Source organism: Phodopus roborovskii, unplaced genomic scaffold (assembly GCF_943737965.1).
Source record: "Phodopus roborovskii unplaced genomic scaffold, PHOROB, whole genome shotgun sequence".
Classification (NCBI taxonomy): Eukaryota; Metazoa; Chordata; class Mammalia; order Rodentia; family Cricetidae; genus Phodopus; species Phodopus roborovskii.
This window is the reverse complement of record NW_026126517.1, coordinates 26,267,985-26,412,163: the sequence shown is the minus strand read 5'-3', so window position 1 is coordinate 26,412,163 and position 144,179 is coordinate 26,267,985. Positions and strand designations below refer to the sequence as shown.

At 42.8% G+C, this 144,179-nt stretch overlaps 4 protein-coding genes and 2 pseudogenes across 9 annotated transcripts in view; 3 read left to right on the top strand and 3 right to left on the bottom strand.

The window, feature by feature from the left end:
* Positions 1–10,832: 10,832 nt before the first annotated feature.
* Positions 10,833–11,928, top strand: LOC127231678 (transcription elongation factor A protein 1-like; annotated as a pseudogene).
* A 6,905-nt stretch (positions 11,929–18,833) lies between these two features.
* On the top strand, positions 18,834–19,508 carry LOC127231677 (small ubiquitin-related modifier 2-like; annotated as a pseudogene).
* A 58,274-nt stretch (positions 19,509–77,782) lies between these two features.
* Positions 77,783–89,996, bottom strand: Tmprss5 (transmembrane serine protease 5). The gene is made up of 12 exons (XM_051197377.1): positions 89,832–89,996; positions 86,392–86,494; positions 85,989–86,087; positions 85,397–85,519; positions 83,537–83,672; positions 83,226–83,339; positions 82,125–82,168; positions 81,330–81,492; positions 80,239–80,417; positions 78,893–78,991; positions 78,306–78,448; positions 77,783–78,024 (listed from the first exon to the last, which is right to left on the bottom strand). The coding sequence occupies exons 1-12, from the start codon at positions 89,847–89,849 to the stop codon at positions 77,836–77,838; spliced, it is 1,410 nt and encodes a 469-aa protein (XP_051053334.1). The 5' UTR covers positions 89,850–89,996; the 3' UTR covers positions 77,783–77,835.
* A 14,535-nt stretch (positions 89,997–104,531) lies between these two features.
* On the bottom strand, positions 104,532–127,291 carry Zw10 (zw10 kinetochore protein). The gene is made up of 16 exons (XM_051197376.1): positions 127,096–127,291; positions 126,286–126,420; positions 124,129–124,230; positions 123,873–123,950; positions 123,561–123,720; positions 122,390–122,542; positions 120,930–121,121; positions 117,873–118,036; positions 116,446–116,628; positions 114,832–115,070; positions 112,252–112,323; positions 109,285–109,454; positions 108,295–108,425; positions 107,272–107,403; positions 106,347–106,549; positions 104,532–104,996 (listed from the first exon to the last, which is right to left on the bottom strand). The coding sequence occupies exons 1-16, from the start codon at positions 127,198–127,200 to the stop codon at positions 104,876–104,878; spliced, it is 2,340 nt and encodes a 779-aa protein (XP_051053333.1). The 5' UTR covers positions 127,201–127,291; the 3' UTR covers positions 104,532–104,875.
* Positions 127,292–135,656: 8,365 nt separating this feature from the next.
* On the top strand, positions 135,657–136,343 carry Cldn25 (claudin 25). The gene has a single exon (XM_051197463.1). It carries the CDS (start codon positions 135,657–135,659, stop codon positions 136,341–136,343), a length of 687 nt encoding a protein of 228 aa, XP_051053420.1.
* A 4,925-nt stretch (positions 136,344–141,268) lies between these two features.
* The window catches only part of Usp28 (ubiquitin specific peptidase 28), a 57,698-nt gene continuing 54,787 nt past the window's right edge, over positions 141,269–144,179 (bottom strand). For all 6 annotated transcript variants that reach the window (XM_051197370.1, XM_051197372.1, XM_051197374.1 and 3 more), the window contains one exon: positions 141,269–142,423. In XM_051197370.1, coding sequence (XP_051053327.1) covers positions 142,248–142,423 — 176 coding nt within the window. In that variant the 3' untranslated portion in view covers positions 141,269–142,247. The remainder of the gene's footprint in view (positions 142,424–144,179) is intronic.

The window sequence follows — 144,179 nt, the reverse complement described above, 5'->3', positions numbered from 1 at the left end:
ATAAAAGGCCAACTGTCAGGTTTATGTCTTATTATAATACTTCATTTTTCTCATTTTGTTGTGCCAATATTATGAATGTTTATTTTCTAGAGTGCCAGGGTTTTTTTGTGAGCAGACTGACAGAACACATGCCTTCCATTATAAACATCCATGCTCTTGTCTCCCATCGTAGTTTCTAGCCAAGTGAACCCTGCTCAGCTTCCAAAATCAGATAAGACTAGGCTCACTCAGGGTGGCATGGCTAGATGTAACTTTCTGATAGAACAAGCGCCTTCACTCTTTAAAACTAGTTTTAATTCTTCTTCTTTGTTTTTTCCAGATGAACTGAAAGTTGAAGATGGTCTAGAAGATAGATAGCCCTCTGCTCCCCGCCATTCTGCACTCTGGGATAGCTTGCCAGGTACAGACAAAGGAAACATGGTACTTGGAAAATTACAGTGCTCAGGTCTGCACACTTCAGTGTATCAAACAGCAGATTCCAGTGAGGGAAGAGGAAAGGCCCAATCTGTGAGAACCTCTCAACTCCACACTCTCTCCTTCAGCCAACTAGGGCCAGCTCACCTTGTCCTGCTGAACATGTTTGGGTCTCTGCCTCAGTAGGAATTCAAGAAAAGAAAGCACACTCCCTCTGAGGGAACCCAACTGTTGGGTACTTAAGAATCTCATTGTAGTAGTAAAACAATGAATTTTATAGTCTACTTGAGACACAACCCAACAAGATGTATTGGAATAAGGCAGCTTAATAACTTTTTTAAAAACCCATCATAAGTAAAGAAAAGGAAGTCAAAATAACATGAAATGTAAAGGGGAGGAGGACAAAATAAAATCATTGGGTGTGAAAAATTTAATCACTGAAATAACTCAATGAATGACAACACATACAATTGTATTCCACTAAGATATGAGCTACAAGCTCTCCTGCCAGTGTTGAGAAGGAATGAGGAGTGGAAAGATGCAGGAGAATTGAAGTGCTGAAGATAAAATGCACGTGTCATCATCTGAATAGGAGGCCTTGAAGAAAAGAGGAATGAACAAAGGCAAGTGCTAGAAAATTGTTGGAGACTAACTAAAGATGAGAGGCTTCAGACTGAAAGAGCCCATGGTGGAGAACCTAATAAGATGAATGTAATCAACTCACATCTAGATATATTGTGGGGAAATTTAAAACCACAAAGAAAAAGACAAAACTCCCAACGCTGCTGAAGAAAAAGACGATCACTCACCAGGAAGCAAGCTTCTTTCTGATTGACATCCAACTTCTTTTCAACAATGACAAGAGAGACAAAAAGCCAGAATGTACTATTTCTAAAATGCTGAAGCACTTCAAACCAGATTTATTTCCAGAAAAAAAATAAAATAAGCACATGACATGAAAATAATCCCAAGCACAAAAAGCCAAGGTAATGTACAAAATTCTCCTTGAAAACAGAGAAATCACTCCAGTTAGAATAGAAACCGACCCATAGTATTCCTGTGCAATATCAAGGGAAATGAGGTGATGTGAGTGATAAATAAGGAAAAACAGGTGATGCATGGAAAAAAAGGGAAATAGAAAGGAAAGAAACAGAGACTACGTCAGAGAAACAGAGACCGGGAAACAAGAGACAGAGACAGAGTCAGCGAGAAAGAGAGACAAAGTCAGTGAGACAGTGTCAAAGAGAGAGACACAGCAGACAGACAGACAGACAGACAGACAGACAAAGAGAGTCAGGGAAACAGAGACAAAGTCAGGAAGACAGAGACAAAAATTTCACAACCAACTGGAATAACTCTGTGTCTAACTTGTAGAGTGGTGATAAATAATTGGTGTCTGCAAGGGAGGCCGGAGCCCCATGGGAGTATTCTTACCTCTGACTCCACCTCTTAGGCGTATCAGACCACTGAAAGAATGCGACCCAAGAAATTAGAATGTCTTCCCTAATCTTCTGCTAAGAGAGAAAATGACTGAAACTCTCGGGCATCCAGAAACTGCATACTGGAGAAAGATTTACAGTTTCTCAGGTGACCTTGAAGGAGAGGCGGTGGGTAAGTGATGGGCAAGGGACCACACTTTACTGATCAGTCATGAACATCTCCTGTTTCATTCTTTAAATACATTTTTAAATTAGAATAGAATGACATCACTTACCTTCTCTTTCCAAGTCCTCCCATGGTACCCCATCAGACTGATAGCCTCTTTTTCTTTGCTTATCATTGTTACATGTTACATTCAAATATGTATGCACAAATATATAAATACAACCTGCTGAGTCTGTCTTCAGTGTTTGTGTGTATATGGTTTTAGGGCTGACCATTTGTATTGGATAACCAATAAGAGACCTCATCTATTTCAAAGCTATCCCCACATTAGGACCCCAGAAGAACTTGGGGGAGTCACTATTTCTTTGTTCCTCTTCCCAATGTGGCCACATTGACTAAATCTCCCTTTTCTGCATTCCATTATCAAAATAAGGAATTAAATAAATACTGACTTGGGATTGGTGAGACAAACATGCATATGTTTTTGTAATGTTAAGTATATCATAGACAGTAAAATGAGGTGAGAGAGAGAGAGACTAGAAATAAGTAGCTAAGTTTAAATATAGTGTGGACTACACAGTTTGTGCTTTGGGTTGAGTTATTTCCTTGTTCTCAAACATAATACACAGTGCTACACAAACTTGACACCCTAAGCTTTGGTCCCTTGGGATATAATCTGATTTGGAATAGAGCTGCAGTAAGGGTAGTAAGAATGAAGGAATTCATGCTGGAGCATCAGGAGAGTATGCCGAGTGATACACAAGAAGAAAAAAGTGTCATATTAAGGCAGAGATAAGAAGCTGTTTGTGGTGAGGCAGGCAGACATTGGAGCTGCACAGCTACAAGCTGTGGGAGACCAGAGATTTCTTGTAAACAACCAGAATCTAGGAAAAGGCAAGGATGAATTCCCCAAAGATTTGAAGCAAGCATACCTTGCTGCCCTGACTTCAGACTTCCAGCCTCTACAACTATGGATTTCTGTTGCTTGTGTAGTTTTTTTGTTTGTTTGTTTGGTTGGTTGGTTGGTTGGTTGGTTGGTTTGGTTTGATTTTTTCTGGAAAATATATAACATTTTCTTTTTCAAAAAATAAAATATTCTTACTAAGGTTTTTGAGAATTTTGATCATTTGTCTCTCCATTCCTCCCTCCAGCTCCTCCTAGATCCACCCCCACCCTCACACCCCTCCCAGTTTGTGCTCCCTTTTGCTTTGCTTTGCTTTGCTCTGTTGTTTTGTAACCCACCAAGTCCCTCTTGTGCCACCCATATGCTCATGGACATGAGACCATCCACTGGATTGTGGTGGCCACACCTCCTCTGACCCCTAGAAGCAGTCAACTGTCATCAGCATCTCAGCTCGGGGTGCAGACTCAGTGAGCCTCCTGCCCTCCATACTGTAATGTGGTCTAGCTTAACCTTGTGCAGGCAACCAGAGCTGGTGTAAGTTCACTGCTGCAGTTCACTCAGTGTTGAGAAGACACCATTTGACTCTTGTCCTCCAAGAACTCTGGATCTTACAATTCTTCTGCCCCCACTTCCAAAATGATCCCTGGCAAGGGAGGGTGATATAGATGTCCTGCTTGTGGCTGAACACTCCACAGACATGCATTCTGTGCACTCTGGCCAGTTGGAGTTTCTGCATTTGGGAGGCTGGGGCAGAAGGATCGCCAGTTTGAGGTCAATCTAGCCTACAGAGCCAGACTTTTTCTAAAAGAAGAGTAATCAACCAGAATCTGACATGCCAGAAAATAGGACGTTCTAAACTTTTAGAACTATGTCAGCTTACAAATCCCCTATCATCAGTTTCACTGATATGAAATCATGGTTTAAAAAAAAAAAAAACTCTGGACATGTCAGTATTGGTAAAATGCAGACATCAGTACCCAAGCATCTAGTTTGATATGCCCAAAATCATTCTTGGGGGCCACCGTGTTGGCAGGGAAATGAGTTGTCAGGATTTGTGTTCCCTGACCATAGTCCCTTCTCAGTCATCTCTGGATCATTCCATGGCCCACACCCACACCCCTAGACCTTCTGGTAAACAGTGAAAGACAATGATGGACTCAGACCAGCAATAGCTTTTCCAGGTCACTGGTTCAGCATTCATGGACAGCATCCCAGAACTAAAAATAGAAGATCCATCTGTACTTTGGCTACTGGAGCTGAGGCTTGGATGAGCCTCAGGACAGGCCTTGGCAGACTAGTAGCCATGGTGGCAGCACTGACCTCTTCAGGTGACCTGGACAGGGGATGGCCAGCAGCCAAAGCAGAAATGTTTTCTCAGCCCGAATCCTAGGGATGAAATAAGAGAATAAAGAATGAGCAGGGATCTTGTCTCTTCGATGAGGGAAAGGATTCTTCCCTGTTGGTGCAGAGACTGACAACAGTGTGAGGAAGGGCGGAGGCTGCAGGGCAGTTCAGAGGGAGTCTCCATCACTCAGGGTGGCAGTTCAGTAGTATCAATGGTTTATCTGTAGATTTTCCTTTGGGATGTCTAAGCTTGGCACACAGTACCTCATATGACAGAACTGTTAGTATAAGTTGCTTTAACTGGGTGGAAAGAAGTTGGTTTCTGATTGGTCCCCTAACCACACCAAGGAAAGAAAACTAAATCCTGGAAGCATCTTTTGGCCTTTGCTTTGTGGATATTCCTAAGGAAAGGAGAAAAAAAAAACCAAAAACCTGTCCTCTGCTCCCTTTGTGAGGCGAAAGACAGGACAAAATGAGACAATGGACCAGCAGGGTGGAAAGTAGAGGCTCTTGCTCATGCGGAAGAGAAAGGACAGAACTTGGGCAGGAATCTAGATGCTGTCTTCCTCCTTGCCTCCTTGCCTCCTTCCCAGCTCTGAATCTCCCAAATCTTCCAGTAATTCAGCCCTTTCACACTCTATACTTTCATCTTGCCCATTTTCCACAGTTTTGAAAACAGATGTTCACATAGATTGGTGTTCTTAGTAGCATTCAGATTAACAGAGAATCTTTTCTCATCCTCTGTGTCTTGTTCTCCAGGAAAAGATATCCGAAGTTTCTCCAATCAGGATGGGCAGTGAGATGAGGCATGATGAATCCTACTACTCTAAGCACAGTGTAACAAAAAGCAGAAATAAGATACAATGAAAACACACAACCAGGCTCAACTATGAGATAAACTGCATTGATGAAAAATAGAATAAAACATTTAAAATGTTGATCCTGAATGGAGTTATGAGCCTGCTGAACTCCCAGTCTAGGAATAAAGAAAGGCAGCTGGGCACTTACGAACTGTGAAAGAGAGAGCTTAAACCACTTCACACCGTTCTACAGGGATTAGTCCCATGGTAAGTTAGCCAGCCCCAGGGGCTTATCCATCCTTATGGATGTGAGTAATGCTAACTGACCTCAGTGGATTGTGTTTATAAATTTATGTACACATGTATGTATAAACGACTATAATTAAGGAATAAGAGATCATGAATTTGAGAAGGGCTGGGAGGTCACAGATGGAAGTAAGTGGAGGATAGGGAGTAGAGAATGATGTAAAGACAGTACTCATATGAAAGGCAAATTATAAAGAGAATTAAAGCTATTTCACATGAGTTTTCCTGACTTGGAAAAAAAAAATACTATGGACAAATGCTGTTCAAAGGTACCTCTCTTTGCAAGCTGCAGCCTAGGAATATGGTAGGACAAAGACACCTTATGTGTGGGGTCCTGAGATATGTGGCAGCATACCACCACCTCAGATGTCACACTGGACTAGATAGATTCTGGGGTGGATACCAAGAAATCTGGGATGAGGCAGGAAGGACTAGGAATCAAGAAGGATCAAGATGAAAACGAGACTATGCCCTCAGTCTCAGTATTATCTTCACAGGAAACTTCACCTCTTTTGACAGTCTGCTGTATAGATGTCTCACTTGGTTGTTCAGAAGGATCTTTTAAATTATATTTATGATTTTGTTGTTACTTGGAGCAGTATTGTCAATCCCTTTATGGATTCAGAGAATATGCTGTTTTGTTTTGTATACTAATTCTCATAGTTTGTATATTCTCTTGGAGTTTTACAGATAAGTGAAACTTAAATTTTTCCCAGTACCTTCTTTTTCTTGTTTTATTGCATTGGCTGCAAAGTCAAGAGCAGTGTCTTATTCCTGTCTGTGATAGAAATTTACTATTTTGCCACTAAGTAAGCTTTTAGTCTACAAATATTTTAGAAGTGTCCTGATCATGCCAATATTTCATGGTTTTGAATCTTGAAAAAGTGCTGTCTGTTATTAAATGCTGTTTTTCACCTATTTGGATGACCAAAATCTTCCTTTAATATACTAACACAAACTGTCACCTACATATGTATTCTAAGCAAATACAGCTTATGAGATGTCTTTCAGAAAGCTGAATGCTAGATACAGGAGTGCTTGTTTTATTACTTTTTATTATTGATTACATATTTAAAATACTCATAGTATAAAAAGGAAGTTATTCAATCACAAAGAAATGAGACTAATGATGCTCTTACACTTAGTTCCATTAATTATCTTCATAACAAATATACAGCTTTTAAAAAAGCTGTCTAGTCAGGTGTAATGGTGCATGCCTTTAATCCCAGCACTTGCAGACAGAGGGAGGTGGGTCTGTGTGTGTACAGTCTGCTCTATACACTAAGTTCCAAACCAGCCAGGGCTTCCTCTTCTCTCTCTCTCCCTCTCTCTCTCTCTCTCACACACACACATTTTCAATACCTGTCCACATTCTTCCAGTAACAGCACCCTGATTTAACCTAGAGCATAAAACCCTGTCGGCTTTTGGACCACGGGGCTTTGGATCAACCATCTCAACACCTGGAGCTAAGACTCAGCTTTGGCTTGAGCATTGACATCTCATGACCAGGGTGATTGGTTTAACAGCCTGTTTTCATTGACACTCATCTTTCTACTGAATTTGAACTTGAGAGGATATGTTCAATGACTGGTAGCTATCTTGCCACCACTAAAGGCCCAGTAATGAAGCCAAAAAATAAACAGGGAAAAGAGAAATGAATGGGGCTGCAGTCTCTACAGGAATTCCTTCTTTAAAGTTCTTTGCCTCATGATCTAATGTGCACACCTCTTGACTTCCACAAGTTGTGACTTCACAATCCTCTCACTTGTAAGCAAGAGTTGAAATCAAACCAACCTCTGCCATTCTTCCCTCTCTCTCCTCCCTCCTCTTTCTTCACCAGTTCCTCTCCCCACCTCTCTCTCCCCGCCCTCTTTCTCTCCTCCAAACAAGCTCAGAGTTCCAGTCTCATACACTCCTTCACCAACTCTGCCATTTTCCCCACACTCTTTCCCCTTTCCTCTTTATTTCACGGTCAAAATGTCCAGAGCGGACACGCTTCGTGTACCTCCTCCCTAAACCACTCATGTTAGTGACTTTCCTCTACCACTTATACACCCACCCAAAGCCATCTCCATGGTGGTGTCTTTCAGAGTGTGGCCCCCATCCTTGAGAATCGTCTGAGAAACGGGTTTTAAATACCCAGCACTGAACACTATGTTATGTTGGCTACCAAGTCAGAATGTCTAAGGCTGGTACCTAAAGATATGAAACTTTTAAAATCCCAGTGCTTTCTTAAACACATTGAGATTTAATAATGATTATATTATACAGGCTGGGGTGGTAACTCAGCAGTAAAGTACTTCCCTTGCAAGAAGAAAGACCTAGATTTGGTTCCCAGAATTTATTTTTTTAAAAAAGCTGAGCATGGAGGTGCATGCTTGTAACCCTAGCACTGGAGAGGCAAAAACAGTATCCCAGAACTCACTGGCCAAACATCTACTTGATGAATTCTAGTGAGAGATCCTCAATTTTATTTTTTTAATGAGATAGACAAGATTTATATATTAAACAGGTCACAATTTACCAGTGACTTTAAATACTTTTCTGAAGTGACTCCGTTTTGGATCTATTTATAAAACTCAACATGACAAGGATTTTTTTTTTTATCTGATTCTTTTGAGGCAATCTTTCAACTTTGGTTTTCTTGGCTTGGGATGCCAGGAGGCTAGGAAGGACTGGAGGAATGCTGGGAAGACTGTGTCTTGGGTACTTTTGGTTTGCTGTGATAAAATTTCCAGACAAAAGCAACCTCCCCTAAGAAAACTCTAACCATCTGGAACCACAGGGACAGTCACAAGTAAGGGCAACTGCTGGCATGCTCAGAAGGAAAAACCTGATGGGAGATGTCATTCTATAAATATGTTTCTCTTATTGGTTAATGAATAAAGCACTGTTAGCCAATAGGAAAGCAAGATAGGCGGGACTAGGAGACAATGAGGATTCGGGGAGAGGTAGAAGGAGAGTCAATATGTAGGACCAAGAGAGCAAAGGTCCAAATCCTCTCTCCAGTAAGATAAGACCACGTGGAAACAGATTAATAGAAATGAGTTTATATTTAAGACAGAGCTAGCCGATAAGAAATGCTAGTGTCTAATACAGCATCTCTGTGTGTTATTTGGTGCTGATGAGGTTGGCGGGGAAACTGCTCCTAACAATGACCGCCTTTGCTGACCATTTCATAGCTCATACCTCATCTTGGAAGAAATGGCTTTGACCTGTACACTTGGCCTTTCCGAGGTTAGAAATCTGTTCGATCTATGATAGCTGACACAACCTATTGCTATTTTTCTTCAATTACTGCTGCAGGCGATAAAACACTAACCACAAAACTCAACAAACCCATGTGGAGTTTATTGGAGGGGTGGGTGTTGGCTAAATGGGGAACAAAAATAGGAGGGGGGAATGGGGTGGGGGGAAAAGGGGAATGGGGGAGAAGGAGGAAGAAGGATGAGATCCTCAATTTTAAAAAGAAGTATTAAGGATTTTTCTCTGTCCTCTACAAGCACGCATGTGCATGCGCACGCACGCGCGCGCGCACGCACACACACACACACACACACACACACACACACACTCACATGTCCACACACACTTAAGAATTATTGCATTATAGAAACTGCTCCTCAAGGCTTAGTTATGTTTTCACTGACTTCAAGTGACACAGCACCCCCTGACCTGCATGCAGTACTCAGCATTCTCAACATTCCGTACCTGTTCCTTTGGAGCCTTTTGGGTGCAGTGTACTGAAGCCCTTTAACTAGAAACTCAACTTGTCAGGTAAGCTTAAGAATTGGAAGTACATCTTGTCTGGTATGTATCTGCCTAATCCAGGGACTGTGTCTTGCTTGTCTCTAGCTGCCTGGATACAGCTTCCCTCTAGGTTTAATGGTATGAGTTGTTTTTTTTTTTAACTATTCCAATATCTGTTAGGAGCTGAGTTTGTCATCAGACATGGCCCAATATCACAAACAGGATTAGAGTAAGCCCCATCTTTTAAGCTTCCATGTGCAAGCTTTGGGGTACAAGTGGATTAAAGCTATCTGGAGGAGACTCAGCCATGACAATGGTAGAGCTATTGCTCCCCTGAATATATTGCAGTTTTCATATTTGGTATATATTCTTTTACCCTGTGTGTGAGGGCAGTGTACATGTGTAAGTCCATGTGTGTGAAGGTGTGCTCACCCACACATATGTACATGGAGGCCAGAGTTCAATACTGAATTTCTTTCTTTAGTATTCACCACCCTAGTATTTTTGAGACAGTGCTGCTCACTGAGCCTGGGATTCACCATTTTAACTAGACTAGCAGGCCACTGAGGCCCCATGATCTATCTGTCTCCATCTTCCTGCCACCATCAGAGCTAGCTGGCAGGTGTGCATTGCCATACACAGCCAAGGGTCACACTCGGTTCCTTGAGTTTGCACAGTAAGCACTGTCCTCATTTAGCCATTTCTGCAGCCCTCTGGTACCTATTATTTTATACTTAGGATCACCTTTTTCATATACAGACAATGTATTAAGCTGGTATACCCCTGAAAACCCAGCACTGGGGAGGCAGAGATGGTAGATCTGAGATGGCAGTCAGGAGCATCAGGAGTCCAACTGGTACCTCATCATACTTGGAATCATACATTATACCTCTCTAAGGCCTTTGTTAACTCTGTTAACCATACATACTGACATTTTCTTGAGCGAAGGGAGGTGCACACACCCATGTGTGCACACATAGAGGCCAGAGATCAACATGGACTGTCTTTCTTTATCACTCCCCACCTTACTGTTAGAGACAGTCTCTCACTGTACCTGAACCTCATATTTTAGCTAACCAGTGAGTGGCTCCTCAGCACCTGCCTATCTTTGTTTCTCGTGAAGTGTTGGGATTACAGGTGTACATCACCACACCTAGAGGGGAGGGAGGCAAGGGAAAACCCACCTCCATTGCAAATATTTTAAGGTGGGAAGATCCGCCTTTAATCTGGACCACACCTTCTGCTGGCAGCCTGTATAAAGGACATGGAAGAAAGAAGCTTGTTCTCTTTGCTGGTTTGCTCTCACTCTCACTGGCAAACCCATTCTTTCACTGGCATTGGAGCCTACTTCTTCAGAATTTTGGCACATACTGAAGACCAGCTGAGATATCCAGCTTCATAGACTGAACTGAACTGAACTGAACAACTACAGGATTCTTGAACCTTCTGTTCATATACAGCCACTGTTGGACTCACAGTAAGCCATTCTAATAAATCCTCTTTGTTATATATGGGAGAGAGAGAGAGAGAGAGAGAGAGAGAGAGAGAGAGAGAGAGAGAGAGAGAGAGAGAGAGTTATTCTATCAGTTCTGCTCCTCTAGAGAAGCCTGGCTAATACAGCTTCCAATAACCGTCCTGTTGATAAAAGAACTAGGATGGGAGCGTCTGCGCTGCTTCTGCCGCTTCCCGTCTGCTGCAGCCGGGCGAGCAGAGGCCTTCTGGAGCCATGGAGGATGAGGTGGTTCGCATTGCCAAGAAGATGGACAAGATGGTGCAGAAGAAGAACGCGGCTGACGCATTGGATTTGCTGAAAGAGCTTAAGAATATTCCCATGACTCTGGAATTGTTACAGTCCACGAGAATCGAAATGTCTGTCAACGCTATTTGCAAGCAGAGTACAGATGAAGAAGTCACATCTCTAGCCAAATCACTCATCGAATCCTGGAAAAAATTATTAGATGTTCCATCAACTGATAAAGACCCTGCAGAAAATAAAAAAGAACCTATAATTTCATCACAGAATAGCCCTGAAGCAAGAGAAGAAAGTAGTTCCAGTGGCAATGTAAGCAGCAGAAAGGATGAGACAAACACTCGAGACACTATCTTTTCCTCGGGCACCAAGCACTTCCGATTCTGTGTGGTTAAAATGCAGAGAGATGCTTGCTGCAGCTCTCCGGACAGGAGATGACTATGTTGCTATTGGAGCTGATGAGGAAGAACTGGGATCCCAGACTGAGGAAGCTATATATCAAGAAATAAGGAATACAGATATGAAATACAAAAACAGAGTACGGAGTAGGATATCAAATCTTAAAGATGCAAAGAATCCAAATTTTAGGGAAAATGTGCTGTGTGGGAATATTCCTCCTGACCTGTTTGCTAGAATGACAGCAGAGGAAATGGCTAGTGATGAGCTCAAAGAAATGAGGAAAAACCTGACCAAAGAGGTCATCAGAGAGCATCAGATGGCCAAGACAGGTGGGACCCAGACTGACTTGTTCATGTGTGGCAAATGTAAAAAGAAGAACTGCACTTACACATAGGTGCAAACTCGTAGTGCTGACGAACTAATGACATTTGTCGTATATAATGAATGTGGAAATCAGTGGAAGTTCTGTTGAGTTGGAAGAATCGGCAAGGTATCTGGACCATTAAGAAAAATGGATTTTGTAATTAGCTTTAAAATTAGGTCAGGCAACTTACTTCTCTGCAAATGATATCTGTAAACAGTACACATCCCATGGATTGGTTTTTGTTTCTCACCTAACATCTTTCTTAAAGGCCTTCTATGGTTTCAGGTCAGCCAGGAGACCATAGAAGAATTAGATAATGTATCTAATGTGACATTCTTAAAAAATTTTATAAGTAAGTTTATGTTACATTTTATTAAATATTGTGTTGTTCACCATTAATGCATAAAGACAAATTGCTTTTCTCATTGTTATGTACCTAAAATATTAAAGGAGGAGAAACGGAGTAATACAAACGTCAGAGTTTAAAAAAAAAATGATATGTATTCCAGTAGGACTTGACCAGCTTATCAAAATTATGCACACTATTTGAATTAGTATATCAATTTGCTTTTAATTACCATTATCACAAAGCCTCGAATCCCTTGATCTTGCATCAGTGACTAACAGCAGTGACCATTTCTTGTCTTTCTCATTCATGTATATTACTGTGTTTAATAGATTTTTCTTTGAGAATTGACCTAATTACAATCAGTTTGGTTTCATTTGACTTTGCACTCTATTTTAGTTTCACAGAACTCTGTTATAGTTTCTAGGCTTTTCACAAAGCCACTCACAGGCATACATCTGGTGACTTTTCCCCCATAGGAAGACATCCTGGGAAGGAAATGTCAGTACCATAGTAGAGTTCCCTGGACTGGACTTGCACTGAACAAGGACTAAGCCTAAGAGTTCTTAGGCTTAATCATTAAGCTGTGCTGTTTGCATATGGAGGTTGCAAAAAGAAAAATCTTTTAGTCTGAATCTTTTGTGCTGACTTTTTCTTACATGATGATGTTGAGGCAACTGAAATGTAGGCTGTAGCAAGTAGTTTTACAATGCATATTTCACAATTAAGTTTTGCCTTTGTTTAAATGTGTCCTGTTTGTTTTGCAGTGGTAATAAGCAGTGGTTTCTACATAGCTTTCTTTTTACAGATGTTCTGATACATATAGTAAAGGCCACTGTTGCAAAGCTTACAACTTGTGTGTTTGCATCTGGCCAGATGTCTGTGTAAAGACCACTGCACAGGCTTTGGGCTCTGCTCTGCTCTGCAGATTGCTTGACATAACATAGTAAACACTTAAATGTCTATGTTTAAAAAAATTGGTCCATGGGTAATTTCTGTCACTTTAAAAAATAAAGTACATTTTGAAAGAATTAGTTTTAAAATAATAAGATTAAAATAGTCCCACTTTTAAGTGATCCATTTTAAAATTTGTAAATCAATAAACTTTTTTGTTGTTAAAGAAAAAGAACTAGGATGTTCTGAGAATATGTGGAATATATTAAATGATTGATTTCCATTAATATAAATATTATAAATTAATATAAATGTATTTTTAACATGAAAAATATGTCAAAATCAAAATATTTAATAAGACTGGCATGGTGTTACATGCCTGTAATTACAATACTTGGGAAATATAGATGGGTCGATCAAGAATTTAAGGTCATCCTTGGCTACACAGCAAGTTTAAGTCCAGCCTGAGCTACATAAAACCCTGTCTCCAAAAAAATTGTAGTCTTGAATTTGAATTGGAAAGTTAAGAAAATAGATAATGAAAAAATTAAGCATAGACTAGCTCTGAAATATCTAAAAGCAGTGGCTAAGTTGGCAGTGGTAGATACCCCTTCTACTACAAGTGAGGTCATTAAAATACATTTCCACAAAAAATGAACCAGAAACACCAAGATAAAGAGCTGGGCTCAGGTCTTGGGCAGAACATTTACAAGAAAGATATGCAACACCACCTTGTGTTGCCAGAAACCTATAAAAGGCAACTGGATCAAAACCCAAAGAACCCACGAGCCAACTTAAGAGGTTCCTATGGGCCAAAAGTAGGAAATTTTGAGTGTCAGTAAAAAACAAACAAACAAACAAAAAGCTACAATGACTTAAACACACATAACATCGCTAAACCATGAACTCATAGTCTTTCTTTTCTTCTAAAGCATAGACATCTTTGAAAGACGCTGAGAAACAAACTCGACATTTGGAAGTGGTCAAGCGAGAAGAACGCAAAGCTAGCTTTCCTTTCTGTGATGAGCTATGCTGGAAAGCAATTTTATTGGTAAGATTGATAAGAGGAGATTGCTTTTTAACTTTTTAATTGTCAGTACACTTTTATTAATTTATTGTGTTATGTGTCTGGGTATAGGGGACACATTTGCTATAACACACACGTAAGAGAACTACTTAAGGGAGTCTGTTCCCTCCTTCTACCTTGTAGGCCCTGGGTATCAAACTCAAGCCATCAGGCTTGGTGAGAAACTTCTTCACCCACTGAGCCAGCTCACTGGCCCTAAATCTTCCTTCTTATAAATGTAAATTAGCTAATAATGAAAAAGAAGGATGTGATTCCAAAATCACCATTTTGCAACCTCAGGTGACAGAAATGCTTTACCAAGACCCATTCTGGTACATATGAACACCACTAAACATGAACACTTCAGGCATGCCAAGCTTGAATGTAAAACAGCATTGACTTTCAAAGATTTTGTATGTAAAGATGTAAATTATCTCAGTAATATTCATATTGACTACATTTTACATTTTTAAATAAAATATATTGTCAGTTTTACCTTTTATTTGTATATTTTGAAGTGTTAATACATTAAAGGAAACTTTAAATGGAAGTCACTGTTTGGATGTGCCCATAGCCCACACCATTGAAATGTAATCTGCCCTGACTTCGCTACCATAAATGCAACAAATCTCTTCTTTCTTGACTCTGAGATGCTGGCCTTGGAAGAGCTTAGCTGTGCTTTTTATCCTAAAGAGGGTACGTTTGGACTAGCCACTCACAACAAAGATGGAGTTTCTCTCTCCTTTTTCTGCTTTATAAGCTGTGCTGCCCTGCTGCAAACTGAGCCTCCTATTGTGTTTGGTTTGAAGTCTCCCAGATTGGCAGCTGTTTTTTTTTGATGTGCAATAAACTCTTAAGTTTCTAACTTAATATTATTTCACTTTTGACAATGACTACTGGATTTTTTTAATTACATAGTAGATTATATTTGTATTGGACAGCCCAGATCTAGATAATAAACACCGGTAACTATTAACAATACACCCCAAACAGGAATCCAGTGCCTCCCAGTGGGGTACACAGCACCATCTAAGAAGCATTCTTAACCAAGAAATGGAGCCTGGATCTGATAATCCCTTTATAGCTACCTACTAAATCACAGTAAATGTAGGCATCAGAGGGACAAAATAATTATGCCAAAGGCACGCTATCAGCAAAAACTGGAAAACAGGAAACTCTCTGCATGCAATAGATAAATGAAAAGGAAGAAAGCTATCAATAGAAAGATTTCAAGACATATCTACAGGTGTAAGGTGTAAGTAAGGCAAGCCAAGGGATTCAGGTTTCTTGTCTGGCCTCCTACTTGAACCTCCAGGGAGACCGATCCCCTACATAAGACTTAGAAGGTGAAATATCCCACATTAGCCTAACTCTCTGAAACCCAGCTCTTCTAACTTGGTCCAGAAGCAAATGTATCCAAAAATTACCCACCCTTGTTGTCGTCTGGACTTGTCCCGTAAAGTTGTGTCACTGTTCTATGGTGTTTCTGGGAAGTGGTACATCCTGCAGGAAGCGGAGCCTAGAGGAAGGAAATGAGGGTACTAGGAGTGTGCCCTTGAAGAAGATATTGGGACTTAGCATCTCCCTCTTCCAATGCCCCCTTCCTCCCCTCCCCATCCAGCCACCCTGAAGTGGGAGCTTTGATCTGCTGTGAGCTCTCCACCGTGATGCTCTTGATTTACCGCAGATAGGCACAGACAGAAGCAATCATTACCTGCCATCTCAGAAACCATGAGCCAAAGTAAATCCCTTCATGTCAGTTGATTGTTCCACTAATGGAAAGCAGACAAGCACAGATAATGCCTTGTGGTACTGTCTTAGCCACATTCACATCTCTTTGGTCAAATTACAGACTTAAGTGGGAAAGACCAATTTAGGTTCACATTCTAGAGCATTTCAGTGGGAAAGACTTGGCAAAGACTGCATCCATGCTGGTGGGACTTAACCCACAGCTACAGGAGCATGAGAGGCAGTGGATATTGTAGAAGACTTGGAAGCAGAGAGAGTAGAACCAGAACCAGGGCCTAACCCTTCCAAAACCAACCTGTAATGATCTGCTTCTGCCTGCCAGGTCTTACCTCCCAAAAGTTCCACAGTTTTCCCCAAACCACGCCAAAGTGTGAAAATACACAGGTAGGTTGGACAAGTACCAAGTTCTGCTCCACACAGGTATTTCATGTTATCCATGAAGGTTTGGTGCCAGAACCATCTTTAGATTGCCGGTAATACCTAAGTCAAGGCAAATGCCATGAAAACAATTATACTGTATTGTTCAGAAATAATAACAGGCTTTGGTGGTACACGCCTTTAATCCCAGCACTTGGGAGGCAGAGGCAAGAGGATCGCTGTGATTTCGAGGCCAGCTTAGTTGCAAGAGCTAGTTCCAGGACAGCTTCCAAAGCTACAGAGAAACCCAGTCTCAACAAACCAAAACAAGAAAAAAGAAAAAGAGAGAATAACAAGAAAAAAAAATCTATCTACCATTTCAGTGCAGAAATTATTTCTTCCAAATATTTCTTCAGCCTACTTTATTGAATCTTTATTTATGGAACTCAGAATTATGAGAAGGCCAACTATGGCACATAGGGGAAAGCTATATGAGCCAGTTTAGGCTTACTCACAGGAATTATCACACCACACGTTCTCTGGGAGATCCTGACATAATTACGAAGTAGAAGGAGACTGTCCTAGTTTGATTTCCGTTGCTGTGATCAACACTATGACCAAAGCAAATTGGGCAGGAAAGAGTATATTACACATTAGAATTCATCATTAAGGGAAGCAGGGCAAGAACTCAAGGCAGGAACCTGCATGCAGAAATTAAAGCAGAGGCCATGGAGGAACGCTGCTTACTGGCTTGCTTCCTGATTCATGCTTAAATAGCTTTTATATACAATCCAGGCCCAGAGGCCCAAGAATGGAATTGCCCATGGTGAGCTGACCTCTCCCACATGAATTAGTAATTAAGAAAATGCCTCCCTGGCATGTTCATCAGCCAACAAGATCTGTGCAGTTTTTCAATCAAGGTTCTCTCTTCTCAGGTGTCTATATTTGTGTCAACAGCTAGAGATGACTGTGATGGACTGGCTGGGTTCTACCCAGAAGGTAGCAACTCATCGTCAATGTAACTTTTATACTGATAATCCATGAAGACTGAAAGTTGTTAGTTAAGGGAACCAGAGTTGGAGTGTCAATAGAATTCTAACATACACTCCCAGCTGTATTTCAGTTCAAGAAACCAAGTAAAAGTGAAATTCTCTGTGCATCTGAGACAAAGGTGAGTGCACATTGTCTGTATATTACTGAGGGTCACTCCAACACAGAGTGGTATTTTGCCAGAAAGTAACGTTTAAAGCCAACCTAGTTTTTCTGTTGCAGAGTTTTACAACCGATATGTGTTAAGAGTAAGATTTTCCCTGCCGGTCCCACAGCCACACCAGCCCCAAATAACACACAGAGATGCTGTATTAGATACAACGCTGTTAACCTGTTACTATCATTTCTTATTAGCTAGCACTGTCTTAATTATTAACCCATTTCAATTAACCTAAGTATTTCCACGTAGTCTCATCTTACCAGAGAGAGGGGCTGGCATTCTGCTTTCTCCGTCCTCCATCTTGAATCTTCTCCCTACTCCTTCCTCTTTCCTCCTTGTCTCCTAGTCCCACCTATCTTGCTTTCCTATTGGCCAACAGTGCTTTATTCATTAACCAATACGAGAAACATATCAACAGAATGACTTCTCCCATCAGATATGTTTGTTACTTTCTGTGAATTTGACAAAACACCATGACTAAATTTGCTGATTGAAGAGTTTGTTTGGAATTAGGGTTCTAGACTAAGAGAGTCCATAATGGTGGAAGATGCAGGTCAGCTGATTCTGGAGCAGGAAGCATTGCTGATCATATTTCCCCACACAGGAAATGGAGAGGGATCTGGAAGTGGGACCAGGCTATAAACTCTCAAAGTGACTTCCTTCTACCAGCAAGACTCCACCTCCTAAAGGTTCCATAATCCTCCCCAAATAGTGCCACCAACTGGGAACCAAGTGTTCAAATACATGAGCCTGTGAAGGACATTTTCATTCAATCTGCCACAATCAGTAAAAATAAATAAAGTTATCAAAACACCAAAATATCAAGCTATCCAAATTTTCAGGACTGATAATGTAAATGATCTGTGGGCCCTACTAAAGGGCTGTTAACAGCTGATAGTTGCTGGGGAGGGAGAATCAGTCCCTGGTAGGATCTCTATACTCTAATGGAAAGCCCTACATCCATTCATGGAAGGAAGCACCAGCTAGACTTAGTGGGTTACAACAAGTTGAGCTGGAGAGATGGTTTAGCAGCTAAAGGCACTTGTTGCTCTTACAGAGGACCCAGGTTTGGATCCCAGCACTCACACGGCAGCTAATAACCATCTATAAGTTCCAGCTACAGAGGATCTGATACCCTCTACTGGCCTCCACAGCCATTGCACACAAGTTGTATATAAACATATATGTAGATAAATCACCCACATATATAAAATAAAAAATATTTTTTTTTTACAGCGGCTGGAGAGATGGCTCACTGGTTAAGAACACTAGCTAGTCTTCCAGAGGTCCTGAGTTCAATTCCTAGCAACCACATGGTGGCTCACAGCCATCTCTAGTGAGATCTAATTCTAATGCCCTCTTCTGACCTTCAATGATAGATGCAGACATGGAAGCAGAACACTGCATATTATAAAGAAATAAACAGATCTTCAAAAAATTACACAGAAAGTTCAGTCCCAGCCACAGGAGACTTAAAAAAAAAAAAAAAAAAAAAAGCCAGGTGGCTCATTATTGGCCCGTGTGCTCCCTCGGTGCGGACCCGGTGCCTCTTTTGTGAAGCGGCAGCTCAGGAGACCCCGGCGCTCGCCATGGCCGACGAGAAACCAAGGAAGGAGTCAAGACCGAGAACAACGATCATATTAATTTGAAGGTGGCGGGGCAGGATGGTTCTGTGGTGCAGTTTAAGATTAAGAGGCATACACCACTTAGTAAACTAATGAAAGCCTATTGTGAACGACAGGGATTGTCAATGAGGCAGATCAGATTCCGGTTTGATGGACAACCAATCAATGAAACAGACACACCTGCACAGTTGGAAATGGAGGATGAAGATACGATTGATGTGTTCCAGCAGCAAACAGGAGGTGTCTACTAAAAAGGGAACCTGCTACTTTACTCCAGAATTTTGTTATAGACCAAGAATACATTCGCAATTAGAAAGCCGCAATTTGGTTCCGCCACATCCTGACTACTACAGTATAGTTTTCTCTATTCTTTCATTTCCCTGTCCCCATTTCTTTATTGTACATAAAGTAACTGGTGTATGTGCACAAGCATATTGCGCTTTTTTTTTCTTTTTTAAACTAAATGGCCAATGTTGTGTTTTGATTGACATCAGATGGAGATGGTCTGGGGGGGAAGTACTGGTTCTGTGAAAATATCCCCCATTCTCCATAGTGACATGCTCATTCAGCTCTTATCTTTATATTCCAGTAAGTTATTTTGCTCTCAATGTTTTAACAAAAGAACCCAACAACAAAATCCTTGCATACCTTGTTCGATTGGAGAATTTTAATGTTTTTCATTTATCATTGTAAAACCAAGGACAATTTTATAACTTTTTTGTACGTAGCTATTACATGTAGGGCAATCTGTCTTTAAGTAGGGGTAAATTACTCTTGAACAAAATGATCCTAGATAGTTTTCCCTTCAAGTCAAGCGTCTTGTTGTTTAAATAAACTTCTTGTTTAAAATCAAAAATAAAAATAATTTTTTTACAAAAGAGATATACATAAAGTTAGAAGGGGTGTTGAGGGGGTATGGGCAGAGTAGCAGAGGGGAATGAGGGGTAGATATGATCATTCTTCATTGTATACATGCCATGTACACATATATAAAACTCAAAAATAAAGAAACATTAAGACACAGAAACAATAGCCATATGAATTTAGTCAGTTGTCAGTATAAACAAGCAATTGTTTGCAAGACTGTGGCACATTCAATATTTAGATACTACCCAAAATAAATATTTTATTTAAATGCTGATTGCAGATTTCCTATTACAGTTAATGGTGCTGTTCTATATACTTAATAGATATGAGCAAATGTACATGATTTCATGGAGTTAGAAAACATTTCTCAAGTGGACTATAACATACAAAGCAACCATTTCTTACTAATGCAAGGAGTGCGCAGACAAAAATGCCAATGAGAACAGGATATTGAATACCAAAAAAAAAAAATTCATTACATAAAAAGAAATTGATGTCTAAAGGGGGAACGTGAATGTTAGAAGACTACTGAAAGTAATTAGCATAGGTGTGTGTGTGTGTGTGTGTGTGTGTGTGTGTGTGTGTGTGTGTGTAGAACAATCAGTTCTCTTCTTCAGCTATGTGTGTCCTGGGGATTGAATTCATGTCACTGGGATTGGCTGTAAGCACCCTTATCCCTGAGTCATATCGGGACCCACTGAACAAGCTTTAATGTCTACACTCACTGAATTTCATTAACACTGACAGTATGTTGATTGTAACCCACTACTATTTTACTGAACAACCAAGTATTGAGTAGAATATTGAAATCACCTAGTTAACTTGGTGCTTTTGAAACAATTATAGCCCTGCTGTGATGCTTTAATGAATCTGTAGAGTTCATGGGGCCCCATGAGGACCTCGGATGAGCAGTTTGGACTCTGTAGGGTTTGGGAGCAGATAGTGACAGCAAACACTTTTTGGAGGGTTAAGATTTTATCAAGTACAGAGTGGATGACATGGGATGAAGCTGGAAGTGTTATTGGACCAGTTAGGGTGTTTTTTAAGGATGGGATGGGGGGGGGGGCGTTGAAACCTGGCCCAACTACAATAGAACCAGAGAATGACTCAGGAAATTTGTGTACTGCATAGGAGACAGGGAGTGATAAATGAAAAGGAGAAAACTATGACAGCTTTAAGTTGGTATACCAAGGAGAAGAGCAGAAACCTGATTGTTGAGAGATCCTGCTGAGAGAGAGGATGTTTCTGACAAGGCTGAGCTCATGAAGGCTTGGCCAGCAGACAGCCCACTGCTGTTAGTAGAAAAGCTAAGTGTCCACTGTGTAGAAGCAGAAACACAGTCAGTTGTCAGTAAAACAGAAACCAAGAGGCACACAGAAAAGATGGAGAGACACTTCTGGTGGCAATTCTGTATCCTGTGGACAACACAACACCTGTGGTCAGATGGATCTCTTTCCAAACCCTAGCTCTGCCTCTTAGAAACAACATAGCCTTGCACAACTTGCTCAAAAATGTCCAGACTTCTGTATTCTCCACCATCAAATGAGATAAACTACAAGTTAGTGTCCATTAAACAGAAGTAGTTATTTAGCATTGATTCTTTGAAACTGTTCCTCAAATCGAGGACAGCCTTTCCTAGAATCACAGTTGAAATCTTTTCATCCTTGGCTATCTTAAAATAAAGATACTAGTTACATCTACAGTTCTTAAATGTATCCATGCATCAAAATCACCTATAAAGTGTCTGTTCTTTTTGGAGACAGGATCTCAAGTAGACCAGGTTAGGTTGGCCTTGAACTTGATATGTAGATGATGGTGACTTTGAACTTCCAATCCTACTGTCTTTGCCTGCTAAATCCTGCTGAGGTTATAGGCATGCATCACCACACCTGGTTGATGCAGTGTTGAGAATCCAACCCAGGGCCTCATGAATCCTGAGCAAGTACTCTGTCAATTGAGCATCATCCATGGCATAACTTGTGAAATATTTTTAAGGTATAGATTCCTAAGCCCTAACCCAGGAATTTCTGATTCTATTATTCTGGGCAAGCACCCTTGCCTCAGTGTTTTTCTAATTGATAACTGCTACTTCACACCCAAAACTAAAGCAACCACAGCAAAGCTACACAGCACAGTTAAACATCAAAAGCTAACTTTTTAAAATCGATCTTTTCAGGTCAGTATGTGGATCCTGATTTAAAGTGATAGGATTGGAAATGGGGTGGTAGAAATGGAATGTGGTGGTAAATGATGGTGGCAGAGGTTGGGTCAATGGATGACAAACAGAGGGAGACAGATCCTGAAAGACTGAGGCTTTAGAGCAGCAGGAAGCAGCCAATTGGGCATTCTCCTCCAACAGACCGAACATTCTTTCTTGCTTCCATTGGGAATTTGTATGGGGAGTTAAATTCTATTCTCCTCAGGGAAAATAAACAAACCCGAAACCATAAACTGAAAAAATGTACTGTGGCTTGCAAAATGGACCAACTGCACCAAATCACATCTTGCATAATAAAAGAAAATCTAGTAACTATTTTGACACCAGCTCACACAGATGCAAATGGTCTCTGATAAGACCTTGGGGAAATGACTTGGCAGTGACTGACTACACTCTGGCTGCTGAGACAAGATGGCTGACTACTCTAATAGTTCATTTGGTTTGCAAATTCTGAGTACCACCCCCATTCACTCAGACCTCACTAAAAGAAATTTCTGCCTTACATGTGCCCTTCCACAGATATCCACCAATGGCCCCATTTCAGCATTTAACAAACCCAGCTCTACAAGGGCCTTTGTCAGAGAGTTTGAACCACAAGACCCTAGCTCTCAGAAAGTCATTGTGGGTTACCAGAAAGGCCTGAGAAATGACTCACAGAGGATCAAGGACTTCAAAAAACAGTCAGTATGTCATCCCCACTCCAAGAGAAAATACTGGAATGTCAGACAAGCCCTTAAAGTTAAACTATTTGAGTCTTCTTGTATTCATTTTGATCAACAGTCAGGGCCCTAAACAGGAACTATCAACTGACCACTTGTTTTTTCCACACTGGGAGCTCTCTGGGCTTTTGCCACAAAGGGAAAGGCCAGCAGAATGGAGCAAGCTCTGTGTTTTTCCTCCTGCCTAGCACAGAAGTAGAGGACTTGGATTTGGTTACCATTACCCACATGGTGTCTCACAACCATCCATAACTCCAGTTTCAGTGGATCTGATACCTTCTCCTGGTCTCTTCAGGTGTCAAGGTCACATATGGTACACACACATACATGCAGGAAAAAAAAAAAACCACTCATACAAATACATTTCCTCAAAAAAAAAAAAAAAAAAAAAAAAAGAAAGAAAGAAAGAAAGAAAGAAAGAAAGAAAGAAAGAAGCAGATTATTTTATAGGTTTCAGTTCAGGGGCTGAAAATGCATGATAAAAGAGCTGGAAGACACGGTATTTAATGAGTTTCCACTACCTGGCTCATAGGCAGAATCTTCTCCTAGTCATAGCATATAAAGCATGCTACAGGGCTGACAAGGTGGCTCAGTGGATAAGAGTACTTGCTATGCACATGTAAGAATCTGAGTTCAAATCCCTGCACTTATGTAAAAATCAGGGCATGGTGGTGTCTGAGTGTACTCCTGACATTCTCTTCTAGTTTCATGCACCACACACACACACACACACACACACACCACTATTAATTGTATTTCATTTTTAAAGAAGGTATTGGATGTTCCATAGAAAGGAGCTGACATGAGCCACCCTTTTGGAAGAGCTTTATTAAGAAAGATACATTACCATGACTACCGACAGCAATGATAGGCCCTGAATGGGAAGAGCAAGCCTTCAGTCTGAAGAAGAGCCTCATTAGGAGAGACAGCTGTCACAGATAAAAAGGAAGACAGGGGTCCTTTAGGGAGAGACAGACCCTTCATTTCCCAGATCGGAAGAGTTATAGCATCACATAGGCAGAGTGGTGGAGCACTGAGGAGGGAAATTGAGCCTTCAGGTCCTGAAGACAAAGGAATGCTCTGGTTCTTATATGCTTCCAAAGGAAGACAAGGACTTCCACACCATGTGACATGGCCTATGGGAGTCACAAAGCAAAAGGACACTGGGCTCTTTTTGCAGTGGATGGTCACACTGGTCCAAGTGCCAGTGGAGTGATCAGCTCTAAGTAGACACTGATATCACCACAACTACCCACCACCACCACCATCCCAATGAGGCTCAAAGAACATCACAAAAGAGGTGACTGAAAGTTTGTAAGAGCCAGAGGTTGGGGAGGAATGCTATAAAGCATGTCTTCTGGACATGACATGGCAATTGCACTCACAAATGCATAGCAACTGCATAAGATCCATACAAGATCAAGCCTATCAACATTCCAACATGGATAGGGAAGGGGCACACAAAGCCCCACCCCAAGGTGAAGACCTATTGGCAGTTGATAGCTACTGAAAGAGGGAAATTCGTTTATCTTCAACGGCATGGCCCTAGTAGGTTGCCCGTGTCTTAGCGGATGCTCCCACATCTGTGCACATATGGGCAGCATTAACTGGACTCAGTGAGTTATTAAGAAAAAAAAAGGGCGTGAAGTTTGGAGTGGGGGGTGTTGGAGGTGGGTCTGGAAAAAGAGGGAACAGTGGATGGTAAATGTGATAAAAATATACTGTATACATCTACAAAATTCTCAAAGAATAAATAAAAAAATATTTTAAAAGTTAAGTTATAATTCAGGTTATCTTGGGCCTAAGTATTTGGAGGGGAGACTACAAGACCATCAAAGTCTTGCTTATCAATTCTTTGTCTAAAGAGTTACGTGGGGCATAGTCCAACTTCTGAGGGAGAGAGGCAGCTAGAAGGTCTGTGATCTAAAACTCACTGTGTCCCAATACAATGGGGAGAGATAAATGCTTCCCTTTTAAAAGTGCACCAGTCATTGATTTGTTCCCTCCCAAGGATGTCAGGTCCCAGTGCCACCACCTTTGGGGATTAGAATTTTAGTATATGAATCTAGTGTAGGGACACAAACACTCAAATTATAACAATTTGTACTAGGGTTATTAAAGAAAGGAGGGAAACAAAATCAAAGGAGGAGGCAGACAGGGGGGAGGGAAGGAAGGAAGGATGGAAAGAGGGAAGGATAGAGGGAGAGAGGAAGGGAGGGATATAGGGAGGGAGATAGGGAGGGAGATATGGGAGGGAGGCAGAGAGGGAGGGAGACAGAGAGGGAGGGAGGGACAGATGGACGGAGGTTATGATCTTGATGTTCCCTACTAATTTGGTCTCACAGTTGCAGCTGTCCAGCCAGGGAGCATCCATCATTGCTGTGATGACTCTATCCAGTCTTCACTCCCCTGTGTAGGCGACATTTCTCCTTCCTGCCCCCCTCTCAGCACAAGGCAGGGGCTCTATTCCTTCCTCCAAACCCTCATCCATGTCTATCTCATCCCTCCTCTAGCCTGGGTCTTCATCTTCTCTTGACATTCTCTGCCCCCAGGCAGCACTGCTCAGTTCTTGCTCCCAGGCTCAGGGCTCTTCACCCCATCCCGAGTCAGCACAGCCCTTACCTTGCTCAACACAGATTCTTCACCAGCAATTAACCTTATTATCATTTAGTAAAAGAATCATAGAAGATATGATTATCAAGTGCCATAAATGCTTGGGCACAAAAAGCAGCAGTCAGCATCCAGGATATCTTATTACAAGCCGAAAAGTAATATGGGAAGAAAATAATTTGCTGTAGGGTGCTTCTGCTGTCCTCGTTAGAGGTGACAGATAACTGCCAACAATAACACAAAAATAAACAGGGACACCTGGTGAAAAATGTGCACAGCATCCCAGATGACAGCTTATGACAAGACCTCCTATTTGCACTGAAGACATTAGATATATTGCTTCTCAGACTTTGAGCTATGATCAACTGTTAAAATATTACATGCATATACATTTATATAAAACCCTTTATTTGGAAAAAGAACAAATTCCCATGTGTTCAGTATTTTAGCCCCCATTAGACACTGAGCTCAAACACCAGACCAATCAATTCAAAACCAAGCACTTGGTGACCCATTCACATGCCAGCCCCTGGGACAAGTTTGGGCACTTGATATCCTGAGGAGCATGAGCAGTGTTGTGACTAGTGCTGTGAATGTGAAGAATCCGTTGCTTCGGATCTCTGCCCTCTCACTACCTTTGCTCCCTCCCTCTCAGGCCAGCTTTGAAAATGCAATAGCCTCCCATCTTGTTTCTGCTAGGATGTCATCAGTGTTCTGCTTCTGGAATTTTCTCAGAGAATCAGCAGTTTCTAACCTGCCCCCCCCCCAGGCCTGCTACCATCCCTGGTGAGTGCAGAGCAGGGCTGCAGATGGAAAACCAGCCCTGAGTGAACTCCCAGCCCTCCTTCCATTCCAGAGGCTTGACTGGCCGAGAAACCTCAGGGAGCCACACCACCACTCTCCCCTAAGAGTTTGGAGAGGACTCAACTGATAGAAAGTAGGGGGAAAGTAGGAAAATGGCAAGCCAGAAAGTGAGTTGTTTTTTTCAAGCCCACCCAAGGGACTCTGAGCAAACCATTATTCTGAAGACCAGAAGCAAGGCTCTCTCTCCCCAGGGTATCTTACTTTCATAAATACTCAGAGACTAAATAAAACACTCAATTCCCAGGCTTCTAAGGAAGCTGGAGTTTCTTCAGGCAACATAATGGTCTGTGAGCAAAGCAAGAAGTTAAATGTCAGAGGGAAGTGTGTAAGCTCTAAGAACCACCTGACCGCAAAGCTGCAATGTTAGTACTTATCACATCTTGTTTTCCCACCCTGCTCCCCTTCCCACCAAATTCTCCAACAAAGTGGACGGTTTCTATCCATCCATTCTCTTACTCATCCCTGTAGCATTTCATATGCCACAGGAGTGTCAGCATTTGCTGTGATAAAGAACTACATTCAGGAGGAAATAAACAAATTTGTGATCTTGAAACATCTGGTAAGACCCAAGCTGCTGATACCCCACCCACCCACCCCCCTCTGCCATGCCCCAGACTCACCCCTACACCGGCAGGCGTCTATTGCTCAGGCCATGCCAGTCAGAAGAACAGACACACACACACACCCCTTGCCCTGCTGAACCAAAGGCCATGCTGGCTACCAGAAGTCCAACCCACAGCTCTGATGGAGACTCCATGCTGGACCAGAGGTCACACTGACCACCAGAAATACAGACCACAAAAAAATCAAGAGGAAACTGAAACCAAGGAACAAAGCACTCATCCAATTAAGATGAATGCAGAATCAACACCTAGACTTATATTCATCCCAAGTCCCATTGCCTAGATGCCAGTGTAAGAACACCGTCAACAACAGTCAAGGCAATTCTTCTCCACCAGAGCAAGCCCTGGGATGAAGCCTACTTGGTCATGGTGGGTGATTTCTCTGATGTGTTCTTGGATTTGATTTGCCAGTATTTTATTGAGTATTTTTGCATCAATGTCATGAGAGAGATTGATCTGTAGTTCTCTTTCTTAGTTGTCTCTTTGTGTGGTTTGGGAACCAAGGTGAATGTAGCCTCATATAAATGACCCTTCTGCTTCTATTTTGTGGAAAACTTGGAGGATATTTATATTAGTTCTCTTTTGAATTTCTGGTAGAACTCTGCACTGAAATCATCTGGCCCTGGGCTTTTCTTGGTTGGAAGACTTTTGATGGCTGATTCTATTTCATTAAAGGTTATACTTCTATTTAAATTGCTTATCTGTTCTTGATTTAATTTTTGGTAAGTAATATATATCTAGGAAATTGTCCATTTCTTTTAAATTTTCGAATTTTGTGGAGTACAGGTTTTCAAAGTATGACCTGGTAATTCTCTGGAGTTCCTCAGTGTCCATTGTTATGTCCCCTTTTCATTTCTGATTTTGTTAATTTGAGTATTCTCTCTCTGTCCTTTGATTAGTTTGGATAAAGGTTTGTCTATCTTGTTGATTTTCACAAAGAACCAACTCTCTGTTTCATTGATTCTTGGTATTGTTTTATTTGTTTCTACTTTATTGATCTCAGCCCTCAATTTGATTATTTCCTGGCATCTATTCTTCCTAGATGAGTTTGCTTCTACCCTTCTGCTGCATCCAAGAAACACACCTCAACATCAGACATAGACAATACCTCAGAGTAAAGGGTTGAAAAAAACTTCTCCAAGCAAATAGATTCAAGAAACAACCTAGGTAGCTATTCTAATATCTAACAAAATAGACTTCCAATAAAAATTCAACAAAAGAGATAGAGAAGGATACTTCATACTCATCAAAGGAAAAATCCACCAAGATGACATCTCAAGTCTTAACATCTATGCCCAAACACAAGGGCACCCACATTTGTAAAAGAAACATTACTAAAGCTTAAATCATATGTCAGACCTGACACATTAGTAGTGGGAGACTTCAATGCCCCACTCTGACCAATGGACAGGTCATCCAAACAAAAACTAAACAGAGGAATAATGGTGTTAACAGGTGTTATGAACCAAATTGAACCAAACTGACATAACAGACAGGTACAGAACATTTCACCCAAATATAAAAGAATATATTTTCTTCTCAGTACCTCACAGAACTTTCTCCAAAACTGACCACATATTTGGTCCCAAAGCAAGTTTCAACAGATACAAAAAAATTAAAATACCTCCTGTATCCTATCAGACCATCATGAATTAAAGCTAGGTTTCAAAAGCAAAAACAACAGAAAGCCTACAAATTCATAGAAATTGAACAACTTTCTACTGAATGACTGCTGGGTCAAAGCAGAAAGTAAAGTCTTCCTGGAATTCAAAAAATGAAAGCACAACATACCCAAATTTATGAGACACAATGAAAATAGTGATACTAGGAAAATTCATAGTACTAAGTGCCTACATAAAGAAATTGGAGAGATCTAATACTAGCAAATTAACAGCACAGATGGAAGCTCTAGAACAAAAAGAAGCCAACATACTCAAGAGGCAGGAAATAATCAAACTTAAAGCTGAAATCAATAAAATAAAAACAAAGAGAACAATGAAAAGAATGAGTTGTTCTTTGAGAAAATCAACAAGATAGGTAAACCCTTATCCAAATTAACCAAAAGACAGAGAGAGAATACCCAAATTAACAAAATCAGAAATGAAAAGGGAGACATAACAGACACCAAGGAAATCAAAAGAATCATTAGGTCATACTTCAAAAACCTGTACTCCACAAAATTGGAAAAATCTAATAGAAATGGACAATCTTATTGACAGATATCACTTACCAAAGTTAAATCAAGATCAGATAAACAATTTAAATAGACCTAAACCCCTAAGGAAATAGAAACAGTCATTAAAAGTCACCCAACCAGAAAAGCCAAAGATCAGATGGTTTTAGTGCAGAGTTCTACCAGACTTTCAAAGAAGAGCTAATACCAATACTCTTCAAATTACTCCACAAAATAAAAGCAGAAGGAACATAGTCATTTTTGGAGGCCACAGTCACTCTGATACCAAAACAACACAAACATTCAAAAAAGAGAAGTACAGACCAATTTCCCTCATGAACATTGATTCAAAAATATGCAATAAAATACTTGAAAACTGAATCCAAAAACACATAAAAAGATCATCGACTATTGTTAAGTAGGCTTCATTCCAGAGATTCAGAGATGATTCAACATATGAAAATCTGGCAATATAATTCATCATATAAACAAACTGAAAAAAAAAAACGCATCTAATGATTATCTCATTAGATACTGAAAAAGCCTTAGGCAAAATCCAACACTCCTTCATGAGAAAAGTCTTAGATCACTGGTGCAAGGGACATACCTAAACCTAATAAAGGCAATTTACAGCAAGTTAAGCCAACATCAAATTAAATGGAGAGAAACACAAAGCAATTCCATTAAAATCAGGAACAAGACAAGGCTATCTGTATCTATTCAATATGGTACTTGAAGACAAGTAAAGGAGATCAAGGGGATATAAATTGAAATAAAGAATTCAAAGTATTCCTATTTGCAGATGACATGATAGTATATATAAGCAAGCCAAAAATTCTACCAGTAAACTCCTACAGTTGATAAACACCTTAAGTGAAGTGGCTAGATAAAAGATTGACTCAAAAGAATGAATAGCCCTCTTATAAACAAGCAACAAATGGGCTGAGAAAGTAATCAGAGAAACAATACCCTTCACAATAGCCACAAATAATATAAAATACCTCAGGGTAATGCTAACCAAGCAAGTGAAAGACCTGTATGGTAAAACACTTTAAATCTTTGAGGAAGGAAATATTGAAGAAGATTATCAGAAGATGAAAAGATCACCAATGCACATGGATCAATAGGATTAACATAGCAAAAATATAGCCATCTTAGCAAAAGTAATTTACAGATTCGATGCAATTTCCATCAAATCCCAACACAATTCTTTACAGACCTTAATAGCATAACATCATCTTCATAAGGAAAAAAACAGAATAACTAAAACAGTTTTCTGCAATAAAAGAAGTTCCAGATTTCAAGCTCTACTCCACAGCTATAGTAATAAAAACCACATTGTATTGACATAAAAACAGACAAGTTAATCAATGGAATCAAATAAAGACCCAGATGAAAGCCTACACACCTATGGACACCTGCTGTTTTTATAAAGAAGTCAGAAATATACAGTAGGGTTGGGAAGAAAAGGAAGCATCTTCAACAAATGCTGCTGGTCTAACTGGATGTCAGCATGCAGAAGAATGCAAATAGATCCACATCTATCATCCTGCACAAAACTCAAATTCAAGCTGATCTAAGACCTCAACATGAATCCAGCTAGACACTGAATCTGACAGAAGAGAAAATGGGGAATAGCCTTGAATGCATTAGTATAGGAGACAACTTTCTGAACAGGACACCAATAGCACAGGCACCAAGATCAACAATTAATAAATGATACCTCATGAAAATGAAAGCTTCTGTAAGGCAAAGGACACTGTCAATAGGACAAAATGGTAGCCTAAAGAATGGGAAAAGATTGTCACAAACTCCACATCTGACAGAAGACTGATATCCAAAATACAGAAAGAACTAAAGAAAATAGATATTAATAAATGCAATAATCCAATTTAATAATGGGGTACAGATATAGATAGAGAATTCTCAACAAAGGAATCTCAAAAAGCCAAGATACACTTAAAGAAATGGTCAGTATCCTTAGCCATTGAGGAAATGCAAATAAAAATGGCTTTGAGAATCTATCTTATATCTATCAGAATAGCTAAGATCAAAACCACAAGTGACAGCTCATGCTGTTGAGGATGTGGAGCAAGAACACTCTTCCGTTGCTGTTGGAAGTGCAAGCTTGTACAGCTGGTTTGGAAATCAATAAGGTGGTTTCTTAGAAAATAGGAAATTGATCTACCTCAAGACCCAGCTATGCTACTCCTGGGCATATATCCAAAGGATGATCCATCCTACTACAAGGACATTTGCTGAACTATGTTCATAGCAGCTTTATTCATAATAGTCAGAAAGTGGCAACAACCTAGATGTCCCTCAACTGAAGAATGGATAAAGAAAATGTGTTACATTTACACAATGGAGTATTACTCAGTCGTTAAAAAAAAATAACATCATGAAATTTGTAGGCCCATGGATGGAAAAAAATCATCCTGAGTGAGATAACCCAGACCCAGAAATACAATCATGGAATGTATTCATTTATAAATAGATATTAAATGAAAAGTAAAAGATAATCATAATATAGTCCACAGACCTAGAGAGGCTAAGTGACAAGGAGGGCTCAAAGGGAAACACATGGATCTCTCTGTGAAGGGGAAATAGAATAGATTTATAAATTTGACTAGGAAAAAAACATAAAAAAATAAATAAAATATAAATTTGACTAGGGGGAGATGGAGGGAGAGATACTGGGAGAGATAACTGGAATTGGGAGACATTTCAAGGTCAAGGTAGAAACCTAGTGCAATGGAAACTCCCAGGAATCTACAAGGGTGACCCTAGCTAAAACACCCAGTAATGAGGATTTCAGAGCCTGATTTGGCCATCTTCTGTAACCAGACAAGGCTTCCAGTGGAGAAACTGGGACACCAACCCAGCCACAAAACCTTCGACCTACAATTTGCCTTCAAGATGTGCTGGGGTAACAGTGGTACAAAACTTATGGGAGTGGCCAACATTGCAATGACTGATCCAACTTGAGACCTATGTTACAAAAGGGACCCCATGTCTGACACTGCCTGGGGGGGACACTAGGAACCGAGGCTGAACAGCCCAGAGACCTAGAAAAGAACCAAGCATGACTGGGGAAAAAAAAAAACAAAACATTCCTAATGTTACTCTGCTCTGCTGTATTTTTAGACTGGAGCCTAGCCTAATCATCAGCGGAGAGGTTTCTTCCAGCAGATGCAGGTGGAGCTCAGGGAATCCTTCAGAAGAACTGGAGTAAGGATTGTAGGAAACAGAGGTGTCAAAAACACCACAAGAAAATGGCCCACAAAGTAACTAACCAGGGCACACAGGGGCTCACAGAGACTGAACCAACAACTAGGAAGACCGTAGGGGTCTGACCTAGGTCCTCTGCATATATGTTATGATTGTGTAGCTTGGTGTTCTTGTGGGACTCCTAATAGTGGAAGCAGGGACTGTCTCTAATTATTTTGCCTGCTTTTGGAACCCTTTTCCTCCTAGTGGGTTGCCTTGTCCAGCCTTAATATAAGGGGGTGTGCCTAGTCTTATTGCAATTTGATATGCCATGTTTGATTGTTATTCCTGGGAGGCCCACCCTTTTCTGAAAGGAAATGGAGGAAAGGAGGGAGGGAACTGAAGTTGGGATGGAATATACGAGAGAAGAAAAAAGTTTAAGAACATAAAAAATAAAAGATTTTAGTTATGTTTAGTTGAAATAGAAGGATACAGAGACCAATGCTCTTGAAATAGAGGCAGCTTCAAATGCTTCACTTGATTATAAATGGTTCATGCCTTGTGTGTCAATGTGTAACTCTTCCTGGGAAGACATGAATAAACAGCAATTTATTCACCACTTATAGACACCAATTGTAGACAAAAAAAAAAAAAAAAAAAAAAAAAAAGTTCAACTATGACCAGCTTGATGAACCAATGAATTTGTTAGAATTACTCACAGGAGCATGGGTATGGGGATTGTTTATAGGAGTGTGGATGACTCAAAAGCATCTGCATCTTCAGAAGGCTCACCCAGCATGGGGATGGCTCAAGAAAGCTGCACCCCTAGAGCTCCCTAATCAACATTCCACTGAAGGCCATCTACCCATTGTTATTTTGTAAGACAGTGTCCAGTCTCCTTATGGTATCTGTAATCTTCCACCTAGCTGCTACCCCTTTCTGCTCTTCTCTCAGAACCCTTGTTCCTGTTTTCTGCTCTAGCTCAGCTGAGCTTCAAATGACTTAGATTCCCACAGAATTCACTCCTAGGCCTTAGGAGATGCCGTCTCTGAACTTCAGAACGGGATTTATGAATCTTGTAACTTTCTGAAATTTCTGACCCATGAAAGTTTGGTCAATTTCCTGAGTCTTATGACCCTCCTGTAAGAGGGAACATTTCAACTCAAATGCCGTATCTATATTACAGGTGCTGAGAGAACGCTACAAGCAACCAAAGGCTTGTGACACTATAAGGGCAGCAACATGCAATGCAGAACACCTAGATGGTGAGTGGCTTCGAGAGGTGTATAGATGGAGCAACAATTCACATCTGCACATTGTAGATTCTTTATAAAACCAATGGGGTTTCAAAAAGGAAACTACTCTATCGCAACCTGACAGATGAGAAAGTCTGAACAGTTGTGGACTAGAATAAGGGCCCCTGGATTTGGGGGGTTAAAGGTGTGGGTTCAAGCTCTGCATTCTCCTACTAGATTTGCAACAATTGTTGTATATATTATTGTTTAATCTTGAGACATGTGACTATATTTTCTCTATTTCCAAGTACTTGAGAAGGGAATTGGCCTCTGTTCATGGCCAAATATAGATTTTTCTCTCCCCCCCCTCCATTCCCCAAGGTGTTGCCTTTTAAATTAATACATGCAAAGAGCTTTGAACAGTGTCTGCTATGTAGTAAGGAGTATATGTGTGTTAATTAGTACTCTTATCTCTTTGCTCCAGCACCCACACACTGTCTGGCACATTCTGAGTGTTCAACAAATAAATGCTGATGGAAATGCTGGGAGGTATTCATCATCCTGCATTGGGAAGAGATTTATAAGCAAATAATGGAAGTAGTTCAATAAGGTATTCAATAGGGTTATAAGTATGCGTGGTGGATAATAGAAGTGGAGCTGCTTGGAGTGAGATGAAGGATGCAGGAGGTTTCAGTGAGGTAATCTATGCAGTGGAGCTTAAAGGAAATGGAGCATAAAGTTAGCTTAAGAGAGTGGATCAGAGACATCTATGACAGGGAGTTGCCTGTGCAGCAAAGCCCCTAATCATGATGGGGCAATGTGTGCTCAGAGCTGAGCTAATATCAGTATGGCTGGGGGGTCAGAGTAGAAAGGAGGCTATCGGGGTAGAAGATGCTAGTGCAGGGCCAGATGTGAAAAGCTTTCTATGACAGGGTAAAGATGTCAGATCTTATTCCAAATGGCAGTGTGCAGCCAATGAAGAGATGCAAGCCAAAGGGTGTGGAGAATTGTTGTGTGGAAGCTAATCTATGGCTCTAGGCAAGACAGATTAGAGAGTGAGCCTGGAAGGAGAGAGACTAGTGAAACCAGGTAAAAAATGTAGGAAGTCCAGATGAGGTTGTGACCATGGAAAGAATGATGATGAACTAGACTGCAAATCTGTTTACAAAATGTCATTAGAGAACGTGGTACCCCATTGGGTATGCTGGAGAAGCAAAGACAAAAAGGTGGTATTAATAGTTCAAGTGTGGGTAACTAGGCAAATACTGGCACTGCTGACTCAGCTAGAAGACACTAACATATGAGTAGAAGATGTTCCCTTTGGATGGTCTGTGTTTGAAAATCTTATTCAGTGTGCTAAGACTGCTGTCCCTCAGGCCAATGAAAAGAGAAACTGCACTGGAGTTGTAGGTTTGTCAGTCACATGGAACCAAAGGACAAATGCCATCTCCAATAACAGAAGAGAATGAACTCAGTCAGGGTGAGGATCTAACATGTGTTAGACATGCATGGCAGAAAGTATTGGGCCATTCTGCCCAAGACCTTGGAAACAGGGAAAGGCAAGCATTCTCCTAAGAAGTAAACAGTATTTGATGGACATAGTGCATGTGAAAAGTTAATTGTGGGTGTAAACTAAAATGCTGAATGGCAGGCCCACAGCTTGAGAATACCTAAGACATCAATCAGAGTGGCCTGGTGTATTAGTTACTTTTCTCATTCTTGTGACAAAATACCTAACAAAGGCAAATTAAAGGAGGTAGGATTTATTTGTCTCATGGTTTGAGGGAAGGTAACTCTTCATGGAAGGAAAGGCAGCCACATCATTGCAGGACTGTGCTTCTGGAGCTCCTCGAATGTTGGCAAAAGAAACAATTAGAAGACAAGTGAACTCAGCTGTAAAACCTGGAAGACATCTCCTATAGACCCACTCCCTCCAGTAAGGCGCCACCTGCTAAAGGTTCAAAAGTAACCCTGCCAGTTGTGGAATCACATGAGCCTGGGAAGGGTAGTGCAATTCACATTCAAACTGCAGTAGTCTGCCTCTGTCCCTCATAGGATGATGAACATCTTACAGCAAAAAATGCATTCAGTCTAACTTCAGAAGTCCCCATAATCTTTCAAAGTCTCATTCAAAAATCCAAAGTCTGTTCTGAGATGCAAGGTTATTGGTATTTAATAAGGATCAGGAGAAATAAATAGGCCGAATAGACATTTATTCAGGGAGAAATAACCTACAACCTAGACAGATGAACACCAGCAGGTTTCTGGTCCCAACGATGCCTCCCAATGCTGCAAGCAAGAGCGCTCTCTGAACCCCCTCCTCAGACTTAATTCCCCCAGGTAACATTTGGCCCTGTCTCCACCCCCAATGGGCATGGTCTATGCCACAGGTGCGGACAAGGTGAATATCTCACTACACAAGGTAATTTCTTAACTGTGAACATCTGTAAAGTGTGTGTGTGTGTGTGTGTGTGTGTGTGTGTGTGTGTGTATTATTTAAAAATAAGTTACATAGTTCCAGTATAAAATGTCACAAAACAAGTATTCCACTTCCCAATGGACGAAAGGAAGCACAGTAAGGGAATACCAGACCAGAACAAGACTTCACTCTGTGTCTGGCATATAGGACTCATGATGAAACAGTCTGGGCTCAAACAGGCTTGGGCAGCTCCACCCTCCCAGCTTTGTCTCCTGCAGAACATGTAACCTCTCTCTTCAGTGAATTCTACTCTATGCATGGCACCTTCCTTGTGGTTGTCTCTTGATTCTGGCATCTCTAATAGTCTGAGATTTCTATTTCACTTTAGACTTTACTTTTACATCGTCACACAATAACCTCTTGGAGCCTCTGGAGGGAATACAACTCTGATATACAGAGACTGATTTTGGAGGACAGATTTCATTCTGATCCCTCCTTTTCCACACCCCTAGCTTATGGAGCAGCAAAGAAAGTTGTCCAACAATGACATAGCATGCAAAAACTGACTCAGTGATTCTAGGACACCATGCAGAGTTTCAAAAGCCAAGATGCTATTACACTCCCAACAAATCATAAGGGCTGGCATCTCCAAGAGATAATGTGCCCTACACTCTCCAGGGCAAACTCCTTGACCACTCTCCCTTTGATCATGCTGGACCAATCTAGGCTATGCTTGTACTTAAAGTAGGGAAAGAAGAAAAAGAATAAATGCTAGAACCATTTTGTGCAAGAGGGAGGTTGGGAAGGAAGGAAGAGTGTTTCAAAGGCTTTTCTAAATTTAATTATATGTCATTTTGTAATTGTATTTCATAATTGTGTAATTATCCCTGACTATTTTTCTTTAAGTAATAGAACTAGTAATTACATCCTAATTGAAATGTGTAATCTCATCATTAGTATATGTAAATATATAGTAGTGTGAAGAAAAGGTAATTACAATCCTAAGGCTAGCAAAACCTGTGACATATTCCTGCTTCTGATCCTGAGCTCTTTGCTGCAGTGGGTTTAGAAATTTCACCTGGACAGGGAAGATAAGTTCCAAAGTCTGGGAAGCCTTTGACAAGCACCTTCCCCAGCAAACCTGGGCAGCTAACATCAAGATTATTTACTTTTTGTCCACAGACCTACCCACAATGCCACAATGCCTCTTGGGTCTCTCTCTCTCTCTCTCTCTCTCTCTCTCTCTCTCTCTCTCTCTCTCTCTCTCTCTCTCTCTCTCTCTCTCTCTCTCTCTCTCTCTCTCTCTCTCTCTCTCTCTCTCTCTCTCTCAGGAGCCCTACAGATACAAAGGGGTTGGATATGGGGCTTTCTAATAGCTCTCTCTACCCTATCTGAATTAAAGGGCCAGACTGGCCATGACTTTTGTCCCTACAATGTACATAGGGAAAAATTAATATAAACTTTGTCTTAGTTGGGGTTTCTATTGCTGCAACAAAACACCATGATCAAAGAACAAGTTGGAGAGAGGAAAGCATTTATTTTTGCTTACACTTCCATATCAGAGTTCATCATTGGAAAAAGTCAGAACAGGAACTAAAATAGGACAAGAACCTGTGGGCAAGAGCTGATGCAAAAGCCATGGAGGGGTGCTGCCTACTGGCTTGCTTCCCATGCCTTTTTCAGCCCACTTTCATATAAAACGCAGGATCACCAGCCCAGGTGTGGCACCACCCACAATAGGCCGTGCCCTCACCCACTAATCACTAATTAAGTAAATGTCTTATAGCTGGATCTCATGGAGGCATTTCCACAACTGGGACTTCATCCTCTCTGATGACTGCAGCTTGTGTCAAGTTGACACACAAAACCATCCAGTACAACTCTCCATCCCTGGAGTAGCAGACATACCCTTGTCAACCATCCATATAAATGGTTGTCTGGGTTAAGTATTTCTTATTGTCCATCCTCCTTAGCATGTTTAGTTTATTACATAAGAACATTTGTCTCTCTAAGGATGAGACCAGATCTGCTCAGAGTTGTGCTTTGAATGCTTGTTGACTCCAAACTTTCATATTGAAATCTATTTATCATCATAACAATATCAACAAATGTGATCTTGCCAAATCTGTTAGTTGAGATAGTTTGTTTTACATATCAACTTGCCACATGCAGAATTACCTAGAAGTGAGTTTCAACTGAGGAATTATTTAGATCAGATGACCTTTGGGTATATCTTTGGGTGGGGGTTGTCTTGATTGTTAATTGATGTCAGAAGACCCAGCTTATTATGAGTAATACCATTCCCTGGGCAGGATAAAGCTAGATTAAAAAGAGCAAGTAAGTAGGTATCATAGGAGCATTTGTTTCTCTCTGCTCTTGACTGTGTGACATAGGCAAGATAGAGGATGTATGAAGAGGCTGTGATGGGAAAGTGACATGTCAACTCAAACCACCAGAGACAGGTGGAAGATAAGCATGGTAGAGAGGTCAATGTACAAGATAGCAGAGGTAACAGACAACACGTGCCTACCGCCACCACCAATCCCCCAGAGGTGAGAACATAACCTATCCATTATGGTATAGACCATAAGCAGATGGTCAGTAGAGACTGTAAAGGAGACAGCCTCTATTGAAGCAAGCACCTTGTAACCCTTGACAAAGCTCCGACTTGGAGTCAGGAATACTTCATTTAGTACAGTTTGCCCTAGGTATGATCCCCAGCAGCACATAACCCAAGTGTGATGGTACACAATTGTACTCCCAGTACTCATGGGTAAAAGCTGGGGGATCCAGAGTTCATGAACACCCTCAGCTATATGTAGAGTCCAAGACCAGCCTGAACTTACATGTAATCCAGTCTTTAAAAAAAAAAAAAAAGAAAGAAACCATGGAAACAGTTCAGTAAGTAAGAGTACTTGCTGGGCAAGTTTAAGGACCTGAGTTCAAATCCCCAGGACCCACATAAATGCTGGGCATGGTTATGTGTGCTTTTAACACTGGTACCCACTGGAGGGTAGTGAAGACAGAAAATCTCTGGGAATTGCTAAACACCAGCATAAGTTCAGACTCAATGAAGTACCCTGTCTCAAAGCAATAAGATAAGAATGCAGGACTCCCGATTTCCTATTCTGGTCTACACAGCACTCATACATAGCAGATGATAGCATACACATATACACAACACATGCATGTATGTACATACACACACACACACATAAACAGAGAGAGAGAGTGCCCAGACTCTCCTGAGAATGATGTTTCACTTTCACTAATACATCATTGAAAAGGCTTAAGTCCAAATGGATAGGAATACAGATAGACTAATAGTACTTGGGAAGATTTTAGATATCATAACCAGATGTGAGCCAAAACTATAACTTGGGGTTTGTACTGGCTAGTTTTGTGTGTCAATTTGACACAAGCTAGAGTCGTCAGAGAGGAAGGAGCCTCAGCTGAGGAAATGCCTCCATGAGCTCCAGCTATGAGACATTTTCTCAGTTAGTGATCAAGGGGGGAGGACCAAGCCCATGGTGGGTGGTGCCATCCCTTGGCTAGTGGTCCTGGATTCTATAAGAAAGCAAACTGAGAAAGCCATGGGGAACAAGCCAGTAAGCAGCTCCCTCCATGGCCTCCTCATCAGCTCCTGCCTCCAGGTTTCTGTCCTGACCTCCTTCAGTGATGAACACCAATATGGAAGTGTAAGTGAAATAAACCCTTTCCTCCCCAACATGCTCTTTGGTCATGGTGTTTCATCGCAGCGATGGGAACCCTGACTAAGACAGGGAGTCCAACAAGTCTCAGTTATTCCTTAAACTTCTGATTCTTGCATCTAAGGCTGTCAAAGTGAGTGACTCAATGACTGGGTCCCAAAGCCTAGTGTTCTATCCACTCTGAGTATTCATCCTGGAGTCAGTGAGGTTTCCCTTCATCCATCCAACTTCTTTCTTTGCTCTAGTTACCTCCCACAGGTATACACTCCCAGTGGCTCACACCACACAATAGTATGAATGGCCTTGATTCCCACATCCTAGAGATTCAAAGAGGGAACATCTTAACATTATAGATACTGTCAAACATTAGGTCACACACACGCGCGCACACACACTATATTTAAAAAGGAAGTTGTCAAGCGAGTTGCTTGGAGACTGCTTGTGAACCCCTCAAATCTCAGAAGTGCCTGCATCTACAGCCCAGATGTGACAGCAAAGCTGGGTCACATACCTGTCTCTGGAACAGGAACGTTGAAGTGTGGCTTGAGTGACAGAGAGGAGAAGGAAGGGTGGCTTCCCTGAAGCCAGTGGAACCCTTTAGTGACAGCTTCAGTGTGTGAGGGAAGGGGAGGGGAGATTAATGTCAGAAAGTGGGAGGGGTAGGTGAAGCCCCGATCTGTGAGTATTGTAAGTGCCTTTTCTGAGCTCCATTGAGATGAGGCTCGAGCTGTGACATGATCCAGTACCATCGATCAGTTATGAGACCAGCTCTAATCCTCAATGCTGAAGAACACTTATTATCTTTGTATTTCTTCTGAGTAGATGTGGCTTTTTTAAAAAGAGAAATAATTCATATTTTAAAAGGTTGTCCACAACCATACAGATTCCCATGCAGATATGGGCAGCTTTGTTTCACACTAATGGGCTGGTGGCAGGTGCAGGGAAGCAGAAGGGACCTCAGCACAAAGGGTCTTACTTGGTGCTCCCAAGAGTCAACAGATGTTTTTCTTGGAAGTCTGTAGTCACAGAGGCTGTAAATGCCAGTCTCATAGCCAGATGGTTTAAACCTGGTGGAATTTATTCAGAAAAGTAACTGTCACCTTGGTTCAGATGTTCCTTTTTTAGAGTTTCTGTCCTTGGCTGCCTCAGGACACACATAGTGCAGCCTACATTAGTGACAATACGGTAGTGTGTTAAGTCACATGACATTCTGAAAACCATTATTCAACTTCACTATGTCTGGAAAAGTAACCCAAGGCAGATCCTAGCTGTCACTCTGAAGAAATCAGCATGCAAAAGGGAGGAGGGAGACAGGGGGATCACTGTGAGTTCACAACATGGAGCCCAGGACAGGCACAGGATGTGACATGGGACCTGCTATCCTGCTTCAGGCCTTCTGCCTCAGACTTCTCCATCTCAGCACCCCATGGCCAGAGAATCAGTAGAGGGAAAGTAGGTACTAATTCAAATCCTACATAAAATCACGAGTTCAGGGACCGGAGAAATTTCCTTCATTTCTTTGAACTTTATAATGTCTTCCAACCTTTTTTTCAAATCTTTTGAGTGTGTGTGTGAGTGAGAGAGACAGACACAGAGAGAGAGAGAGAGAGAGAGAGAGAGAGAGAGAGAGAGAGAGAGAGAGAAAGAGAGAGAGAGAGACTGTGCACTTGGAAAGGTCAGAAGCCAATCTCAGGTGTCAATCCCTCCTTCCACCTTGTTTGAGACAGGGTCTTTTTACTGTTTCCTGCTGTCTGCAACAAGTTGGCTGGCCCGTGAGCTTTCAGAGTTCTCCTGTCTCTGCCTCCTAACTCACCATAGGAGTGCTGGGATTATAGACATGTGCCAACTACCACACCCCGTTTTACATGGGTTCTGGTAATTCCAATTCAAGCTCTCATGCTTGTGTGGCAAGCACTTTGCCCACAGAGCCATTTTCCAAGCGCTGAACTTCATAATGGCTTTCAACAATTAAGATAAAAATGTAGATCCACAGAGTTGCAGATTCAATTAGAGAGCATCATTAAGTGCCTGGCACATAATGAGTAGGAAGCAATGGTCAGAGGCAATAATAAACCTTTGCCTGTAGGATTCTTTCCTCCTTCCTAAGAATTGTCTAGCTGCTTGGCTGACCCACCATCCTCCTGCCCATCCTACTAAGAAAAAGAGCTAGTATTTACTGAGCAATTAGTAGCATTCTCTGAATGCTTACTGAATGCTCACTTAATTCATGCAACAACTCTGTGAAATAAGTACTGTTATTGTCTCATTTCCAGATGTGGAAACCAATGCTTGATGGGGTTGCAGTACTTGTTTGAGGTTATATAACTGGTAATAGGGAGGGAAACATTTAGGTATCTGTGACTGCAGGCCTCCAAAATCAAGCAGCCCTTTACATAGAGCTTCTATGTACTGGGCAACGTACTACATTCAAAGATCCAGAAATAAGTATGAGCCAGGGACCTTCCTGCTATACATAAACTAACACTCTTAGTGAAGTACTATTAAAGGCAAAGGGCATCATGGAAAGCTGTCTTGGGAAGTTTGGAGCTTCATCAACTGTGTTGTGGAGCTGAATCCTGTAAGATAAACCTGTGATGTGATGGGCTAGTGGACAAAACAAAAAGGATGTCAAAGAGAACCACATTCAAAGGACAAAGTTCAGGGGACTCTAAGAAGTGCCTGAGACAAAGTTTGCACATGGATCATGAGATGGGTAAGAGTGGCTATGCTTGAGGACCCTCCAGTACATGCTGAGGGAGGTGTGAATTAGCTGCCAAATGGTGGGAATTGCTGATGGAGTCTAAGTGGGAGAAGACATTTCACTTTGAGACAGATTGGACCCACTGTTAACAGAGAATGAACAAAACAGGAAGGAAGCCAGAGGCAGGAGGACTCTCTATTGGAGAATATTGCAGTGAACCAAGAAAAAAACAATGCAGACCTCACCTGAAAGTATTTGCAAGGGGGTAGAGAAAGCATTTGCAAGGGGGAAAGGAGGCATCCACCGTGAAAGGTGTAACATCTACCCGCCTGGGTTAGCAGGACGTATGGAGGATGCAGGAAATGCTAGGCACCAGGACATTTCCAAAGAGTAGAACATCAAGAGCAAGGGGATAAGGGTGGGAGGCGCCTGTGGAACGGTAAGGAAGAGACACACGATAGGAAGTTGAATACATAACTAATACTCAGGAACAGGATTTGGGTCAGAGATCAAAAAGATGTTGACCATGAAGGAAGACAGTAACCAATGCAGCAGGAACTGGTACAATCCACCAAATGGAAAACATGGAATGGAGAAAAGGTAAAGACAGGAGTGGGGGGGGGGAGGTCTAAGGCTTTAGTGGAGGAGTAGAGGATGTTGTAAGCGTTTCCACAAAGAAGACTGAAAGGGGAATGAGCAGGGATGTAGAGAAACGAGGTAAGCCCACTGGAAGCCAAGAAAGAGAAACCAGGCAAAGAAAGAGCAGAATAAGATAAAACAATTCTTTTTCCAAGCTTTTGCAAAGTGTGTGTGTGTGTGTGTGTGTGTGTGTGTGTGTGTGTGTGTGTGTGTGTGTGTGTGTGATTGAGAGAGAGAGACCGGGGAGGGGGGCATGTGTATGAGCTAGCAGTAAGTGGCCTTAACCACGGAACCATCTCTCCAGCCCATGAGACAATTTTTTTGAGTTGTTAGACTGTGAATGGAAGAAGATGGCTGAGGTATTAGCAAAGTCCTGGCTCTAGGGGAGACAGGAGGGCATGGCACTAAGGATGGAGAGGGGATTGTGTTTCATGAGAAGGAGTGCTTCCTTTAGAGAGCCTGGTGGTGGTGGAGTATCTTGGGTGTTAAAGGAAAAAGTTCAGAGAGCAGAATATTTTACTGAGTTTGGAGCCATATGTTTACAACAGACCTGACTCCCATTGCTCTGTATTTACCTACAGCTGAGAATAGAAATGATGAAGATACCGGCCCATGACACAAGCGGGGAGAAAGGAATGAGTCTAAGAAACCTTTGCAGATGCCAATAAGAGAAACACTTAAGCAGTTCATAATGGCTGACAACTGCCCCACTTCAGAGAACTTCCTACTGGGTACAGAATGCAATGAAGACATGGATGGGATGGGAAACGGGAGCTGCCAGCTAGGGAGCCAGGTGAGGTGCTTTGTGGTTGTTCTCCAAGCCCTTACAGAGACGAGTAACCAGCGCTCTCCTTCCAATGCTCCTCCACTGCCTTCATGATGAAGTTCAGTCTCCTCAGGGAAGTCCTTCCATAATCTAACCATCTTCCCAGACTCTTCTCGCACTCACTGCTCACAAACTTAAGGAAGTAATTGGGGTCACTCAGAGCCATGTGGTTTTTAGACCATGGCTTCTTCTTGTACCGTTCTAGCTATTAGACTATCTCCACAGGTCCATTTCTCCTGAGACATTCTTCAGCCTTTCTCCAAGACCTGTCTTAAGTTCTGTCACCTCTGTGAATGTATCACTGATAACTTCCACCTGGAAAGCGCCTTCCTCACTCTCTGATACACTCTACAGATTGCATCTGTAGCTTATGGGTGCTTCCCCTCAAACCATCTCACATCAGCCATCCATCACCACTTTCCCCATAATGAAGTCCTGTGTGGCCAGGTATTATATCACACCTAATACACTGGAAGCTCCTTAAGCACAGAAACCATGTCCTGAATGCCTTACATTCCTCAGTTCCAAAGGTACGCTAGCTTAAGACATACCCTATCTCTTTCTCTAATCCACTGGCTCCTATACCTTCTTTAAGATCCAGTTCAAATGACAACTCCTGCATCATCCTATGCAGAACAAATCCATCTTCCCTTTCTCCTGCTATCTATCATTCTGTGCCCTGTGTATACATCCCTGAGAGAAGCAGTATTCTGGTTGGGAATGTACACTCTCCAGTCTCTCTGCCTGCATTCAAACCCTGAGACCCTATTGTTAAAGCCTATGTAACATTAGAAATTTACTATGCCCTGAGTCGAACTAGAACCCAGATGCAGATGGAGAGGACAAGACCAGGCGGCAGAAACACATACAGACAGCTTACCTGAACAAGGAGGAGCTAACCGCCACTAGACTGATAGCTGGAAAGCCAGCATGGGACTGACTCAGGGCCCCCTGAATATGGGTCTCAGCCAGAAGGACTGAGCAGTCTAAGGGACCTCAGACAGTGGAGCCAGGATGTATCCCTGGTGCACAAAAGGACTTTGCGAACACATCCCCCATGGAGGGATAACTGCCTTAATCTAGAGACAGGAGAGAAGCCTTAGTCCCTACTTCACATGACCTGTCAGATCTACATGACCCCAACTGGATGGCATTCCCTACATATGGAATTGGGATGGGGGGATGGGAGGGGAGGGTGGTTAGAGTGCATGTGAGAGGGCAGAGAGGGTAAAAGGGGGGAAGGAGGGAGGGAGGGAGGGAGAGGGAACTGGGATCGACATGTAAAATAATAAATTAAATTTAAAAAAATGCTTTGACTCCAAAATTTAAATTCAAGGACAAGTTACTGGGGAAAAGGATTTCTATTTTTGTTTCCACAGAAAATGAAAAGATGTGGATTCATTCCAGACTAATGTGGTTTGATCAAGCCAGACCACCTGAAACAGAGTACCAGGTGATCCTACATTCAAAACAGCTGGACAAAGCACCCTTACAGATTACAGCCAGGATTTCTGAATCTTCTTTGAATCCCCCATGACAGTGCCCCTTACCAGCAGGAAGTAGTTTGGAAAGAACAACGCCAAAATTCCCAAATATTGTCTATAAATGTTTGTTTTCATTTAAATGGACTTTATTATATAAAATAAATTTAAAAAATTTAATGAAAAAAATTTTTAAAAAAAAGAAAGAAATTTACTATGCCAATTTCTTCATGCTACCCACCACAGGAAATGAGAGCCAGGAACATATATTAAATGCAAAATCAATGTTGGCTTCTAAAATTTGTATTTGCCTCTAAGTTTCTTAAGTTTTGATTTTTTTGTTTGTTTGCTTCCAAGATGTCTATGCAATGTGTGTCATATAGTATCTGCTCTATCCATGATTTGGTTTCATGAATGAATATGTGTTTAGTATTCAGTACATATTTGGGTGGGTGGGTTGATAGATCCATAGGTACTCCATAAAATGCTGACCATGAATCAATAGTCCATAAATATTGTCTGGTTAGTTTGTCACTTAAAGAAAACAAATGAACAAGGAAATGAATGACTAATCGCTATTTAATAAGAAGGTTGAATGGTTGTATGGTTGAATTAACAAACACGTTTTCCACAAATAGCAGATGTTCCATAAATGTTGGCTGGTTGCATGAATGAACAAATGCCCCCAAGATGTAACTGTAGCCTGAATTTGATGCTAAACAGCTATGTAGCTTGAGCATGGGACAGAGGGAAGGACTGATAATATCTGCCTTGCTCCACCCCCATAACTACCTCTAAAATTGTCCCCTTGTCCCTGGCATTTCTGAAACACACCCCCAACACATGCACTAGATGCCTGTTTCTGTATACTGTCTGAGACTTCATAGTGAGAGAGGAGCATGGGGGTGGGGAGAAGAGCCAGACAAGGGCTGCCCTCACCCTTTTCTCACCACTCACCTGAGGACCAACAATCCAGGATCCTGTGTTTCAAGACTGGCGTCTATGCTTTCTTTAGTGGGGAGGAAGCTTTCACTTTAAAACCCATTGGTATCAAATCCTGCATTGTTGCAGTCTGTGGGGCAGGAATGCCCACTAATATACTCACACATCTTTGGCCCCATTCCTCAGCCCTATCTTTCCCTTGACAGCCCTTGAAACTCACATCTCTAGTTAATGAATTTTTTTGTAACATATCTGGAGATGCATGAACTAGAAATCTCACACATGTTGGAGGATTTTCCATTTCCATTAAACATGCCATTCATTTTGTGGATAATTAAATGCGCAATAATGGGCTCTAATTTCCATCTTAAGTGACTTCCCAGGAGGAGCAGAAAAGGAGATGCAGGGTGTAATTTTCTGGAAGAGCATCTTTCTCCCCCCAAAGCTTTTAAGCATATGGAAAAAGAGGGATTGAATAAAGCGAGTTGGTTTTGATCTTGCACCACGTGTGGGTTTTCTACAGTTGTCCCTCTATAAAGAAAGACACAACCTTGCCTGAAGTTAAGAAAGAAAGGAGGAACATGGGAAAGATCAGGAAATGATCACATTGTTGATAGGAGGCTTCTCTGCAGGCCCTGCCACAAACTTGAGGGTCATAAGCTTTCCACCTCCACTCCACACTCCTCAAGATATTAATGTATGCTGTGTGAGCAAGTATATGCACACATGTGCATGTGTGTGCCCGCACGTGCACGTGTGCATACACACACACACAAGAAGGGACTTGGCCTTCCAATTCTAGAAGTACAGTTGGAACCAGTTTCCAGGAATGTCAGAAATCAGGAGAAAAGAAAGGCAAAGGGCCCACTTCACACAAATGAAAAGAGCCAGGTATAAAGTATCCACTCCCATGAAAACAGCACAGGTTCCAGTTTGAACTTCATTATTAGCTACGAGTATAAGTTAAACAGCACACAACCTCCCTGGTCTGCACTCACGTTCACCTCTGGGTCACCTCAGCTTGACAACGCCTCTGCAGATGGATGGGGATGCCAAGAGCAGGCTGACCAGCAATAAATAAATTGAGCTGCCTCCCTGCTCCTCTGGCTAGTTCCCATACTGGACCATCTGGAAGGGAGATAAGTAAGTAATCCTGAGGATGTATCTCAGGTTATCACAGTCCAGGAAATGGACTGTGTAATAGCTAAGCTGGAAGCAGGCCTGGGGTGGAGGTGGGTGTGGAAGGAAAAGGAAATGAAATTATCCAGTTGACTCAAAGCTGAGGTTCCACTCAGACAAAAGGGTCGATGAAGGTGTACTGCAAGTGGTGGTGTGAGGTGTCATTTGTGAGGTAAAATATGACCAGAACTGAACAGACATTGCTCTGGGCTCTGTGCAATGGGTGACAGAGAACAGTGCACAATTCTCAGCATTCAGTAGGAGACCTTCATAAGTTCTTCCATTTGCTTATTCTTTTTATAAGATTTGTTTTTGTTGTTTTTTAACTCTGTGTATGGGTATGTGTATGTGAACATGAGTGCACACACCTGTGGAGACTGGAGTTACAGTTACAGGTAGCTGGGAGTCACCTGACCTGGGTGCTGGAACCTGAACAAAGGTCTTCAGCAAGAGCTAAATGAGTGCTTTAACCACTTATCTACCTCTCCAGCCCCAATTTGCTTATTCTTTCGAGCATTCTTTTTTTGATGACTAAATTGCTCAAGCATATTTATGAATTGTCAATATACATGAATCAGACGCTTTCCACCATGAATTTGGGAGGCAATTAGATTTAGTTTGTGTCTCTGTTGTGTCATTACTGGTCACTTTCACTTGTCATGTTCTTGAGGTTTCTGAGCCTCAATGTCTTCATCTCTAAAATGAAATTGTTATGGAAACTGAAGAAATGTTGAGAAACTGCTGAGAACAATGACCAGCACTTAGTTGTTTAAAAAAAAAATCATCCTCACTCTTGTCATGGTGGAAGTGTGCTTAAGACCCCTGGGGAAATTTTTGCATAAGACACACTTTATACAAAATTAATTCCCCTCGGGAAGAGCTCACAAGGTCTCACCTCTCTGCAGTGATATTGGCAGTTAATGGCTGTTGAGGAAGGGGGAGTCATTTTCTTCAGTGGTATAGCCACTGTTAAGTCTCACATGCTCCAGTAAATAACTCTACATCCATGTTCATGCAGGCAACCCTTATAACACTCAGTGGGTCACACACAGAAGACAAAAAAGTAGGAGGGTTGCTGGGAAGAAAAAGAGGTTCAGCAGGAGTGGAGGAGGATGAGAGAGAGGTGTGGGGGATGAAACGGGCCAAAATTCATTATCTACATCAATGAAATTATCCAAGAATAATGAATAATTTTAAGAGGTATACAAGTGTCCAATAAATACATAAAAAAAAGTTGTGCCCTTCAGGATGAGAGTGTTTTGTTCTCTACATTGCCGGAATTATCTGCCATTGGGTTTTGCACACAGTAGGGGCTACAGCTGTTTGATAGATTAAATTAAAATCCTCACTGACCAAGCATAAACCGTATCAGCAAAAACTAATACTGGGAATGATCACGTTGTACAAGGACACTGGGCTGAAGAGCCAGTTGGAACTCCGTGTATAGATGGGCCCTGGAGGCAATAACGAATTGCATGTAGACTGCTAGGTGTTCATATTACACTGTTGCTCTGTTTTCTTTTTTGCAATCAATAGTGAATCCCATTTCTCTGGATGGGTGTTGGGAGACCATGGTGAGGAAAGGGAGAGGTACTGAAGAGGAGAATCTGATCCCAGGTAGGCAAGGAGTCAGACACGGGGAACCAAGAAAAACTACAGCTGCATCTAGATAGTATGTTTTGCTTTGTTAAATAAATGTCTGCAAAAAAAAAAAAAAAAAAAAAAAGTGCCCTTTCCTTCAAGAAGACAATGGAAAGGTCCCAACCCCCTAACAAACCCACAAAGCCATATCATACCTTCCATCTGGCAGGTGAAGACACAACATACAAAATGGCTCCCTGGCTTGGTTAAGGCTCTCTGCATCAATAATGACAGAGCTGGGACAAAATGCACTCTCCTAATTCCACTTCAATAATCATCCCACAACACCAGCTGTCTCCTTCTCTGAACATGAATCTGAGGCAAGAAGATGACTGTTTCTCTCCTCAAGCAGAATAGAGGGACTCCAGCATCACTTAGCAAATGAGGGGCAGGTAAAAGCACTTGCTAGAAGGTGGCCCTGGGGGATAGCTGCCCTCAAGCAGATCTTGCCAAGCAGCTTACCTTTGAAGACCCATCCATCCCTCTGTGACTAAACTTTGCAGCTCCAACAACATGAGGTAGGTAAACATGTTTACATATTCATCCAAGCCTTGGTACAGGGGAATTACCCCCTGGAAATAATGAGAGCTGATTATCTACTTTTGATGATGAAAATAGTCTAAGAAAAATAAAACAGGAGATTGAGTCAGCAGAAAAATAGAAGACAGCAAAAAAAGACATACCATAATAGAGGGAGCCATTATAGGTTTAAAGAAAAATCTGGCACTAAGGAAAAGTCCAGAGATCTACAAGGATGTCCCCAACTAAGAATCTAAGCCATAGTGGAGAGGCTACCTTTAATGCCCCTCCCTGATAATGAAATTGATGACTACCTTAAATGCCATCCTAGAACCTTCATCTAGTAACTGATGGGAGCAGAAGCAAATAGCCACAGCTAAACACTGAGCTGAACTCCTGGAATCCAGTTGCAGAGAGGGAGGAGTGATGAGCAAAGAGGTCAAAACCAGGCTGGAGAAACCCACAGAAACAGCTGACCTGAACAAAGGGGAGCTCATGGACCCCAGACAGATAGGAGGGAAACCATCATAGGGCTGACCCAGACCTCCTGAATGTGGGTGTCAGTTAGGAGGCCTGGGCAATCTATGGGGCCTCTGATAGGGGATCAGTATTTATCCCTAATATACGAATGAACTTTGGGAGCCCATTCCACATACATAGAGGGATACTCCCTCAGCCTAGACACACATGGAGGGGGGGGGGGGGGCAGAGCCTAGGCCCTGCTCCAAATAATATGATCTTTGAAGATCCTCCCTGGGGAGCAGAAAGGGAACTGGGATTGACATGTAAAACAAGCTTGTTTCTAATTTAAATTTTAAAAGGGGGGAGGGAAGAAAGAAAGGAAAGGCTTAGAGGAAGTTGCTAGAATAAGGCTCTCCAGAAACAAAGGACTCTACATAGTCCCTCTCCTCTCTTCCTGCCTCAATACCTTTTCTGGGAAGACCCAAGTCAGCAATGTGACTAAGGTCCTTGGGAGAGTGAAGAAGTAAAGCTGAAGTCTTAGGGTCCTACCTATTGATGGGTACCTTTTTAATTCAGCCCCACCCTCCACCACTCCCTGCTTCCACGCATCATCTCCATCCACTTCTTCAAAGGCAGTCTGTCCAGGTTCCTGTGCTTTTTCTGATAACAATTTCAAAGTTGTAAATAATAGTTAGTGGACCACTTTCAGCCTTTTCCATCAAGGAGCTGCTTCTTCTGGTCCTAACAGGTAATCGCTTGCCCCCTCTGCATTAGTATTATTTCCAGGATGATTTTATAGTTCAGCTTCATCATACCCTTTCATATTCATTTGTTGGGTGAGGGGTTACTCAGCCTTTCCCATGTTAAGATTAGAGGTGTGAGGTGTGAGCCACTACACTTGACTCTTTTTTTTTTTTTTTTTTTTTTTTTTTTTTTTCTTGAGACAGGTTTTCTCTGTCTTGTTTTGGAGCCTGCCCTGGAACTAGCTCTGAAGACCAGGCTGACCTCAGACTCACAGAGATCTGCCTACCTCTGCCTCCCAAGTGCTGGGAGTCAAAGCATTTTTTTTTATTTAATTTATTATTTTACATGTCGATCCTAGTTCCCTCTCCCTCCCTCCCTCCCTTTTACCCTCACTGCCCTCTCACATGCACCCTAACCACCCTCCCCTCCAACCCTCCCACCCCAATTCCATATGTAGGGGAATGCCATCCAGTTGGGGTCAAGTAGATCTGACAGGTCATGTGAAGTAGGGACTAGGGCTTCTCTCCTGTATTCTTAACATAGGAGATATGACCCTTCTATTGTGGGCAGCAATGTGCACCAGCCTACAAATGAGAAAACTGGAGTTTGAGTCAGTCATAAAGAATTGTGCAACTAGTTACCTAGAAGAAACAATCCAGGTCTTGCACCCTGAAATTTCACTCTTTTGGCCCATGAGGTTCAGACCCAGAGCTGTGTTCATCAAAGATCAGAACTTAGACCAGGACTCTGTCCTACTAGTTCAGAGTGTACTTTGGGGCCATATATAACTGTCATAAGCTAAAACGAACCAATGTGAAGGTATTTGACACTGGAGATTGTTTTCTCCCAGAGACAGAGCAGTGATTTAAATATATCAGTAGAGATGAGAAAATGAGGAGAGACAAGGAAACATCCCAAGAGACCACCCTAATTCACAAGACAATTTCACATTGTGTTAAAAGCTAAGAATATCAGCCTATGTGGAGAACCAGGGGGAAAAATAGAAGGCAAAATACATCAGTGAAATCCTACACAGACTACCGATGTCTGGAGAATTAGAACAGGGAGACATCAAGGCAGGCGAAGGTTCTGGGATGCCCCCAGGAACCAGAGTCCTGGGTCAGGCCTTGTAGAAATGTTCCAATTTGTTTAAGTGAAGGGACTAGGTCTTCCAATTTTGAAACAGCACAAGGCAAAAGGAAGTGAAGAATTACTGCCTGAGCAACTACTCTAGGTCGGGACCATGTTAGACATTATCATATCCATTAGCAGCTCACTCTGTGGCAGGAGTAAGCACAGTGGGAGCTAACAGTAAGAAAGAGACTAGGTTACAGCAGAGTGCCTGAGTGAGAGAGGAATGGAAATGGGAGCCAGAACAGCTCAGTCAGGGAAGTTTTCATTACCTTCTCCCCTCGTGCTGATCCAGCATGGTTCCATGATGCTTGGTCATTAAGGACAGGCCACAAGCAATCCGAAGGTAGGGACTGTTTCATGCATCACCACACTGAATCTCAAACCATGGCAGCCATCAGAATCGCCCACAGAGCTATGCTGCTACCAATTGTAAAGTATTCCCCTCAGGGTTTCTTCCGATTCTGTAGATCTTAGTTTAGGCCTGAGAAATTGCATGTGAAACACATTTTCAGACTTACAATTGGGTCTGGTAATTCTTTTTCTTGCTTCCTGGGATTCATAACCTTGTAGGATATTCATAGCCTTTGCTCCACACTGATATGGAGTTGACCAGTGTGGCCATACTTTGTGTGGAAGTGATGACTGCCTAAGATTAGGTTATAAAAAAAAAAAACTGAAGTTTATTCTCTGAGATCATTCCTTTTGCCAGAGAGGAAACAACTGCCATGTTGTGGGGAAGCCCTAGGGAGGAAACTGAATCCTCCTACAAGCAACCAGCAACCAACTAGTCATCCATGGAACAGCGCTACCTCAGCAACAAAGCTAACCAACCACTCAGATGACTGAGTCCCTGCCAATATTGCCACTGGCACTCCATGGCAGAACCTAAGCCAGAGACTGCAGAAGCCCTGAATGGTAATAGCAGGTCATGGTATTTAGAGATTATTTTCAGTAAAGCCACAGATAACCAGCACACCAAATGATGTCAATGTAACTGGTCCAAGGACCATACTTCAGCAGTGAACATAACTTTGCTGTGTGATTATGCTGACAAAGTTGCCAGCTCAAGGCACAATCTCTACCATAATTATCAATGTGCCGTGCAAGAGCTTGACAGGTAGAGAAGTATACACACACACGACTATCCTCTGATTTCTCTTTATGGCCTGCAGAATGCCTGTCAGGACAGCCATCTGACCCCTATGGGGACCTTCCACCTACCTCTATGCTATTCCTTGATATCCCCTGTCCTCCCTTTCTATTCATGATCCCTTCTCTCTCCCCCTTTCCTTCCTCTAAAGTCTTCCTGGAGACTCCCAAGTCTCTAGAGGATCTGGCTCCCTATATGCCTCTCTTCCTTCCCTCCTCATTTTTCCCTCAAATCAGTTCGCAGTAACACTCCACAATACTTACCAATCACTAGCTGTCTACACCAGCCAAAACGAGGCAGAGTCTACAAACATAAATAAGATCCATTCACATGCAAAAAAAAATCTTCCACTCAAAACTCCACTGGACCCTGGTCCAACATCCATGTTTCTTTCATGCCATACTGCAACCACCCCCCACTACCTCATCACAGTTTTCATTCAGACTAATGTGGGTGTAATGTTGTGACCACAGAAAGCTTTATACCTCCTCAGCTGGTGAGTGTGAACTGCAGAAAAAAAGTTAAACAAGAAGTTTGCTATTGCAGGTGACTTTCATCATAGCTCCAGCCCAGTACACATCCTCCTCTTCTCCAGATATTTGGTCACTGAACTAGCCCAAGGCCTCTTTCTTTGGTATCTTGTTGTCACTCGTTCACACTCTCACTCTGTCGGTCTCGGCTTCAGATTTCTTTGTCTTCCTTTACATCTGTGCTTGGGATGTTTGTGAAGCATTTCCAGGATTCATCTGGGGTTTCTGAAAAGAATGGTGTCCTGTGAGTTACAGGGCGTTTTGAGTGGCAGCAGAGCTTTTCTGTAGCCCAGAATGTTGAGCTCAACATAGTCAAATGATTTCAACATGCTATATTGGGATTAAGTATCACAACCAGGATCCCTTCTCCTTTCTCGGTCTCAGATATCATCTCCATCACAGACAACATCTCCAAGAAGATAATGATCAGCCCCGGGGAAGATATTGAGTCCACTTTCAAGTACCAGCTTCTCCTAAGCCTTTCCAGTACAGACTTGTTAGACAATAGGAGTAAATATCTAGAAAACACAGGCCACAGGAAGAAATAGACTGGACAATTCCACAAAGGACAGAGGTCACAAGTGTGTGTGTGCCCAGGCACAGTTCAGCCTCACCTCTTCAGCAGTTAGAGTCTGAGAGCTCTTTACCAAGGCTGTGTTGTAGAATATTATTTTAAGGTGCATTACATTTGTTTATGCTCTGGAACGTTTATTTATATAAAGATGTGTTGCTTTTGTTTATGCTGCATTTGTTTAACTTTGTGAAGTTGTTGTTCTTGGACTGTCTAAAACACCTGATGGTCTAATAAAGAGCTAAACGGCCAATAGCAAGGCAGTAGAAAGGATAGGCAGGGCTGGCAAGTAGAAAGAATAGAGGAGAAATCTGGTAGGAAAGGAAGGGAGGAGCAAGAGGAACAAGGAGAGGAGGAAGCTAGGGTCAGCCACCCAGCCACACAGACTGCCATGCAGTAAAAGTGAAAATAAGATATACAGAAGTAAAAAGAGGAAAAAGCCCAGAGGCAAAATGTAGACAGGATAATTTAAGAAAAGCTGGCTTGAAATAAGCCAAGCTAAGGACAGGCATTTATAAGAAAGAGTAAGACTCTGTGTGTGATTTATTTGGGAGTTGGGTGGTGGCCCCCCCAAAAAAGAGTAAAGAGCAAAAGGGTAGAAAACAAACAACAACAAAGCTGCCTTACAACCACCAGGTTGAAAGTAGAGTGCTTGATCTTGTCTTTGTACCTGCTCTTCACCGAGATGTCCCACTTTGAGAATGGTGCTCCAGTCCCTCAGTTGCTCAGGCTGGCAGTGAGCCTAGCAGCTTCTGCTCGCTTATCCAGAGACCACTCAGTCCCCTCACATCAAACCTAGAATACATCCTACATCCAAAAAAAAATCCCTCATCACATCCAGTTGTGCCCTGAACTTCCATAGTTCTGCTGTGTTACTTTTCTCACTGCTATGATAAAACAGCTGTCAAAAGCAACTTAAGGAAAGCAGGGTTCATTTTGGTTCGCAGTTGGCAGGTAGAGGAGGCATGGTGGCAGAAGTGTGAGGCGGGTGGTCACATGACATCACAGTCAGGAAGCAGAGAGCGGTGACCGCTGATACACAGTACTCACCCTGCCCTTGTATCTTGTTCTTCACTGTGTGGGCAGAATGAATCACACAAACCATATCTGATAGTATCATAATCCTCACACAGCCCATGAGACCTTTCTAGATCTATCTCCTAATTGCCTTCTGAGTCTCCTCCCGAGTCACACAGTCCTTTAATCTTTCCCTGCCAATCACAGTCCTCTCTCACCCCAAGTGCTTCTGTGTTCAGTTCCTTGTGATTTCAGCCTCATACATCTGTAAAAAATTCTAGCCTCATAGACATGTATATGGAAAGGTAGGAAGATTTAACAGCCTCTTTTTTTATATAACTGTATGTAGATCTTTGCTACATTTATGAAATAAAAAGTGAAAAATTCATAAAAGTTACTTTAAATGTGGTCCCTGTAACCATACTGGTTTTCTGTGCATACTATTGCATTAAAACCATGAGTCTAGAGCTGGAGAGATGGCTTAGTGGTTAAGAGAAATTATTGTTCCTGCAAAGAAGACCTGGGTTTTATTCCCAGCACCCATATGGCTATTCACAATCAACCATAACTCCAGTTGCAGAATGCATAGGGCATACGTGCAAACAAAACATTCATACAAACTCAGATCTACTCAGTACATTCATTGAGCCCATAGATTATGTATATATGTGGGTGCAAAGCCATCCACTGGAACATGGGCAGTCTACCAGGGGCCCTAAAGAAAACTGAACCTTCCTCCTTCAGCAACTGTCAACTGTTTATAGATTCTAAGCTAGTGGGGGGACATAAACTGATTCAACTTTTTAATAACATAATCTTTAATTGATTCTTTGGGAATTTCACATCATGCACCCCAATCCCATTCATTTCTAAGTCCCTCCATATCTGCCCCTAATGCCTGTAGCATCGTCCCCAAAAGAAAATTTAAAAACCATTAACTAAAAACAAAACAATCCTTCCTCTCCCTCTTCAACAGGACTCCAGGAGCTCGTCCCAGTGCTTGGCTGTGGATCTCTGCATCTACTTCCATCAGTAACTGGATGAATGCTCTTTGATGACAATTAGGATAGTCACCAATCTGATTACAGATTGTATGAGCCTGCCCGGGGGGGGGGGGGGGAGCATGGTCATGACAGGAAAACCCACAGGGACAGCTAACCTGAGCACTAACTGAACTCAGTAGCTTATTTTAAAACAAAAATGAAGTTGGGAGGAGTTGGTTGGGGGAATTAGAGGAAGAAATTGGGATGATTGTAATCAAAAGGCTTTGTATGCACATATGAAATGCTCTAAGCATTAATAAAAGTATTATATAAAAACTGAATCAAGGAATCAAGATGATCATAGTTTTTTTATTAAAAAAATCTCACAAGTAAAATGATGTTCATGGGCAAGGATCTGTTTCACCTCACAGCTCAACTGTATGAATGCTCTTCTTGAAGCCTGACACTTCAGAGGGAGAAACCACAGACGAGACTAATTAAACCAATACACTCTGTCTCACCCTGACCAGATGCCCCGAAGATTTGTACCAATGTGGTTGCCCACAGCTCTCACAAATGGACCCTGGGTCTAGGGAGTCAGCCTGTCAGGTAGATGGCTTCTTCTAGGCTGTTAGCACGGTGTCTTCACACTTACTTTGGTGACACTTATGTCAGACACAAAGTGAATTTAGAACTAGACTACCAAAAACACACCACCTGTCTTTTGGTTAAAATGGTGTGTATGGGCCTATGCATCCACTACTGCCTGTCTGTGTTCGGCCTTCATTTTAGAGTACCCAAAAGTGGTGTGGATACCCATGTACTCTCACACATGACATTCCATCCCCTCTGTAAGCTTCGTCTCATATGTGAGACATCCCTGAGGGCAGCTGAATCATCCCCTCCTCTGTGCCAACAGCCCCTGGTAATGTCTCGTCTTGATTCTATGAAAAGTACAGTATCCTGTTCTTCCTTGTTAACATTACATACTGTGGTTCTGTGGATCAAACCCATGGCCTAGGATATGCCAGGAAAATGTTCTACCCCCCAAACAACACCCCCAACCTTCCTCCTCATTAATCTCAAACCATCTCCAACCAAATACTGCCCTTTTTCTCCATCAGGGTGTCTTTCATCTACCACCCCTGCAGGTGGCAGTACATGGAGAGATGTTGCTGAAAATGCTTCCTTCAATGTTCATACTACAAAATTCCAAAGCATCAATTTATTACGACCATGGTATAAAGTTTTTTTCATATTCTGTACACTATGGTTATGACTTGCATCTGTGGTCATCACCAAGAGCAGCCTTTGGGAGAGTCAGTAGAGTTGGATCTCCTGGTTGGTATGAAATATGACAGTGTGGTGATGACATACCAGTCCTCACTGCATGTTACACAACTACAGAAGTGAAATTATATTGTCTTTTTTCAAGAACATATTCCTAAGACCCATGGCATTCTGCGCGACAGGACCATTGTGGCCTTGTTCTCAGTGACAGTAGCCAGCAGCTGTGCACCTAACAATAAAGAACATTAAGAGTTCCTGGGCCAGGCTGGAGAGATAGCTCAGCCATTAAAGGTTAGGCTCACAACCAAAGTTCCTGAACCTAAACAGAACAGTCCGTGTTAACATACTATGAAGAGGCTGGGCATGTTAGTGTATACCTGTGATCACAGCACTCTGGAGGCAAAGACAGGTGGATTTCTGTGAGTTTGAGGCCAGCTAATTCTACATAGCAAATTCCAGGCCAACCAGGGATACATAGTGAAACTTTGTTAAACAAACAAAAAATCTATGAAGAATTTACCCACTGCAAGATTTGACGGCAAACAAATATTTTTCTCATTATTACAAATCTTCATTGATAAATGACTACATCTCACATGAACCCATAAATGTTATAATACTATAATTTTTGGAACAAGCTCTTTCTTGTAGCCATAAGTGACTTCAAAATCATAATCCTCCTGCCTCTTAAGTGTTAGATCTACAGGCGTATGCTACCATACTGACTAATAGTGCCTTTTCATAATAGTTTTATTTGAAGTAATTCATACGCCATAATGTTTATCCTTCAAACTGTGCATGTCAGTGTCTCTCAGAGTATATTGCAGAGGCATGCAACCATTATCACCAACTATAGAATTTGTTGAAAATAAAAACTGTGTATCCACCAGAAGTTATTCCCTTGTCCCTTCCTCCCACCACTAACAAACACTGACCTACTGTCTCCTTCCATGATGCACCTGTGCTGGGCATTTCTTGAAAAAGGGAGTACAAAATGAATATCCTTTTTCTGGTTGCTGTTTCTGACAGATCATGTTCCACTGCATAGCTGCCCATCATGGCTTATTCACCTGCTCATTGGCTACTGAACATGTGGGATGCTCCTACTTTGGACATGACAATGAGTGATGCTGCTGTGATAGCCAAAGGACTTCTGTGACATTTAATTTTCACTCTCCTGAGTACGTACATGTCTGTAAGTACCATTTCTAGGTCATTTGGTAACTCTGTTTAGCTTTTTGAGGAGATTCAAAATATTTTCCAAAATGGCTGCATGATTTTACATTCCTAAAAACAATGTGTGAGAATTCCAATTTCCCCATATTCTTACCAAAACTTGTTATTGTCTGGGTTTTTTTTTTTTAAATAAAACTTGTCTCATGGATGGGATATATCCTGGAAAATATCCCACATGTTCTTAAGGTATTACTAGGGGCTGGAGAAATGGTTCAAAAGGGAAATAGTGCTTACTGCCAAGCCTGATGACCTCAGTTCAGACTCTGGACTCCCACATGATAGAAGAAAACTGACTCCCAGAAGTTGTTCTCTGACCTTCACACATGTGCACATACACACACACATACACACACACACACACACACACACACACACACACACACAGAGGGAGAGAGAGAGTGAGAGAGAGAGAGAAACAGAGAGACAGGAAGACAGAGAGAACATAAAAATATAAAATGAAAAAGTACAACTTGTTTTTATTGACTAGTAAAACAGTCAAGCAAAGTTTTATATTCATTGGTTTGTGCCATTTCCTTTAAATTAGATGGCCAGAAAAAGAATCAGAGACATGATATGTATTTTACTCTCTCTTTACATATTAATATAGGTACTTTCACCAGTGCCTTTTAGCTGTTTTGTGGGTTAGTGTATATTGTTCTTATGCCTGAAAGACCCCCCCTCGAGTATTTCTTGCAGGATTCATCTGCTTACAAGATATTGTCCCATTGTATTGCTTTGGGCTTACTTTGCTTTCATTTGTAAAGGATAGTTTCTCTAGGTATAGAATTCTTGGTTGATTGTCTCTTGCTCTCAGGAATTTGGATGTATCATCTCTCTACCTTCTGGCCTGTGAGAGTTCTGACAAGGTGCTGACTGATAATCTCGAGTGAGAGCTCTTTATAGTGAATTACCTTTCTTGCTCCTTTCAAAAAAAAATTTTTTATTCTCTTTGTCTTTTGACAGTTTCCCCATATTTTATTCAGGATAAATTTATTTTAGTATATCCTACTTGGAATTTTCTGAGCTTCTTATATGTATAAGTTAATGGGTGTTTTCCCTCAAAATTCAGGGAGTTTTAGTTATTATTCTTTCAAATATTATTTCTACTGCTTTTTCCAATTCCTCTTCTTCTGGGACTGCCATCGCACACAGGCTAGAGATGTGATGATAACACAAAGGTTTGAGTGCTGAGTAGGTAAAATAATGATAGTTTTGAAAATGAATCTTCCCAAAGAGGTATCAGTTAGGTCCAACAGAGGTACCACTCTGGGGAAAGCTTTCTGAAGAGTTGGAAACTCAACCTGCTTTCTTCGGTGAACTCTGTAGCATAGTTATGGGGCTGCTGTTTTCCACACTTACTGCCTAATTAGGAGGAAAGATCAAGTTAAAATGCAAGGAAAACACTGTTTCACTGACCTTTAACCATTTCTTGAATAATGACTTTCAAATTGTTGTGAGCGTAGGGTTAATTCTCATGATTTTGGAAAAGTTGGTTTTGATGGTTTTCCTACTGTTCTTGATGTATTTATGAAGAGTTTCCAAGGTCGATGGGCTGTTATTCCAAAGATTTTTTTGAACTGTCTGTATAAACAGGGGACCCTGAATACACTTCTGTCTCAAAGAATGCCAATGATGTATTATTGACAATGTGCCATTGAAAGCAAGACAAGGTTATGAGGCTCTTGAGTCAGATGATAAAAAGCAATCAGAAGCCATCAAGTGAACAACAAATGGAGAATTGCTGGGCTGGGCAGGGCGAGGTGGAACTGGAAGGGTTTGAGGGAGGCTGGGCAGGAGGGCAGGGCCAGGTGGGGCAGCAGGACCAAGCAGGGCTGGGAGAAGCTAGGCACCCAGGCTGGGCTGAAGGGTGACTGGGCTAGGCTGGCCTTCAGCCTCCCAGCTGGCAGGGGTGGGGTGGGGGTGGAGGGGTGGAGTCAGGCAGAGTTGAATATCTCAGTGACACTACAAATTCCAGCTCTTAGTATCCATCTTGTCACCTTTAAATCAGCGTCATGTGCTTTTTCTGATTGTTGCTGTGATCTCCTGGGCTTCTCGTGTGAACTTTAAAGGAAATTAAGTTAAGCGAACGTCTGCGTCTTCGGACTGAGAGAAGCAAATTAAAAAAGCCAGACAGAAAAATAGGAAGAATATTCCAGGCCCAGAATTCACATCATCATATCCAAGTAATAAAATAGACTGGGAAGCTAGAAATCATTAACAAAAAGCAGACAGAGAAGGACTTCAGAAATGGAAAAAAAGCAAAAGTCCACAAAACAATTACTTTAAAATCTTATTTATTCTTTGAGGATTTCATACAAGTATTCGATGTGTTTTTAGTAACAATGTATTTTGAGTATATCCACCTCATCACTGCCTGCCTCCAACTTCCTTTAAATCCCTCCCTCAATCTCCCCTTCCAAACCTCATCTCCTCTGAACCTCCCTCCTCTCCTCCTAATAACCCAGGGAGACCGTGAGTGCTGCCAGTATATATTGGACCTGAGGCCTGGTAAGGTCTGTTAGACCCAATTTCCCCCAGGTTATTCCAAGATAAAAGTGTCCGCTAGCCTGTTTCTCATTACTGTAATAAAATATTAGTGATGGGCTACTCCATAACGAAAAGAGGATTATTTTGTAGGAACAGTTGTCCCTCAGTCTCCACAGGGAATTAGTTGTAGTACCTAAATGGAGATCTAAATTCCCAGGTGCTCAATTCTGTTATGTACAATGTCATTGTATTATTACAGAAGTTGGGCACATTTTCCTGTATATTCTGTATCACTTGCACATTAGTTAGAATGCCCAGTGCGATGTAAATTCTGTGGAAATGTTGGTTATAGAATACCATTTAGAGAATAATAGTAAGAAAAGCTACCCTACACAAGTTCAATACAGATAGAAAAATTTTCCCCAATATTTCCAACCTCTGTTTGGTTCTCCCCATCCACATGCTCATGGATATGAGGGTGAGGATCAAGTATGCAAAAACCAAAAGGTATGATTTAACTCAAGTGCCAAATCATATGTCTCCTCCTGCATTCAGAACACACTTAGCACAGTCCAGTGGTTGTATGTAGAAAAATATCAAGACGGGTCATGAGAGAGCTCAGAGGATAAAGTGCTTGTTACCAAGCCTGAAGACCTGAGTTCAACCCTTAGGCCCATATGGTGAAGGGCAAGGATTGATCCCCACATGTATGTCATGGCATGTGCACACAGTCACAATAAATTAAATGTGTTAGCATCTTTCCAAGCATGGTTCACACACATTGACATACACAACAAGCACACACATGTGTAAATACATGATAAATATAATTTTAAACACGTTTAAGAGAAAAAAAGACCAAGAGGAGCAACAGAGGAAAAAAAGCAGTTTTTCTCCAGAGGGACGAAGAGGTGGGAGTTAGTCAGTCTCCTCCATCCCTGAAGGCAGTGGACAATGGGCCTGGGGGATAGTCAGCAGGACAGCATCGTGTTCTGATGATGGGTCACAGATCTGCAGATCAGAAACTGCATTAGGACCCTGGCACAAGGAGAGAGGTGGCACACTTAGGGAATGGGTGGGCTCAAGAGGCTTGTAGCCTTTTTATAGGGCTGAGCGGAGGTCACAGACAGTCCATAAAATCCCATGACCACCTGCACTTCCTATCTCTAGCCTCTCCCCACTTCATCTCTCAGACACCTTGAAATGCCTGGAATTCTGGCTGCCAGACTTACCCCAAGTGAATGACTCATGTTCCATCTTCCCTCCATCCCTAACAGTTTCCATTATTCTTGGCGCTTGGCTGAAAGCCCAGGCCTTGAATCTAAAAGATACTCCCTTTCTCGAGCTGGCACCAAGGAAAGCTGTGCATTCCTCCTAGATTTTTCTCCATGCTTCCCCACAATTGCCAGACTCAAATAAATTGCCAAAGGCTTACCCTTATCCATATAGTAAAATCTTCATCAGTTCAGGCCCTGTATGGTTGGGACCAGAACTCACCCAGGGATCCTGAGTGGGCCACAATGGAGAAAGAATGGATGATCTCAATAGGTAGCTTAACAGTGATTATTCTGCCATTGAGAATATCTCTGACTGTGGTGAAGTTTTTGAATGCTGTCTTGGCTTACATTCCATTTTATCCATGTTGAAAACTGAGACTTAGATCAAATAATTCACCCAAGGTCAACGTGAGAACTTAGGACCTCTGAAAGTCATGGGGGGGTGGGGATGGGAGGGTTTGGCTCCTATTGTGTGACACTCTTCCTGGGGAGATGGGAACAAATATCTACTCACACCAGTAGGTACCCACAACAAACCAAAGTAAAAAATACCACAGAAAGTGGAAGTTGGTGGACCAATGCATTTTAGTGGGGTCACTAACAGGAATATGAGTGAGGGCTTACTTACAGGAGCAGAAATGACTCAAAGTCAGCTGCATCCCCAAACTCCAGCATGGGAGATAGCTCACAAAAGTTGTAAACCTGGAGCACACTGCTCAGCCTGCAGGCAGCTCAGATAGCCTGAGTCTCTTTGCAATCTTCAGCTGGCTGGTCTCTTTCTCTTTCCACACTAGACTGGTTTCTGCTGCTTCTGGTCAGTTCTGATCTCTGCTTCCTCTGGGTGGCTTGTCTTGTAAGAGGGTATCTCTGAGCAGTTCTTAGTGATTATATACACTTGGTGGGGGAGGGGCTTAGTGAATCCAGTCACTTTCAGTAACTTCCTGAAACTATTGAGTTGTTCACTTCCTGAGTTTTACTAAGTTTCTTGAAGGGTAGAATGCTTCACCTCCCTTTAGAATATACAACATCTTACTGAGCTTCCCTTCAAGATGCAAAGCTTAGCTCTGAGGAGGCTTCTACACAACAGCCTCTATCCTGCTTGGAAACACTATCCTAGAGTTCAGGTTAGAAGACAGGAACTTTTTATGCTCTGTTAGGAAAGGGAAAGAACAGAAGAATACAGAGTTGAGTCAGAAAAATGCTGCCTTTCCCTTCACTAGCTATGTGACTTTGGATGTCTTAGTAAACTCTCTGAGGTTCTGTTTCTTTATTTGTCCAATGTAAAATAGGCCATCCTTCTCACAGTCTTTGTAGACACTATCAACCAAGTTCCATAACACCAACTTGTTGGGGTCTAATACAGATAGCTGTCTAAACATTGCTGCTTCCTTCTCTGCTCTTCTGTGTGTTGCTAAGAGTTTGTCCATGTGGGATACAAGCCAGATACCAGAGCCATGTGGCAGTTGCAGCCATGGAACCAGACTCTTACTTATGGAGAAGCTGAGCTGGGCAGGATTACCAGAAGTAAAGACCTTGAGACTTGTGGGCTGTGAATAAAGGATGTTATATTTGGGGACCCGATGCTCAAATGAAACCCCAAATGTGAGAATGGGGAGGGCCACAGCATACTGTCACCAACAGGAAGTCTTAAGGATCACTTGGAAATCATGGCTTATGGACATGGGCGTGCAGTAGCACCAAGAGATGGGAAAGCCTACTGAACTTTGTAAAGTGTCACGCGGGAAAACTTGCCTGCACCTCTCTGACTTCTTTTAGTAACCATGTCTAACTTAATTCTCCAAGAGCTCATTAAACCTTTTCTTGGCACACTGTTCTCATTCCATGGTTTCAACACCAGAGAAAAGAGTAAAAGCTCCATAAATTGCTCCCAGCAGGCGGTTCCTTTTGTTAATTTTGAAAATAAACTCCTTCCAACTTCAAAGGATTGGTGGCCACTCAGACCAGGAAAACATGTCAGCCTTCACCCCATCTATGACCTGATTCTAGAATGACTTGCTCCTGCCATTCAGAACTTTCCTGATGGGCATATCTTCATTTCTCTGCTCACTTTAAGGAGCTCTGTCTGGCCTCTCAGAACCTTCCGTTAACATGCTGCTGTGCAGGGGCTTCTCAACATCTGCTTTCAGTTCCAACTACTCTGTTAATATTCGCTTTCATTCCCATCCCCTATGCTTCCCAGCCTCCTGCAGTGGGTGCTTCAGTGGGATAGTTCTCTAACTTAGAAGAACCAATGGCAGCCAAGACTAAATCTAAGGAGGATTCGGAACCGAGGGCCACACCTCACCCAGAGCATCCCATTACTCTCTGTGCCAAAACTGCCTCGTGGTACCTTGGATCCTGTAGTTTGAAGAGAAAACAAAGACTGGCTCACAGACCCATAGATGGCACTGACTTCATGACACTGAGAGCATCATTTGGGCCACAGGTGACTCAAGCCCAGCTCAAGCCAGGAAGGTCATTTTGTATGTGTGCATGTATAGAATGTACAGTTTCTACTGAGTTCCCTCCTACATATTATCATAAAAAGTCGCAAACTTATGACTAGCTAGGGGGCATAAATGTAAGACAAAATAAAAGATAAATGTAGTATTCATTCCCAATGCAGAGATAACTCGTGTGGGGGTTTAATGTGAACCGTGACAAAGAATGGCAGAGCACAGCAATTAAGATGCAGGTAAACTGCTAGATTCAAATTCCTGCTTGACCACGCCCTAGCTGTGTGTCTTCAGCAACTGCTTAGCCACGTTGTGACTTGATTTTCTCATCAATAAAATAAAAATAAGACTATCAATCACCCCAGGATTAAAGAGGTGGCTTAGTGGTTACAAGCACTCAAATAGCTTTATGCATCTGCCACAGTGGACAGAGCTACCCCACCCACCCTTCCTTCCGAGTCGTGATGGATTAAAGCTCCTCTGAAACCTGAAACTGAAATAAATCTTCCTCTCTAAAATCTGTGTTGGCGATTCTGTCGCAATAACACAAAAGGAATACAAAGCTCACTTATCTTCAGCTTCCATGTACGGCTTGGGGCTTCTCAACTGTTTGATTTAAACTTCTTGTAACATGTGTTTTCATCATCTGAACCATGATATGTAGAAACTGCCAGGCCATTAGCTTAAGATGAGAAAATAGCTCATCTTTATGCAGGGTTTTGAGCATAGAGTTCCTTTTTAATGACAGGGTATCCTGAGAGTAAAACTATTACAGAAGTTACCAAACTTGTAAATCAGAACTTCTTGGTGCCTGGCAACCAGATCCCAAATCAGGAAATAGACTGTCTGACAGAGTACCAAGGCTGATACAACTATGGGATTTGATATATAGCCCTGTCATCCCCAATTTCAACTTCCTGTGCTCTCCATAGTACCCTCATTGTTCACACTGGTACAATTAAAGTTTGATTGTTGTTGTTGTTGTTGATTTGTTTGGTTGCTGTTTTTTTAAGGAAGGAAGGAAAGAAAAAAGGAAGGGAGGGAGGAAGGGTGAGGAAGGTAGGAATGAAGGAATGAAGGAAAGAAGGAATGAAGGGAGGAAGGAAAGGAGAGAGGGAGGGAAGGAGGGAGGGAGGGAGAGAGAAAAGAAGGAAGGAAGGAAAGAAGGAATGAATAAATGAAGGAAGGAAGGAAAGAAAGAAAGAAGGAATGAATGAAGAAAGGAAATAGAGTATCCCTGTGTAGCCTAGGTTGTCCTCAAACTCACAATTTTCTTGCCTCTGCTTCTCAAGTCCTGGGATTACAAGCATACACCAATATGACAGTCCATCAGTTAGGAATTACAAAATGAAAGCATAGGAATAAATATTATATTTATCTCATACATATTAAGAACTCCAAGCAAAGATGTTGTTTTTGAGTGATGTTTGAAACCCTCTGTAGCTATGATCATGGCAAGTTTGTGTCCCTCTTTGCTCTCCTTCACACCTCTCCTCAAGCAAGCTGTCCATTTTATACCCATCACTGTGGCCTCCCTTCTGCCCAAAAGCTTCCACAGACTCCTCTCCCTCCCCTTAAAATACAGAAAGCAAGCTTCAGCATAGCAGATGGGGGCAAAGCAATCCGGCACCTACACGCCCATTCCTAGCCTTCTGCCCCATGCCATCCTTGCCTGCTATTTCCAGGGAAATGTCGGGAGTTTTCAAGCTAGCCCCAAATTGTTTTGCTCTCTCTTTCCCTTCCTAGCGTACATACTAACCCAGCTCAAATCTGACCTTCATCTCTCAAGGCCTACATCCAGTGGAGTGTCTGAAAACAGCTCCATGGCTTACTGAAGTCCCTGTGGTACCTTTTACCTGGCCCTGTACTGAAGTTATTGGTGTATGTCTCCATGTTCCTCAGCAGGTTGCCAGTGCCTGTTGAGATAGTGAGATGTTCATCTGCATGCTCTGGTACACACTGGGGGGTTCAGTAATATAAAAGGAATGGAAGGGAAGATAGAGGGAGGGAGGAAGGGAGGGAAGGAGGAAAAAGGACTAGGTGGCTATCACTACCCATCTCCCAGATACACAAAGGCCACCCTTCCAAATTAAATTGTGTTTCTAAATCTGTTCTTTGTGCTTTTGAAGTAACACTTTGGTCTCATTTCAGTCTTATAGCAATAATATTTAAGCAATATTACCTATATAGTACAGATGAGGACCACAAGACCCAGAGGCATGCAGGTAAGAGCCAGGGCCAGGGCTAGGACCTAGGGATCAGCTGAAGGTCTGATCCTTTGTCTCTGAGGACCAAGCTTATCTCCCCCTCCCCCTTTCTCCCTCTTTCATTCCCTCTCCCTATCTCCCTGTGTTCCTCTCCCGCACCTCTCTGTGTGTGTGTGTGTATACCCATACATACATACATACATACATACATACATACATACATACATATATATACACACAGAAACACATTTTGGAAGAAACCACAATACAGGGGGCTTTTGGTCTTCTCTATTAAAAACAGCCCCACCTATGCTAGTCAAGTCATGGATTAGAGACAGCAGTCTATCTCGGGGGTTTTATTCTGTGCAGATATACTAGCATGGAAACATACTTCTGAGGATAAGATTGAAACACTATTTATCTCTATAGGCTTTCTTAAAGTATTGCATGCTGATAATAAGTGGACAATTTCCACACTTAATGTGTCAGGTCTCTCTTTTCAACAAACATTTCTCTGTAAATTATTGCAAAGTAGTTCTGATGGAGTCTGAAAATAGCCATGGCCATGCTCTTCTTGCTAGGAAGCAATGTGACCATGGTGTCTGCTCCCATTTGATGGCCATCCCTCTGAAGGCCAGGTTGGTGTTGCTATCGTCCTCCTAGCTCCCTTATAATCTCCTCAAGAAACCTCCCAACCTTGTATCTTTTTTACAATAACCCACTTAGTGCTGCCCGTATGTATGGGGCTACCCACGGAAGCATGGGGAGCCTACCAGTTGTAACATCCTCAGAAAAGATTGATTCCCCGCTCTACTAGCCAATGCCAATAACTCCTCAGCCAGGACTGGGCCCTGAAGACTACTCGCTCACCCTGTCTTTGCTGAGACTTTGGCTGGCTTCATCTTGTATGGCTGTGAATGATGCAATAGCCATGGCATGTCCATAAGACAGCATGGTGCAGCATTTCTCCCCACCCTTCAGCTTTGACATTAGTTCCACCTCCTCTTCCACAGTCTCCTTGAACCTGGGGAGAGGGAGTTGGCCGGCACAGATGTGCCGTGTAGGGCTGGGCACTCAGGCTTATTTTCTCGGGACTTTGACAGTTGTGCAACTCTCTGTCGTCTGGTGACTGGGCTATTTTTTTTTTTAAGTTAATTTTTTAAGTTAGTGTACAAAGTAACAGGTTTTACTATGATACTTTCCCACTTAAATGTTGTCATACTTTATTCATTTCATCTCTCTCCCTCTGCCCTCCCTAAACCAGAGCTGCTGCTCAAGGCTTAGGTGGGGTGTGGCACTCAAGATATACACATTGAACAAATGGAGTTTTCCAGAATAAACAAGGCACCTGGCAGTGTTTCTAGAAGAGGCTGAACACAACCACATTTTACATGTGTTCAGCTTTACTGTACTCCTAAACCTTTCTTGTTACCTCAACTTTGCTCTTGATATAGTTTGGATCCCCATCCCACTCCCACCATCCCCCAAAAATATGTGTGTCAAACAATCGTCAATCAACAATGTTGAGGAGGAGTTTAGTCTAAAAGGTTCCTTCCTACCAGAAAAGTGGTTGTGAATGTATGGTCCATCTCAGTCTGGCACATTCTATGGCCTCTCAAGCTTCTGTCACACATTGACACAGGAAGAACAGTCTCACCAGAATTGTCCCCTCGAGATGTCTCCTCAAGAGGCCTCAAAATTGAATCTCAGTATCACATAAGCCAAGCATGGTAGAGTATGCCTGTAATTCCAGCACTCAAAAGATAAGATAGGAGGATCAGTAGTTCAAGGTCAACCTTGACTAGATAGATAACAAGTTTGAGACTATCTTATGCTGCATGAGACCCTGTCTTTAGGAGAGTGGGGAGAAAAAGACGAATTTGTCCCTTGGTTTTAGACTTCCCAGGGACATGACCATGAGCCAAAGAAATTGCCTTCATTTGTAAGTTTTATCTGTAAATCTCAGCTATACTGTTATGCTAACCCCAAATGGGCTTGTTTTTCCACCGGCTCTACAAGTTAGGCAAGGCCTGTGCTTTTAGTCCAGTTAAATAAAGGGGAACTAAGAGCCACAGCAAAGTCTAAGGACCTCACTGGGCTGGTTGTAAGCAATGGAGCCCACGCTAGAACACAGGCTTTCAGACTCCTGCACCAACACCGCTCTCTCCTCCTCACCAGCGCCCTCTGCCCCTCCACCACACACACCCATGGAATAACTAGTACATGAGTGACAGGCTCCACATCCCACCTGACCCTGGCTGGCTCTCATATTTTCTCTACTTCTGTGAGCATCCCCTTTGGTGACTTGGCCTAACCCAGACTTCTTCAAAACGCATGTGGCTTCACATCCCCAACTCCTTCCTGGACCCTACATGTCTGTTTTTCATAATTAGCTTTCACTCACCTGAGCATTTGTTGAAGTCTACTCTGTGAGAGTTCTGGAGTGCAATCTATTTGTACACCAGAGTTTTCCTCCGTGTTTATCTCATTTAAATTCTGGGCAGCCATGTGAGTGGAGATCATAATGAATCACTCTGGGTATTTTTCCACTGAAAATGAATCCAGGAACTGTTAAGAGGCTGGGACTCATGTGGAAATGCAGCTCCCTGGAATCAGGAATGCTTCATGGTTGTATTAGGGATCTGGGAGCCACAGGCTATGTCTAATGTGGCCATTCTGTGTTGTTCTTTGGGAAGGAACCATTATCAACCTCTCTGCCAAGCAGAGAGGAGTAAGCCCTCGGGCATCATGTGGCTACCCAGAACTGAGGCCTGCCATCTAGACTTTGGGATTCAAATTGTCCTGAGTCTGTTTGCCAAGGCTACACAGAGATCTTCCTCCATGGAAGATGTAACCTGTGGACATTCACCTAAGCAGCATAGGGTATCATACAGTTATATAGAGGTCCTGTGGAGAAAAGGCTGTGGCAGGGCTGGTGAAACATGGTGGCCACAGCCAGCATGCCCTGTGTATCATGTCCATGACAGAAAGCCAAGGATTCAAGAACTTGAAATTTGAACACAGCCTCCCATATCCTTATAAGGATACATTTGCTCTGGTAAGGAGGTAAAATATTTTTTAACTCAAAAACATGCTAACTCGACACATTACTTTCAGTTAGTTGTTTAGGCATGTGATCTATGTGCCTCCATCCACCCTCTTGACCAGGCTTAACAACAATCCTGTAATTCTAGCTGAAGGCAATATAGGAAGGGATCCCATACATACACGCCTCTATAGCAAAGGAGAAATCCTACACGGTCTTACCTCAGCCACCTCCCTCCTCAAACTTCTGCTCCTCTCCTTGCTTTTTCTTTTTTCTTTTCTAAATTTTATGTGTATGGTGGTTTTGCTGGCATATATACATGTGCACTGTGTGTGTGTGTGTGCAGTACCCAAGGAGACCAGAAGGGAGCACCAGATCTTCTAGAACTGAATTTGCAGAGTTACAATTGTTAGCTTCCATGTGGGTGCTGGGAAGTGAAGGGCTCTTAACTACTGAACCATCTTTCAAGCCCTTTCCCCTGTTGTTTTAATCCCATCAAGTTCTTCACAACACAGATTCATGTACACACATGCACCTGAACATGCATGCACACACACACACACACACACACACACACACACACACACACACACACGTATGAAATCATCTTGCAGAGTCAATTTTGTTCTGTCAGGATTGCATATGTACAAAAAAAGCAGTCCATTTTCTGATAGCCTAAGAAGAAGTAAGATGTCACCAGGTCATGGATTTATAATAGCCTTGAGCTGACATTGGATGATATGAAACTGAACCATCACCTGAAAGATCATAATTCCCATTCTCAGGCCTGGACAAGATAAGAGTTATGCCTGGCTGAGTGTGGCTACTCACAGCTAAAAATCCCAGCTCTTGGGAAACCGAGGAAGAAAGATCTTCAATTTGAGGGTAACCTGGGCTACTTAGCAAGACTCTGTCTCAAAACAACAACAATTAAAAACCAAAACCAAGCCATTCCTAAACCTTTTTATTATGAGGACCTTGAGTGACATTCCCCACCAGCATCATTTCTTTTTGGGTCTCATTGGCAACACACTGCCAGCCCACTGTCTTCCACTGGGTTAGTTATAGAGGCCCAGACCCCAGGGCTTGCTGATGTTTCCACTGGCCCCAAATCCCTCTCACCATGCCATCTCACTTGCAGGCAGACTGGGTGGTACAGCTGGAAAGCTGGCCTGAATACATCTCTCCTTTCTCACCCCCAACATCACCTCCAAGTCTCCACAGACCCCCCTGAAGGCTAGTACCCCTCTCACCTGCGCCCATGCCCCCTCTCTAGCTGTGTTGCATAAATACAAGGCTTACTGCCAAGACACAAGAACAGTAAATCTTTGCTCGTTCTTTTATTCATGTCCTCACCTCTGCAGACAGTGCTGAGAAAAACAAACCCCCACAAAAATCCCTGTGGACCCTGGGAGTCTAGCAGCCTCTTCTTCCTTCCCTCTGGTTGTCTCTAGAAGACAGGGGAAGAGGTCCATGTGGTTCCTATGGGGGCACAAGTCTCTTCCTCCTCTTCATGGCTGGACTAACAGAAATAGGGAGAAGGAAAGTACTGTGGTCTTTATGCAGAATGCCCATTCATCTGTGTTGGAAGGTCCTAGAGCCCCCGAGGTATCATGGAATGATCTGGGAAATGAGTGCATTGAGGGTCAGGTCAAAGTCTCACCTATCCTTGCATACTTCTCATTGGGGCACATGATCAGAAGAGGTCAGGAAATGGTTAGGCAGGAAAAAAAGACTTGCCTGGTGCCTTCTGGTTCCACAGACCTAAGGTCTGAGGTCTTGAGATGCTGTCAAGCCACAAGCAAGCTGGTTTCTTTGGATCTGCCTGAGGAATAGACTCAATTCAAAGGTGATCTAAGAGAAGTTGTAGGGTAGATAACTCAAGAAGCAAGGGAAGTTTGAGTTATTGTGAGAAGGGCAATTCCATGAAGAACACCTTGTTCAGATCTCTACATTGAAGAGGGAGACCAAAATCTGGGGAGATTGAGTCATTAGTTCCATTCAGCACATTTTCATGCAGTTAGAAACCCAGATCTAACTCTGGCAGAAATATTGCTTCCTAATAGCTTGTGCAGGTGCCCCCAAAAGGAGAATTGTTCTAGAGGAGAAACACTAGTGAGGACCCTCTCTCTTGCTCTCCTTCTCTCCCCCCCCCCTCCTTACCTCCACCCCAATTCCTTTGGTTCTCTAGCTTAGTTCAATTCAGCACCAAAACCCACAGGTCTTCCCAGAGTTCTCTAGCTGGCTGAATCCCAAGTCAATACTTGCCTGCTCCTACCTCCCCTTCCCGAGCCTTGGGGTGTGTGGGAAAACCCATCCTTAGGTCCCGGGGATGGGAAGTTTTCCCCCTCTCTGCTCCCCAGGAGCTGCCAGATGATGAGATGATTTAAGATTCAGTTGCAAAAGCCACTAACCACACTGAACTCCAGGTCCATGTAAAGAGAGCAGAGACCTGAGAATGAGGTCCCATCAGCACCGTTTGCTGCATCTCACAGAGCAGCAGCCCTGGGCTGCTAAGACACTGGAGGAAGCAGAAGATTGGCAGCCATGAAACAGTAAGGGGATCACAAGCACAAGGCAGCAAAGGGAAGGAAAACATGGGAAGGACAGAGGAGGGGGTGGTTCCTGCTTCCGGGCAGCTTTACTGCCCCCATGTTTTATGTCTACTTCCAAAAAGAAAGGCAGGGAAGGGCCCACAAATGTCCCTGGGGAAGAGCAGAACTCCTCCACTGTTCCCAGCAATCACTCTAGAAAAGCAAAAGTCAAAGAGAGTGTGACAGGAGAGAGATGTTCTGCACGCCATGGCATCCTTGAGAACCCACGTGCAGAAGTACATGGGAGAACTCCTCCCTATGTAGCTGGCCAGAACCCACTTTCTTGAAAGGTCTCAGGAGGTTCCAAAACTTTGCCCAGGCAGGATGCTAATCCCCGGGGAGGAAGGCACGGGTTTCCTGATTTATTCAACAATAAGCCGTTGGTGTTTCCTTAGCAATTACACCCTCCCCATTCAGCCTCCCGTCTCACTGGTCACTAATAATTTATTGCAAATAAGTTGTAGTGCTCCAAAACAGAGAGTTGGCTTCTCTGATTTCCCTACAGTGTGCAGCACAGCTGGGCTCCCAGGTGGTCTTCATTATTCTCTCTCTGGACCTGAACCATCCTTGCAGCCACCTCCACCCTGCACTCTAGCAAAGGGAGGCCCAAGGGAACAGAGCCAGCTCAGGACGCTCACTTCTCTTTCTTTCCCAAGAATGGGGCTAACAGATGCTAACAAAGGAAGGTGGAAGTTTCTGAATCCGTACGTGGAACCTGCAGCCTAGCAAAAGCCAACAGAGTTTCTGTCGATAAGCAGGGTCTTGATATCAGCAAATTCTGCCCATTGCATGTTCCTCAGAGTTTTCCTGTGCAAGGTGTCCATTTTGTAAGGTTTAAGTCACACCTTGAACTCAGGGGTTCCAAAGGTCTCTGGCACAAGCTTTTCATGTGCCTGTGTGCACATACACTGGCATGTGTACATATGGAGACCAGAGGCTGACATCAGATAGTCTCAATCTTTCTTCAACCTGTTTTTTTAAACAAGGTCTCTTCCTGCATCTGGAGCCCACTGGTTAGGCCAGACTGGCTTATCAGCTAGACCCAGGGAGCCCATCTCTAACTCCCAGTACAGCATGAACCTCCTCACACAGCTTTGTATGTAGGTGGTAGAAATTGAACTAGGGTCCTCATGCTTGCATGACCAGAATTTACCAACATCAGGAAGCTCAGATATACCTGTAACTCCAGCTCCAATGGATCCTGTGTCTTCTGGTATCTGTACTGTAAATACATACACACACACACACACACACACACACACACACACACACACACACAAAATCATCATCATCATCATCACAAATCTCTTAAAATTACATTTATTTACAGGTGTCATAGTGTATATGTGGAGGTTAGCGAAGGGATGATTTGGGGGAATCAGTTCTCCCCTTCTACCACACTGCTTCCATGGATCAAACTCAGGCCATAAAACTTAGTCTTAAATGCCCTTTCTCTGTGATCCATCTTGCCAGTCCCCAAGATCCTAAAGGTTGGTATAGGTAGAAAGGTGACTAGGCCAGGTGATCTGATTAAGTACCTTCCAGTCTTCCAGATACTTCTGTGTGTGTAGTATTGAGACATTTCATTCATCCATGTGCAAAATAAGGATGTGGATTGGTGGTAAAAGGACCCAGAGATCACATACTACTTCTGTAATGCCTAGGAAATAGCAGTCCTACAGGAGCCAAGAAGTCTTTCTGAGCTAGACTTCTTGTCTGCAGAATCAGGTGGATAAAATAATATCACCACCACATGGACGCTGTGAGATCTCTCACATCAACTGGCTTTCTAAACCACCAAGTACTGCTTGCATGTCATTGGTAATTAAAAGGCCAGGGGGACTATAATAATAATGATGATAAGCATTTCCTTTAACCAAATGTTTGTGGCTGTCTGGAAATATAAAAATGATAATAGCTTGTGGATTTGCTTTTAGCTCCTCCCTTCCCAGAGGGCTCTGCTGCCCCCCCACACTGCCTCCTTAGGAGAGGGGCCACATAGAAAATTCTGGGCTCAGGCTGGAGGCTGGAGGCACTTTGCCACCCACCAGGACTCTTTTTACATTACCAATGTGAGAGTTGACTCTCAGCAACATTTTTCTACAGGTAATGAAGCCAAGAGTAAATTGAGGTCTTTGAGTCTCAGTGTACTGCATGTAAAAAAAAAAAAAAAAACCAGACCCTCCAGGAAGAATAATTACTTGGATAAACCCTCAACAAATATGCTGATAAACTCCCAAAGTTCTTGCTATTGCTCAGTGCTAATTGCTCTTCCTTGGGTAAGCACCATAAAAAATTCATTGAGGTTTTTGGAAACAAGATAGCCATTGCATTTTAACTGCTAGAGACCGGAGAGTAGGAGAGATGCTTCACCAGAGAAATGCTAACTGGGAATAAACTCAGGAAGAAATCTCCCCAAGCTGAAGGGTTCAGTTCCCCAAAAGAGAGCTAAAAGGAAAAGCTGAGCCCTGTTGGGAGTTCAGCCTTCCCTAGGAACACTGACTTTAGTGGTACTCAAAGTCTCAGAGCCCCTGGACAGTTGATTTGTTTTTGTTTGCTTTGTTTTTTTGTTGTTGTTTGTTTGCTGTAGATGGTGACATACAGGTTTAACTGACTTAAAATAATTTAATAATTAGGGACCTGCCAAAATTCTGGAGTTGATGAGTTGGAGTCAGTATCTAAGTTTCAAGAAACATTTACAGAAGGAAAACTGTATTTCTATTCCATAACATGTGACAGTGTGATGTTAGTCTTCAGTGTCAAGTGTGCTGGATTTGGAATTGCCTGGGAGACACACCTCTAAGCATGTCTGTGAGGGAGGGAATTTCTAGAGAGGTGTAACTGAGACCTGCCTTGACTGCAAGTGGCACTACTCCATGGGCTGAGGTCCTGACACTGTAGGACCAGCTGCCTCACACTGTTCAACACAGTGGACTGTATCTTTTGTCTCTGAGCCAAAATAAATTCCTTTGGTCATGTATTTTGTCACAGCAGTGACAACAGTAGCTAATACAAAGAGATGGGGGGAAACGACCAAGATTATATATAATTTCCATTTAATAACAAAACTCTTTCAATCAATTTACAGAACTGTCATTTGAAAAGTGGCATCCTAGTCCGACTCCATCTCTCTTGCCTTATGGACTCCTGGCTCATGCAGGGCTACTGGAGTTAGCTCAGAACAGGACCAGTGGAGTAGGTGGGGGCGGTGATCCTGATGTCCATGTCTTTACCTGAGCTGGTCCAGCCTTGGCCTCATTTGCCCAGGAACCCTTGAGACAGGCTATCTTCTATAGTTGGACTTAGCCCTCCGGAGGCCCTCCCAGGAGAAAGCAGGGTTAGGGAACCTCCAGCATCCTCCTGATAGATGCACATGGAGTCCAGGGAGGGCACAGGGATAGTCTCCCACGTGCTTCCAGAAGCCTCTTGTCAATTCTCCTCTTATCCCTTCCTCTCCCCGTCATCCCCACTCCAGTCCCATCCTCTCTGCTGCTGTGGAGTCTCTCAGATGAGAAAGAAGAACAAGCAATCAGTCTTAGGAGAGGCCCAGTGACCCAGCTGCTCACCCTCAGTCTGGGATGATCCATGATGAGATCCACAGCTCTGCCTCAGAGGCGGCATGCTTCTCATGCAGCTAGCGGGCCTGCCAGGGAGCCAAGAGACATAGGCTTCTGTGTAAAAAGGTTGAAGAAATCAACAGCACCTACAGTAAGGGGTCACAGCATGGCTCTACCTCATGCCAGCCAGGTGACTATTTTTCCTTGAGACAAGAGCTCATGTATCCCAGATTGGTCTTGAACTTGAGCCAAAGATGGCATTAAACTTCTAATCCTCCTGTCTCCATATTCTAAGTGTTCAGATTACAAGTATGCACCAACATGGTCAGTCTATGAAGTGCTGGGGCTCAAACCCAGGACCTCTTGAATGCTAGTCAAGCATTCTCCCAGCTGAGCTGCATCCCTAGTCCCTCTCGTGACTATATTAGCACATCACATTCAGGAGGTAGACTTCTGTCTATCGAATGAACCTACACATATCTGCTACTCTAGGCTTTTAAAAGAGGATTTGATTATGAGTGCACACCCCATAAGCTCTAGAACAGTTGTCCTCAACCTTCCTAATGCTTCGACCCTTTAATACGGTCACGTTGTGGTGACCCCACAGCCATAAAATTATTTTTGTTGCTACTTCTGCAATTTTGCTAGTGTTGTAATGTAAATATTCAATATGCAGGATATCTAATATAGGATCCCAAAGAGGTTGTGGCCCACAGGTTGAGAACTGCTGCTGTAGAGTGTGCCGATGGCTCTTCACTCAACCTTGGAGAAAGATGCTGTCACCTACCACAACTTGTGAGACACTACTTAACACAAATACCCTGTGTTGTCAAACCTTTGTGTGGTGGGGGGTATCTGAGAGTGAGTGTGTGTACACACGTGGAAGTCAGAGGACAACCTTGGGTATCAGTCTTCACTGTTCACAGTCTCTAGTTAGCTGCTGCCTGCACTAGGCTCTGCCTCCCATCTTGCTGTCGGAGACAGATGCAGTCTACACCCTCCTATGACACCCTCCATCACACACACACACATACACAGAGAGAGAGAGAGAGAGAGAGAGAGAGAGAGAGAGAGAGAGAGACTTATGTGAGTTCTGAAGATTTGAACTCCTTACAATTACATGACACACACTTCGCCAACCTTGCCATCTGCCCAGCCAAAAACTATGCTTTGGTAGGCACAGTTGCACTCAGTCCCCTCCTAACCAAGGGTCATGCAAGAATTTAACTGCCAGATGCTGAACTCTCTCTCTGGAGAGTGTGGATGCAGCCAGTAGTAACTGCTTTAGAGTCCAAGGATGAATGATGCTGGAATAGATAATAGATGACACTGTGTTTACTCAGCCCAAGCTTAGCCAAGCTCAACACTACTTCTCCCTCTTTTAACAACCACCAAAAAGTAAAACACAGCTAGGATGATTATTACCAGAAATCCTGGACTTACCAAGGGTAGGAACTTGCCAAAGGTCATCCCTAAAAAGCAGATCTAGGTCACAGACTCAGCCTACCCTTTCCCGGCTAGAAACCCGATGGGTTCGTGTTACAAGTGTCCTTTCTTTCTCCTCCCACTGTGGCAAACATCCCCCAGCCCCATTTGCAACCCTCAGAAGTCCCCAATGTCCTAGAGTAGGTCCTTCAGAAACCTGGGCTGCTCTCCTGCCCCACACTCACCCTCACAGTGTCATGGATCCAGTCCAGGAACTCTGCTACCTTGGCATAGACACCTGGGTGATTGGGCTCTGCACAGCCACGACCCCAGCTGACCACCCCTACAAGGTGCCACATGTTGCCGCTGGGACACACCAGGGGTCCCCCACTGTCTCCCTGAGGAATCCAGAAATGAAGACAGAAAGAAGCAACAATCAGACTGGTCTGGTGGATCAGCACCAGTCCACCATGGGGAATGAACTCTCCTGGTGGAGGGGGAGGCTCTTGCTTCCAGATGTCATACTTGCTGGCCTCACCTTCCACAAGCCCTTAGTATGATCTCCCTAGGGAGTCTGGCTTCCCCAACCCATGTCACTAACCAGGGGACCAAGCTAATGCAAGTCCCCTGCTCCCACCTTCCACCACCAGCAAGCTCCTCCCTCTACTGCCGGCCACACCTGACATGCATCTGTCCTTCCATCCAGGTAGCCGGCACACAGCATGCGGTGTGTGAGTGCCCCATTGTACATGCACGAGCTATTGCAGAGGTGAGTACTGAGCAGGGGTACCACTGTGTCCTGCAGCATGTCTGAGCTATGAGCTGTAGGAGACACAGAGAAAAGATACAGGGTACCAAACCAAGCCAAAAAGGCAGAGTATCAAGACAGAGAAGTGTCAGAGGCCCTGAAGATACAACGACCCTAGGAAGGAAGCTTGGGCAGCACTATGGACCTGGGTCAGAGGACAAGAGCCTGCCCGATGCCTAGCTGGGAGTGAGGAGGGGAAGAGAAAGACACAGTATACCAAATGCTGAGGTCATGGTACTCCTGGGACCAAGAGCAGGGGAGTGAAAGGGCCTGGGATTGGGGAAATTTTCAGTAGTTGTTCTCCATAGGAATACTCAGCCAGGAGAGACTGAATACCCTGATTCACCAAGAGACAAAAAGAGTGAATTGTCAAGTGATTAGGGGGAGGGGAATGGCTGCAGTTTGGAGGATACCTCTCCCTCCCCATTTTATACTGAGGGCCCTGGGAGTTCACTCACTATGGCTGGGGTCAGTGTGGCCCCAGCCAGACACCCAGCACTGCAATCCTCTTGGAAAGTTCTGTTCCTTGGCCGGCAAGCACACAGCGCCCACAGTGTCTGTGGAGAGGCACATAGTTTCGGTCCTGGCTCAGACTGGGCTTCTGTCCTCCAGAGCCTGGGTGTAGATCCTCCTCACCCTCTTCTCAAGGGTCCTGGGACCTGGCTTCTGCCACCAAGCTTACTAGACAAATACATAGGTTGAGCAATGTCCCACCTTCGGGGTGCACCTAGAGGTAGGCAGTGTATTCGCTGCCCTGCCTCAACCTGGGGACTAGAGGGAGAATGGAAATTCTTCTGGCACTGAATACCAAAGTCTAACAACACCCATTTGTCCTTTTCTCCAGAGTGTCTGAACCTTCTTGGGGACTGTATTTCCAGAAGTGTGTGACATATTCTATGAGCAGGACCAAATACATTTTTAGGTGGCATATTGACATTCCACAACACAAACATGCTTCCCTCTAACTGCATCAAGGAGAAAGAATTCAATTGTTGCTGGTCCACACCTCTCATAATGCTGTCAATCTCCATCTAACCAGCAGAAGCAGGCCTGGGCTCTGCAACTTCGACAGAAGGCTTTAGTGACCTAGAATTTTAATACCATTTTGTTTTCAAATTACAGGTCTGTGTGTGTGAATGCATGAGTGTATTCACATGGGACTGTGAGTGCAGTGTATGTGTGTGTGTGTTTCTATGGATTTATGTGCTTTTTGAAAAGGTATGTTTGAGCACGCAGGAAGCTAGTTGGGACAGTCCAGGCAGGGCCACCTTTGTTGGGTAGGTACTGCAGCAGGAGGAATCCTGGTCCTAGAATCAAGACATCCAGCTTGGGGCCTATTTGTTCTTCTCTAACCTTCAATGTTCTTGTCTGCACATACTTCCTTCATCTCAGTTGTTACAAGGGTTGGGGGGATTTAAATAAATAAGGAATTTCTTTTCTGTAATGAATCACAAAGTGGCTGAACTTGGGCCAGCCTGGGAACAAGAGTGGAGCCAGCTATTGGCAGAGAAGGCCCAAGTGAAGTTCTGCTTGGGACCTCAAAGTAAATCCTATCTCTGCAGCACCACTATGAAAAGGGCCTGACTCTTTGTCCTCCAAAGAGCTTTATAAATGTTAGTGCAATTCAGTCTCAGGAGAATGCACACTCTCTAGGATCCCCAATGCACTGAAGGCCTTAAGATTTGCAACACTACAGGAAGCCTCAGGAATCAGCTCACCCCTCCGCCCACGCCCACGCCCACTGGTCTCTGTTTCTTGGTCATCCCCTGTACCCAGCCTGCTCATCCCAAGGCCAGAATCTCACCTGAGAAGTTGAGTGGAGTCCTGAGCTGCAGGAGAGCCACATCATAGTCGTGGTTCTGGGCGCTGTACAAAGGATGGGGAATGATCTTCTCCACCATAGTTCCCTGATCATGTTGGACAGCACTGTGACTTACCAGCCCCGCATGAACCCGCCAGCTGGACAGGCGGGACAGTCTGAAACTGCATACAGAAACCTCCTGAGCCCAGGGAGGGAGAGGCAGGGAAGATTAGCATAAGTAAGGTAGTAGTTGGAGGGAACTCTCCAGGGAAACCATTAATGGCCACTGTTGCAAACCTGTGAGCTCCCAGGGACCCAAAAATCATGCTTCTTAATATTATCCCGAGCAACTGCAAGACACTGGGCTGGAAGATATTTCAGTCAGCAAAGTGCTGTCCCCAGGCAAGCATGAGGACCTGAGTTCAGATCCCCAGCCCTCACATAAAAGCCAGGCACTGTGCCATATGTCTATAATCTAACACTAGAGGGGCAGAGACAGGCATATCCCTGGAGCTTGCTGGCTTACGCTTACTCACATACCCACACAAAGACACAGACATGTGATTAAAAGTAAAATGAATCGGGGCTGGAGAGAGATGGCTCAAGGGTTAAAAGCACTGGCTGCTCTTCCAGAGCACCCACATGGCAACTCACAACCGTCTGTAACTACAGTTCCAGGGAATCTGACACCCTCACATCAATGCACATAAGATAAATAAACAAAAAGAATCCTGCAGAATATTTATAATAAAATAAATCTTAAAATATATAAGGTGGAAAGTAAATGAGGAAGTCACTTGACATTGATCTGTAAACTCTTCATGTAAATGTACATGTACATGCACATACATACCACAAGTAGACACACATGCATATGCACATACAAGGGAACATGCATACACACAGAAAGGAGGTGGATATAAAGAACCAGTCTTTGTATCACTACTGCTCTTCATGCAGAACTGAACTAAACAAGAACATCACCCTTGCCTCCTTGAAGACAGACAGCTAGACACAGACATTTTATTCAGGACATACCAAGAGATGAATAGAAAAGGTTACTCACTCACCTCCCATCCACTCCCAAGACTTACCTGTACATGCAGTGGGCAGCAGTCACTACCCAGTGGGGTGCCAGCACAGAGCCCCCACACGTATGCCGAGAGCCAAGCATCACACTAGCTTGCCATGGCCATCGCCCAGACGCCACAGCTTGACCACCAACTATTCGAGAAGCCAGGGGTCTTGACCCACACTCTGCCAACAGAAGCAGGTAGGAGAGAAAGGGAAAGTGCCCCGTGTGGGGAGTCTGTGTAGAGGGATCTCATCTACTATCCCTGATTCTAAGTAGGGGGACAGGAAGATGAGTGTGTTGATTACTTCAGTCTGTGCACTTTCTGAGAGCCAGTACCAGGCCCATGGGGTCTATGGAGCTCTAATGCCAACCCCATTGATTGTACAAGTCAAAGTGTCTGGGTGTGAGAAGGAATTGATGCATGGGAAGCTAGGTGAAGAAATCTTGTAAGCTGTTTATCACTTGGCTCTAATTCACTACACACCCTTAGTCTCTTGAAGCTGCTGGTAGAACTTGTATATTCACAGTCGGTAGTAATTCTACCCATAAGACCCTTCAAAGGGAAGGGGCAGGATGGCAGCACAGTGGCTGGTGGGACACATGACAGAGACTTTAAAGGACTCTATTTGGGCAGGTTGTATCTGCAAGGAGTCCAGCAGAAAGATAGGCAGGTAGGCAAGGACACTCCAACCCAACTCACAGGCACACACATAGAAACCAGAGTGAGCTCCTCCATACTGCTCTTCCACACTCAGAAGAACTGGAAGACTCCCTCCTCCCACTACCAACTTCCTGGACACAGGATATGACTCACCAGAACATTTGAGAGAAACAATTCGGCCAGAAGGACAGTTAGCGCTGTAAAACAGGGGTGTCCCTAAGAAGCCAGGCAGTGCCACCCAAAGGCCATGTACACCCAAGGGTATGGAGAGTGGTCAGAGGGTTCTCCACAGTTTTGTTTTATATTCTTGAGACAGTGTACAGTGTGACCCAGGGTAGACCCAAACTCAGTCTGCAGCCAAGGATGGCTGTATACCTGATCTTCTTGCCACAGCTTCCTAAGTACCAGGGCTACAGGGGTGCCCTGCCACCCCCAGCCTGTCTCCACAGTTCTTAAGTCCCAACCTTAAGATGCTGCCATTTTTGTCATTTTCTTCCCACCCCTCACAAACACCCAGGCCCCTCCTACAACAGCAGCCTGCCCATTCTGCCCAGCAGCCAAAGGGAAACAGAAAGCCTTCACAATCCTCAAAGATCTCTTTGGGTAAGGTCCTTATTTCCAACATAGAGCTGACGGATGAGAAAGCCCAGCTGTTTCCATGTGCTCTGAGTGAACAGATGTGCAGTGGGTAAATGAATGATGGCAGCCTGAATGAGTGAATAGAGTCCTCTGCCCAGGCATCTTCCAGGCCCAACCTCTTCTCTGTCCCAGGCTCTTTATCTAGGGTCTGAAGAGTCATACTCTTGTTCCTGTGTTCCCTCCTACCCTTTAGCATAAGCCTCAGCTCCTTTTTGACCCAATATTCTCTCGCCTTGCCCTTCTTGTCTCTTCCTTTCGGCAGCTCAATTCCTGGTCTACTTGGTTTCTATTTTCTAACCCTGTAGCCCTTCTACCCTCCTGGAGGACTTGGGAATCTTACAGAGGGAAAGGGACAGCTGGGGGTCACTCTGTCTCAAGTACATTCCTAAGAATGGATCTGGAGCTTGGATTCAGAGCAGGGATGGGGCCTCTGCCTGTCCCATCCCCAAGGCTTCAAGCTGTTTGAAGGATCCCAGATTGGACAGAGCATGTGACCTGTGTTTGTGGCTTATGACTAGGAAACAGTCTTTTCTGGTCTCATTACACTGCCCGTGTCCCCACCATCGGGTGGACCTTCCTAGACTGCTCACCACTCACTAACCCACAGTGCCCTACCTGGGCCGCCATGCCTCCTGTCGGAGGCCTTCCAGTCTAGCAGTCAGCTGAGCAAACTCCTGGGATCTGGTGAGCTTGATGTCAGACAGATTCACTGCCTTGTGCTGAGTGAGCCTTGGCAGAGGAAGAGAAGACAAGAGGGAGTTAGCTTCAAACTGTAGTGTGAATGAGGCCAGGTAGTCAGAAGTACACCGTGCATGAGCCGTACCAGCATTGTGAATGAGCAAGAGCATGATGGTGACTTCTAGGATCCATGCTCCCCACTCCAGTCCCCCCAACAAGCCAGGCAACCCTGCACATCTGGCTGTTACCTGAGGTGCCCGAGACTTTGGCAAACGTGCATCCCCAGGGCAGGGTTCCAGCCCTCGTGGCAGACCAGGAGCCAGTCTGGCCGAGCCCTTACTTGCACTTCAAGCAGGAGATCCTCACCATTTATTCTGAAAGATACTGAAACCACAGTGTGAAAACCCACCTGCTGCTGCCAGGGCGGAATGAGACAGAAGGAGCTGGACATGTGGATCACCCTAGGTGATCAGCTTCCCTGCTCCCCTGGGTGTCTGGTCAGTACAAAGAACAACATAACACCTTTCTGTAGATGCTTTCAGGTCTGGGCTTCGACCATGTGCTTTAAAAGGTGCCCCGAGGTAAGTGAAATGACTCAGCAGGTAAAGGCACTTGTCATCAAGCTTGACAACCTGGGCTGAAACTCCAGAAGCCACACGATCGAAAGACTCCCACATTCATTCAGTGGTATATGCTCATATACATGTGCGCGCCCACACAACCAAGTTAATAAACGGGGGTATACTGTCTTTATCACAACAGCCCTACAGGAAGACAGTTACCGCCCTCAACAGAGGGAGTACCAGGGAACAGAGGTGAACACAATCTGCCCAAAAATCATAGGATCAACAACATTCCCTCTCTCTCTCTCTCTCTCTCTCTCTCTCTCTCTCTCTCTCTCTCTTCCTCCCTCCCCTACATTAAAACTCCAGTCCCTCAGTGTAACTGATTGTGTAGACAGAGCCTTGAAGAAGGTAATTAAAGGAGTTTGTTCCACAGCTTGGTCTGGTAGTGCTTGACTAGTGTACATACAGCCCTGGGCTTGATGTCTAGAGCTGCATAAACTGGGCAAAGTGGAGCCTGACTGTAATCCCCACACTCTGGAAATGGAGGCAGAGGGAGGCCACACTCAAGGCCTCTGGCCTCTGAGTTAGAGGCCATTTTGGAGACATTAGACACGTAACTCAAAAATAAGTAAATAAATAAGATGAAACCAGGTCACGGGGTGCTGGTCCAGTAATACCACATCCTCCCAGAAGATTCTTTCCTTCCTCAGCTCCCAGCAGACAGAAGACACCAAGGGAGGACACTGTGTGGGGCCAGGAAGAAAGCCCTCGCCAGGAGCCAATTGTGCATTTCTTTGTAACTAACCCTCTAGCACCCAGACTGTGAGAAAACAAATGTGCTCCCCTCCCCCATCTGTAGCTTTTCGTCAGGGCAGGCCAGCTGACTAATGCAAAAGCCCAGAACTAAGCTTCTTTTATATATTTGCATACTTTATAATTACAACTTCATGCAGTAAATACTTTTATTTCATTTCCATTGTTATATAGACAGAAATAGAAGCGCAAAGAAATAGTGTACCAAAGACCATACACCTGGCAAAAAATAAGAAAACCCAGCCTTGATCTAACTAACTTCTTTAACTTTTTCTAACCTCCAGCCTTTGGGCAGCATTATACTGTGTGACCCCCCAACTCTCACCTGGAATACGGGATAGTGAGAACATCTGAGGGACAATATAGGGCAATGTCTCCAGATGTCCAGGTGGCCCTATTGTTCACATACTGCCACCCCATACTAACTTTTCTTCCCCCACACTACTAGCTCACACTACCCTAAATGACAAGCTTCTACTAGCCATCACTTCTACTAGCCTGACCTCCTAGCCACGCCCAAGCTAAAGATCAGGACACTCCTCAGGGAGGCCTACAAATCCTAAAAATGGCATCAATACTGCCAGATGGACCTTGTCACTACCCTCACCCCAGTAGAAGAGATAGATGGGTGGTAAGCAAACTGACAGTCCTGCATTTTGGTCCTGAAGCTGTAAAGGGTCCTGAGCTAGGTGAAGGGCTTGTTCTTGTAGCTTTGAGGGAGTGGCCTACCTGTTTTGGGAAGAGATGGGAGAAGCTCTTCCTCACTGCTGACTCCTGGACAGCTCAGAGTCATCTCCTCCTCCTGCAAGGTGCCGGAGATGGGTGGAGAGGCAGCCGGCCATAAATAGAGTACTTCGGGGAAGCACAGAGAGTCACAGAGAGGCTGGGATGGGGAGGGAAATCCCCTAGAGAGGTTCAAGGTGCCTAGCAAGCCAGTACTGCAATAGGGGTAGGCCTGCCTCTTAGAGAGCCCTTGTCAGCCACATCGCCTATAGGCAGACCCCAACCAATCTGTAAGGAGGCACAGGACTGTGTCAGACTATCCTGTGTTTCTATTTGTCTGTCTGTCTCTATCTCACTAGGAACAATTTCTGGGGAAAAAAAAAAACGGACTAAACCCATGGATCATCCACACAAGTGACAGGACTGTAGGACCAAGCTGTTCCCTCTGACACCTAAATCCCTCCTGTTCCATGGATAACACCTCCCGACTTGTTGTCCACACAGTACAGATGAGGGGCTTGTTCATCCTATAGTGCCTGCAAGCTTCCCCCACATCCTGTCCGCCACCCCTCTCCAGACAAAAGGGCCCAGGACTAACCTAGGAGCCATGAGCCAACACTGGCTCCAGCCAGCAACCCCAGGGCTCCCAGTACCGCACAGCCACGTTGCAGGCAGCACCAGCGCTGGGAATGAGAGACTATGAAGGAAGCAGAGAGTTGTCTGGGTTTCCTGCTTCTGCCAGAAAGCTTTACTCAACCTTGAGGCACCAGTAGGTTCTAACAGGAGCCTGCCCCTGCCCCATGGGCTCAAATGAGTAGAGGCAGGTTCTGGTCCCTGAAGCCCAGCTCCCACTTGGTCCTGATGTGGAGAGTAGAGCAAGTAGGAGATAAAGAATGATATTTCCTTCATCTTCACACTGACCCAAGAAGAAAATACAGGATGAAGGAAGACCATCTTTGCTGACCCCATCCGTCCCTCCCTAATGGCCCAGTGTGACCTACTGGGTTGCCGCTGGTCTCCCAACTCTGTTCTGAAGATCCCAGGTCCAGGACCCTCTTCTGTGCACCGAACTGCCATTGGGCCTTGGTCATCCAGTGTTGAACTCTGAAGAAATAGTTGTTGGAAATCCAGCATCCCTACACCAGGGCTGCCAAGAGAAGAGCCAGCCCTCACCAAGTCCCAGTCCTGCCCCTGAGGACCATAAGTCTCTATTCACCTTGGAGATTCCTATCCAGGCTTTTTGTGCTCTCCTGGAGACCCTAACCCTATTTAGTTTACTTTCACATGACAGCCATAGCAAAGGGGAAACTGGAATCCAGACTTGCTCCACTCCAAAGTCTCTGTTCTTCATTAACCATGACCTATTCCTGCCTCCCATGAGCATCAAAAGGGCACCCCTTGAGGTCTGCCAGCATCCTGTTCAGGGCACCTTCATTCCTTTCTATCTCAGAAAAAAAGCGTGCATGCACGCACACACACACACACACACACACACACACACACACACACACACACTCATTCCCCAAAAGTATTTGGCCCAAGTGCATAAGACACTATAGAAGACACCATAGGGGATCCAGGATAAGTAAGCATGGACTGGAATTCCTCAAAGAATTCTCAGTCTTGTCCCAAAGACAACTCATAGCACATGTTAAATGACCACAAAGAATTAGACTAAAGCACCCTTGGCATTCAAAAAATTAAGAAGTGGCTTCTCACCAACAAGATCCAGGAAGGCTTCTAGAGGGGGGACAGTCTCTAAAGCAATGTCCTCTAGGGGGAGTAAGGCTGGAGCTAATGTGGAGCTAATGTGGAGCTAATGAGTCATTGTGTAGTCCAGACAAAGGATGCTGATGAAGCAAAGACAGGATGATAAGAAAGCAAAGAGCAAAGTGGCTCACATGTATGCCCAAAGCTCTTGACCCATAAAGAGCAGTGAAACCACCTAAATGGCAGCACTGAACAGTTCATAACTAGGTCTACAACCTACCATGTGAACTTCAATCACTCAGGCCATCAGTCTGAACTTTAATTTTAGCATTCATAAAATAAGAGTGATAATCTCTACTTCCTAATGAGCAAATTCCCTCCCCTAGTGTCCTCTGTAGCTGCAGCTGATAAACGGGGATGGGGGTGCAGCCCAACTCACAGGAAGGGGTTAGATCACTGGCCTGGCCTTTATTCTCTATGTTACCAAGCCAGAGCAATCTTTCTAAGATGGAGTTATGAGCATGGAGGTCCAATCTTTAAAGCACCCAGTAATCTTTGCAGCCTCGGAGTTAGGATAAGTCTTCACTCCATGGCTCCTAGGCTTTGGATCCTTCTTCATCTCTCCACCCTCACTGGCAGCAACAGCTCACTCTACTGCACTGTGCTATTCCTCAGCACCTTCAAGTAGTCTCCCACTCACAGAGGTTTTTGTGTCTGCTGTTCCCACCCCACATAGCTGTCTCCTACTGATCCTTCAGTGTGGAGGTCATTTCTTCAGGAAGCATCCTTAACTATGGGAAACTTGCCACTGACCTCTATGGACCTCACTTCTTTCTCTTTCCTTTCATACTGGGCTATGTATACCAGGGCCTGGCACAAAAAGGCAATACTGGTAAAATGCATAGACATAAGGAAGAAATCTGGGAGGTGGTGGCACACGCCTTTAATCCCAGCACTCAGGAGGCAGAGGCAGGTGGCTCTCTGAGTTCAAGGCCAGCCTGGTCTACAGAGTGAGTTCTAGGACAGCCAAAGCTACACAGAGAAAGCCTATCTCAAAACACCAAAAAAGTGTGAAAGGAGAAAGAAGAAGGAACGAAGGGAGGAAGGGGGAGAGGGAGGGACGGTGGGAAGAGGGAGGGAGGGATGAAGGAAAGGAGAAGGGAGGAAAATAGTTTGGTTCAATAGGCTTTATAAATTATAAAACACAAGCTACATGCTAGTTATAATAATGTTGATATGAAATACATATAAGCTGTAAATCCTTCCTCAAGGAATTTGTAATCCCATAACATCTCGAAATTATACTCTAGCTGAGCGTGGTGGTGCATACCTACATCTCAACACTCAGGAAATGACAGAAGGGTCACAAGGCAAGCCTCAGCTACAAAGTAAGGCCCTGTCTTAAAAAGAATAGGAGGAGGGAGAGGCCTGGGAAGACAGCTCAGTCAGTCAGGAAAGGGCTGCTATGCAACCATGAGGGTTTGCGTTCTGTCCCCAGAATCCATGTTAACCAAGGGCCTGGTAGCACAAGATTTTAATCCCAAAGACAGGTGAACCCCTGGGGCTCGATGGCCAGCTAGCCTATCAAACCAGTCATTTCCAGGCCTCAAAAGAAAGAAAGAATCAAGATAAGCAGCACCTGAGGATTCATACCTACACATATATATGCACAAATGTGCTAGCACACACACACACACACACACACACACACACACACACACCAAATTGTAGTGATTCCTTCATGTATATTACCTTTCCCTCTTGACACACTAAATTGTCCCAAGTGATGGCAAAAGCCTGAACCACTGACTCTAAAGCAACATTCTCTTAGGTGTGATTTTCAATGGACCATCTATCTCCCAGATCCTGCATTTGTGACCTGCTAAACTTTCCTCACCTTCCATCTATAAGAAAAGCCTGTCAGCCTTACCCAGTGCAGTCCCCCTAAACTGTCCAAAAGTGGTTTCCCTCGCCTAACAATGAGCCCCCATGCCAGTTCAGGTAGCACACTCAGGGCAGCAACCCAAACCCTTCCTGCAGAGTGAGATACCAGCCCATCCTCCTCCACACACACAATCACAGTCATGGTAGGACTGGGCCTCCCACCAGAGGTGGGCCATACTTCTCCTGGAGAAACATAGCTCACAGTATATCCTAACACACATACTCTATCTGTACTCAGAAAGGACAGCAGGCTTGGGAAAACCAAAGCAAAAGTGGCAAAGTGCCCATCGGCATGTATGGTTCTTCTCTAGGGATGTAGTTCTTCTTAAATGGATACTGTCTCCAGTCAGAGAGCCAGGGCCCATTATAGAAAAAAATACAAGGTGTACCAAGTCTCTCTTGTCTCAGTATCCCGGAAGCCAGGCCAAACTCTGAACAAATCACCTTACCAGGCACTGACTGACTCCAAATGCACTTGCCCAAACCCGTATGGCAACCTGAAATCATGAATCTTCAATGGGAAGATACCCCTTTGGTGCTCTAAGTATGAGGTAATTTGAAGCTTTACTCAGCATAGCCAAGGGCAAAATGCATCACCAGCCCAGGGTAGGGTCAGCAAGGGAAGAAAATGAAAGGCAGTCTCTGGGAGAGAACTCTAGCTCCACTGCCCCTGCTAGGATGCAATTCCTGCACTAGAGCTACCAGAGCAGGCTCTTCTACCAGCCTAGCACCCCAGGGAGGAGGAATATGAACAGAGATGGAGGGATGGCATGGGACACAGCCTTACCGTGTGACTCAGTCGCATTGATGTAAGGCTGTAAGTTCTGCTGGGCAGGGTGTGGCTGCTGTCCTCATGCTAGGATTGATTCAACAGCCCAGCCAGCATGGTTGGAGGATGAAGTTTCCCTGGTTCACACACAGCCCCTCCCCTTACCTCCCACCCCTACACACATAGACATGCACCAGAGAGACAATGAACTATGCTCAGGTCTCATGAATAGGCCTCTTGTTGTAGAGAATCAGGGCAAGGGCTGGAGCTGGGCCTGGCAGCCCCAGCCCCTCCCATCTGCTAACTGGAAGCTTGGAAACAGAAAAATGGGTTGGGGGCAGGAGGAGCAGGCAGGACTACTGCTGCTTATCAAAAAAAAAAAAAAAATGTACCTCATATATGCTAGCACAATTCCCCCTTCTTGCTGACAGGGCTGCACTACAGAGAGTGGTTGGTTATTAGCATTTGTGGAAATGTTTCTGAGCTCTGGCGGGAGCTGGCCTTTCCAGCAGTCTTGGGCTGCCACCATGTTGGGGCTGATAGGTAATGATGAAGAATCTTTGTCATTCCTCTCAGCCATGGCTGCACCTCTCACCTGATTGCTAAGAAGTGAGGCCTCCCCGCCCTATTCAGTGCTGGGATCCAGGAGAGGTCTCTTGGTGCTATCTTGTTTCAAAGTTCAAAGTAGCATAGCTAATCCCAGGCTGGGACTGGACACACCTGGGAGCCATGGCTCTTTGAAGAAGCCAGGGGAAGAAGGTCTTGGAGTGGTGTCCTCTCTTCTGGTCTGCCTCTCAAGGATACCTTAAATGTACCAATTTGGGCTTTAAGAGTCAAACTTTTCCTGAATACAGTTTTCCCATTTGCCCCAGGCAGCCTCCCTGAAAAAGGAGAGGTCATAGTACTCACCTTGCAGAGTCGAGGTCCAACCCAAATGAGATATTGACTCTTTCCATCGCATCTAGCTTAGACTATTATGGTTGCTAGAAAACTTTAAGGAAGAGTTCTTGGGGGGGGGATGACCTAAGGTTAAGGACACTTACCCTAGAGCACCTTCCCTGACCAACTAATGAAGATAAGAAGAAAAGCTCAAGGACTTAAAGAAGCCAGCGTTCAGGGGAAAGATGCTACACCTTACTACAAAGGCTGAAGCTGGTGTACCGGGGAAAAAACAAAACACTGATATTCCCGAGCTTTTGCTGGTTGGGGCTTTTGTTGAAATAGGCATGAAGATTTCATTGTGCCCAGAGTGATATGGGCCTGTGTTCCATTCCCTTGGGCCAGCCAAGGAAGTAAATTAGCTACATTTTATTACTCTTGCTTCTAACTTTGCAGCAAGTCAAACGCTGTTTCCTGTGGCTCAAAGCTGGGGATGGATGTCTGAGATAGGAGACAGCTAACTGTGTGTCTTTCTTTTTTAAGATTTATGCACACATATGTGTCTGTGTAAGTGAATGCTTCATGTATGCAGATGCCATCCGAGGCCAGAAGAGGGCATCGAATCCTCTGGAGCTGGAGTTAATGGGGGTTGTGAGCCCCACAGTGTGGGTGCTGGGAACTGAACTGGGATCTTCTGAAAAAGCAGCAAGCACTCCTAACTACCGAGCTGTTTCTCCAGTGGCTAACTGTCCTCTCCCCTGTGATTTCCCTTTAGATTTTGCTAACTGGGGGTCAGAAAGGCTCTGCTGATTGTGTTTGCTATCATCAGTTTACCTTCTAGCTTTCCGACCAGCTTAGGGCCCCAGCTGCTCTTTCGGCTCTCCTTTTCCTTCGCTTTTTGAGGGATGTAGTTCTGGATGACTTGCCACTCTTTATGTAGACCAGGCTAGCCTTGAACTCATAGAGATCCGCCTGCCTCTGCCTCCCAAGAGCTGGGTTTAAAGGTGTGTGTCACCACCACACCTGGCCTGGGTGGTAGAGACCAGCAGTTTGAGTATCACTTCCTGAAATTTCATCATTGAAAAATTGTGAGCTGCTTGTTTGAGACTCTCCAAATTCCCTAACTGCTGCCTACCCCACCATTATTACTGTTTAGCTTCACCCATACCAGCTAAGCTGTCCCGTTTCTCTTCTTTTCTTCATACACCCAATGACTCCACACCCAATGATGAAGAGACAGAGATTAATAGACATAGAGGAGACAACAGGTGGCCGGAGATGAGACTCCCTAGATAGTCACTGAAGACTCCTACAGCAGTATTCTTCAGCCCACAAACTTGACCACCTACTGTATGTCATGAATGATCCTGGGTATGGGGGTCAAATAAGTCATATGCTTAGAGGCTAGGATAGAAACTGATTTTTTTAAAAAAAGGAGTTAACTTTTAAAAGTGAAATTACAATGACATGACCATAGAAGTATAGGAGTGTGAGGGAATAGTAGATTATTTTGTTCAGAGGTCTCAGAGGGGTCTTCTCAAAGGAGAAGAGTCATTTGGACTGGGTTTTAAGGGGAAAAGAGATGGAAACTACAGAAAAGGGCATTTCAAATAGTCCCAGGTGATGTCTATGAAACTGAAAAAGAAAATTCTCTCATCAATAAAAGCAGTAAGACAACTAGGGGATGCATGGGTCTTTAATATTGGAAGAGTGTAAATGACAGGTGACTTCGCAATTTTTCAAATATTTTTTATCTACAGCATTGTGCATTTTAACTAACTGGAATCCCATCCCCCTCACTCCATCTCCGCAGTAGCAGAGACAGGAGGGTCAATGAGTTCAAGGCCAGCCTGGTCTATAGAGTGAGTTCCAGGAGAGCCAGGGCTACAGAGAGACTCTCCTGGGGAGAAAAAGTGGACAAAGAGAACTATAGCTCAGTGGTGCTAGTCATGCTAAGAGTGCTTATTTGGCATGCATGAGACCTTGGGTTTGATCCCCAGCACCAGGAAAATCAAATAAATAAGCAAGACAGTTCTATTTCTTTATCCGCAGTTGCATGACCTAATGGTACCCCAGAAGATGCTGGAGTGAGACACAATATCTGCAGCATCTGACACAGAGGCTGAAACACAGGGCCTTGTGCTTCAGGGCAGGATGTGTTGCAGTAGGAAACAACTAACAATACCCATTGGCTTATCCAATCAAGGTTTATTTCTTACTAATGCATCAAGTCCACAGGGAGCCAAACTACAGCATTCTCTCCACATATCCTCAATTAAGACTTCAAGCTGGGCTAGGGAGATGGCTCAGTAAATAAACTGCTTGCTATACAAGCATGGACACCTGAGTTCAGATTCCCAGCACCCATGAGGCTCCTGGCTGTAATTCCAGCACTCAAAAGGTAAAAACAAAGAGGACCCCATGGGGTTTCTGCTCAGCCAGCCTAGCTGAAGCTGTGAGAGAGCTTCAGGTTCAGTGAGAGAGACCCTGCCTCAAAAAAATAAAGTGGAGATAGAGGAAGACATCCAGTTATCAACCCCCAGCCTCCACATGTGCACACATGCATATGAACATGCATGTATGCACAATACATGAACACACACACACAAATTCAAGCCAAAAAGAGCAGCCTCCATCTGGAATGTCCCTTGTCACATGATGAGAGGTGTCAGTACTCACTCTGGCCATAAACTATTCATTTCTCCAGGATCACATGGCTCCACCAACCATGAGGAGACCACAAAAATAAAACGCAGTCTGAAAATCTGCTGAGAAGCACTAATAACTCTCATGGTGGGTATTCGATAAATGTTTATTTTTAAAAAGTGGGGGAGGTAGAAATTCCCTTTCAAGAGAAGGTCATTAAATCCACATTTATTCCACGATGACAATTTCTCCTGGGATGAGAAAGTAGTGAATAAAAAACAAGGCCAAAGACTGACTTCTCTGCCACCCAGTTGGCATGTCAGTTAGGGACTCTCTGGTTCTTGTCCCTCTTCAAGAGCCTCATGTCTGGAGGAAGAAAAGGCTGAGTGGGAGTCACTTGCAGGCTCCTCATCGCCCTTCTGAGGAGGCAGCCTGCCCTTCACGTTTACTTGAGTACTCCTTTCTCAGACTTTGGTAAGATTAACAAAGCAGAATATAATGTTCAGAATGCAATGTGCTAATGAAAAAGCAGCTGATTATTACATGGACACACCTGGCTTTTCTTCCTAAATACATTTTTTTTATCCATTTCTTTATAGTAAAGCAAGGAAATTATAGTCAAAGCAAGAAAAATGGCAACAGTCACTCAAGGGGTCTCCTTGCCTATTCACACATAATGATGATGTGGAATAAATTAACTAGTTACAGCATTTCCTCAGTTTTTACTAATTAAAGCTTTTATGAGACTCCGGAATCATTTGTTTATTTCTTGGGAAAACTGCTCTCCAGAGGTCTGGATAGAAAGAAATGTGTGTTTGGGCTTCATCAGGTTGTAGGATTGTGGTAGAGGGTCTGATGGCTTGCATGAGCCCCAGTGGGATTCCCGAACTGAACTAAGAAGGGGTGGGGTAATCGTATAAGGAGACCCAAGGATCTTGTAGATGTATGCGGGCCATCCTTCAGTAAAGACCGGGTAAAAATGAGGGGTACATAGCTGACAGAGATGAAGTCATATTTATCTTCATCACAAAAAAAAAAAAAGAAAAAGTACATTCTCAAGCCTGCATCCCATATTCCCATGTTGTCTCACCAGTGGCACCCAGAAAACTAATCTTTTCCTCTTCATCAGAGAGAACAGGCAGAGTGAGGTAGAGAAATATTGATGCCATAAGGAATTGATCTGATTGAGGAGGCTATGTAAATATGCCTGAAACCCACAGAGCAGTCAGTCAGGATACAAGGTGACGTCACCCTTGAATCCCTTGGGAGATAGGAAGGGGAGGTGGTGATCACGATGAGAGTGCATGAGTGTTGACCAGGAAGGAAGGAAAGGTTTGTTACAACTCATCGTTCTGGTTACAACTCTTAGTTCTGTCATGTTCGGGAAAGCATGGCAGCAGGAGCATGAGGCAGCTGGTCATACGGCATCCACAGTCAAGCAGCGGTGAGAAATGAATGCAGGGCTCAGCTCACTTTGCTCTTCTTATTCATTCTGGAGCCCCAGCTCATGACATGGTTTTGCTCACATTCAGGAAGGTCTTTCCACCTCAATAAGCTCAATCTAGAAACTCCCTTACAAATATGCCAGGGGTTATCTCCTAGTTGATTCTAGATCCTGTCAAGCTGGAAATCAATATTAAGCATTGCATCACCTTTGGCCTCCTAAAAATCCCCCTGCATCCCTTCTCTCTCCCATCCCACCCATCCTCCAGACAGCTACTAGGGTTCCTTCTGAAACCAAGTACAGACTTGACTACTGTTCCTCTTATACAAACCTCCTTGATTTTCCTTTGCTAGCAGCACAAACTTTTAATGCTTTAGGCTAACCACCCATGTTTAGGTTCACGTTTCAATGTATTCTTTCTTCACTGTAGCCTATATAATGACAAAGCCCCAGAATAGTCATGTAGAAGGCCATTCCCATGCCTCATCTTCATTTAGCCTGTGCTCCCGGCCTGCAAAGTCCTTCCCTCATGTTTTCTCTAAACTAAAAGCTATTGGTGCTTCAAGATACAGTTCAACTCCAAACACATCACAAACTGCACTTCTAATGCCCTAAATCCAGAAACAGTGGCTCAGTAATGACACATCATAATCTTCAACCGAGAGGAAAACTAGCCACTTCCATCCTCTGTATCAGCCACCATAGCATCAGCAAAGAGAAGGAATGTCGGGAAAAGAGCTCTCTCCTTCCCACACAGACCATATACTCCCAGGAGAAAGTGGAGCACAAGGCTGCCCTTATTGTATTGAAATACTCAGACCAAAAAAAAAAAAAAAAAGATCCAAGCTGTATTCTAGGAAATGGTTTATAAGCCTACAAAGAATTATTCATTGTCCCTGGACTATTTCTCAGGCTCTGAGATAAAATATGAAGTTTATAATTTACATACTACAAATTAAAATGCCTTCCCCGCAGCTGCTCATTTTGTAAAGTAGTTTTTCACTCCGTTTAAAAGCCATTTGTGGAGGAAGAAAAGGGAAGGGCAAAATGCTGCAATTGTATTATAATCTCAAAAATGAAAAGAAAAGGGAAGACACACACACACACACACACACACACACACACCATTTGCTTTAAGAATCATTCAGGGTTCCATGTGAAGATGTGAAATAAACTCAGCTGAAAGTGGACCATGAGAACATTTCCCACATAGGGACTCAGTGGTGCCAATACAGATACAATGAACATTTTCCATCTGCTTTAATTAAGACCTGAAGAAGCAACAAAAAATAATCATATGGTTAATTAAAACCAACTTCCTTAACATCTGCTCTGGGTCAGCCAAAGCAATCTAAAATGTTCTGTCACTACCTGATGACTGACACAAGGGCAAAACTTCTGTGACTTGGAAAAAAATAACTCATTCTCCACATGTGCAACTTTCTTTGATACTCCAAGTCTTTGCTTTAATCTCCAAAACGGTTTTCATCAACCATGTCAAAGTCTTGTTGATGCATGTATGCAGAGCTGCTCTCTTGGAAGTCAGTCTAGCTCAGACATACACATTTGGGACACAGGAAGTAACAGAATATAGTCTCAGTAATATATCACATATATGTCATGCAACATATGCAAGATTGTAGTCTCCCTTGTTTTACATAAGCTTTTGTAGAGATGGGTCCTTTGAACATCAGTGTACAAATCTATCCCAAGGATGGAGAGATAACTTCATCTGTTGACCTGAGTTCAATCCCTGGGATCCACATTTTAAATAGTAAATAAGCTGGGTAAGATGACAAGTGCTTGAAATCCCATCACCAGGGAAATGCAGACAAGTGGAACCCTGGAGCTCACTGGCTGCTCAGACTAATCTACTTGTCAAGTTCCAGGCCAATGAGAAGCCTTGTCTCAGAAGCAAAGAAAAAGGAGGAAGAGGAAGCCTGAGGAATAACACCTGAGGACCTGAGGTTGTCTGGTTACTACGATCATGCTTACGTGCAAGTATTCACATCTCACACACACACACACACACACACACACACACACACACACACACAGCCAGCCTGGGAAGAAGCAAGCAGACCAAGACTTTCTATCTCCATTTGATGAGTGACCACACTGAGAGCATGGAGACTAAATAAGTTGCCCAAGTTCACACTGAGCAGTAAATAATGGGTGCAAATGTGAAGCCCTGTGTCCTGAGTACACATATCCAGAGCGCGCTCTCTCTCTCTCTCTCTCTCTCTGCCCAGGCCTGACTGCCTCAGGAGGGGAAAGATCCATGACAAATGTAAACGTTTAAGGTCAGTTTAAGGAAGTAAAAGGTCTAGGACAAGGGACAGGTTAGAAGTCATGCTTACTTGGACAAGTGGAGAGGAAAAGTGCAACCAACAGAACATGAAGCCTCTGTAGTGCAGTTTTGGGGCCCATCTGCAATCTAAGAGCTAAACTGATGTGTGGAAAGGAGATTGAAACTTCAGGGCCCTGCCTTGGACTCCAGTTCCTTTACTTCAGAATAGACACTCAAGAGAGAGACTCCTAAATGCTCCTTCAGGCTCTCTCTCATCCTGCCAGAACAGAAGCAAAGTTCCCAGAGCCTGGGGCTGCTTCAGGGATGTCTGAGGTGCACTCTGTTAGTCTTGTCCTCTGTTGCCTGCCAGTCCATGAGTCAGTTACAGAGCAGCTGTCCCAGCAACTTGGCTAATTAAATTAGAGCCCTCTGAATGCTTTATTGACCTGGTGCTCACCCCAGTGAGCAAGCCCACTTTGAAGGTGACTGTATTCACAGCTGTTCACGAGCAGATTAAATGAATTGGACAGACAATAGGCGCAGCAGAAAAAGTGAAACATGTGAGCCGTGTTGTCTAAGGCACGGCTGTGTGAGCTGGAGATCCGTGTAGTATCTGGACAGAACTGTGTCCCCACCACTTATGGTGTTCATGTCCAGAAGTCCCTTGCCTACATTTGTCCTGCCAGACCAGAAGTCCTCACTCCCTCAAAATGGGACCTTATTTGAAGATAGGATCTTTGTAGACGTAATAAAAGCTTTGAGAAAAAAAAAAGGGGGGGGGGCTCTAACCCAATGAAACTTACACATCCAGGACACTTAGATGCCCAGAAGGAAGACCATGTGAAGGTACAGGGACAAGGCCATCTATGAGAAGAGACGTGGAACAGGTCCTTCCCACTGAGCTCTCACTAAGAGCCAAGTTTATGAGCATCTTAACTTTGAACTTGTAGCTTCCACAACAGAGCTGATGCTGGTGGTGGGTGGTGGTGCTGCTGGGTGGTAATGGGTGGTGGTGGTGGTGGGTGTGTGTGTGTGCATGTGTATGTGTGTGTGTGTGTGTGTGAGAGAGAGAGAGAGAGAGAGAGAGAGGGAGGGAGGGAGGGAGAGAGAGGGAGAGGGAGGGAGAGAGAGACTCACCATGTAGACTTGGCTGTCTTGGAACTTGTACATTGATTATCTGTTTCTCTTTGTCACATACTGGGATTAAAAACACATACCACCCCAGCTTTCTTTTTTCTTTTCTGTCTTTTAAGTCATCTAGTCTGTAGTATTTCATTACTGTTTAATTAATTGTTAAACCTATTAAATTAATGTATCTGGAGACATGAAAAATAGAAAGACCCCTGGGTGAGACAGACTTTTCTAAAACAAAAAGACATCAGTTTGTAGAGGCAAACAAGCCTAGGTCAGGAGCCTGATATCACATGATGCTCTGCTGAGTCTTCCATCAAAACACTTCTTCTATGTGTGCTATGGATTCTCATAATAAGATAAAAATGGCAATAGCTACCTCACAGAGATGTTCTCAGGATTACGTATGCATAGTCTTTGTTCGTGTATACCCATGTCTTCCATGATCCTTCAGCATCCAGGTGAGGGTGCACTGCAAATTCTGATGCATGAGTCCCTTTTGTAAAAACAAGTGTGAAATGCTCCGAGGCTGATATGGCACCCCTCTATGAATTTTTTTCAGTGTGTGGATGCTTCTGCTCTGGACTGTTTGCCCTACTGAACTTGACCCACCTTCCTGCTCCATCCATCCTGCCAGATCAGTGGGGAGTTCTCAGCTTTGGGGCCAGCCTCATATCACTGCACTTTGTTCACTCCTATACATGGCAATATAGATGCTGCCAAACCCTGCACATAGGCTTGCAATTCTGTTACCTTGTTTTTTCAAGACAGGGTTTCTCTGAGTAGACTGGCTGTCCTGGAACTTACTCTATAGCCCAGGCTGGCCTCGAACTCAGAGATCCCCCTGTCTCTGCCTCCCCAGTGCCAGGATTAAAGGCCTGTGCCACTACTGCTGGACTTGTTGCCTTATTTTTTTTTTTAATGCTTAGTCCTTAAGATAATAAAACCAAATGATAACTGCCCCCTACAAACCATAATAACAAAGTCATATAACACAGCCTAATTTACACAGAGGCATGAAAAAAAAAATGAGCAGTTTTAACTACCTAACTATTCCATCTAAACTACCCCTTCAAAGCTGGACATGGTAGCATATGCCTATACCCCTATTACTTGGGAGCCTGATGCAGGAGAATTGCCACAAGACTGAGGCCAGCCTGGGCTACATAGCAAGACCCTGGATCAAAAAAAAAAAAACTAAAGAAAAAAGAACATGATATAATAAAAACAGTAGTGTGGGTGCAGATGGAAGTCAACAATGAAAGGCCATTAGTATGCAAAAGCCATGAGTGGCCTAAACATGTGAAAATCAGTGATGGGAAGATGAAGGTCTAGAACATGCTCAAGCTCAATTCTTTGAAAAAAAAAATCAATTTCTATCAGGGTTTGTAAAAGATCAGTGAAAGAAAAGGAAAAAGGGTCAAGCTATGCTTGGAGTTGATATGATATATTTTTTTAAATGATAAGACAACTGAAGAACTAAGCCACTATTTTGCCTCCCCATTCCCTATCAAAGAGAATTATCTTCAACCTGGAAATGACAGAGCAAATGCAGTTAAAAGGAATATGAAGCCTAGGATAGTTGAAAAGATAGGAAAAGAATACTTGAGTTTTAAATGAGTTCATGATTCAAGAACCAAATGAATTATATCTCCTGAGGCTTACAAATAAAAGCTACCGATGTAATTAAAAAGAAAAATTACATAGTCCTTGAGATGAGTACACTAATTTTCAAAAAGAGATTGATAAAAGATCTACTGTGACTTCAGACCAAGGCAATTGAAGTCAGTTTTACAAAAGAGCCTAGGTTACAAATTGGTACCAGGTGTGATAACATATGAAGACAGAAGCAAGTGGACCTGTGAGTCCAAGGCCAGCCTGGTTACAAAGTGAGTTCCAGGCCAGCTAGGGATACACAGTGAGACCCAGTCTCAGAAAATTGGTAAGCAAATATCCTAATCCTTTAAACAATATAGATACAAATATGGTAGTCTAGAGGGACTATACTTAGGGATAGAATGGTAGAGATGTAATTGTAACAAACTTAGTGACATATTTGATGTTCTACATATTTTTATCATACAGCATTTATAATCAAGCATAAAAGCAGTCCTTTCTGACTATGAAGACAGCTAGTGGGCTTTCAAAGCATCTTTCATAAAGCAGGAGATTGGGAAGGATTGGGGCTGGCCAGGGGCCACTACTTTTGCCAAAATTAAATAAGCCAAAACAACTTTGGGAATGGCAGTGTTTGAATCCCAGAGTCTAGAAAGCTCTGTCCTAGGATTCGATAAAATACCTGAGCTGGGTAACCATATTTTCTGGGATCTCCAGTGAAGTGACACAGTAAAATGCAGAATCTCTTCTGCAACAAACAGTGAGAATTTGTTTGTTTGTTTTTAAAGTGTTTGAACACTCTGACACCATGGGTTAACTGAAGTAACCAGCGAAAAACAGCCGAGGTGTGAGTCAGCTGTCAGTTGCTTTCAGGTGTTATTTAACAGCCAGTGCTGGAGGATGTGAGGATGCATGTTTGAGGATGCATACAGTAGACAGGGGGGAGCCTGGAGAGCTGAGTAAAGGATGTAGGCAGTTCACAGAGACAGTGGTGAGTGAAACAAGAAAGCTTCACAAGCTCCATGGGAAACAAAGTTAAGAGAAGGAAGGAGCCTGCAGTTTGAAAGGTACTGCCTGGCATTTGCTTCCATGATCCAGTGTACAATGATGGTAGAGGAGAGAGGAATGTTACAGATGACACAGAACTGGACACGGGGTAACTTAAAATTAGGTGACAGATGAACAGAGGTTCATCATGCCCCCCCCCCGCTTTTTAAAAATTAATTTGTTTTTACATTCCAATACCAGCTCCCCCTCCCTCCTCTCCTACTCCTTCCACCCTCCCCTCACCTCCCATTTGCTCCCCGGAGAGGGTAAGACCTCTTCTAGGAAGTCTACTAAATCTGTCCCATCATCTTGAGGCAGGATCAAGGTTACCTTCCCACCCCCCCACCCCTCCCCCACCCAGCAGTGTCTAGTCTGAGCAAGATATCTCTCCGTATAGAATGGGCTCCACTATGTCAGTTTGTGCATTAGAGTTAGATCTTGGACCCACTGCCAGTGGCCTCATATATTATCCCAGTCACACCATTGTCACCTATATCAAGGGGGTTTAGTTCAGTCTTATGCAGATTCCCCATTTGTCAGACCTGAGTCAGTGATCTCTCACTAGCTTGGGTCAGCTGATTCTGTGGGCTTCCCCACCATGATCTTGACTCCTTTGTTCATACTATCCATCCTCACTTAGATTGTACTCCAGGGGGGCTTGGCCCAATAGTTAGTTGTGGATCTCTGCATCTGCTTCCATCTGTTCTGGAAGAAGGTTCTAGCTTCTCTGGGATTTGTGGGTTGTAAGCTGGATAATCATGGTATTTTTAATGTATGCTCCTTAAAATTCCTTGTAAGCCATTAGCCATTCCCCCAACAAACTGAAGTAGAAAGAAAATACTAAAATGCTTCCAGTGGCCAATGGGCCTATGCCATCTTGTCCTTCTGCTACCGCTGTTCTCCCTACTTCTGCTGTTGAGTTCTTCCTAAGTATAAGCAGCTAAGTATCCACTCAGTTCACTCATTTCTCAAGGCAGTGCAGAATGATACGATCCAATGTAGAATTAACTCAGACTGACTCCAGTCACTCTACATGCATTGTGCATTTCCTGCAGCATGGACTATCTCTAAATGTACAAATTTATTGCAGCTTGAACAAACTATGTATATTGGATTGTTTTTATGATCACAAAAGTAGTCCATTTCTCTGTGTGTTTCAGTACTTCCAAAAGGAAAAATAAACAAACAACTTGGGAACTCTAAAATATAATAAACTCTGAAGAAAAAAAAACCTCAATTGGCAAGTATTTGTAAGTGTGGGAAGGGGATTGTAGAGCTCATATTTAATAATGTCAGTAATCAAATTCTGTTTGACTTACTTGTAAGTGAGCTTATAGTTTATAGTGTATGTGCTGTTCAGAATCTAGATGACCTTTCCAGAGCTGAGCAAGGCCAAAATATTAATTCAGGAGAAAGCAGACAGGTTCTCTAGCTTCCCTTTCCCCCTGTACCAGCCGGATGCCTTGTAGTGCTCAGACCTGAGGAAACAGCGCCACCTGGAGGGTCTCTACTTTAGAGAAATTCTTTCTAACAAGGACCACAGGTTCAGCTCACTGATATAGGTTGTTTGCACTTAACCTTTTGAATAATTTCGTGTTTGTGGCAATCTTGGGAAATGTTTAAAGAACTTCCTTTTTTTAAGGTCATCTGTATAATCCTGGTTGTTCTTAGGGAACAGGTTCCTCCCACTTAGACAGATCCACTCTATGAATGATTCCCACTGTCATGGGTATGCTCTTGAGTTTCTTCTCCCACACCAAATGATGGTCCCAATCAGAACAGGTATTTTCAAAGGTTGAGTTGAACTCCCAGACCACAGTCCCCACGTGTCCAATCAGACGACTCACCCCTAACCAAAATAAACACCTATTTGGCAGCTATCAATGGTACTGGCCAGAAGGTTGTTTGCCCACAATGTGTATCATGACTGTTCACTAGAAGGGAAATCGTCCCCCAAAGCTGAGATTGTGCAACCCAGAAACTACAAATGAGGTTTTCTGTTTAACTGAGAAAGGAATGCGGGACCTGGTGTTCACTTCTAAGATCCTATCTCCAAACTGCTGTGCCTGTCAAGCAATAGGAATAGCTTCTAGAACAAAAGAAATTTGGTCTGTGTAATAGCCCTACAATATATTGATTTCAATTCTCTTCCTTAGCTCATTCTCTCAATTACTGAGAAAAGAACATCACCTCAAATTGTGCAAATTTTCAAAAATAGTAATTTTCCCCACCTGAGCAAATAGCCCCTTCCTTCTCTCAAAAAAAAAAAAAAAAAAAAAAAAAAAAGTCCCCTTCTTTGTTCTCAAACACGACTAACAAACAACAACAACAAACCATGGGTTGGTTCAGACCACTTCCCCCCTCTTCTCACAGTAGAACATGCAGAGTACAGACTGTCACAAGCAATTCTAAAGAAACATCTTTGCTTTTTAATTTTTAGCTCTGACCCTCAAATAGGAAAATAAAGACTAAGCAAGCAGAACGACTTGATTAACTGGATCAAATCAGAACTCAGAACAAGGGGTGAAAACAGAGACCACGTAAGCCAGTAGGAAAACTGAGTTTCCCAAGGCGAAGGACTGGGTCACTGCACACTGGAGCTGTGGGCCCACATACTAAAACTTCCTCAGAGAGCACGCACCTGAAAGCACATGAACATCTTACCTCCCAGCCTCCTTTTTGAAAGGGGAATGGGAATAGGAATAGAAACAAGCTGGAGCACAGTCTGGGACAATGTATCCCAGCATGCACCTCCAAAGACTACACAAAGATCTCAAAACACAAAGCTGAGCTAAAACCTAAGTCTGTGCAGCGACAGGGGAGCTGGCTCCATGGGTAAAGTAGTTGTCACCCAGTGTAAGGAAAGGAGGTTCAATCCCCACCATCTGCATAAATGCCAGGCTACTAGAGTGACCCGCCTGCAATCCCAGCACACAGGAAGACAGGGGTTCTTCCAGAATAAGCCAGCTAGCTAGATTAGCCAAAAAGGTAAGCTACGTTCAAGAGAACAGACCCTGCCTCAAAAGAGGATAGACAGCAATGTCTGGCCTCCACACATATGTGTGAACACACATAAACTACACACATATACACAGGCAAAATAAAAAGATCACCTATGTGCACCAAATAAAGGACTAGGCTACACAGCCTAGTGTTAGATGCCACCCACATAACATTCCTAAGGAATTTTGACAATTTAGAATCTTTGACATTTGACAGGGTTCAGAAAGAATGGGACTTCAAAATGGAAACAGAGAGAGAAGCGATCCAACAACAACAACAAAAAGAAAACAAACAACAACAACAACAACAAAATTTAGTCACAATAGCAAAATATGCCAAAAAAATCTTCTCAAATATATGAGGCAGTCATGGTGGTATGTGCTTATAGTTGGAAGCCAGGGGAAGATTCAGAGTGCAAGGTCAGCCAAAACGACATAGCCAGACCCTAGCTCAAAGAGCAGACAAGCCTAAGAGTCAGACTTCAATAAAAGGAAAAGCCTGTAAGAAAACTTGGTGTTGGTCTCTTTGGCCATGGCTCATGTTATTCAAAACACTCACTCTTTTAACTGGGAAAGTATTATTTACTGGAAAGAAATATAAGAGGTCTCCCTAATTCCTGTAAGGCCAAGTAATGTGCCCCTAATGCCCACCCCCCCAAAAAAAGTATTGTACAAATTTTGAACCCTAACTTTGGAATGTCCAAAGCCAGGGTCTAAAATTACAATATACACAACTCTCAGAGAGCCCGGGAACAAATCATGCTGCCCAGCAGATTCATACTTGGCAAGGGAGAGCAGCGACAGTCAAGGAACCCAGTGCTTGCTTCAAGTGATATCTTAATATCAGTTCAGAAAACTTTCATTCAGGCCAGGTCAGGTGTCCTTATGTGAAGTCCATGATATATTGGTTCACCAAAACCAATGAGTGATTCTGAGAAGTTCTGAAGGAAGTAATGACACCCATACAGGAACCCAAAGTCAAGAGAATCTTTCTCAGGGAGGAGAGCTATTTAATCTTAGCAAGAGCAGCGGCTCTTCTTTCTGTGTTCTGGAACAAGGCACGGATTAAAGCTTTGACTTCGTTGGAAGAGAATGCAGTTGCCAGGGCCCCCTTTCCATCTGCCCACCTGCAAAACAAGACAGATTATATTTCCTATGTCTCTACGTAAAATTGTCTTACTTGATCCAAACACTAAAGGAATTATATAAATACTGGGAATCCCATTCTTCTTTAGATGTTGCTGCTCATGGCTGCATCTGGCACCAGCACAGCCAGAAAAGAGTAGATGGAAGAGATGGCTCAGTGGTTATGAGCACTGGCTGCTCTTCCACGGGACCCAGGTTCAATTCCCAGCACCTACATGACAGCTCAAAACTGTCTGTAACTCCAGTTCCAAGGGACCTGATAACCTCCCTCAGGTCTCTACCGTCACCAGTCACACAAATGGTCACAGACATACATGCACACAAGCTTTCCATACACATAAAGTAAGTAAATCTTGAGAGAGAGAGAGAGAGAGAGAGAGAGAGAGAGAGAGAGAGAGAGAGAGAGAGATAGATCAATCTTAAGAGAGAGAGAGAAAGAACAAAAACTCAAATTACATATGGTGACTCATACCTGCGGTTTAAGCACTCGGGAGGCTAAAGCAGGAGAGTTTTTTGGAATTCAAGGCCAGCCTGGTGTACATAATAAAGTAGGAATATAAAGTAGAACCCTATGTGAAAAACACAAAATACCTTTTTTCAGGGGTGTGGTACTTAACCTCCTAATCCAGTGGCTCTCAACCTTAATGCTTTGACCCTTTAATACATAATGTAAATTATCTATTATTCAGGGTAATATCTGATATGCAATCCTTGGGAAAGGGTCATGTACTCCAAAAGGGGACACAATCCACAGGTTGAGAATCACTGCCATGAACTATAGAACTCCCTGCAGAAAATGAACTGGTTTCATGCTGAATACTTAAGACTTAACAATCACTTCTCTGTTAAATCATTCATTCTTCTATTTTTTTTTTTTTTTCCAACTACGCTGCTAGGAATCTAATCATTCTTAAAATGCATCATCCAGGTGTAAGAAGGATGTACTAATTAGAAACACTAGAGCATCTGTACTGCATGCTGAAACCGCATTCTCTCTCTTTTGTTATTAAATATGAGAAAGTAATCATGAGACCTGACCTATGAAATACTACTAAAAGGCCTCAACTACTGCGATGGAATGTGAAATTCTTGCCTGAATAATTCTGTGTAACAAGAGGTGCCAGAGATATGGCTCGGTGGTAGAGGGCTTGCCCAGCATGCCCAAAACCCTGAATTTATATCTGTCTGTCTCTCTCTCTCTCACACACACACACACACACACACACACACACACACACTGCGGGGGTGGGGGTAGGGGGAGCATCTGTCACTGATGGTCCTAGTCCTCTTTTGTGACCATATATATGCCACCATAGAAAACAGATACACACCGATCTCCAATTTCTTGCAAGCTAGCCTGCAACATTATCATCAGTTCTTTGAAAGGCATCCATTTGGCCACATACACTGGAACCTCTTCCTGGTATTTCTTGTTCTTGTTTTCATCAGACAGAGGTGCAAATACTTGTGGCCCTTCATCCATCACTGTTTTGCACAGGGAATACAATCTATCGCCATCTTCAGTTGAGATGTCCTAGGTTAGCACAAAGGGAACACAACAGTAGAACTGAGCCAAAGGGCAGGGCAAATGTTTTCCAACCAAATGTAGCACATCTTACTAGTCACTAGATCCATTCAGCTCTCTGAAAACCCTCCTGAAGCTAACATGATAGAAGCGGTCCGCCGATGGTTAACAGTTCTATGTGTCTGCAGAGAAGCCTGTGTCCCCAAGCACAATGTGCTTATACACAGCTTGGTGCAAGGGACAGAGTACTACTACAATTAAGGGTTTGGGTGATCTACTCTTTGGAGGATCAGCTAGTCATGTCCAGGCAATTTTCTTCATAGAATCACACACAATCCACTCAATTGCAGTGTGCTGGTAAACTGGAACCTGCACAGACTACTCATGCTGCAAAGTTAAATTACTTAGTTCACCTGCAGAACATACTAAATAATATGTCTTGGAACCACTGCCCAGTTTCCAGTGTCATCACTCCTAATTTGTATGCTGGAGTGAGAAGTCAGTCAAACTACTTTCTTATCTAGGTATAAAAGAGATTACCAAGTTCTTAGCAAAACAGAATTCAGACAAAACTGGAACCAACCAACCAAACCACAATAGCATGAGTTAGATACAAATGATTAATCTCTTCTACCATTTGCACCAATTAGAAACAAGGCTCCAGTATCACTTTCTTAATAAAGTCACAGTGCAGGATATGATTTACATTTTAAGTCTGTATCAGCCCTTACCTCCAGGGCGGTGATTCTGCCAATCATCTCAGTGATCACTGTGTTTAGCAAGGTCCCCATAGCCTTGCAATATATATTCACCGGCAGGACATCCTGCCACACAATTCCAAGTCTCTTTAGCTGATGCAGTACCTGTCAGAAGAACAAAGCTATAGACACAGAAGGAAATGGCAACAATTGACATTTTTTCTGAACTCACACTTATCATTTTATGTGAAAAATAAAATGGGGGAAAGAAGTGATATAAAGGTGAGGTAATGGGACTCCATGGCTCTTGAATGTTTAACCTCAGGGACATCCTTGAGAAAAGGATGGGAGCAGTCTAATGAAGACACAAACAGCAGAGGATGAGATCAGCTACATGTGGTGTGTACACAATGGAACACTGCACAGCTTGAGATGAAGATTACAAGTAAATTAAGTCCATCTCAGAGGACACAGATCATGGCTTTGCTTATGTATGAGTCCTAGATTTGACACAGACCCATAAAACAATGTATGTACGATAGCATGAAAGTAGAGTAAGGGACTTAGTACTTGACATGAAGAGCAAGAAAAAGGAAGGAAAGGGGGGTGTGTTCTATTAGTATTTATGTGTAAGTGTCATTATAAAACCCAGTCCACATACAATGAATATAAACCAATGGAGGGAACTTAAGTCAGGAATAGAGCCAGGTGTGGTGGTACACAGCTTTAATCCTAGCCTGGTCTACAAAGTGAGTTCCAGGTCAGGCTCCACAGAGAAACTGTCTGGAAAAACCAAAACAAAAAAACAGGAGTACAGACAAAAGCCTACCTTAAAAAGTTTTCACATACAATTTCGTGAGTTAATAATATAATTGGGTCAATGGAAAGATGGCTTCCATTTGTCTTGTTTAAACAGGGAAAAGGCCTTACATACAGCCTGACAGGTATCTAGACTTTCCAATAGGGAGTATAGGAATCATCTGAGCGCCTTGCTAGGTGGCTGGAGGGGCCTCAAAGGATGGAGCACCATCATCAGTACCTGAGACAGCCTCCTACCTGCCTCACTGCTTTGCTTGCTGCCGAATAATTCTCTTCGTCGTCCATGTTGGAAAAGCTCCTAGCACTTGATAATCTTTCCAGAAGTTCTCCTTTCTGGGCCCGCATTTGGGCCAAAAAACACTCTGTGCCTACAATGAAAAATTGTAAGCCTGTTGAATCACACATTGCAAAGTCAGAGTGGGAGAGGTGAACAGAGCTTGACAGCTGCTCGGCCTGTTAAGAGAACTGCATTTTAAAGTCACTAAATGTGCTTTTTGTCAGGTCTGCACCTGTATATAATGATTCTGAATCCATTTAGCCAATCCATAGGATCCTATCAAAGGGCGATTGATAGATATACCTTTCTCAACAGTTTGCCAGGAATACGAGACAGCTAAGGAAAAACCAAAAAACTTCCATAGAAAAAGCAGCTACTTACTGTTCCAGTGTCTACAGCACTAATGGGGGGCGGGGGGAAGGTTGGAACTTGTACCTGTCAGCTACTTAAACCGTATAGATTTTCAACTCTTCTCTGGGTACCCTTACAATAAATTTCAATTTATCCTACAATGGATTTCTTTGGATTCTTACTAATCACAATCGAAACCAAGGAAGTCATAAAGGGAGGGAGTGTGCCTTGGAGTTTACCAAAGAACACGTATTGACATCAGTGAGTGATTGTCAACAACACAAACAGCACAGTCCTGGTACATGTCTTATTATGTGGTTTTTCTCCTGACACAAATGACTTATGATGGAGTCAATGCATGCCGGCAATAAAGTCAGGGATGCTACCATACCACAAGATCATGTGGTAAAAGAGTAACGTTTACACAAAGATGGTATCCATTCTATAGAATTAAATGACTAGAAATATTAACAGATTAGAAGACCTCTCACACTCTAACTCCTCTAATACATCACTAACTCCTAACCTCCCTGGCAATTAAATTACAAAGATATGAGAGTGTATAAGTCACATTTTCCCAAACGTGAGGTATCAGTTACCAAGTCTTCTGAAGCCAGGCACGAGGTCCACAAAGGTAGTTGTGCCATCGCAAAGAACAGGGGCAAGACGCAATCTGAACTGATGACCCAGGGTCAGCAAGTGGTGAGCAATATACATGCAGTTGTTATGGTGAATGGCAGCCAACTGGGGGAGCTTCTGAAGGTTCTCCCTAGGTCAAGAGGAAGGGCAGAAAAGGAAACCACCTGTTACTCAGGTCAAGCTTTCTGGAAAGTTGTCTCTTCTCTAAGGTGGCAGCCCTCAGCTTTCACCAACGTCTACCTTGTAAATGCTGAACACACAAAATATGCAATTATTCTCATTCTCATTCAGTTAGTTGTTCTGGCCAATGTGACCTTATCCAATAAAACTGTCCCTGTGCTGGGCTGAAGAGCGGTCTCAGCAACTAAGACTACCCGAAGCTCTTGTACAGGACCTGAGTTTGGTCCCCAGTATACAAGTCAGGTGGCTTACAACCACCTGTAATTCTAGCTCTAGAGAATCCAACTTCTGGCCTCTGTAGGCATCTGCAAACACACACACTAAAAGAAAAAAAGAAAACTATTCCAATGACTAACAAAAAAAAGAAAAACCAAGAGAATAAACTGTGCTCTTAGCACAGGAAACACAGTAAACTGCATTCTGACCTTGAAATTCAACTTAGACAGTCTGGGAAACACTGGTTCATTTTCCCCCTTTCTGAACTCCCATTTCACATATATAACGATACACTGAAGGTTTTCAAAGTTGACTACAAATCAGAATCACATGAAATTTTAAAAATATAAAGATATTTAGAGTTTACCCCAAACAGATTAAATCACAACCTTTGAAAATGAAACCAGGCATTTTTATTTTTTTGAAATCTCTGCAGATGACTTTTTAAACCAAGAATTGAAAAAAAAAAAAAAATCGTTGCTTCAATTCTTCCACACAGATTAGTGTCTGCCCAGCTCAAAAAGAAATCCTAAATAAACACCATTCAGTTAACACCTTCTAGTTTGCTTACTGAATGCTGGCATAGGCCCAGTCCCCAGAATCATCTGTGGGGGCTGGAGTGGTAGCTCTGACAGTAGGGTGCATGCTCTGCAAGTATGAGGACTTGAGTTCAATCCCCAGAATCCACATAAAAAGGCTGGGCATGGTATAGGGAGAAGGGAGGGGAGAGGGGGCCAGGAAAAACAAAACAAAAAACAAACATACACATACGAAAGCAAGAGTCTTATACCAACCCTAGGAGTGGGCCCTAGGCAAATTTATCTACTTGGGAAGTTTCATAATTGATTATGAAATAATGCCACAGATGAGAGCAATAATCTAAGGCAACAATTCTCAAAGTACCATCCCATGACAGGTAACATGAACAGCATGGTCTTCCCATCCTCAAGCTACTAGGCCATGTGCGTAGGGTCTGGAAACCTGTCTTGGCAAGGCTTCCAGGTGGTCTACGCTCAAGCACAGGTCATGAAGTAATCCAGCAGAGGTGTAAAATCACACAAGGGGAAGGAGGCAACTCACACAGTGGTAAATGTCTCAGAACTGCGAGGTCAGCCATCTCTGAACCCCTAAGGAAAGGCTGGCAGCTGACCCAACAGGTCTTTACTCTTCCCTCACCACTTGGTCACATTCTCTGTATTGCTTTGGAGCCTGTTCTAGAACTCTCTCTGTAGATCAGGCCAGCCTTGAATTCACAGAGTTCCTCCTGCCTCTGCCTCCGGAATGCTGAGATTAAAGGCGGGTGCCACCAATGCCCAGATGACATATCTTATTTTAAATCATCAAAAATAATACAAACAAAAATCATCCAAACTTTTCAAAAATCTAAACTTAAAAAAATACTTTAAGGCAGACACAATGGCACACACCTTTAATCCCAGCACTTGGGAGGCAAAGGCTGCCAAATCTCTTTAAGTTTGAGGCCACACTGGTATACACAGCGAGTTCCAGCCAGGGCTGCACAGAGACCTTGTCTCAAAAAAAAAAAAAAAAAAAAAAAAAAAAAAACAGAACCCTTAATGGGCTGGAGAGATATCTCAACATTTGAATGTGCAAAACATCTTGCAGGACCCAAGTTTGGTTCCCAGTACCATATCTACAAACGCACAACTACCTTTAGCTCCAGTTCTAGGAGATCTGACACCCTCTGCCAGCTTTTAAGGGCACCCACATGCACATGTGAACACATACACACAAACCTAAATAAGCAAACCCAACCTTTAAAAAAGAGAGAGATGAACCCTTAATTATGGAGTAGTTTTGGTAGCAGACTACTAAAAATATCTATAAAAATCATACAGAAATCAGGCTGTGCTGTCACACACCTTTAATCCCAGCACTCAGAAGGCAGGGACAGGCAGTTCTCTGAGTTCGATGCCAACCTGGTCTATAAACTGAATTCCAGGGCAGCCAGGGCTACACAGAGAAACCCTGCCTTGAACACAAAACAAACAAACAAACAACATGAAAACATATAAAACATTTCATTTGAATAACAGAAAGAACTAGAGGCATCAGAGTTGAGTAACTTTTCAGATTAATATTAAAAGCAAACCTTTAAAGCCCAAGACATTGGGTTAATACAGCCTGATGTTCTATTAACATTAGATAGAGTACCATACCATACTTCACACTAACATGGCCTTCTCACGGGACAGTGTCTGCAAAACTACAAACAACAAACACACTCACTGGATGAAGACCTATTTCTTAACAAAGAAAAGTATGGTGGCTCCAAAAATGTTGGGCATTAAAAACTGGATAAAGTTCTTTTGAGCTTTTAAGTGTGTTCCACCCTCTTACACATAAAATCACTATACACCCCACAGTAAATGTCTACAGCTTTTAAAAGGTCTTAGTTTGGTATACTTTCACTGTCAACCTTAATCAATCGCTGTGGTGAACACAACATTACTGGTTTTAACCTGACTTGCCATTTTAGACAGACAATTATACAGAAATGAGACACTTACTTGTGGTATGTTGGCACCACATCATGGAACAAATGGAAGATATTTCTCACTGAGTAGAAAAGCTGAACAGCACTGGAAGAAAAACAAGCATTCAAGAGAAATCATATGAAGTAAAAGCAGGTAGTCTGTTAGTGAAGATCAGCTGTTAAAAAACTACAGCTGCAGAAAAACACTGTCTCTCATGGAGACGTACTCAATCAGTATCTATAAACTAATCCTAAAACATGGATACACTAACGACCTTCAGGACAGGAGCATTCAATCCAAAGCCTCTTTTCCACTTATCCATTTGTGCTCTCCCAGCATCCAAAGTATCCTTCCAGTGACAAATGGAGCTAAGCCTCAAGCAAATGTCACCAGTTTCCAATGCATCCTGCCAGCAAAGGGCAAGGCATCAACAAAGGCACTCACTGGGTTCTTTTAGAATCAGGCTGACTTTCAGCTTTCACCTTTCCCCCTTCTTCCCAATGCAAAGACATGAATCAACATTTCTGAGAACAGCATCGAACCCTCAAGATTTTTTGCCCTTTAAATCTAATCTTTAACCACTTAAAGATTACCATTAAAATGCATTTAAAGGTGTGTGTGTGTGTGTGTGTGTGTGTGTGTGTGTGTTGGAAGAGAGACAGGGGACTTGGCCCCCAAAATGAACCTTAAAAGAGAAAATACACGAAGATGGAGAAATGGCTCTTTTAAAGCCCATTTTCTATGCCAAGCACCCCCCCAACAGGGTTCTATTCCCAATACCCACTTGGTGGCTCACAACACCAGAAGATTTAATGCCTTTTTCTGACCCCTGTTGGTGCCAGGCATATTTATGTATATAGACATACATGCAGATACAACACCCATACACATAAAATTTTTAATTTTTTGGGTGGAAGGTTCAAGACAAGGTTTCTCTGTGTAACCTTGGCTGTCCTGGGTCTCACTCTGTAGACCAGGCTGGCCTCGAATTCATAGAGATGCAGCTGCTTCTCCCTCCCAAATGCTGAGATTAAAGGCATGCACCACCACCAGCTCATTTTTAAATAATTAAAATATTTAAAAAATCTGTTACAAATGGAATATTAATATTCAGCATACCAAAACAGTGTTGGGCATCCATTTTCTTAAACAGAAAAATTTAAATACTGCCATGCATCATTAACTTCTGGTCTGATTTATTTGAAGAATGTCATTTCAGGAAACAGTGACAACTCTGTTTACCCTGCCAAAAGCGCACATTCATCCTTTACAAAAACTCAGGTCTTCTGCATAAGCCAGTGAATGGCTAGGCAAGCAATAGCACTCTCACAGACCTAGTGAACCAAATGTGACTCCTAGAGCCCATGTAAAGGCGGAAAAAAAGTGGTTCCACAAAGTTGTCCTCTGACCTCCAATGTGTGACACAGCATAACCAAGTACATGCGTGCACACACAGTCAATACCAATACTTCAGCAGGACTAACTGAAGCCACAGCAGCACTATGTAAACATGTTCTAGCCATAACAACACAAAAGTGTTTGTGCCAGATAGTGGTGGACACGCCTTTAATCACAGCACTCCGGAGACAGAGGCAGGTGGATTTCTGAGTTCAAGGCCAGCCTGGGCTACAGAGTGAGTGCCTGGACAGCCAGAACTGATACACAGAAAAACCCTGTCTGAAAAACAACAACAACAAAAAATTGTTTGCACATGGAAATAACCCACAGATCTGAGGAAAGAATGACTAAGTCAAGCTCAAAGTCAAAGTATTTTCTTTGAGAAGAAGAGCTAAATGTAGCTAAATATAAGCCCGTTCTATAGTCAAATGGTGGTTAGCCTGCCATTTTTGCTTCAAAATGCAAAGGTTCTGTATGATATGTGAAATAGAGCCTGAGGTACCCTGAACACAGTGAAGAGTAGGAGGAACCATCCTGAAAAGGTGAAGCCAGATCTGTAGCATGTTCTAGTCCCAAAGAAGACTGACCCTCCATCTGCGGCGCCTTGCCCTGTGGACTGGAAAGGGGAAGTTCTCAGGTCCCTCTGGCTCTCCAGGCTCCAGGTAATGCTGCCACGTGTGGTGTAACTACCACAATCCTGCAGCAATGAGCATATGTAACTACCACATTCATGCAGAATGAGCATTCCAGTAGTAAGCCTTTTCAAGGGAGTGTTTTAGGTCCTCTGCCTGTGCTTTCTTATATAACAGCCTTTGATCACAGAGAGCCAAACTTAAAAACCAAAAATTGAGCTAAAAATTAAAGTGTGGCTTACTAAAAGTGAAGAATTTTAATGCCAAATAAACCTATACCTATCTATCCATGTACCTATTTATTAATTTCTTTACTTCTGTTTTGGTTTTTTGTCTTATTTTGTTGTTGTTCACATTTCTAGGTAATATTAATTTTCTTTTGCATAACAGGATTATATTAGTAACTCCAGGCTGGCCCAGACCTTGCTCTGTATCCTGATAGCCTAGAATTCACAATTATGCCTCAGCCTTCCAGGTGCTAGGTTTATGAACATAAACCAACACACCCAGCCAGCATCTGCTTTAACACGTTTACATCAGTGTTATTATAAATAAATAACAGGGGTCAATTTCTCTGTGTTACCATTGATCACTACTTGTTGTTGCCTCTAGTAAAGTCTGATAGGCAAGCTCCATTAATTTCTTCACAGACTCGCTGATGCGGCAGGTGGGTAAAGAAAAGGAATGTGGGTCCAGTGACTTTTCAGGTTCCAAGTTCCCAGTGTTGTTGAACTGCATTCTGCACACCTTCTGGACTTGTAGCTTGTTATCCACATCAGGCCTGGGCAAGTCTGGGAGAGTTTCCTGAGAATCAGGGGTAATCTAAGATGCAAACACAGCAACAGAAAATGTAAGTTCTCAGGAATGCAGTTTTGAAACTCAAGCAGCCAGCAAAGAATAAAGACACTCAAGGCTTCCACACTGATGAAATTGTGGCCCTACAGAGTGACTAGATCTGTCTGCAAGAAAGTGGCCTGATTTAAGGACTGTTTGACCTTGACTGACAGTCCCACATGAGAATAAGTTAGCAATCTCACATACTGCGGGATTCTTAATAGTGATAGAAAAGCAAAGATTTGAAGTAACTGAAAAGACCTACAAAACTCATTATTTTCAGCTCTCATAAAAATTATAATACCTGTGTACTTCAAATGACTAAATACTTTGTAGAAATGGACACAATAATGGGACACTCCAAAAAAATAAGGTATCCAGAAGAAAGGACTAAGAGCACAGAGCCTGAGCTCAATTTGGTGAACACATTTAATTCTAGCACTTAGGAAACAGAGACAATGGATCTCTGTGAGTTCAAGATTTGCCTGGTCTATTTTTTTTGGTTTTGCAAGACAGGATCTCTCTGTGTAGCCCTGGCTGTCCTGAAACTCACTTTATAGATCAGGCTGGCCTCAGACTCACAGAGATCCACCTGCCTCTGCCTCCCAAGTGCTGGAATTAAAAGCATGCGACACCACCACCAGGCCATATAATGAGTTCTATGCCAGTCAGGGCTACACAGTCTGCCTCAAAAAAACAAAAGAAAATAGAGTTCAGAATCCTCACTGCAATTTCAGGCAACTCAGAAAAATGGCTAGGTAATCTATTAATAGATTGCCTTGGTTTATGTTTTAGTAATGTTCAGAATGTTTCGGTATTGCTTTGCATTTACCAAATGTTCTTATATATATTATGATTTAAAATAAAATGGCCCAGAATTATCAGTAGTCAAAGAATAAGCTTTTCTTCACATAAATTAGTTTACTCCTGCTGCAAGTATTTATTTATACCTCTAAAAAAAAAAATACTGATTTTAATTTGTATGTGTGTATTCACACACACGGGCATGCACGAGTGTGCTGGTGCCCATGGACGCATGAAGTGAACATCTCACCACAGGCCACACTCTCTACAGATGATACAGTGCAAGCACACACATCTTTAGGTAATGAAGACGGGAATAAGCTGCTTTTGAATTTCAACAACAGCAATCCACTATACTTACAGAGACTTCCTTAGTTTACTCAGTCACTTTCAAGTTACATATTTTATCTGGACTAACAATAATCAAAGGGAGGCAGCAGGAGAACTTTAAAGAGGGCCATTTGTCTCCAGGGGTTCAGCAACTGCCACTCCTTTCTACTTTATCAAATGTGTCAGAATTAAGCTGCTTTGTATAAACAACACAGTAATCCCCGAGTACCTTCACAGTGTTGTGAATTTCACAGGTCATTAGGTTTCTAGCAGCCACAATCACATCCTGGCACTTTTTATTAGCAAAATGAGAATTGATATTCCGAGCGTATTTCAGCAAGTCAGTAGTATCATCTTTTAAAAATCTCATCTCCTTTAGGGACTTTTCAAATTCTTCTGTAGACTGTATGATCTGATAGAGACAAACATGAGACAAAGAATTACACACAGTTCTCCCTCAGTATGTTTTGGGAATTAGTTCCAGAACACCCCTCAGAAATTGCAATCTGTGGATATTCAAGTCCTTTGTATAAAAAGGTACGCTGTTCACCTAAAACCTATGTACACCCTCCCATACACCTAAATCGTCTCTAGATTATACAGTATATATGCTATATAAACAGACTCCATAGTCCACTGTCCCAGGAAAATGATGAGAAGAACTGTCTTATATTATCTAGTAAAGAAGCAAAGTTTTCCCCAAATATGTCAGTCAATAGTTGGGCTGAAACTATAGACACAAGTCTATAAAAGGATCAATATGTACATATATTCCAATACCAAAATTTCAAACCCACTGTAATGAAAAGAGTAGGAAACAAAATGGACATTTAGATCATAGGACTTGATTTAAAAATATACATTCTGGGAGATGGAGGAGACAGCTCAGCAGTTAAGAGTACTTGCTGCTCTTGCAGAAGACTGGGGTTCAGTTCTCAGCATTCACATGATAGCAGAGGAGTGACTGCCCCCTCCTGATCTCCACGGGTACCAGGTACATGGTGCACATACATACACTCAGGGGAAACACTCCTACATATCTTTTAAAGAATTAAAATTAAAAATAAATTTTAATTATATATTTTCCAACCCTAGATTCATTTGGAAAAGAATTTTCAATAAAATATTAAGACTTATAATCTTATAAATAAACACCTTTATTTTAGCATTCAAGCAAGCACTAAAAATGGGGTTAAAAGTACTATACAATAGCTATTACAGATGATGTATCAAATTTTAAAACGGTATTTACAAGAAAACATACTTCCTCAATTAAAGATGCAGAACAGAAATGAAGTTATGGAGAATGTATTATTTCTACTCCTTATTAATAGTTTTCATAAGGTTATAACTTAAGCTGGGAGGTGGTAGCACATACTTTTAATCCCAGCACTCAGGAGGCAGAGGCAGAGGCAGAAACAGGTAGATTTCTGAGAGTTCAAGGCCAGCCTGGTCTACAGAGCGAGTTCCAGGACAGCTAAGGCTACACAGAGGAACCCTGTCTTGAAAAACCAAAACCAACTTCAAACAAACAAAAAAGGAGTATAACTTCAGAACAAAAGACCCAAAAGAAAATACAAGACAGTGGTGGGACTCAAGTCTGTCTGAAAGCTCAAGCCTGTCTGAAAGCAAGCCCATTCTCTCTCTACACTTTACCTCCTCATATTGCTGCAACTTGCTGCTGTTTGTGGGAATCGAATAAACCAAGCAGTTTCTGATGAGGCACTCAGACAGGTCCTCCCAGATCACATCACCAAGCATCTCAGCCAACATGATTTCAGGAACTTTCCTACTTTCTAGATCAGTATCAGGAGGCAAATCTGAATTCAAAAGAAAAGGTATTAGGCAAACAATTCACAGTCCCAATGAATTCTGAAGCTCCTGAGATTTTAAAATGATTAAGTTTTAAGATGACGGGCAGAGCAAGTTCCAGGCTGGCCAGGGCTACACAGAGAAAAAACCAAATAAAATAAAAAGATGATGGAAAAGAAAACAGCACAGATAATTCTGCAGCTACTTCATCAGGCTGTGCATGATGATGCAGGACATGAAGTCATGGCTATTTTACTTTCCCAGCTGAGATGAAGCCTGCTCATGGCAGCACTCCTTTGCACTATAACAACATATGTCATGCTGTCCACACACTGGCCCTGTACCCATCAATCTGCTTATATAACAAGCACACAGAAAATATGCAAAGTTAAACCCCATTTTTAATGAAACCTTACTTCGTTTTAATAATAAAAAACAAAAACAAACAAAAAAGCAAGAGAAAGGAAGAACACCGTACTTTTCCATCTCTGTACACGATTTGAGAACTTACTCTAAGCAAAATATCAGTAAATTACATTATAGCATACTGTCTAGTCTGCCAAGCACAGTATCCTCTATAGTTTATCTCATGGGTAGTTTTTCAAAATACCCTGGAAGCATTATAGTTAGAATATCATATTTATTGTTTGAATAACAGTTAAGAGCAAACTAAATGGTTTAGCGGGTAATGCTGCTTACAACACAAGCTTAGTGATCTACATTCAATTCCCAGAACATACATACCCTGCAGGAGAGGACTGACTCCCACTAACTTGTCCTCCAACATCCATACTCCCACTGTGGCTAATAAGTAAATAGAATGCTGGGCAGTGGTAGTGCATGCCTTTAATCTCAGCACTCAGGAGGCAGAGGCAGGAGGATCTCTGTAAATAAGAAGCCAGCCTGGTCTACAGAGTGAGTTCCAGAACATCCAGGGCTACACAGAGAAACCCTGCCTCAATAAACAAACAAACAAAACTGGGGGGAAAAAAAGCCTCCATCCCAGCTTTCTTCTGAAACAGACTATGAAAAGTGAAGTCACTATAGACATTAAAAAAAGACAAGCCAGGTAGTGGTGGCGCACACCTTTAATCCCAGCACTCAGGAGGCAGAGATAGGTGGATCTCTGTGAGCTTAAGGCCAGCCTGGTTTGCAGAGAATGCCAGGATAACCAGGGCTACAGAGAAACCCTGTCTCAGTAAAATAAATAAATAAATAAATAAATCAGTTTATAAACATGCTAAGATTACAAATTATCCCTGGTTTATAAAAAACAATAAATAGAATGACACTGTGCTCTTTGCCAATATTCCTGAGTTACAGAAGGGCTAAATGCACCATTAGTATCATGTTTTAACTGAAATAAAAGAAACATTTCTGCCAGGCAGTGATGGCACACACCTTTAATCCCACTACTCAGGAGGCGGATCTCTGTGAGTTTGAGGGCAGCCTGGTGTACAGAATGAGTTCCAGGATAGTTAGGGCTGTTACACAGAGAAACTGTGTCTCAAAAATAACAAACAAAAATAAAAAGGAACACTTGCTTAATTTTCCAAAATGAGAATGTGGATTTGGGAGAGGGGAGTAATGCAGAGTGAGACAGCATCTTATTCTGTAGTTCAGGCTAGCTTGGAAGTCACTGTGTTCCTCCTACCTCAGCCTCCTGGGTTCTAACAGTACAAGCATGAACCACCACACTAAACCATATTTCTCATTGATCTCATATAAAAAAGAATGGAGGGTGTTGTCACTTGTCACTTGCTAAGGACTTGTGTCCCCACAAAATTTTTAAGTTGAACATTTAACTGCCAACATGAAGGCATTGGGAGACAGAGCCATCAACTTCCAGGATGAATTAGGACGATTACTGGCCTAGTCTAGCATATAGTAAGTTCCAGACCAGACTCTTGTCTTCTTAAGACAAAAGGAAGAAAAACTATGTTGTGTAATGGACATGGCAGTACACACTTGTGATGCAGCCTTGGGAGGCTGAGGTAGGACTGTGGGTTTGACGTATTCTTCTGCTCCTATCAAAGTTACACAATTCCTTGCTTATATCGAAATCACTTATACAAAAATAAATAATTTATGATTGTTACGAAGGCCCACAAATAGCAACAAGTGTTTAAAAACTTTCTTCAGGAGAATGTTGGCTGGAACACTCCACAAGACTACTGAGGAAGGCAAGGAGAACATAAATCAAACAGACAAGAAATAGTAGCATTGTTTTAAAACACCAGAAGAAACTTTTTGTTTTGTTTTTCAGAACAGGGATTCTCTGCATAGCTATCCCTGGCTGTCCTGGAACTAACTCTGTAGACCAGGCTGTTCTCAAACTAAGAAAGTCAACTGCCTCTGCCTACCAACTGCTGAGATTGAAGGTGTGGGCCACCACCATGATCAGAAGAAACTTTTATAGGAGGAAAAAACCTGATTCACAGTAAAACACAAAAATAGGCTATTTCTGATGTAAATCCAAAAATACTGCTATAGGCCAAATGGAAATGAAATTGTTCCTGATATTTCTTCTTATTTGTTTGCATCTATCTATGGGATTTTCCCATGGAAATATGCACAAAAGCATCTAGCTCATTTCTCCTATAATTAAGGCAAGAGTTCCAATATATCCTTTACCAAAAGTCTAGTAAAAGTACAACCTAGACTCCAGCTAAAAAAAAACATTAAAACACAGGATCTGAGATGTCACTAATGGCCCAGCTGACAAGGGCAAAGAGAAGAAATGTAAAAGTAGGCAAGAAGTAAGAAGGAGGTCTACTATGGCGTAACTTACCCCAGATCCTCCCCTTCGCTGGGATATATCAGCACTTTTGCCCTAAGGTAATACTTGAAAGAGCAGTATACACATTTCCAGATTATAAAAGGCCACTTTGGGGTACACACCTAGAAGCTGTTTGTGGAGCACTTCCAGGACCAATCGGATCTTTGCAAAAGCTTCAGGTGGTGATGGGTGCTCGAGGTCTGTTGGCAGAGACTGAAAGCGAATGGTAACTGAGTTGGGCTGTTTTTCAATTACAGGATGGAGTGATGCGCAAGTCACCAGAGGCTTAAGCATATACTTCAGCAGCATTTGACCTGAAATTACCATGGGGACACTCATCAACAACCACTAGGAAACAGGGGAAATGATGCAAATGCACTACTCAAACATGAAGCTCCCAAAAAGCAAAGAAATAAAAACTTAAAAATCAGGGGCTGGCAGGGCAGTGGTAATGCACACCCTTAATCCCAGCACTCAGAAGGCAGAGGCCAGCCTGATCTGCAGAGTGAGTTCCAGGACAGCCAGGACTATACAAGAGAAAACCTATTTCAAAAAACCAAAAAGAAAATTTAAAAAAATCAGGAGCTGAAGAGATGGCTTGGTAGTGAAGAGAATTTCTTGTTCTTGCATAGACCTAGGTTTGATTCTCAGCATCTACAAAGTGGTTCACAACCATGATAATTCCAGTTGCAGGGGATCTGATGCCCTCTTTTGACCTCCACAGGAAACAGGCATATCCATAAGTGCACAGACATACTTTCAAGCAAAACCTCCCTCATTCATTCATTCATTCATATATATATATATATATATTATTTATTTATTTATTTTAAAATCACTAGAGGAAATTTCTTAAAAATGAATGTGCCAAAAATATGTATCGTGAGGACTTGAGAAATGGCTCAAGGGTTAAGAGCATGGCTGTTCTTGCAAAGGACCCAGGTATAGTTCCGAGCTTCCACAGGGCAACCAACAATTGACTATTAACTCTAGTTCCAGGGGAATCTACAGCCTTCCATAGACACCACACATACACAGAGTACCCATATATATATATGCAAACTAGATATACACATAAAATAAAAATAAGTAAATCTCAAAAACAAATATACCTATAAAATTATATACTATAAGTTTTCTCAGAGAATCTTTCCTACCTATAGACTTTTAAGTTATTCAAAAATAATTGTAAAACTTAAGAACTGTTTTTCAAAAGGACCCACACATTACTAAAAAAAGATATTTATGACCATTTTCTTTGATGCAGTGGTTCTCAATCTGTGGGTTGCAACCCCTTTGACGGTCACATATCAGGTATCTTACATATCAGTTATTTATAGTACGACTCATAACAGTGGCAAAATTCGTTATGAAGTAGCAACAAAATATCTGTATGGTGGGGTTCACAACATGAGGAGGTGTATTAAGGGTCACAGTGTTAGGAAGATTGAGAACTGCTGCTCTGGTGGATTACAAAGCCAAACACTGTCACTAATATTCTCCTTAGAAGTTTATCATCTTTTCCATCATCTCCTTTACACTCTACCTCTAAAATGTAATGTGAATGAAACAAGTCATTTACCAAACGATTTCAGCTTGGTGGGTAGTTCTCCAAGAATGGAAAACGCAAAGAGGACTGAGCTGATGGGTGGCAGAGGGGCCATCTCCTCCTTCTGGGGCTGGTCAGTGCAGAAATGAAGTTCTGTTTGGAGGCAAGATTCCAAGCTGCTGGTATCTAAGGGAGGAGAACATCAGCTGTCTCAGCAACGCAAGGTGGTCATCTCCTCACAGCACTTCCTCGGCTGATTCCTAAGTTTCATTACAACATACTTATGATATGACTACATATGTGAGACACATGACCTATGCACTGCTTACAAACAGAAAATGCTTTTTCTTTTTTCTTTTTTCTTTTTCTTTTTTTTTTTTTTTTTGGTATGTCCAAAGAATAAGATTAAGTGTGAAAAAGATGATATGCCAGTAAGAAATGCTACCTGAATGTGTGCAGAATGACTAAAAGCAAGCAAGGACTGTACAGTGAGCTCTTATTTCCCAGACCTCCTTCACATACCAGTGCCACCTAACCAGCTTAACAGGTCTAATACATAGTGTGTTATTAGAAAGAGTTCAACACTCCTGCCAGCTTCACTTCATCTGGAGTCTACTTGAGCATCCTATCAAAAGTTTTCCATATCATTTCTTTCAAAATGCCAAATAAAGTATAATATATAACACATAGGAGTGGGGGGAAACGGACACAAGTTAACAGATCAGGAGTTTCTGGGATTTACTTTTAAATACACTAAATTTCAAAATCTAACACACACACACACACAATGTATGTCCTTTACAAGCCCATTCCTGGTTTCTTTCTAAAGCAAACAATTAACCAATGTGAGCTCACTCTCAGGAATAAGGAGAAAGAGAAGGGAATGGAGCGTGAATATGATCAAAATATACTGGCTACATTGTGAAAATATCATCATGAAATCTATTATTAAGTATAGTGTATTACATCATTATGCACAATATATGCTAATCAAAAACATGAAAAACAAAAACCTGTGAAAAGGGAGATCACACTAAGAGGTAGGTTGGAAGATTAATAAACGAAATTCAGAAAAAAACTGATAGATTAATTCATCAGTAAATGAAACAGTCTTGTTTTTTAGTACTAAATATTTAGGGTGTATTCAGAAGTCAAAATGGTTCAGGCAGATTAAGCAAAGCAGGCCACCTGAGGTCCACAGCACCTTTTGACGGTGGAAACTTCCACACAATCAGCTTCTGCCACTCTTCTCCGAGGTGGTAAAGTATGTTCTGCTTTTGGACGGTGAGCTCCATGCTGAGAGATTTCAACATTTTTAAGTCAAAGCATTTTCTGGATTTTAATAACCTCAAGCATTCCTGTGCCTGGTAGTAAACAGAATCACCGTTAAACATCAACTCTGGAGTCAAAAAAAATTAGAACCCACTTGTTGAATGACAAAGGATAAAAAGGACATAAACAAGCACATCAAAAGCAAAACAGAACTTATGGCTCAGACTTCCAAGACTGTGAGTACCTCCTCCAGGTGCTGAGCGGCAGGGATGTATTTCTTCTCTGCCAACGCGATATTATTCTCTTCAATAGCAGAAGAAAACTGAAAAAGGTAAGTTTAGATTAGCAGGCATTTTTCATTTCCATATCTTACTATTCTAAATGTCTGCTTGTAAAATGTGAAAACACCATTTTGTCAGGGAACGTCAGACCAATTAGAAAAACAGGCTGACCGCCTCCTCCCCAGCCAAGCAATAAAGGGGCCACTGAGCTAACTTTACCTCTTGTAGTTGTTGGAGCAAATTTAGGACTACAGAGTCTCTTTCCAGCTGCTGCTTCAAGTTTGTAAATTCAGCAGTCGATATGTGAAGATCCCGACAGACCTAATTTATACATCAAAATCGTGAGTACTCTGCAGCCAAACTGCATCAAAGGAATAAAACATTTGTAACTTATTAAGCTTCAGTACCACAGTGTTATTCATGTGGAAATTTAAACAGTTCAGACTGAAATGAAAATACTGAAGGTGATTAGGAGGGACTACAAGGGTCCACTTAGTTCAAAGCCTTACACTATACAAGAACACCCATTCTCAGGTCAACGAGATGGCTCAATGGGCAAAGATTCAATGAACAGAGACTTTTGCCACCAAGCCTGATACCTGAATTTGAGTAGCATGCATATAACCCATATGACAAATAAACAAACAAAAACAAAATCAATAAATACCCATCCTCATCAACATGAACCCTCAAGTCACATCTTCTTTTTCTGCTTAAGACAGGATCTCACAATATAGCCCTGGCTAGCCTTGGAGTATATAGGCCAGGCTGGTCTCAAACTCACAAAGATGTCCTGTCTCTGCCTCATCACCTTCTCTTAACATAAGCAGTGTCTTTCAGTAGAGAGTTCATCCACTTGAATTACTAGAAAGGCATCCCTATTGACAAGTAATTTTTTTAAATGTTGAGGCAGAATCCACCTCTCATTCTATTCCACACTCTCAGGGCATCATTAACTTTTCCTCTTCTGTGTTTCAACTTCTCCCTACCACATTCTTCATTCATTCATGAAATAAGTAACTGAACACTTCCAGCTGCATGGAAAGCTCCTCCCACCAGATTTAAATTAGGTTGAATTTTCACCACCTTTGGAAAAAAATTCCCTTCACTTGAACCACCGTATTTCTCAGCACGTGTCTTCTTCCTCTCCTCCTCCACACAAACAAGCTTTTTCTAACTGGCATATGTACTGCCTTAATACCTCATCTCAGTCATTCTACACTCACTGTAACGAAGGTTTTAGTGCCACCAGGTCATCAATATTGTCCTTGTCAAAAACACCAATTTTAATCCCAACACTTGGGAGGCTACAGAGACCTTGACTCAAATAAATAAATAAATAAACAAATAAATAAATAAATAAATAAATGTCACAAGATTCTTACTACTCAACCCAAAGTTTATTTCACCAATATTAAGCTAACACGCTGACTTTCCTTCCTCTTTCCTCTCCCTTGTTCCATGATCCATTCTCTCCTGATATTCCTTAGTTCTCTATAATATTTATAATAAGTGTCTGGAGACACTTTTTGAAAGAGGGCAGTCATCTAGTGAATAGAAGCCATGAAAATGAGCATTATCATTACACAGTGCTTTATACAATGTATTCGACAGAATTACAATGCCCAATATATCAAGAGCCAAGGGTCTAGATTTTTTACAGTGGTCAAACAGCTTGTGCCTCAGTTACACCTTGCTCCTAAAGCATACCACATTCTCATAAAGACATAAAATACACAGAGTAGAATAGCTCTGATGAACAATGCAAGCCAATAGAAGGCCAAATTCAAGAAAAATTGTCTGCCACTTAAATGTCTTAAGGCCAGCTGCAGATCTAAGAGAATGCTATGAAAAGATGAAAGGCTGGTTGCAAATAGTGATGGAAGCCTCTGTTCTCTAATCTTAGCTTTTGGGGAAGAGGAAGCTAGAACATTCCAAGTGCAAGGACAGGCTGGGCTGCATAGTGAGCTCCAGGCCACCCTGAGTTGCACAGAAAGACCCTATCTCAACATGAGATGAACAACACTCTAATTAGGAAAAGCCAAAAAAAAAAAAAAAATGATCTGGTTCTAAGCATTATCTATTTTCACTTTCTTATGAAAACAAGTCCTGAGATTTTTCTTTAATTAAAAAAAAAATCCACTTGAAAGGAGGACATTATTACCCTCAATAAAAGAAAAAGTACCATAAGTGAAAGTATATATAACTGTAAGTTTGAGAAATATTTCTAATTTAGAATTGAAGTTATCCTACAGTCACATGGTTCAACCTCTATTTACCAATAAGGAAAGTAAGGCCCTGAAATGCTCCACAGAATACTTAGAAATCAAGAAGCTAAGAAACCTAGGTTTACCCGACACAACAATCCATTCTTACCTCACCCTCTATCATGGATTTCAGCTGGTCGATGTCATTAGAGAGCTTGTCCACCTGGGTAACCAGGTCCTGTGCACTCTGCATGGTAGGCAGGAATTCACTGTACTTCTTGCCGATCATATTGCACACCTCACCCTACAATACAAGACGAACATCACAGAGATGCCATTGCCATGAATACATAAAATTAACAATGCCATTTTTGTGTCATCAACTGTTGTTAGGAAGCTTGCTCCCTTTAGTCCAGACTCACTCAGGTACACGTCATTTTAAATGAAAGCCACTGAAGATGTGGCTTGCCAGGTTAACACTAATACGAAGTGAAACTGTGGCTGTGTGCTGCAAATCCATTTGGACACAAGATATGCTCACCAGCACTTGGCATGCCTGAAGTTCCGTGTGTGAATTAAGACTTTTATAAACATATTCAACCGGGCAAAAGAAAGTCCGAGGATAATGCCCACAAGTTTCTTAGAATTATTACATTCATTCATAAATGGGTGGTGGAGATGACTAGCCACAGATACAGTGGCTGTCCTGTCCTCTCTCCTAACCCCCTCTGGGTTTCCAGTCCCACCACCGGCTCCTCTGGTTTCTTCAGTCTTGTCCATCCCACCTCACTTTTGCTCCACTTAGCACGACTCTCCACCACGACACAGTCAGGCCCCCACCTCCTCACAGTCCCAGGCCTTGGTGGTCGCTCTCCAAACAGTCCCCACACTTCCCTCGCTTCCGACTCACGGTTCTCCCCACTAGCTCCGCACCCAGACCTCCCCAGCTTGCAGCCTGCGGTTGGCGGCCCGCCCTCACCTTGATCTCCTCCACCCGCCGGGTCAAGCGGCTGATCCGGGTGCCGAGATCCTCCTTCTCCAGGCTCCCTGAATGAGACAAGACTTCCGTCACGAAAGAAGCCATCGCCACGGAGCGACCCACAGTGACCGTGTCACTCCAGGTGCCAGCGCCGCAACTCGCGTCCTGCCCGCAGCCTCACCGCGTAGCCTGTCGGGAAACTGAGTCCTGTAGGGACCCGCGCTCGCTCACAGGCGAGAGTCATACTACAATTCCCAGCAGGCCCCGCGCTGCCTGGCGTTGGGTGTTTTCGGCAGCGTCTGGAAGCCCCAAGTCTGCGCAGGCGTGATCCGTTCCCTACTGGTTTTCAAACGCGTCCCTTGCCGCCCTTTTTTTGTTGTTTGCTTAATTAGTAGCTGCTTAATGTTTCACCTAGTAAGTCCTTAATGGATCTCCTTATACTCCATAACGTTTTCCTGTGAAATATCTAGTCCGATATTTAGGGAATCATCGCGATCTTTTTTGTTCAGTGTTCATTCATTGGGCGCAGCAGCTGACTGAGTCTAGGTCAACTTTGCCCTCTAGAGTTGCCCGCTTGAGAGCAGTATCATGGCATTATAAGTGAAAGGCTCCCCACAACTGCACCCTTTTTATATTGCTTGTTTACATTGCCTCATACTAAGTATAGTTATGCATGGATGCGATACACATACTTGTGTAATGGTCCTGTGTGTACTAAAAACTTTCTTTTGTAAAAACTTTTTTTTCTTATATTTTATATTTATGAAGACGGACATTGTGGCTCACACCTTTAACTCCAGGTGTTGGAAACTTTCTTTCTGCTGACCCAGGCCCCTAACGATGGGCAGGACATGCTGGGCGTGGCCACGTTATGTTTACGTCACCCGTTAAGGGGCTGCATCTCTTCTGTTCCTGGTGTCTCTATGTCTCTTTACCTTCACTCCCCTTTCTAATAAACTTCTCACTCAAGCTCTGTCTGCCTGTCGTGTTATGCCCTCCGCCTCGGTCACCTTCGCCTGCTGTGGAACCCACTATGGTCTCCCATGTGGTCCCCCTTACCTTGGGACCCCAGTGTCTCGCCCCCCACCCCAGCTTTATCCTAAAACTGCAACACCACCAGGATTAGGGAGGCAGAGGAAGGAGTATCTCTGTGAGTTCTAGGACAGGCTCCAAAGCTACACAGAGAAACAATGAATCATATGCCTTTTTTCTTTAAAAAAAAAAAAAGTAAAATAGAGGTATAGGCTATATAGGTTATATATATATATGGTGCCACACACCTTTAATCCCAGCACTCATCATTCGGGATGCAAAGACAGGTGAACATCTGTGAGTCTGAAGCCAGCCTGGTCTATATAGTGAGTTCCACACCAGCAGGGCTACAAAGTAAGGCCTTGTCTTAAAAATAGAATGTGTGTGTGTGTGTGTGTGTGTGTGTGTGTGCGCGCGCGCGTGTGCGCGCGCGCAAGTGCCTGTGTGTTTATGTGTGTCTATGTCAGTGTGTCTGTGTCAGTGTGTCTCTACCCCTGTGTTTGTTTTAATATACTTAATTCCCTGGATGGACTTTAGTGGCTTAGGCTGTTTATTCAAATCCTTTTCTCTATTTCTGTTCTGCAATAGACATGTACTGCTTTGGTTAAAGCATCTTTCATTCTTTAAAAGATAACTTGTGAGGCCTGATCTCAAGTAGGTGCTGACCCCCAATATCCATGTTAACTTAGTGTCCATAGAACAATCAGCTAATCCTAGTTCATGTTCGATGAGGAAAGAGAATGAAACCCAGGTTGAGAAACCAAGTAGTCTAGAGAGGCTATACTGTCCTTGGAAAGCATCTCTCACTACAAAATCAAACCATCCACCATGGTAGGTAGGCCTCTCAGCTTCACTTTGGATTCTAAATGTCATTAACAATAAATGCCCAATATCAAAAAAATAATGACCTACAAATGAAATCTCTGAAATCCTGTGTTAAATACTGAGGAATACTATGTGGCAAGGTCTGTGCTAGGTTTGGAGACCCCAAGATGCAAATTAAATGATCACATAAAAACACGGTAATTGCATGGGAGAGGGCAGAGAGGGTAAAAGGGAGGGAAGGAGGGAGGGAGGGCTGGAGGGGAGGGAGGGAGGGAGGGAGGGAGAGGGAACTGGGATCGACATGTAAAATAATAAATTAAAAAAAAAAAAAAAAAAAAAACGCTTTGACTCCAAAATTTAAGTTGAAGAACAAGTTACTGGGGAAAAGTATTTCTATTTTTGTTTCCACAGAAAATGAAAAGATGTGGATTCCTTCCAGACTAATGTGGTTTGATCACGCCAGATGCCTGAAACAGAGTACAGGCTGATCCTACATTCCAAACGGCTGGACAAGGCGGCTCTGCAGACTGCAGCTAGGATATCTGAATCTTCTTCGAATCCCCCAAGACAGCGCCCCTTACCAGCAGGAAGTAGTTTGGAAAGAGCGACGCCCAAATTGTTGTGTATAAATGTTTGTTTTCATTTAATTGGACTTTGTTATATAAAATTAAATAAAAATAAATAAATAAATAAAAAACACGGTAATTATTATTTTCAAAGTAAATGAGGGGTAGGAAGGGCAGAGGGAAGATTCTTTAGAGGAAATTATAAAATTACAAATACAAAATTAAGTTCTACTTTTGGAGGGGCCTTGTACAAGCATGAGCCCCACAGCTTAATAAAATGCAAGGAGCCAGGAAATATGGGGTTGGAGAGATGGCTTGACAGCACTGGCTGCTCTTCCAGAGGACCTATGTTCAATTCCCAGGACCCACGTGGCAGGTCACAATTGTAACTCCCATCCCAAGGGATATGGTACCTGTGGTAACATATTAATTATGATTTATTAAAGCTTGCCTGAAGATTCAGAAAGTAAAGTCAGTCTCAGGTAGTGGTGGCCACACCTTTAATCCCAGGACTCAACAAGATTAAGAAGTAGATGGATCTCTGTTAGTTCAAGGCCACCATGACCTACACATGAGTGAAGAGTAACAGAGTTCATGCCTTTGATCCCGCACTTGGGAGGTATATAAGACAGGAGCAAAGTCTCAGAGCTGGCATTCATTCTCCAGCCACATTGATGATAGGAAGACATTGAAATCTCAGGATTCTCCAGCCATGCTGAGGAGAGGCAGCAGTCTGAGGTTTGAGGGAACCAGGATGACCTTTCAGTCTGAGGTAGAGTGAGAGCTAGTGCCTGGCTGCTTTGCTTTTCTGATCTTCAACTTGAAGTTTGTACCCCAATATCTGTCTCTAGGTCTTTTATTTATCATGTTACAGATACCCCCTTCTTGTTCCATGGGCACTGAACCAATACACATAAAAATAAATATCCAGGCTTGGTAGCAGGCACAGATCTAATCTCTATAGTTGTTTAATGAGTTTCAGGACAGCCAAGGGCTACATAGTGAGATCATATCTGAAAAAATAAATGATTAGTTTTGATTCGTACTTCCTTGATTACTAAGGATGTTAAACATTTCTTGTTTGTTTTGGTTTTTTGAAACAGGGTTTCTCTGTGTATCTCTGGCTGTCCTCGAACTTGCTCTGTATATCAGGCTGGCCTCAGACTCAGAGAGATCCACCTGCCTCTGCCTATGGAGTGCTGGGATTAAAAGCATGCACCACCACCTGGCTGAACATTTCTTTTAAGTGTTTCTCAGACATTTGTGTTTCATTTTGTGAGAACTCTACGCTTAGTTCTGTAACCCATTTTAAAATTTGTTTTCTTGTTAATCAGTTGTTTTTTTTTTTTTTGTTTTGTTTTTGGTTTTTTTTTTTTTTTTAGTTCTTTTCATATTTTAGATACTAAGCCTCTATTGGATATAATGGTGTCCTTTATAAATAAATAAAATTTTAAATTAAAAGTATAAATAAATAAGATGAAGAACAACAGAAGATGACATCAAACATCAACTTCTGGCCCCCACACACCCATACATACTCATGTGTATGCTATACACACACACACACACACACACACACACACACACACACACACACACAGAACATGAAAAGGATAACAGTGGTCAGACATTTATGACCTTAATGTAACCAATCCCAGGTTTCTTCTGTGTTCTGTCATACAGACAAGCTCTTAGCCATATGTTGTGTCACTGCTGTGGCTGGGGACAAGAACATGAAGTGTCCAAGTTCAAGGCCCTTGGCTCAGGTGCCCCATCTGTCACCTACTAGCCAGTCAGCAGACCCTGATAAGTTCCCTAATATGTTCTACACAGTGTTGGGATGAAAATTCAATGCAAAGTATCCAACCCAGAGCCTGGCATTTAGCCACACTCAGAATGTACAAATCATTTCCTTTCCGATCAGATCCTGTGTCTCAGACTCAGCAAGAGACAGAACTGGAAGCTGGTAGGATTGACATCTATTCTCAGCTGCCTTCTGAGCAGCAACAGAACCACAGAGGGGATTCCTCTCTCCAGGAATGTTGAGTCTAGCTTAAGCCATTAGGGAAACTCACTTGGATGGAAGAATATTAATTCTAAAATTAATATTTCTGGGGTTTTTTGTTTGCAAAAAATTGACAAATTTACTAGATATGTAAAGAAACAAGTGAGGAAATTAAAAAGTACCCACAAACCTAACACCAAAATATAACAATGACTAACATTTTGTTTAAAAAACACAAAGATGATGGGAGCTAAAATTTATTTTACATGTGAGTGTTTTGTAAGATTGTCTGTACACCACCTGCATGCCTAGTGCCCATGGAAGCCAGAAGAGGGTGTCCGATCTCCTGGACCTGAAGTTACAATAAATAGTTGTGAATTGCCATGTCGGTGGTGAGACTCAAACTCAGGTTCTCTGGAAGAGCAGCCAGTTCATGTTCACAAGTGCTAAACTATCCCTCCAGCCACAAAGGAGCATTTTTTAAAGACAATGAAATTGCATTCTCTGTACTCTGCACGATGTGGTCAGCTTTTTTCTTGGTTAAGAACGTCAGGCTCCGTTCTCAACCTCACTCGCCACCATTCTACGTCATGAAAAGTTCTTCCACAGGTCGAAGAGCTGGCTCAGCAGTTAAGAACACGTGTTCTTGCACAGGACCCAGGTTCAATTCAAAGCATCCAAATGACAGCTCATAACCATCCGTAACTCCAGATCTAGGCGATGCAACAACCTCTTATTGCCTCCTCCAGTGTACCTACACACATGCAGGCAAAACATCATCACACATAAAATAAATCTTTTTTTGGGGGGAGGGGCAAGACAGGGTGTCTCTGTGTAGCCCTGGAACTCCCTTTGTAGATCAGGCTGGCCTTGAATTCAATCTGCCTACATCTACCTCCTGAGTACTAGAATTAAAGGTGTGTGCCACCACCACTTAAAATAAATTTTTTTTCTTACACATTTTTTTAAAGTCGGGGTTTAATGTAGTGAAGACTATAAGCATAACAACAGATTGGATGGAAAGGCATTCTGGCACTCGGGAGCCCAGGAAACCACAGTCATAGTATGCACCAGCCGCTTACAGCTCTGTTGCAGGGAAAGGCTTCCCCAGTGTAACAGCTCTGCTCCAGCAGGGGAAGGGTTCCCTGGTGAAGTTGTTACAGTTCAGCTCAGGTCCCCAGGAGTGTAACAACGCCACTTCACTAGGGGAAGGTTTCACAGCCCTGCTCTGCTCACTCGGCTCTTTCATCTCTGCTCTGTTCTGGCTCCCATGAAAGTTACTTCTCTCCTCTGCTCCATTCCAAAGAAGGAAGGACTTACCCAAATCTCATTCAAGAGATTTATTGGGAGGAAAGAATCCAGGAGAGTGGCCTCCCTTTGCCAGGGTCACAGAGGACAGTCAGACAACCGGACAGCCACAGCTGAACATACACGGGGTTTATATAGGGCTTCTTAGGGACAGAGTTTTCCCAGGGAGATTTCCAGGGTGGGGATTGGTCAGATTTCAATCCCTGAGCTCAGATTGGCTAGATCTCATGCTCAGGGATTGGTTGGTTTTCTGCACAGGTTTAGGGTCAGATTTGGCTCTGGTGTCAGGACCGAAGTGTGTTTCTTTCACTGGCCCTCTTTAGCCTTTTGGCTCTAATTTTAGAGCCAGGGTGTACTTCTTTCACTGGCTGATTCCACGGGCAAAGTGTGTTTCTTTGGCACTGGTTTCAGGGCCAGGGTGCATTTCTTTGGTTCTGGTTGCAGGACCAAAGTGTGTTTCTTTGGCTCTGCTCAGTGTGTGTTTCTTAGGCTAGCCCTTTTTCCCTACAAAGACTGCCTTTGAACTACTCCAAGATGCATTTGAACTTCTGATCCTCTTGTCTTTGCCTCCTGAATGCTGTTTGACTACACACGTTATGTGGTGCTCGGTATGCAACTAAAAGGCTTCATACCCAAAAGCATTCTCCCCAGCTAAGTTACCAACCCCTACAACATCACATAAAATTGTTCTGTAAATGAGTGTTGCCTGAGCTGAATTGTAACAACTTCACCAGGAAACCCCTCCACCCCACCACCACCCCACCACCACCCCCAGCCCCGCCGAGCTATTACACTGGGGAAGCCTTTCCCTGGAGCAGGGCTGTGAGAGGCCACACTACTGTGACTGTGGTATTCCTTGGCTCTGGAGTGCCAGAATACCTTCCCATCCAAGTTGTAACACTCGGTATTCCTTGGCTCAGGATTTCTATTGCTGTGAAGAGATACCATGACTGCAGCAACTGGCTTGCTTGTTGTTTTTTTTTTTTTAATATGTCATATTTTGATTGAAATGTTACTCTACTATCCTAGCAACTATTTTCATGTATATTGTCAAGTTACATGCTGTATTGAGCCACTCGATGCAATACCTCCCATACTGCACAGGAAACATAAATTTTACATATTTACAGTGTTAAAGCCAACTATCCGAAGAGTTTTGTGAAACAATTTCTTTTAAACATAATGTGGGAATAGCTGACAGTCTCCATGCCACAGTAAAAGAAAACTAAGCAAAAGATGAATGTGAAAACTCTGCTTTCCAAAGCCTCCCAGCGACCTCAATTATGATATATAAACAACAAAGGTTGTTTGGAAAGGTACTTTGGAAAATCTCAAATTTTGATTAGATGACTATAACTGGCTCTAGTGCCAGGATGCTGTTTACTAATCATCAGTGCAAACACTGTCTTCAAGATACCTGCAATGTTTCCACTGGGGAGAACATCTGCAGGAAGAACTCTTGCTTACACCAAACCAAGGTAAAGAAATGATACAGTGGTATAATAAGGCTCTAAGACTATGGCAACTCTTAAAACATTCAATTGGGGCTGGCTTATAGTTTAGAGTTTTAGTCCATTATCATCATCATGGTGGGAAGCATGGAGGCATATGCACACAAGGTACTGGAAAGGTAGCTAAGAGTTCTACACCTGGATTGGTAGGTAGCAGGAAGAGAGATAGTAGGTCTGACTTGACCATCTGAAACCTCAAAACCCACCCACAGTAACATATTCCTTCCAACAAGGGCATACCTCCTAATAGTACCACTCCCTATGTGCCTATGGGAGCCATTTTCAAGGTGTTTTGCCTGTAAATGTTCCTGTGCACCATATGTATGCCTGGTGCCTATGGATGACAGAAGACAGTGTTGGGATCCCCGGATCTGTAGTTAGGGACAGTTGTGCACTGCCATGTGGGTGCTGGGAATTGAACCCAGGTCCTCTGGAAGAACAGCCCTGCTCTCTTAACTGCTGTGCCGTTTCTCCAGTCTCAACGTCTCTTTAAAATAACTGTCTTGAGCTGGGCAGTGGTGGAACATGTTTTTAATCCCGGCACTCAGGAGGCAGAGGCAGGCCAACCTCTGTGAATTTGAGGATAGCCTGGTCTACATAGCTAATTGCAGGACAGTGAGGGCTGTCACACAGAGAAACCCTGTCTCAAAATAAATGAACAAACAAAAAACCAAAAACATAAAATGACTGTTTTATTAATAAGTTTCGATGGATGTTCTAAAATAAATCTTTCTATATAGTTACCTTAAAAATAGATAAATTCTCATGAGTTCTGGGTCAAAGTCTATACTTACTTTAAATTTTTAGTTACATTTGTTCATGTTGTGTGCACATGTATAAAGTGTCAGTCAGTTCTCTCCTCTTACAATGTGAGTTCTTGGGTTTGAACTCGGGTTGTCACACTCCACAGCAAGCACCTTTACCCACTGAGCCATCTCACTTGCCCCATATATTTAAACGGATACAAATGATGTCACCTTGTCCTTGGGAAAGATCATGTCAAGGTGTATTTCCAAAACACTCTCAGAGCTGGGGATTGGTGTTGACTTTATGAATGTATTTATCAAATACAGTGGCAGCTTACTTTATGACCTCTCTCATGAGACCCTCTTTCAGAATTCATCCCCACACCTGATCTTGGCCACACCTCTTACTCCAAACACTGCCAAATCCCTGACACCCACCTCAGCTGCTGCTTTGGAAACTAACAGCGGAGTCCTCTGAAACCCTGTGACTGTCTACTCCAGCCTCCCGGGAAGTCATCGCAGCTCACCAGTCCCTGAGCTTACATCCCCTTCTGCAGAGGTCACAACCATGGCCTATAGTTTCCGTGGGGCAGTCCAGCTTGGAGGCCTGCTCCTCTCTATTCTTGGCTGGGTGTGCTCTTGTGTCACCACCATTCTTCCCCAGTGGAAGACTCTCAATCTGGACCTGAATGAAATGGAAACCTGGATCTCAGGACTCTGGGAGGCATGTGTGAGTCAGGATGAAGCAGGCACTGTATGCAAAGCCTTCGAGTCCTTTCTGTCTCTGCCCCAAGAGCTACAGGTAGCCCGCATCCTCATGGTGGCTTCTCATGGGCTGGGACTCTTGGGACTTCTGCTCTCTGCCTTGGGGTTGGAATGCTTCCAGTTTCATAGGGCCAGCGTTATCAAGGCGCGGTTGTGCCTCCTGGGAGGGGCTTTGGAGGCATCAGCTTCCGCCACCACCCTCTTTCCAGTCTCCTGGGTAGCCTATGCAACATTCCAAGATTTCTGGGATGACAGTATACCTGAGATTGTGCCCCGGTGGGAGTTTGGAGATGCCCTGTTCCTGGGCTGGGCTGCTGGGCTTTTTCTAGCACTTGGTGGAATTCTCCTCATCATCTCTGCTTGCCTGGGAAATGAAGGTGTATCTTCTCCCTGGACGACTGCAGCAACAGCTCCACCAGCTTGTGTTCCGACAGAGGAAACTGACAATTCCTTCCACCTCACACCAAGACCAGTGAACCAGGTCATCTAGAGCTGGAGTCTGCCCAGAAATCTCTATAATAAAGCAATGTCAGTAGTCTCTTTTCCTTACCCTTCACGGGTATGTTGCAAAGGAGTGGTCACTATCTGATTTTGTCAAAGGTCTGATTATCTTGGTGATCTAAGTGCTTCACCTGAGAATTAAAAATCAGGACAGCTTCTTACAAACATGTTTATCTCACTTGAACCTGTATTTGTACAGAAACATTTCCAGCTGAGGATAATGCTGTGTGCTTATAATTTCAGCATATGGGAAGTTGAAAAAAAAAGTAAGAATTTAAGGCTAAGCTTGGTGCATGGTAAGATCCTATCTCAAACTTCTAGAAAAAAAAGTTTAATCATGATGATTCTCACTGGTAATGCTAATGCTTGGAAAGCTGAGCCAAGAGAATTGTCCTAAATTCAAAGTCAGTCTAGGCTATTGTATTGAAAATAAAAAACAAAAAATATCATAGTATTAGTTATATACTTAATCACTTTGATTATTTTATTATTAAGGAAGATACTTTATACAAAGTTGGAGTTGCCAGAGATGATCTAAGATGAAGAGATATTGTATGTTTAGCTAGAAATGTTTGATGAGGTGTTGGCAGAGAAAAAATAACTATTGGCCCCCAATGGCCTCTAGTATGGGACTCCTCAGCTGTGAGATTTGAATCATAATAAATCTCTGCATTCAGATGGCCAGTGTTCCTGAAGGGCACTGCTTCGTTCCTGCTACATCATGAGACTATGGATGGTTTCATGTTTCTCACTAAAAATAATGGTCCCTGTGAGTGAGTAGTCAGATATGTCCTTTCTGATTTGTTCAGGACTCAAGACTTCCACAGTGAAAACTAGCAAATTCACAGGTACATTGGGACAAACTGATCACTCTAAGATGGTTGTGCCTACTACTACCCAAGACGGATTTGTGTGTGCAAAGAATTCTCAGCTACACACACACACACACACAGAGTAAATCTTTTATTAGGGAACAGGATTTGGCTCAGTTGGTAGAGTGCCTGCTTGTCTAGCATGCAGGAAATCCTGGGTTCGATTTCCAGAACTACATTAAGAGCATGTATGATGGTGTATGCCTGTGATCCTACCTTGCATTTAGGAGGTGGAAGCAAATTTAAGGCCAGCCCATGCTATATTAGACCATGTTAAACAGAAAGAGGAAGGGGAAGAAAGAAGAGGGAGACAGACTGAGACAGGAACACACAGAAAGAGAGACTTTTTTGCTATTGTATTATTTCAGGCTGGGGAGATAGTCAAGTTGTTGGGGCAACTGCATAGCATATAAGACCTTGGATTTGATCTCCAACACTACAGAATAAACATATTTATCAAAATAGCTCAAAAGGCCATTTTCCCAGGCTGACAAGATGACTCAGTGACTAAAGGCACTTGACACCAAGCCTGATAAGCCAAGTTTGATACACAGAACACATAAAGGTAAAAGAGAACTTCACAAACTTGTCCTCTGGCCTCCACACAGGCACCACACAGAGGCAGAGGCAGAGGCATCTCTGAGTTGAAGGCCAGCCTAGTCTACAGAGTAAGCTCCAGGACAGCGAGGGCTACACAGAGAAACCCTGTCTCAAAAACCAGAAAATAAATAGATAAAACCACTCAAATCAATGTAACAACACATAGTTCAAGATCACACAGCATGAGGAAAGTAAAGTCATCAGAGCCACAGCTAGGTGCCCCTAAGAAGTGGCAACTGTTGAAAGGTGAGGCTGGAGTTCAAGATGAAGAGGATGAAAGGCCAATAATGCAGGAAGGAGTTAGATCTTGCAGCACTCTTGGGGTCATAGTAAAAATGCTGACACCTCTTTCACTGTATTATTGTAAGCAGACCCATCGAGCATCAGGCCTGGTAGAGAACTCAGCCCTCCTACAGCGGCAGTATCTTGTGCAGCCTTTCATAAAGGTTTGTCCCTGTCACACAACTGGCTGGGACTTAAGAGCTTTTGAGTTCTTGGGAGGCTTATGTAAGATCATGAAAGGTTCTTCAGGCTAGAAGAGCAGACAACTATCTATTCATGTTGCTAACAAGGAGGGAATGAGGCAGCACACCTGTGGCAGCAAGTAGCTAAGTCAAGACTTGACATCAGGATGCCTTTCTGAACCCCACCAGACGGGTACCTACACAACCCACCACACCCAAAGACTCACACTGAAAATATTCCTTTACACTGTTTAGCACAATCAGGGTCTTTGCAGACAGCTGGTTCACCTGTGCCGGCTGGTGGCTCTCTGGCCCCTCATCGTAATCCCACGTTTGCAGGTGTTGATGACATTTGTCATCGGCATTCAATTACAGCTTTCTCTGCAGAGAAATGGACACGAACTACAAGTTGTGAGGAAAATATCCTGTTTTCCCAGCTCTCCCTTTGAAGGACACAATGGCATGAGCTGATAGGCATGGGCTAAGAGAGGGGCTGCTGCTTGACATGTAATAACATGAACAGGACATTATTCCCAGGAGGGACTCAGGCTTCTCCAGAATGGCCTGACTCAGTGGAGACTGTTCACCAAAGATGTCCTGATTTTTATCTCTCTGATTTGAGGGCCAAGGGAGAGTTAAAATCAGAACTAATTAAAATCTTTAACAAGAACTTTTCCCATAGACTTGTAAGTTAATCTAATTGAAAATACTTCTTGGGCTACTGATGTTGCTCTATGGCAAACCACCTACCTGACATTGGTGAGACCCTGGGTTCAATCCCCGGTAGGGATTGAATTTCACATGGAAAGATAAAAATCCATGTTTCCTGTCTTACAGCTGTTTTGAGAGGCTGTTCTGAAACTTCCTACAAAGCTGAGAATGACTTTGAACTTCTGAACACCCCCCCCCCCACCATCTCTAGAGTATTGGGATTTCAGGCTTGAAACCAGATTTATGTGCTGCCAGGGATGGAACTCATGACCTCACCTCATGCACATTAAGTTCTCTCTATCAACTAACTGCACAGCCATGGTGGCCTCAGGGCCCTAGAGGCTCAGCAAAGGCTGATGGTCTGAAAGGTGGTCTTTCTTTCATTAAATAGCCCTTGCTAATTGACTCCTTTAAGGTATCCACCTTTCTTGAAATATGTAGGGTAAAAATTACCTTCTTTTTTCCCCTGTTTTAAGGGCTAGGGCTTAAACACAGGACCCTAATAAGCATGCCAGTCAAGTTCTCTAACACTAAGCCAAATCATCAATTCACTGTCCCTTTATTTTTAGAGTAGATTTTGGTTTCTGTTGTTTTTTGTTTGTTTGTTTGTTTGTTTGTTTTTGTTTTCGAGACAGGTTTTCTCTGTCATGGAACTCAAGGGAGCCACCTACCTTTGCTTTTCAAGTGCTGGGATGATCAAAGGTGTGCGCCACCACCGCCTGGCAACTAATAGTTGTAAGAAGAGGTGACAAAGTTCCAGTTCAGCATGTCTCTATGGCACATCTGGAGGAAAAGCACAGTGCTCCAACCATCTTTCACACTGGCTTTCCCTCCTCTGGTTCTTTCACCACAGTATTCTTATCTCCAAGTCTTTAAAAATGCTAAAGCAACTGAGATGTCACATGTCCATAATCTGGCTGCTCAGGAGGCTGTAGTCACAAGACCCGACTTGGAGGTGAACACAGAACATAGATAGTGTCTCAGAGTCAAGAGGCAGCGAGATGCTCTGGTGGGTAAAGACGCTACACATCCTGAATTCAATCCTGAAAACCTGCAAAATGGAAGGCAAACACCAACTCCCACAGGTTGTCCTCTGACCTCCACAGGCATGCTATGGAGTGTACACACAAGCAAAATAAATAGAGTAAAAAGTTTTATATTTATACTAGAAGCATTTTAGGCTAGGAACAGTAGCTTATACTGTAACCCCAACATGTGAGGGTAGACTGCTGCAAGTTCAGGACAAGCCTGGGCTACATAGTATTTTCTAGGCCAGCGTGGCCTGAGCTACAGAATAAGACCCAAAGCCAATAAATAAATAAATAAATAAATAAATAAATAAATAAATAAATAAATAAATAAATAAAGCAAGCCAGTAAGAGTCCAGCAAAACACAGAAACATTCTAAGCCAAAGCCTGAGAGCTGTTAAAGTTACATGGTGATGCATGCCTGTAATCTCAGTATTTGGGAAATAGACACAGTAAAGATCAGCAGTTAGAAGCGAGCCTCGGCTACATAAGTTTGAGGACCATCTAGTTTACACAAGTCTCTCAAAAACAAACACCAACAGCAAAATCTTCGTTTGTGAAGCCCAGAAACAGGGATGTACAAAAGGTAGCCAGCTACACAAGATTGAGAAGCTCTGTGTCAGCACTCTCCCTGGTGATCAGGTTGGATCTAAATAATACACACTACTTAGTCACTGGGTGGGGGGGGGGGAGGGGGGGTAGAGAGAGAAGACAGGACTGAGTGGTTAGGAGCACTTGCTAACCCAGTGTCTCTCAACCTTCCTGATGCTTCAACACTTCAATACAGTTCCTCATGCTGTGATGATACCCAACCATAAAATCATTTTCATTGCTACTTCACAACTAATTTTGCTATTTATAAATCATAATTCAAATATCTTTGTTTCCAATAGTCTTAGGTGACCTCTGTGAAAGGGTAATCCAACCCCCAAGAGTTGTGACTCAAGGCTGAGAACTGCTGTGCTAACTGGAGTTTGGATCCCAGAACATAATAGGTGGCTTACAACTCCAGTTCCAGAGAATCCAATGCTATCTTCTGGCCTCTGTGAGCACTTGTACACATGAGATATGCATATATATAAATAAAAAATAAACTTTTGAAGAAGGTGAAAAGAGAATCCCTCATCCCCACCCCCCATTATTGAAAGAAAGGCTGAAATCATAAATATTATGGAGTCCACTCATTTCCAAAATGGGAAACATGGATTTCAAAAAAAGGTCATACTACACACCAAAGGTAAAACAAATACTTTTATTGCACATTTATAAAATCTGCATAGTTGTATTGTGTTCTTCCCTCCCATGATTTTTCCATTAATCCTTAAAATTTGGTTAAAACATGAGTTTCCAATTAGAAGTTCTTTAAAAATGGATTTCTCTCTACATATACATACAGATAAATGTTCTTTTCTCTATACAAATTCACATCCTTATTTTCTAAAAGGTGGGGGGCGGGGGAGGGGGGGGAGAGAATCAAAATGTTCTATTAAGCCAGGGTAGCCTTAGACACCTGTTTCTGATAAATTTCAAAATTTTGCTTAAATGATTAGTACTATTAAAATGTTCCTTGTGCAGCTTCATAATACCCCTGGGCTGAAAGCTGCTTTCTTTCACTCAGGACTGAATGTGAGGTTTTCTGGTTTATCTAAAATATGAACAGACCAAAAGTTGAGGCAGCTTTCCCAGGTTTTGCGGTGCAGCCTCAAATTCCACCCACATGAGGAAGGAAGGGCTCATCAGTACCCCCTTTCGTCACTGTTGAGAGCCACACAAGACTTTATTACTAACCTCTGGTAGTTAAGGATTTTAAAATGTCATCTGAACTTGACAAAATTACTAGTAACTGCTCCTCCAGTTCAGTTCTGATGAGTCACCCTTCTGCTGTGACACAGAAATACTGGTGCCTGAAGGGCAATTTAAAAAGTGGCATGAGGCTTATACAAACCCAAGTATTATGGGAGATTAAAAAGGCAATTCAGGTCTTCTGGGATAATTCAAAACTATAATGCACTGGCCTTCTTCAGTGAGATAGCTCTCATGATTCTGTACCTAAAATGTGCAACTTTATCCTTAATCCCTTTAAACACACATTATGAGAGGGGTGAGGGTCTGAATCTTGCTCAGCCATCCAGTCCCCCACTAGGGGAATCTGCAACAACAGACTGTTGTGTAGCAGGCAGGTAACCAGAGACCAGGCTGAGTCTTGGCTATGAGAGCTTATTTCACTGTTACTGTTGAAACTCCTTGAATGGACTCCATGACAGCTGCAAACCGGCTGCAAAGGTCATAGGGAGAATTCGGTCGAATAGTTGGAGGCTCTTTCAAGACGATGATTTCTGCAGAAGGATCTAGAAGCCTGGGTAGGAACTCCCCTAAACACAGCTGCAGATTTTCTGTAGAGAGAAAATGGATGGTTACAAACACAGCTAAAGAGATCTTTGTGGAAACAGAAGCCTGCAGCCATACACAAGGGCCTTCAAGCAGCTAACACTCTAGCTCCAACAGCATGTATCCTGCTGCAGCTAACAGATGAGGATGCCTTTGGGACTCAGTCCTCCCACTATAGGTGAAAAACCCCACACAGAGCTGCATAACTGAGTCCATGTCCGCTTATGTTGGGTGGGAGAGGCTGTCATGAAAATCTGGCAACAGTAAAAGGTATCTGGACACATGAGTGAAAAATCAGCTGGAAAGCACACATGTAATCATGGCTTCACTACAGCCTTAGTTCCAAAAAACACAATGTGCATGCAGTCAATGCCAATATATGCTGCCAAGCTTTCCATTCTTATAGAAACATTAATAATTTAACCACAGAAAAGACTTTCCAAACTCTTCCTACCATGATTTGATGCATGCAAGCATCAACTTAGGGTTATCTCCATTGTATGGAGTAAGGTGTTTAATTTTTTTTTTATTTTTTTTAAGGTGTTTAATTTTTAAAAGTACTTTGAGTTGCTAACTTGCTTCATTAAAAAAAAAAAAAGGCATTAAGTGAAATCTGGCTTGGGGTTAGATCAGAATTTCCATCGTTTTTGAAATGGCCCTCAGTGTACCTCCACCATTTTATACTACAAATTTATGTAAAGTAGTATGCTCATTATTGACATTCATAGAATTAAAGTCAAATCTGAAAAACCAATCAACTGTGAAAGCCATCGTTTTTGAGATGTTCTAAATCCTGAAGTATCAAATATTCAACCAAGATTTAACCCTTTATGTAAAAACAAGCAATGCATATCATGTGCATGCAAATTTGTTATCATATTTAATAAATGGTAAAGATTTGATCTGTGTACCTATTTTGATATGCCTATATATGTGGGGTGCATACAAACTTCCTGGGTGAGACCAGCGAGATAGCTCAGAGAGTAAAGCACTTACTGCACAAGCCTAGGGACTTGAGTTTAATCCCTAGAACCCAGGTAAAGATGAAAAGAGAACTCCACAAAGTTGTCCTCTGAGTTACACCCATGTGCTATAATATATGCATCCCCCTATACACCCAATAATAATGATAAATAAAAGCAATATTTTTTAAGTAGCTTGACATGGTAGAGCATCCCTTTAATCCCAGGTTTCAGGAGGCAGAGGCAGATATCTTTTGAGTTTGAGGCCAGTCTGGTTTTCCAGAGTGAGTTTCAGGCCAGCCAGAACAACACAATGAGATGATGACTCAAAATAAAACAATCAAACAAAAAGTTCCAAAGGTGGAAAGAAGGTACAAGTGGGAACAATGTTAAAAGCCCTGCTTTATGTCAGGCCAGTCAGGAGCAAAGACCTGCTGGCCAAGCAGCAAAGCTATTTTGCCATCATGGCTGTGTCTTCTTAATAACCATCCTCTTAAAACCTGAGAAACCGTATGTAATGGTCTGAACCACAGACATAATGGTGCTATTGTAGCACAAGTGCATAAATACACTAGTGTCCACAGAGAACTAAGTAAAACCAGATCACACACGGTCTAAAGAAAAGCAGGCAAAAGGAAACACACAGCAAATGCTTATTATAAGATCTAGCAATAAATCCTGATTACTAGAAGAGGTCATTAGACTATCTTTACACAGGTAGAAAATGAACAAGAAGGATTCCCAACAGAATATACACCTTCCAAGCCACTGAACCCACCCACAAAGTACTACTAGCTTT

Bases quoted from the DNA above. Each gene is read 5' to 3' on its own strand.
- Tmprss5 (XM_051197377.1), bottom strand. The intron at 80,418-81,329 runs GTAAGTCTTGGG...TTCTGTATGCAG, and splicing joins GCTGCCCACTGCATGTACAG to TTTCAGACTGTCCCGCCTGT. The intron at 78,449-78,892 runs GTGAGTGAACTC...TGTCTCCTACAG, and splicing joins CCACACTGACCCCAGCCATA to CTCATAGCTCAGACATGCTG.
- Zw10 (XM_051197376.1), bottom strand. From the start codon at position 127,200: ATGGCTTCTTTCGTGACGGAAGTCTTGTCTCATTCAGGGAGCCTGGAG. The intron at 118,037-120,929 runs GTGTGTACCCCA...TTTTGAATTCAG, and splicing joins GCTCCACAAACAGCTTCTAG to ATTTGCCTCCTGATACTGAT. The intron at 108,426-109,284 runs GTAACTGATACC...TTTTCATTGTAG, and splicing joins GCCTGGCTTCAGAAGACTTG to GCACAGAGTGTTTTTTGGCC.
- Cldn25 (XM_051197463.1), top strand. From the start codon at position 135,657: ATGGCCTATAGTTTCCGTGGGGCAGTCCAGCTTGGAGGCCTGCTCCTC.